General features: G+C 44.2%; 2 protein-coding genes across 3 annotated transcripts; one reads left to right on the forward strand and one right to left on the reverse strand.

Annotated features, from left to right (window-relative positions):
- Positions 1 to 10,533: 10,533 nt before the first annotated feature.
- Positions 10,534 to 20,392, reverse strand: CLRN3 (clarin 3). Its single transcript, XM_041415912.1, has 3 exons — positions 20,164 to 20,392; positions 13,057 to 13,236; positions 10,534 to 10,808 (listed from the first exon to the last, which is right to left on the reverse strand). Exons 1-3 carry the CDS (start codon positions 20,390 to 20,392, stop codon positions 10,534 to 10,536), a joined length of 684 nt encoding a protein of 227 aa, XP_041271846.1.
- A 6,890-nt stretch (positions 20,393 to 27,282) lies between these two features.
- Positions 27,283 to 118,595, forward strand: PTPRE (protein tyrosine phosphatase receptor type E). 2 transcript variants are annotated; one of them, XM_041415857.1, is made up of 20 exons: positions 27,283 to 27,392; positions 85,789 to 85,898; positions 93,510 to 93,612; positions 93,827 to 93,900; positions 95,209 to 95,345; positions 99,272 to 99,362; positions 99,566 to 99,642; positions 99,755 to 99,791; positions 100,713 to 100,810; positions 101,954 to 102,073; positions 103,056 to 103,216; positions 106,616 to 106,751; positions 107,534 to 107,683; positions 108,730 to 108,823; positions 109,262 to 109,338; positions 110,441 to 110,575; positions 112,057 to 112,182; positions 112,914 to 113,074; positions 113,717 to 113,852; positions 115,434 to 118,595. In XM_041415857.1, the coding sequence occupies exons 1-20, from the start codon at positions 27,373 to 27,375 to the stop codon at positions 115,506 to 115,508; spliced, it is 2,118 nt and encodes a 705-aa protein (XP_041271791.1). In that variant the 5' UTR covers positions 27,283 to 27,372; the 3' UTR covers positions 115,509 to 118,595. The 2 variants fall into 2 exon arrangements, with proteins under 2 accessions (XP_041271791.1, XP_041271793.1); XM_041415859.1 differs by lacking the exon at positions 27,283 to 27,392 and adding an exon at positions 27,725 to 27,740.
- Positions 118,596 to 142,841: the final 24,246 nt, after the last annotated feature.

Genomic DNA, 142,841 nt, shown 5'->3' on the forward strand with positions numbered 1-142,841 from the left:
GAAGAAATAAAAATAAATGCTGGGGAGCTGAGTGCTGCCCTGGAAATGAGGAGGTGGCAGCTGAAATGAGGCAGTGATGGCTCTGCTGCTGCCTCGGGCCCTCTGAGCACTCTCTCAAGATAATTCACTGTTAATTAACTTTCCCTTTCCCCAGAGGATCTCAGAGTCCAGTTGCTTTTAGACCCACCGAGAAAATCGGGTTTAATTCTCTTTCCTGGGTTTAAAGTCACGAGTGGGAGGTGAAGCTGAGGTGAGGGAGGATCCTGGGATTTCTCTCCAGCCTGAGTTGGTTGTAAGGGAATTTCTGGGAATAAAAAAGAGTTTGTGCTGCTCTGGAGTCACTCAAAACAAAAGTCTGCCAACACAGAAGATTTACATCCCTCTGAATTTTATATTTTTATTGTCCTTGGCTGGATTGGGGTTTCAAGTGATGTTCCTTGTTTGAGGAACAAATTTTGGGAATACTTGGTGAGGCTGAGCCCTGGGAAATCACCATTTCACATTTCCTTTTCTGCTGGAAACACTTTTCTCTTTTTGTTTTTATGCATTTGAAGGAGAAATCCTCCTCTGCCCATGCTTTGGACAGGGTTCATCTCCACAGCTGAATGAGATTTGTTGCAGAGGCTGAAAGGAGATGCCTGGGGCACCTCTTGGGTTTGCAGTTTCCTTTTCCTTCCTGGAAAAAATCCCAGATTTCCCTGGCACCTGGCTGAGGATGCCAAAGGACAATTCCAATTCCTGTTTTCACCTCATTTCCAGAGATCATTTGCAACCCCCTTCCCCTGCATTTCATTGTTTTCTACCAGGGCTGCAGCCTCTCATTTCAAAACAAACATTGTCCTCCAGAGCCACTGAGGAAAAGCTGCTGCACTGACTTATCTCCATCAGCAGCTGCTGGGGATAAATTGCATTTTAATGATCATACTGGGGGTAAAATTAGCTCCTGCTGTGGGCATTATTAATTAGGCCAACACCACCCTTGCTCATATTCTGCTTTCCCTGCTAGCCTCTGCTGGCTTTGAGTGGAATTATTTCCCTGTCTGCTCAGGGGGAATGGCTGCAGATGGAAAGAGGGGAGATTTAGAGAGATTTTGGGAAGGAATTGTTCCCCTGGAAGTGTCCAAGGCTATGTAGGACAGGGCTTGGAGGGACAGTGGAAGGTGTCCCTGCGTGGCAGGGTGGCACTGGGTGACTTTAATTCCCTCCCAACCCAAACAATTCCATAATTCCATAACTCTGAGGGTGGGGCCTGTTGTCCCTTGAAGAAGGAAAACCAAGTCACAGCCAAGGAGCAAAATTGTGTCCATTTCCCTGCGAGGAAGCAGTGGGATGAAAAAACTGGGTCTGCAACAAATCTTAAATAAATAGACAATTAAAAAAAATAGAAGTGTTGATGCCTCAGGTTTATCTTTTCTCTTTTTCACATTCTGAGCTGCTTTAGTTTGTGGGTCTGGGTTCACATCAGGGGATGGTGAGCTCTGTGCACAGAGCAGGGAGACAAAACAATTCCTGCTCCAGCTGGGCACCAAGGACAAATGATCCAAATCTCAGCCCAAGAGCACAAACCCCGTGGGCTGCAGAGAGAAAAACAAGCAGGATGGGAGTGCAGGGGCTGAGCTGGAATTGGACACTGAACTGCAATGTGCACATGGAGCAGAGCTGATCCCAGGGAGAGACCCCGTGAGCGCTCGTGCATTTTGGGACCATTTGGGTTCATCCTGGGTGCAGCCCTGGCTGGGCTCTTGTGCTGCCCAAGGTGGATCCATGGAGGAGAGCCTTGGAATCAATCCCTGCTTTATGCTTTAGCTCTGTCCAGCCTCTGTCCTCCACAGCCTCTGTGGATTTTACAGATTACGAGGCAAAAATATTTCCTTTCAAGTACAACCCCATCCCCAAAGCTGCTTCCCAAATTCCAGAGGCTGCTGAGAGCATTTGGGTGGAAAGAAACAAAACCAAAACACAGTGGAGATGGCAAGGCAGCAGCAACAAAGCAAATTAAAGCAGAGTGGTGCAAATTATATCTAGAAAGAAAAGTCCTCCCTAATCCTTTTGGAGCAGGAAGCTGCACAGATGATGTGACATCCACCCAGGCAAGGATTTGTCCCTGCAGCAATGAAAATCTAGAGTTACAAATATTTCAACTACAGCCACAGCTCTTTGACACCTCACACCCCACAATGTAAAGAGAATCTAGCAGAGTCCAACTACGGATATGCATTAAAAGCTCCTCAGATCTGGACTGGAATCTCTCACTTGTTTTTCTGAATAATTTTTTTTTTTTTTTTTTTGCAGGTGTCCAGTGCTGTCTAAATTCTGGAATACTTGATCAAAATTTAAATCTCCCAAAAAGAATGTGAAGTCAAATTTCAGCTGAGAATATTATATTAAAAATGTGTTAGCAGTGGTTCCACTGGCTGTGGGGTGTAAAATCTGTGCTTCAAATTTTATGAAGTACAAATATTTATATTTTAATTTTTTCAAAATTTGGGCTTTCTTTATATGGAAAAATCAAAGGGGGGGGGCTGGTTTTGAATTTTAATTTTTTTTTAATTAGCTGTCAAAGGATTCACCTGCTGATGTATAAAAATCAGCCCTGACCACAGGCCCAGCTGGGATTTATTCTTTGCTTTCCTTTGTACCCTGTGCTCCTCCAACCAGGCCTGGAATCACCTGCTAGAGACCAGCTCCAATTCCCTCCCCACATCTGCCTTTGCCAATTAAATAATTAAAGGTGTTAAATGCCCTCCTTGTGCTTCCTCCTCCTTCCTCAGAGCAGCTCCAGCCATGGTAAGTGCTTCTTTTTCTGCTCCCAAGGTCCCTTTGAAGAAGTTTTTTTGGAAAAACAGTTTATTTTAGGTGGAGAGCCCAGTGGCTAGAAATATTTGTCCTTTAATGCATTTATAGTTTACTTTAATGCATTTATATTGCACTTCTTTCCCTGCTTGAAAAGTTTATTATTAAGGAGTGATGAGAAAAACCAATGGCTAAAGGAAAATGAATCCACTCCTTGGAATATTCAGTGTGTAATCCGTGGTACAGGATGAACCAGGAATTATTATCCTTATTTCAACCTTCCAGCCAGGAGCAGCAAACTGAAGTTCTCAATCCTGTCAGAACACTTCAAAAGGTGAGCACACAAAAGGTGTTTCACACACTCTTTTATTGAGAATTATTATTCACATAATATTTTTCTTTGGATGCTGGGAGGTTTTTTACTGCTTGGAGGATAGAAAGATCCCTGCCCCATCCTGACACTGACAAATTGAGCCCTTTCATTTGCTGCACTTCCAGCAGAAACCTGCGTCACATCCAGGGAGGAATGTTCAGTGTTGCCCTCTGAAAAGGGGTTTGGAGGAAGCAGAATTCCAGCAGGCAAATCCCCATCCCTTATCCCAGGGGAGAAGAGGCTCAGCCCCTGCACAAAGCACCAGTTAAACATTTCTGTTCCAAAATAAGTCCTGTCAGACTAAGCCCTTTTCTGACCCAGACATGGGGTAGCTGAGAGGCCTTTTAAAAACTTTCATTCCATTTTCAGTCTCCTGTGAAGGGTGAGACAATACAGATAATTCATGCCATCACAATCAGAAGCTAATTATTTCTTAATTACAATACATTATAAGGGTTTCTTGGCCTATCAGCTTTTTCCACACCTTATTGTAAATGCTTTAAAGCCCATTATCTAAAATTACCCCTCATGGCTCCTACTACAATGATTTCATCTTTCATGGTTCTATTTCTCCAAAGTATCCAGTCTTATTTGCAAGGCCTTTTCTTGAAACTTGTTTCTAGCTCCATTTCTCTCTCAGCAATATCTGTCTTCCTCTTTGACATTTCTAAATCAAAGTTCTTATCTCAAAGTTCACATACAGATGTATACTATGTGAACCTTCTGTCAAGTTTTAAAAATTTTCAGCAAATCCATTTCCCACACTGGCCCACGTTTATTTATGGAGGTTTTAGGCTGGTGTGCCACAAAAAGGAACTTTGAAGTGTTGAAAATGCAGGGCTTTCATTTTGCCAGCTGTAATTAAATCACTGAAATGATTTCTGCCCTCTGTTATCACATCTGAGGGATCTTTTCTCCCAACCCCCAGATGAGAAATGAGAGTGCTCTCAGCCTGAATGAACACTGTCAAAAAGCTCCAGCTGCTTGTGGTTTCCAGGAGAGGGAAATCCAAACTAAACCCTTCTTCAAGCTGCTTTATGGCTGTCAGATGAAAGTAATATTTCATATATTTTCATGTTTGCATCAAAATTCGTCTGTGTACAAAAAGTGTGTTGGTCTCTCCTTTTTCTGGGTTTCAGAATTGCCAGGGAATATTTTCTGTTCAATATTTTCTGTGTGATCCAGAGGCTGCCTGCAGCCTCACCAGGGCATGGCTGGGACTTCAGAGCTTCCCAGAGAAAAAAAAAATTCCTCTTGAAATTGTTTTGGACAGGGGTAATAAATCAATATAAATGATGGAATAAACCTCTGGGCTTTATTCTTGCCAGCCCATGCCAGGGAACATTTCATGGAATAAGTGATGATATCTTCCTTAGAGAAAAGAGGGATGGAGTGAATTATCTACAGAAAAGGTCAATGCTCTGTTCCCTGGCTCTCCTTTACAAATCTTTCTGAGGAAAACCAAAATGTGCTGCCCCTTTCAAGTCCTTTCTTACACCTGGCTCTGTTTACCTGCTGCTCCCTCTCTGATGAAGGGCTTGGATTCTCTCCTGCATCTTGTCTTTTTCCATCATGGGAATAATATAAACAAAGGGAATAAATTGCCCAAAATCTGCTCTCAACCTGCATTTCATTAAAAAATAGCTGAATAGTCCCCCCAGAATTAACCAGAAGCTGCAGCTCCTTCTCCTTTGTTCCCAGTAATGGAAGTTATTTCCAGATTAGAAGGAGTCACCCTGTGGCTGCAGAGAAATAATTTGAATTCCCCCTCGCTGGCAGGATCCTTTCCCATCTGTGGGCAGATTTCATTCCTTATCTTGTATTAAACCCAGAGGTGTTATTAAAATCCAGTATAATTTCAGATCTGCAGGGAGCTCTGTGATAGTTGTAACACAAGAGGCTGAAAATAACATTTAAAACTTCGTTGATGTGGCCATTCCAACGGGGCTTTGAATTGTATTTTTGTGTTTTCTCACCTGCGCCAAGTGTCATTTCCAGCAAAGTGCTGGAAAAATCAATCCAGTTTATTTCAAAAGGCAGGAAATGTGGGCACTTGAGCGAGTCCCAGCTTGTGAGGGCAGGAGAGGAGGGGATGAGTGACTCCTGAGGTGGAATCAGAGAGCAAAATCTGGGGCCCTGCTCCTCTCCAGCCGGGAATGACAGATGGAGATGGATGCTGATGGATCCTCAGCTTTCTTCCCTCTATTGCAGCCCAAGTGCCAGGCCTGGAAAAGAACAATTTATGTGCTGACAAACCTCCTTTAAAAATGAATTTTTGACTTTCAGACAGCCCCAGGTTCCTTTTTGTGAGCACTTGGGTGGGTTCTGGTTTATTTTCTTGGAGATTTGACAAAGGCAGCACATAACTGATGGTCTCTCCCACTGATAGATTCTCTGTTTCTTATACCCAGGGAAGAAATAATCATGTTTATAAAATAATGTTTTTGAGTGAAACAGTTCTATTCTTATCTGAGATGATGGTTTTGCTCACACTTGTATTGATCAAGAAATATAAGTGAATGTTGCCTTGGTTACCTTTGCAAAACTCAGTATTTTTATCCTTGTTTGTCACAGCTGTGCTGTATAAAATCCCATTTTCTTTTTGAATCTATATTTCTGACCATTAATCAATAACTTTGTCCATTCTGATTAAGCTGGTGTTTTTTGTTTTTTGTTTTTTTAAATATTGTACTTTCACTTTTCTGGGCTTTTTTGGGGCAAATTTCCTCTTATTAATATATATAACATAATATTGGGAATGAGCTAAAAACTTTTCCCAGGAACCCACCACTCCATCCCCCTGTGCTCATTCCCACAGAGCTGGGATGTCAATCAGAGCCTTAAAAATTAATTTAATTTGGGAAATACCTTTTCTTTTTCTAGTCTTAAGGACGTGAAATCGAATATTCCTTGGCATGTGGAGTTAGGGAAGTTCCCCCTGTCCCGCCCTGCCTTTCTGGCCGTCCACTTTCCATCAAAATAAACCAGGAATGCAAAGCCAAGGAATCCTAGGAAGGAGCCTGCTGCCCTCTCATGGCTCCCGGAGCAAACAGCCGGGAGGAAAATGGGAATAAAGAGCTGGGAGCATCCTCCTTGTCCAGCAAAATTCCCTTTCCAGGCGCAGGAGCAGAACCAGGACAGGCTGGGCTGACTCCATGTCCTGGGTTATTCCAGGGAATGCTGTTTGGTGGGATTTGATTTCCTGATTTTCAGTTCCTTCTCTTCCAAGAGGATGTTTTGGTGTGGTTTGGGCACCACAGGGACTGTTCCTCTAGAGAAATCTCCTTAATTCCTGGAAATCCCATTAATCCCCTGGGATAATTGGGTAATTCAGGATTCTGGCAGTGCCCAGGGCTGGGTTGGATAATGAAATAACAAAGTCACTTATCAGGAACTGCCTGAATTTGGGAGCTCCTGCTCTAAATTTAATTACAAAATAAGAAAACTCTGGAATTCCCCATGTCCTAAAGGAAAAAGAATGCTCAGGAGCCTTTTCCAGGGCAGGGATGATCAGGAATTTAAACTGCCCAGGAACCAAGGGATTGTGCATCCCCATTCCAGGATGAAGGAAGGGAGGAAATGGGAGAAGGAGGAAAAAAGTAAGGTTAAAAAAAGGAGAAAAAATGTAAAAAAAAAAAAAAAAAGAGAGGAACTAAAAAAAGAAAGGATGCAACCTAATCCAAGCCTGCATTGGGTGTTGGACCCCTGGTTACTGAGAATATGAAACTTCCTGTGCTGACAGACACTGACCCTCAAAAGAACACTGCATTTGACCTGAGGCCTTAGAAAAAGCTTCCAAAATTAAAAGATAAAATTGAGATTATGAGCATGTAGCTTGAAGAGAAGTGTGTAATGTCACACAGTAGAAAACTTGAAGTTTTAGAATATAGTAATACATATAAAGCAAGATGGAATTTTTAAAGCAGAGGCTAATCCTTCTTCACCTTCTCTTTCATAGGTTTAAGTAGTATTATATAATTAGATTAAAAAGTCCACATTGCACGGCAGAGGTAATTAGTTATTGACTTAAAAGAAAAAATAATTTAAATATCATTTCTTAATTAGACAGATAAAAAGTCCACATTGCAAGGCACAGGTAATTAGTTATTGACTTAAAAGTAAAAAATAATTTAAATATCATTTCTTAATTAGACAGTTTATCCTTAAATACCTTATAAAAAAAAAAGATGCAGCTCCATTTTTAACGTATTAGAGAAAACTACTGTAGAACTCACAGTTTGTAAAACTATAATATAGATAAAAACTAATAAACATCTAAATCTGAACAAGAAATACCTTCTCTCACATTTAATCCCAAACTTAGCAGAAAAGAAGCCAAAAAAAATATCCCCAATTTGGGTTTAGGAGAACAATAATTACCTTCTCACACATTTAATCCCAACCTTAGCAGAAAAGAAGCCAAAAAAAATATCCCCAATTTGGGTTTAGGAGCTCAGAAAGGAACTGGCCTGGCTCTTGGCAGCCAGGAATGAATGGAGCTGACCACAATGGTTATTATCAGGATTCAGAAATTGAAATGCATTTTTGCCTAAATTATTCAGAAACTTGAAATGCATCTTTGCCTAATATAACATAAACTCCCTTTGAAAGTGAAATTATTTCAATCAGAAGAAAATCAGTTTAGCATAGATTGATTTCCTGATCATGGACTTAGTAGCTGAGTATTTATTTCTTCCTCCTTCATGACTATGTGCTGAAGAAAGAGAAAAACCAATACCTAGTCAAGTGTAATATTGTATATACACTTTATTTATTTTCTCCCCACAAAATTCCGCCCAAACACCTTGGGCTAGTGCCAGAGAGAGGAGAACCATTCTCCCAAGCCCTGCTTCTTCTCCATCACCCACTTTGCTCCTGCAGGGACAATTTTACTTTGTTCCTCTCCACCAGGAGTGCCAGCTTGCTGAAGGGCGGAGAGCAGGCTTGCAATGAGAGCACAATCCTCTAATTCAATTTTTACAGAAACTCTGAACGAGCACAAATCCCAGCAGCTCCCCCTGGGGTGGAGAGGGGAAAGCTGGCACTGCCAGCCTGCAGCACTCCTGAAAGGAAAATCAAATCCCGTTTATCTGCACCGGGTCGTCACCATGACACTTTTATGAAAATCCCTTGCTAGGGTTTTTCTCCTGTTCTAGCTGAGGAGCCTCAGAAAAGCAGTGTAAACAATAATTATCTGATGGCTGGGGAGTGTGGTCTGGAGGTTGTTTACCAACAGGGGCATCTTTGGTTGGTCCATGGGGATTGTTTCTACTCAATGACCAATGATGGTCCAGCTGTGTGGACTCTGAGTCACAGGTTTTTATTATTTATTCCATTCCTTTCCTTTCTACCTCTCTGATGGACCCTTTCTCTCTATTATTTTAGTATTGTTTTAGTACAGCATTTTAATATTATATAATAAATCAGCCTTCTGAAGCATGGAGTCAAGATTCTCCTCTCTCCCCTCATCCTGGGACCCTCGAACACAACCACACCAGGTCGTGTTCCACCCTCAGCACTTCCAGGGGCTGCTGTTCCCCCAGGTCAGGGGAGGATCCTGCCTCAAACTGCCTGAATGGAAGGTGATTCCCCCTCCAACATCCCAGTCCCACCTTGTGCCCCGGGTCAGAAATGCTGAAAGCTGAGCTTGAGAGAGAGGAACAAGAGGGGATCATCCAGCAAGGCACCCCCTGCTCCCATCTGCTCCCTCTCTTTCTCCTTTTAGCCCCAGAGCAGAAATTCAAGGCCCTGCTGACCTGTCCATAATGGTTGCTCTGACTCAGTAAGTCACTTCTTTTTCTCTGGCTGAATAAGTCACTTGGATGCTTCTGCTAACATGATCCTGATTGAATTGCAGGACTTAAAATAATCATTTATAACATTAACTGGGCTATACATCCTCACCCTGCTTTCTGCAGGGGCACAGGACAAGGAGGGATGGCTGTAGATTGAAGAGGCTCCATTAGATCCCTCTGAGCTCTCCAGAGCAGGAATTCTTTCTCCTCCTGCATTATTCTGACTCCATCCTCCACCAAGCCCCTCTGAGCAGAGCTGTGGTGTGTGACAGATGCTGGCTGGGCCCAACACTGACAGATGAACTCTGAAACTGTGAAAATTTTTTGCAGCCAAAGCAAAACTGGCAAATGTTTGGCTCCACCATAACATTTCCAGGCACGCAGAGCAAAGATCAGCCCTGGTTTTATTGACCTGTGCCACCCCTCAAGTCTCAGAAACCCTCTTTTATTTTTATTTTATTCTCCACTCAGCCCTCAGCACCCTTTTAAGCGGGATGGGAAATCCCTCTGCTTTGGTTCCTTTGAAAGAGCTCAGCTGCACAAAGTGCTGGCTGCTTTCATCTCCAGACTTTATTTTTGTGACATAAATAGTGAGGATTCACCTCTTGTATCTCCTCATCCCCTCTTCAAAATGCTGTTTTATCTCCATGAGCATCACAGGACAGATATGGAGTGTGACTGAAATTCACACTGGAAAGGAGAAGGAGGCTTTTTTTTTTTTCTTTTTAAAGGAATAAAAAAAGTCTCTGCTGGCTGCAGAGGTGAGGGACAAAGGGGCAGAAGTGCTGAACACGTGCTCTGAGCAGGATTTTGCACTTTGGATCTGTCCCAAGGTCCCAGTGCTCATTCCTGGGAGGAGTGAGAAGGGAGCTCCCCACTCGTGGGCAGTCCTGCAGCCGTGTGTCTTTGTGAGCACAATAAATACTCCTCACACTGGGCAAAGGGATGGCCCTGGCCAGAAATCAGCACTGAAATCATCACCTGGGGGACTTTGTACAGGCAGGGACGTGTGGAGAGGGCTGGGCTCACCTGCCCGAGGTGTGGCTTTGCCCTTGGCAGTGCTCAAGCAGGATTTTCCTGATGTTTCTGTGCATTAATAACCTGCAGATACTGGGCTTCTCTGCTGTCATGGAGTTGTTGAATCGTTTAGGTTGGAAAATCCATGGAGTCCAAGCATTCCCAAGCACTGGCAAGGCCACCAGTGCCTCGTGTCCCCATGGAGACTCCACGGATGGGGACTCCACCTCTGTGTCCTGTGGATTTTGGCCACAAGTGCTCCCATGCCCGGGAGCCTCCAGACCTGCAGGAGATCCCTGAGCAGAGCAAGGAGAAAACAGAGCAGCAGTACCTCAGTGACCATTTCTCCTCATCCCAAGGGATCCTGGTGTTTGCATTGACTAAAACATTGGCTTTGATCTTCCTGCCGGGGCCAGCAGGCAGCTGAAACCAAACCAGGCTTTTGTGTCCTCAAAACAATCTGGGAACTGAAGTGTGCACGCAGTTCGGAGCAAATGGAAATTTGCTGTGCACATTAAAGTCTTCTCCCTTCACACCCCCTTTTCCAAGGTGTCCTTAAAACAGAATAACATCCTTTGGAGCATTTTCTATGGGCCTTTCCTGCTCTTTCTTCTTGGAATATCTGGCGTGGTCATAGAAATAGATGATGATGAGAGAAGCAATGTTCAGGAAAAGGGTGAGCAGCATGATCCAGTAGGAGTATCCATAGATGTGTTGGGATCCAAGGTGTGCCTGCAGGGAGCTGGAGCAGCTGTGGGCCAGCTCTTCAGACAGGCTGTTTGCTTCCACGTTCACAGGGAAAAGGATCATGGCTATGAGGATGAGGACTCCTGGAAAACAGAAATGCAAGTTGTAGAGGGGGAACTGTAGTGCTATTTGTGTAGTGATTTACAGTCTGCTTTAATCCTTGTCATAGTCCACGGATTTTAATCAGTTTATCTAATATTAGCAATTCTATGGGGGCATTTGAAGAATTTTTGCCCCACCCAATAGTATCTGATAGGTGTTTTGATACAGGCAATGATATAATCTAAAATTATTAGATTATCAATGATTATTCTTAGATAAGGCCATTTAATTCAAATTTTTTTCCATTTAATTTAGTGCTGACGAGTATTGTGTATTCACCTCTTTTGTGATTTGTAAATATCTGTTTGATATGAGCCCAAATTCATGGGTGGGCAGTCTCACAGTTGGATAAAATCAAAACAGCTGGATAAAATAACACAGCTGGATAAAATGTCACAGCTTGATAAAGCCTAGTCTGTGCTCAGGGTTGGCCCAAGAGCTTAGACTTGGAAATCTCCTGTTCTTTACAACTTGAATTATTGGATGAGTCTGGGAGAAGCCAAAATGTGATGTCTTGTTAGATCTGGGTTTATTTCTTACAGCCTCCCAAATGTAAAAGTTCAGCTGCTCTGACATTTATCTAAATATTGCTGTTACATCTCTGCTTTCCTCATGCCAACAGAGCTGTAATCTCTGAACTTTGGTGGAACAATTCCATTCCTCCTCTCCAGGCACCTCATCCTAGCCCAGCTCATGCTGAAACAACTTCATTTTTTATTCAGGAGAGCACTGGCAGGAGAATTAGGCACCTCCAAGGTGACCTCCCGCATTAAATGATGCGTGATTTCCCACAAAAATGCACCCACAGCAAAATGCTCTTCCAGCTCACAGCACTTGCAGGGCTGCTAAAAGTAACCACAGCCCTCAGCCAACACAAGAATTTGTTTTCTCCCCAATATTCATTTTGGCCAGCCCGTGGTTCTTTCATTTCAGTCAGAGCTTGCAGGTTCAGGTGCTGGGCTCAGGAAAAACCTTCCTGTGGGATGAGACAATCATCTGCTTGTCTCAGATTTGAATAATTATCTAATTAAGTTTTGTTCACTTTTCTTACTGCGCTTCACAGCTGTTTCAGCATCTGTGTTAAAAATGTGTGAATTTCACTCCTCCACCTATACTTGTAATAATTAAGATTATCTGCACTGTTCCCTTCCCACCAAGGTCTGGTTTTGTCCCCAGGACAGGGGGATGCTGCTGGGGACACATTTTCCCTGGACCTGAAGAGCTTTTGGAGGCCAAAATACCTGTGCTGTAATCAGATGTCTCAAAAGGAAATTATTTAGGTGCAAACCTATTATTAGAGGAACACCTAATCCTCTGGAGACTAATTGAGTGTGAGAGCTGAGTGGTGGCCAGAGCAGCACAGGGAGGGCTGGAAGCAGCCAGGCTCAATCCCAGCAGGAATGTGGGTTCCACCTCCAGCCTCTTGGACACATTCACAGCTCTAATGACTCAGCATCTCCACCCTGTTTTTTAATGCTTAAATTATTTTAAACTTATTTTCACCTGTGATTTTTTTTTATTTTTTAAAGAGCTAAATAATTTTTGCCATGGCTCACTCCTCCAAACTGCTGCCTCCCTGTAAATACTATCATATGAATATTATTTTCTTGCTATATAATACATTTTAATCATATTTAAAAGGTGGTTTTCAGGCGTGCCAGCAGGCACAGTTAAAAAACAAACCCAGAGAGCAGAATGAGTTTCCAAGTGTTTCTTCTTGCAGCTCTGTATTCCTTAATGTTGGAATATACATTTTATACAGATACATAAAATATATATACATAATATGTTATATATAATATATATATTATATAACAATATATATACTATATTATAGATATAATAATATTTAATACATCATATATAATATAGTATATATGTTGCATATAGGATAGTATATATAGTATATATACTATATATAGCATAATATAATTAATATAATACAATATATGTTTGTATATACATAAATAATATATATTATATATTATGTGTTATATATTATATTTTGTATAATATATATTTTATATTGTATATTTTCTATTTTCTATTATCTATTATATATTATACATATGTGTATAATATATATTATATAATACATCTATAAATTATATATAATATGATGTATTATATATTATATATACATGTTTTTATATATATATTTAATATAAGGTGTGTGTGTATATATATATATATAAAAAAAATGTATATAAGGAATAGAATGGCACTCACCACAGATGGAATTCCAGGTGTAGACTCCGATGGGGCCCAGGAATGTCTGGTAGGGGTTGCTGACAGCGTTGGTGCAGGTGAAGCCAGCGCTGAGCAGGGAGCTCAGCAGGGCCAGCACCAGCATCACGATGGTGGCCACGATCAGGCTCCTGCTGCTGCTGCTGCTCAGGGCCTCTGACACTGGAACACAGCAGGGGCAGGGTCAGAGGAGAGCCTGATGCCTTGGGGATTTGGCTTTTCTGTTCTTCAAGTCCTGCAGTGCTTTAGGATACAACTCTAAACTCCATATAAAATGTCGTTGACTGTCTTCATGTTTTGGTCAGGAAAAACAATTCCTCTAGGTCTGAAACTCAGGGCACCGAATGATGCCTTGGGTTTTAGCTTTGATATTTTCCAGATTCTGTACTGCATTAGTATAAAACTCTGAGCTTGTTATAGTTATATACTATATATAGTCTATATATATGTAATAGTAGGACTAATTATACTGTTTACTATATACTACAGTAGTAAGACTATATATAGTGTATATAGTATATATATACTAGAGTATATATAAAATATATATACACTATATATAGTACAGTGTATATACAGGTGCTATATACTATATATATTCTATATATTATATATAGTAAATATACACACTATATAGTTTTGTATATATGAAGTTTTATAACTCCACACACAGTGCCAGCAGCTCTCCTCGCAGCTCAGCACACAGAACAATCCTTTTCCCGACCCACAACCGAGGCCACCGCTGCCGCTCCGGCCCCAAAAGTGCCACTGGCAGGGGAGAGAGGAGAGCAGCCTGGGAGGGTGGGACTGCATCACCTGGAGCTGGAATTGGACAATGACCCCAACGTGGAGATGGACCAAAATTTATAAAAGTGTGAAAACTTGTGACTCATTTTCCATCTTGGGTGTCGCCACAGCCAGGCTCTTGTACTGCCCAAGGTGTGTCCTTTGAGGCCTTTTAATAAATCCCTGCTTTATTCCTTTATCTGTGTCCAGCCTCTGTTCTAGGCAGCTTCTCCAGGCATCACCTACAGCCTCAGAGCCTGAAAAGTACAAATAAAAGTGAGTTGGAGCAGAGCAAACTGGGGGTAAATGACTCCATTACCTGAAGCTGTAATCGGAGGATTAACCCCTGATATGTAAATGGACCAAACTTATAAAAGTATGAAAAATTCATGACCATGGTCCATTTTGGGTGTAGCCCCCTGGGGAGGCTTTGTCCCAAAATGTACCTGGAAGGCCTTCATTAAATATACCCACTTTGATTCCCTTAATCCTGTCTGGACTCTCTTTTTAAGTGAGCCCGAAAAAGGCATCAAGGAGACAGCCCCAGCTTGTGCCAGAGGGGGTTAGATTGGAGATTTGGGAAAGTTTGCTCCCAGGAGAAGGGTGGTGAAGCATTGGAACAGGGAGTCACCATCCCTGGAAATGTGCTAAAGGTGCATGGCTATGGCACTTGGGGATGTGGTTAAAGGTTGGACTCAATTATCCTGGAGAGCTTTTCCAACAATAATATTCCATGATTCTCTGATAACCTGCCCTGCCCAGTCTGGTGGGTTTGGAAAATTTTGTGACTTCTTGCCAGGGCTGTAATTAAAAGCTAATGAGCAGAGGTTTGGGTGATCTGAAGGGATTGGGATGGAGAACGTTCCAGAGGTTTGGACCCAGCAATGAACCCAAATCCCACATGGGCTGAAGGTACCTGGGCTGAAATAAATTCTTGCCTGCTAATCCTGCAGTTAGCTGCGTAGTAAACTTCTGTTCCTTAATACTTCTGTAAAAATTTCCTCTGAATGAGGCCAGACAGGAATTTTCTGCCTAAACTGGATCAGAAATCTGGGTGTTCCTCTGCCAGTGTCTGGTCACCTCCATAAATGCCTATTTAAAACTCTGCTCCAATTTAAAACACTGCTCCAGTTGTATTTCCTTTTAAAATAGCAGCAGTCCCTCACATGCAAGAATTTGACACGGAAAACCTCCCCAAAGCCCACTGAAGCTGCTGCCTGGATGGGTCAGGTGCATTTGCAGGACAAATAAATCTCAGTGTGGTCATCCATGGGCAGATGAGGATGGTTGAGCTCATCTCCTGACTGGATCTGTCTCCATGCCCTGCAGGAAAATCTTGGTGCAGGTAGGACTGGCTGCTTCCTTTTCAAATAAAGGAGCAGCTCCTGCTGTTTTCCACCAGGACAGGACAGGGTTCCTGGAGGGTTTGGTTCCCACAGAGCTGAGCTTTGTGGGTTCGTGGCCCTGATCCCAGATCCTGCTCCCTCTCCTTTTCCCAGCTTGTTCCCAGATCATTCCCTGCTGTAGTTTCACGGCTCTTGTGTCAAACCCTTCACAAATGTCATCAATTTTTGCCTAAATCCTTCCAGTTCCTCAGTAAGAGTGCTGGTAAGAAGAGATTCAGCCCCAAATGCAATACCATCAAAGCGTTATTTTGTTGAGGTGAATTATTTTCCTCCTCTCAATTTAAAGATTGAAAAGGCAGCTATAATGTGCTTTATGTTGTAATAAATACAGTGACAACGTTTTGGAGCTTTGTTCAAATAGATGTTGTGAGAGACAGACTTGAGCAGGAAAATTCCCTTTCTGTGCTGTTCTTGAACAGAGCCATTATTGAAAAATATTCAGGTAGTGCATAACTGGGAGGAATCACAGCAGAGAAAAAAAAAGGAGTTAAAACCCCATAAAGAGGAATAAACATAATAAAAAGAGCTGTTGGCAAGGAATGAAAAGGAGAATTCCTCTCACATTTTATCTAATACTGCAGTACAAGTTAATTTCTGCTCGAGGCACTGGCAGCTAAGGATGTGTTATGGAAATCAGCTGTAAATTTAAGCAATTTTCCTGGAAGAAAGGAAAGCAGGGCATCCAGGGGATATCACTCAATGGAATGGAAGTGAGCAGGTTGTACCCTGCACTCGGGCTGAAGCAGCCTGGCCATCACCTGTGATCTATTTCTTGAAGAAGAAATAAGTCTGGAGCCAAACCAGACAGGCTTGTGTAATTTCCCTCTGGCAGCCTCACTTAATTTTATCTCTCAGAACTTCTCCAGAACTGCCTGGCTACACCTCTTGCACCCCCTAATTGATCTTGTTTATGTCTGCCACTGAGCTGCAGTTTAGGAGGTGGCATTTTGGCAGCCTCCAGCTGTCATAGCTGTATCTGCAACAGCACAGGGCTGAGGGCCTGAAAGAAAATGCTCCTTTCATGGCAGCTGATTCTTTTGTAAATCCCCAAATAAAGCAGTCTGTGCAAACAGAAGGAATCTCCCGCAGCTGATCTATTTGAGTGGGATCAAACTCAAATATTTTGAGTGGTATCCTGCAGGTGGATAACCTCTGGGTCTGTGTGAAACAACAATTCTAGAATGAAGACAGGGTTTGGTCAGATTTCTCCTTAATTTCCTGTATCTTCTTCTGGTTTTCATCCTTTTTTCTTACATGTTTGGGTAAGATTTCCCAGACTTTCACTGAGCTTACTCAGCCTTCCCAGCAGCTTTTACAGCTCTGCAATCACCCATGACACATCAGGGATTAATCACTGAAAAAAGCCCAAACAAACAAAAACTCCTGAGGAGAGAGTTCAACAGAGCTTCCCATTTTTCAGGAGATCCCTGGAAACTGATGAGAACACAAATGAATTCCAGCAGTTTCCAAGCTTTTTTCATGTATTTTAGAATATATTTAGGTTTTGTCATGTATTTTAGAAATATATTTAAGTTAGAAAGTGAAATGATTGCTCTGTGCCGTGGTAAATTTGGAAAGCCTTCCTTGGGTGTTGCTGGCCTTGCTGGCTGCCAGGAGTTGGGTAAATCCTGACATTCCAGACTCCCTGGGAGTGGTTCTTCCTGAGCCTGGCTCAACCTCTACGTGTTTGCCTTGGACCAGTCAGAGCTGTGCCCAATCCTCCTCTGACAGACATTTTACTCCTAGCTGGTTCCTCTGTAAGACAAATCATTCAAACGGCTCAGGAAGGCTCTGAGGAGTCTGGTTATTAAATAACTTTTGCATTCTGCCATCCCCAGAGCCTGAGGAGTGGCTGCAGTGATTTATTGCTCTATTAAGGCTGGGAAAGAGCCAGCCTGGCTGGGCACTCCATGCACAGGGCACTGCCAGAAATGACATTCCTTTGTCTTTTATCTTTATGCTTGGAAATTTCTTTGAATGTTGTGGTTTCTAGAGAAATAAGTTGGTTTTTTGTTTTTTTTTGGTTTTTTTTTTGGGTTTTTTTTTTTTTTTTTGTTTTTGTTTTTGTTTTTTTTTATAAAGGCTGTTGATGATCTGCTTTTGAATGGCCACTGATAAAAACCAACCTGGGCTATTCCTGAAAATAATCCCCCAAGTTCTTGACTTTGATTTACCCTTCAGGGATTGTCCTTCTTTTCCCATGCCCAAATATGACAATGCCATTTGAGAAATGCACGTGGGGTGCACAGCAGAGCCCCCAGGCAGGGCACAGCTGCTCTTAAATCATGCTGTGATTTTAAGGGATGTTTAGAACTCCTGTTGTTGATGTCTGAAATGCTGGAATAGAGAAACCTCAGCACTTTGTTCCTCCATAGCACTGCAAATACATTTATTTAAGGATATCAGCAAAGGAAATGCATCTCCTCTCTTAGGAGGACAGGAATGTAAATGAATTTGAAGAGAGAACATACAGAATCCTAGGAAGCATTTTTCCTATTTCAATGATGAATGTAATAGAATGAATGAACAGACTGGTTTGGGTGGGAAGGGACTTTAAAGAACATCCACTGCCACCCCTGCCATGGCAGGGACACCTTTCCCTGTCCCAGGTGCTCCAGCCCCAGTGTCCAGCCTGGCCTTGGGCACTGCCAGGGATCCAGGGGCAGCCCCAGCTGCTCTGGGCACCCTGTGCCAGCCCAGAACTCTCCCAGGGAAGGATTTCTTTAGCAAATAATATAAACCATTATAATCGTGCTTATTCCAGAGCCTAAGAATTCATTTCAAGTTAGTTTTTCTCATTCTGGATACCTGCCTGACAGAACCAGTGGGGGATGTGGGAGACCCCAGATTTAGATTATTGATAAAGCATCACTGCCCCTCAGCAGCTATGGAAGGAAACTCACAAATCCAGAAGCTCACTAATTTTGTTTATCCCTAAATACCTGATGTGGAGAGTTGAAATCTGTTTTTGTAAATATTCTCTCAGCATTTGATCACTGATACCAGAGTGTTGCGAGTTCATTTCATTAATTGTAATTAAAATCGATCTGGTGGCAACACCCAGGCCCTGGCACTGGGCTGTGGGAGCTGCTTTAGACAAAGGCAGGGCACAATCCCTGGACTGCAGCCAGCCTGGAACCTCCTCTGCCATCAGCTCCCCAGGGCAGCATTCCACCTTTCCCACAGAGCCCAACTGAGATCAGCCAGAGCTGCCCACATGGCTCAAGGTTTGGGGTCTCAGCCAACTGCAACCACATAGAAATGGTTTTATTTATTTATTATTATTTACTCTTCTAAAAATAACTTTTGTAATTCTGCTGTGGCTGTGATAAAATAAGATGGAATGACTTGGGATTTTGTACTTGTTATGCAACAATACCAATCCATGCTCCACCTCTTGCTGGGAATGCTGCTGTGCTGTGCTCAGGGTTTCGTGAGAAAAGGAATGAAATGGAATCCAGTCAAACATGGGGACTGGTTTGGGCAACACAGCTCTGCCACCGTGGGAATTCAGGTGTTTCTGCAGGTGCAATTTCAGGAATAAATTAGGCTGGGGAAGAGCCTAATTTATTAAGCTGGAGGTTTAGATCTGCTGTGCTGGGACATCTCACAACAGTCTACCAAAAAATGAAATTATTTCCTAAAGAATCTTAAAATCCCAGATTGGTTTGGGTGGGAAGGGACTTTAGAGAATATCCAGAGCCACCCCTGCCATGGCAGGGACACCTTCCCCTGTCCCAGGTGCTCCCAGCCCTGTCCAGCCTGGCCTTGGGCACTGCCAGGGATTCAGGGGCAGCCACAGCTGCTCTGGGCACCCTGTGCCAGTCCTTATATCTAATTTAAATCCATAGCTCATATTTTAAATTACTTGACCTGCTCATATTCTTGGTAGCTTTTTTTTTTTTTTTTTTGAGTGGCTTTTCTCCCTTTCCTGTGTGTAACCAGCATTATTGCTCTGAACTTGATAAGGCAGCAAGGCAGATAAAGTAAGTGCAAACCCTTGATCCTTGCAGCAGTGTTCAGGTTTATCTGCCCTTGGGTGTTGTTTTGTGTGTTTTGTTCTTTTTCCTGCAGCAGCATTCAGCCTTTATCAAAAGAGTGCTAATTCAGCAGCAGGTAGCAAAATGTTTAAAGTCAAAACAATAAATTGACATCATGAAATTGGAAGGTGAATTAGGTTTGTAAATCCCTTAATTAAGGGATGAGTGTTGCATTTCTGTTCCTCACTGAACTTCCAAAAATCAAAGTCAATTTGACAGAAAACCCCATTTTGTGATTTGTTTCCCTTGTTCCAAGGTGCAGGCCAAGATCACAGGTGGTAAGTTGTTATTGTTGAATGTCTGTGCTTTTTTGGGGGTCTTATTTTATACCACTTAAATCACCCATTTAAATTCTTGTTCTCACTTAAAATATTGTAAGATGGGTACGTCCATCAGTGGTACGAGTAAGAAGATCTTGGGCTTGGGTTGGATACTGGGAAGGAATTCCTCCCTGTGAGGATGGTGATGCCCTGGAATGGGTTTCTAAGGGAGGTTGTGGCTGCTCCTGGATCCCTGGAAGTGTCCAAGGCCGTCCAATTCCTTTCCAGTATCCAATCCAAACCTGAGATCTTCTTACTCGTGCTGCTGACGGACGTATCCATCTTACAATAGTTTAAGTAATTTTGAAATACGAGACATGGATTTAAATTAGATGTAAGGACTGGCACAGGGTGCCCAGAGCAGCTGTGGCTGCCCCTGGATCCCCCTGGATGTGCCCAAGGCCAAGTTGGAGCAGCCTGGCACAGTGGAAGGTATCCCTGCCATGGCTGGAGTGAGAATGGATGGGATTTAACCTCCCTCCAAACCCAAACCAGTCTGGGATGCTCTGATCCACTTCCAGCTGTGCCAGCACTTACCTTGGAAGTTGGTTTTGGACACCTGGAGTCCTGCATCCACGAACTGCTCACAGGTGCCACTGAAGAGGCCGTAGGTGAGGCTGACGGTGACGGTGGAGCCGGTGCGCGAGAACCGGACCTCGCTGCTCACCCACTGCGGGGTGGCCAGCACCACGCAGATCACCACGAAGGAGCACACACAGGTACAAAAGGAGGAGGCAAACATGGAGGTTTTCTTCCTGGATGGCATCTTTCCCCAGATTTTTCCCCCAATTCAGAAGGTTTGGTTCCCTTTAGTCCCGTGTACCATGAGGGTGATTCCTCCTCGGCGCTGTCCGAGCACGAAGTCGTTCTGGTAAACTTTAAGCAAACAGCAGTGGCAATAAAAATGTAAAATAATTGAACTTTGCCCTGGGGAAAAGGTGTTGCCATGGTGACAACCAAAGCAGTCTGGCAAAGGCCGCTGGAATTGTCCATGGGTGATTTATGGTCCTTGCCAAAGCGTCGCTTCCCAGATCCCAGCTCTGGGTTCATCCAGAGCCTGGCTCTGGCACGTTCCCAGCTCCTCCTGGACAGCTCTGAAATCCCTGCTTCTTCCTCTTCAAATCCTGGCAGCCAGGCTGGAATCTGCCAATCTCTATCTAATCTCTCTCCAATATGTTATGATAAATTTGTAAAATGTTCCTTCTCCCTTCAAGTTGCCTAAGCAGCTACTCAACCATCCCTTTGGGAAACCTCTTAAATTCTTTAAATTTCAGAAAACATGGTGTTGGTCTTGGCTTTTTGTGGGGTGAGGAGGTTCTACTGATAGGTTGTCTACTATCACTAGGTCATTTTCTAGGAAATACCTCTGATTCCTAATTAAATTCCATATATTTTTGTAGAATAGCTCCTTCCCTTTTGCTTTTTGTCAGGGAGGAAACAAATACCTGGAGCAAGGCTTCATTTCAGGGAAGCAGTGGATATGTACAGGGAGAAATTCTGGAAAAAATCTATTCTGGACTAGAAACCAAGGGAATATATTAATTGTTTTGATTGTCAGCTGAGCTAAACAGTGACCACAGAACACAATTTCAAACAGAACCTTCACTGCTTAATGAAAAGACTGGAGCCAAATTTAAAGAATTTGAGATAAACTCAGTCCTCATCATTTTGGCCTGAAACCTGGAACATAAATTAATAATTTATTGTCAGTGTAGAGTAACAGAGATTCCATTAGCTTTTATTTCTATTAATTATAATGTTATTATCCCACTTTATATTGAAGCCGTGCTCCTGGATCATCCAGAGCTTTTGAATTAACCTTTAGGGCACAATCTGTGGAGTTCTTGTCCTGAAGCTTCCCTGCTGTGCACTGTGATGACAGCGAGAGATTCCTGAATTTTTTATGGATTTGAAATAGCCAGGAATTTCTCAGGAGGAGTAAATGTCTGGGAAAATACTTATTCTGCAATGCAGTGTTATTGAGCTGAGATTTTTCTGGTTTTAAGAATTTTTGATCCCAAATTTTTAAGCAGTAATTAGATTTGAAATCCATGGATTTTATTTCTATAGTCTTGTGACTTTTATTTTATATTTCAAACTGCTTGAGATTTGATGATATTTTTGAGGTCATTATTTATAGGAATATATAAATATAATTTTTTTAAATTAAGTTGTATTCCTAAATCATCTAAGTGCTTCATTAATGGAGTGGCAATCAGTCAGGATTTGATTGAAGCTCTGAGGAACAAAGGGAAATTTCTTACCCTGTATAAAATAATAAGAAACCTGCCTCACTTTCTGCCCAGTACCCAGTTAAAGTTTAACCCCAGAAATATGGGGAGGCTCTGTTTGGCTGATCCACCTCTCCAGGTTCATTAATCCAACAGTTCTGTTCTCCACAGGACATAGTCCAGGACTTTATAATCCAAGGATGTTTTCTAATAAACTCAGCTGAAACCTGCCCTCCTGCCATCAGCAGTGCCACATGTCTCCTCTGGAATATGGTTTAAAAAAATTCAGTATTTAAGAACTGATATTTGTCTTGGTTAAAAAACTTCCTGGGAATTATTCTTCAATGCTGATGAATTGAGCATGCAGCCCTTTAAAAATACTGACTAGCAGAGGCTCAGAGCATGTGAATAGCCTGGAGTTCCTTCCTTGCAATCTGATATTTAAGAACTGATATTTGTCTTGGTAAAAACTTCCTGGGAATTATTCTTCAGCTCCTTCAATGCTGATGAATTGAGCACGCAGCCCTTTAAAAATACTGACTAGCAGAGGCTCAGAGCATGTGAATAGCCTGGAGTTCCTTCCTTGCAATCTGACTCGATTATGTTTCGTTTTTGGTGACTCAGCTCAAATTGTTATGGCTCAAATCATTGAAACCCTCCTGTGGCTCAGGGAATTGCTCTACAAATGAGATCATAATTTGCTTTTTTCTTGCTTGTCACCTTGAGGTTCATTCTCTGCCTAGCTGTAGTAGTTCTGATTCCTTGTCTTTTTTTTTTTTTTTTTTTTTTTTTTTTTTTTTTTTTTTTTTTTTTTTCCTCCAAATTAATTAAAAAAAAAAAAAAAAATTTTTTTTCCCTCACAGCTACATGTAAAAACATAAGAAACTATGGAATTAAAGCTGCAGTTTGGCAGGACACACCTCATCTTGAGAGAGAAAGGAGAAGAGATTGGCTTCCTCTGACTCAGAAAAATATTTCCTGATCAGCACCTTCTCAACTCTGCCCCCACTGACCCTGACTCAGCCCTGCACAGCAACCCAAGAGAAAAATCAGATTATTTGTTATGAACCAGGGGGGCAGCAGAGAGATCTGCAATCCTTTGCTACACAAAATTACCCCTCGTTTTTAAATCTTGCTGATGTGAGCATTTCCCTTCTGTTTAAATCAGTTTCCTTTAAGCCAAAAATACAAAAGGAAATTTTTTAAATGCAAACTTTTCACGCACATCAATTCTTTAATATTGCAAACACATTCTTACATGGGGGAAAAAAAATCTTATGGTGGTTTGTCCACAGCTTCAGAAGGAGCAGAGATTAGGGAGGAATTCTTCCCTGTGAGGGTGCCCAGAGCAGCTGTGGCTGCCCCTGGCAGTGCCCAAGGCCAGGCTGGAGCACCTGGGACAGGGGAAGTGTCCCTGCCATGGCAGGGGTGGCACTGGGGGGGATTTAAGGTCCTTCCCAACACAAACCATCCTGGGATTCTGGGATGTTGTCCCGAGAACATCCTTTGGATATTTTAGTTTTTATTTTAGATAAATTGCAGATTATATAGAGGAAGTTTATTTGATTAAATATTAGGATGAATTAAATATTAGGATTTATTTAGATTTATTTGTTTATCTATTATTTATTTATTATTGACTGTTTATTTTTAATTTCTTTTTATTTATTATTGCTATTTTTATTTGTTATATTATTTATTGCTTGATATTTATTATTGCATTTATTATTTATTATTATTTATCTATTAGATTACATATTAGGATTTATTAAAAATATTATTTTTAAAATTTAGGGGAAACTGAATATTTTTTCAAAGTGATTTAATAGATTTAAAGGAGAAGAAGGAAATTAAAGTTTGAAAAGCCTTATTTCTTGGGGTTTTTTAAACAAATTGAGTGTAATTACCAAGAAATTTTTAAAATATGTCATTGGAATGAGGATGTAGGGTAGGATGAAGAAACCATGAAGTGCCAGCAGGGCGAGATCCAAGGTTTGTGCTCAGCAGCAGCCAGGGAAATTCGAGGTGAAGCCACTGCAAATGATTCCCAGTGCTGCTGCAGCTGCAGTGCTTCCCTGCTGCTGCTTTAAAAACCTTCTGGATGAAATATTTAAAGGTTTCAATGAAATATTTCATTTCAAACCAACTGGCTGCTGGCTGGGTGACTTGGCAGCAGGGTTGGCAGGAGGTGCTGCTGGTATTTGGGATTTTCTGTGGGCCTGACCTTCCTGGTGCATCCTCGTGTGTCCCACAAACCCTGAGATCCTTCTGCATTTCCATTCCCCATCTCTGACTGCACAGCAGCTCAGCTGCTTCATCCTTCAGCTGCTTTTGGCTCCAAAAAGATTCCAGAAACTTCCAGGATGTGCAGGATCAGTCCACGGACTTCACTCAGGATCCAGCCACGTGTTGCCAGTGTTGTCTCTCCCTCTTCTGGGATGGACAAATTAGAATAAAAGCAAATTATAGTATATTAAGAATAAAATCCAGGTGTTTACCTGTGGCTCTTTGCAGCCAGCATTCAGATGGAAACAGGGATTTGTTTGTTCCTTTGCTCTGTAAGAGGGAAATGGGATAAAGCATCGTGGTTTCGTGGGAGCTGGGGTTGAGAAATGTGGAGCTGCACTGATCTGCAAAATGATTGCAGCAACTCCTTGGAAAACTTTGGAACTCCTTGGAAGAGAGGGGTGTGAGCAGCATTTTTATGGATCCCTGCCCATGGGGTGGATTTGCACAATTCCATCTCCTGATTTCTTCTCTCCTGACTTTTCTTACTATGTTTTGATTAATTTATTATATTAATAATAGTCTTTGATGATGTCTTTGAAGTCACTATTTACAGGAATATATCAACATAATTTAAAAAAAATTATTTAAGGTTTATTCCTAAATAAACAAAATGCTTCATTAGCATAGTGGAAATCAGCCAGGATTTGATTGAAACTCTGAGGAATAAAGGGAAATTTCTTACCTTGTATAAAATAAGAAGAAACCTTATTTTTCTTCCACTACATCAGCAAGGAGACCAATTTACTGCACTGCCACCAAGGTTAGCATGTTGGAATCCAAAATAAAATGCTTCTAAAATCAAATATTGCCTTTTCCCTACCATTTATTCCCTGAGCTTGAGGCAGAGGGTACCAGAGAGCACTGGAAGCTCTGGGTGAAGCTCCCAGCAATTCTGCTGGAATAATGTTCCTCCCAAAGAAGGGATGCAGGGGCTGGGGCCAGCCAGGAGCCGTGGGAGGCCTTGCAGCATCTCTGGAAAATTGGAAGCAAAGGTGAAAGGGCTGCCAAAGAGCTGCCACTGCTGAGAGGGGTTTGATTTGTGATGGAAAGAGAGGAAAAGACACCTGGGCTGGGAGGGAGGAAGGAAAGTCCCTGTGGGATACTGGATTATCCCAGAACTGGGATAAACGTGGGATCAGCTGCTCGTTGTTGTCTTATTTTTGCACAATATTTCAGCTTTCCACTTTCTTAAGTTTATTTTTTGGTGCATCTTCTGTCTTCTTTCTGTCAAGGTCAATAAATTGCTACTAAATGGCTACAAATCTCAGAGCAGCCTTGTTTGTCATCCTCTCCCCTTTCTCAGCACAGAAATTCCCTTTAGACTTTGTCCGGGGAGATCTGAAATTGGCTTTCAAGACATTTCATCCTTCAGATCCCACTCCTGGACTTTAAATCTGGATTTCTGGCTGAAGCTCTCTATCAGGGAGCGTCACACTGGGTTGTTTTCCTGCAGCCAACAAAAAATCATCCTCAGGCTGTTGGCTCCAGCTCGTTGATGTATCCTGGAAAACACAAGTGGCATAAACCTGGCTTGGAGCATCCTGGATGAGACTGGGAGGACACAGAGCTGGGGTCTAACGAGGCTAAATTATCAACATAATCATCAATTATGGACGTGAGTGGGGAAGATTGGATGTTCTTTTTACAGCTTTAGTTCACAACTGCACAGTTTATTTAGATATTATTTAGATGTTCCCCTCCTCTCCAGCAAATCCCTTCACACCAAACAATGTATTAAAAATTTTATTGTACAACTTGGCTTCCCATTTCTGTCTCATGACTAATTAATTTCAGGACCACACAGCCTAACAGTATCTTTAATTCCTGCACTAATAGAAAATATGGTCATTTTGTCCAACACATAGAATAATTCTATTTATTTTATCTCCTGGCTATAAGGACTCATTTAAATTAATAACCAATTTTTTTTGCAAATGGTTCCCAGTGAGAAAATCACTGACTTATAGCCATTTATCTGTAAAAAAGTGTTAATTAAAATCCTGCTTCTCCCTGGTGCTGTGCCTGCTTGCACTGCTCACGGGATTTCAGCCCCCACTAAATCGCTGTTTCCTTGTCAACACGATGCCAAAGGGACGTAATTAGGCCCTGATGAAGTTTCCTGCAAAAGACACAAACATTCACAGATGTTCTGATTATTATTTTTTTTTCTTCTGGCGGGTCTTTCTTTACACCCCCCAATTGTCTTGTCAAAATATCCTTTGGAGCACCTAAGTGTTGCCTGCATGGGGGTGGGGGTTTGGAAAATAACACAGAGAATCATTAAGGTTGGGAAAGTTTATTAAAATCACTTGGATCTCTCCTGGAATTTGGATTTCTTCTACTGGGATGCTCTCCTTGCTCTGGGATGTCTTTGGAAAACTTAACTATGTTGTGCATGAGCATTGGGGGTTTGAAAGTAACCCAGAGTTTGCTTAAGGGCAGGAAAGACTTTTAGGATCACTTGGATCTCTCCTGGAGGAGGGATTTCTACTGCTGGGATCCTCTTCTTGCTCTGGGACTTCTTGTGGAAAATTTAAACATGGTGTGCATTGATATGGGAGAGGTTGAAAGTAAAATATAGAAACATTAAGGTTGGGAAATACTTTTAGGGTCTCTCCAGGAGGAGGGATTTCTCCTGCTGGGATGCTCTTCTTGCTCTGGAACATCTTGTGGAAAAGGTGTGTATGGCCATTGAAAGGTTTGAATGTAATCCAGAGTTTAATTAATTTTAGGAAAAACTTTTAGGATCTCTCCTGGAGGAGATGATCTCTCCTGCCGGGATGCTCTTCTTGCTCTGGGACATCTTGTGGAAAACTTAAACACGGTGTGCATGGGTATGGGGGTGTCTGAAAGCGACACAGAGAATCGCTGGGAAAGACTTTTCAGATGCCTTGGATTTCCCCTGGAGCAGGGATTTCTCCCGCTGGGAGGCTCCTCTGGCTCTGGGAAAGGTGTGCAGCAGGGACTGGAGCCAAGACGTGCCTTTAGCCGCGCTGGCTCCTGATTCCCGCAAATCCCCTCCTCCTGCCCTACTTCCCCACCTGCCGCTGCTATTTCGGGTGTCCCGTCCCGCCTCGCTGTCCCTCGGAGGGGACACCGGGGACCGCCAGCCCCGGCTGCGACCCTCGAGCGCAGGCAGCGACACATCCCGGGCGGGCTGGGCAGCGCGGGGACGGAGCCTGCGGGGCGTCCCTTCCCCAGGGGCCACTGCGGGGGACATCCCGGGATGGAAGGGGACACGGGCAGGTGCGGCACCGCTGGAGCTCGGGGGGAGCTGGGGAGGGAGCTCGGGCGCTGGCAGCACAGCCGGTGCGTGCCGGGGCGGCGGTGGCGGGGCTGTCGCTGTCGCTGTCGCGGCGGTGACAGAGCCCCGAGGCCGCGTCCCCCGGCCGGGCCGCTCCCGCTGCAGTGCGGGCCGTGTCCGCCAGGCGGCGCGGCGGCCGGCGCGGGCTGGGGCTGAGCGCGGGCTCGGCAGCGGGCTGGGGCTGGCAGCGGCAGCGGCAGCGGCAGGAGGCGGCGGCCAGAGGGAAATTTCCTGCCGGGAGCCGCCGCCCCGGCCCACAGCGCCTGCCCGGAGCCGCCGCAGCCGCGCAGGTGAGCGAGGGAGCGAGGGCGGAGGCAGGCAGGGAGGGAGCGGGGATGCCGCCGCCCGCAGGTGCCGGCAGCGGCCGGGCGGCTCCGGTGGCTCCGGCGCTCCGAGCCGGGCACGGACGGGGAGAGCGCGGCGCTGCCCGGCGCCGGCCCTGGGCGCCGACAGCGACATCCCGGCAGCGACATCCCGGCAACGACATCCCGGCAGCGACATCCCGGCAGCGGCACCGCCGCGGGGGCAGCGCGGGCGGGCGGAGCGGCGGCCGCGCTCCTCGGCGGGGCTGGGACCGCGCGGCGCCCCGGAGATGCGGGACGCGCCGGCAGCGGCAGCGCCAAGGGCACGGCCGGCTCCCCGCGCATCCCTGGGTATCCCTGGACATCCCTGGATATCCCTGGACATCCCTGCGCTTCCCTGGACATCCCCGCGCATCCCTGGATATCCCTGGGCGTTCTTGAACATCCCCGCGCATCCCTGGGTATCCCTGGACATCCCTGCGCATCCCTGGACATCCCCGCGCATCCCTGGGTATCCCCGCGCATCCCTGGGTATCCCTGGACATCCCCGCGCATCCAGCCCAGGTGTGCTCCCCCGGGCTCTGCCCCCCTCCCGGGATGGGGCTGAGCCTGAGCTGCGCCTTTAAAAGCGATTTTCTGCCGTCGCTTCCCACCCAGCCCCTCCTGAAGTGAGCGGGACCGGCGGCTGCGGACGGACTCTTGTGGTCTCTCATGGTCAAGGCTGGTGTTGTTTAAACTCCCTCTATTTCCATTTGTTCCATTTATTAATTGGCTTTCACGTGGCTTTTCACTGCTTCCCATGACGGGATTTTATTTTTCTCTTTACTCGCGGCTTTGTGGAAAGGGTTAATGGGTATTTGCTGTGGGATGGAACAGTGTTTTCTGATTGTGAAAGGCTGTCTCCTGGTTTTTTCCCAATTTTTCTGTGAGGCTCCTCTCCATGTGGCTTATTTCCATAGCGTGAAGTGATTTTCTGTGTATTCAGCTGTGTAGCTGTCTGTGTCTGATTTGGATGGGGTAGACACTGCTGAGCTGAAAGGAAAAGACAGTGCTTATCGAGCTTTTTTTTTTTGGCTTTTTTTTTTTTTTTAGTTATTTTCCTCGTAGATGTTATAATCTATGGAAAGTAGAAACAAGGATTCAGAGAATTGAAAAAAAGAAGTATTTTTAAGTGCATCACAGTTGTACCTTCTGTCCATGCTGTGTTTGGGGCTTGTAAATAAATAAATAAATAAATAAATAAATAAATAAATAAATAAATAAATAAATAAATAAATAAATAAATAAATAAATAAATAAATGAATAAATAGAATAAGTAACTTCTGATGAAAACTAATGACGTTCAGCTGGAAGCTGGGTGTAGTTTAGAAGAGATTTAAATGTGGATAAAATGTGCTTTCCTCATCCTGGAGGGCATTATCCCCCAGCTGGAGTTGCTGGGGGATAAATGAATCCAATTAAGCTTAGAGTAGGAAATTTTAGGTGGTTTGGGGGGAGTGGCTTGGTCTTGATCAGGTGGAATTTGAGCTTGGAGAGGAGCCTTAATGGGGTAAGGAGGTGTTTATGGGGAGGGGAGTGGCTTAGTCTCGATCAGGTGGAACTTGGGCTTGGAGAGGAGCCTTAATGGGGTAAGGAGGTGTTTATGGGGCAATCTGTGGGGCTTGGGGTGGTGGCACTGGGGAGAACAGGGCGGGAATGGAGTGGGACAAGCAGGTTGAGGTCCCCAGGAGGAGGGGGCCGGGCTGGTGTGGATGCAAACATCACCTGTGGGGTGATGGATCCGCCCAGAACAGCGAATTCAGCTGAAAACATTTATCTTCTCAAGTGCCAGGACGAGTTGAAATGTGTGGAGAGAGCTCAGAAATGTGCGAGAAGAAGGGAAAGAAAATAATGTGAGAAACAAAATGGTGTGGGCGTAGTGTTTGGTTGCTTTGCTGTGCTCCCAAAGAAAGGCATTGCTGTGCTTGGTATTCCTGAAATGCAGGGATTCTCCCAAGCACAGAGTGAAACTGAATTCCTGCTTTGAAAGCTTTGCTGGCACCTTTAATAAACTCAGAGATTTTATGTACCTAAAGCAGGGTGCTGGGGCTGTTTGGGCTGCAGGAATTTCTCCTCAGGTGCTACGTGGGGAATTTTAGCACATTTGGGTCCTAGGTTGTGTTTGTAGTTTGATTTTTTTCTTGCTTTCCACCTCAGATGTTTATGGTTATTTATGGGTTAACAAACTCAGTCGAGGTTTTTCATCTCTGAGTAAGGGCTGGCTTTCCATAAAGAGCTGTCTAAAATCCCTGAATTTTCTTAGTCTTATTCTCCTTCCCTCACCCTCCATGGCATTCCCAGCTCCCGTGTGGTGTCAGGAGTGTGCTGTGGGGGCTGAAATTATGGGAAAGCTGGAAGAGGATTGCTGGGGGACCCATCAGGTTCAATACCTGTGTAAAACCCCCCTGTCCCACACAGGTTCCCGTGGGGCTGGGGCAGAGGGCAGAGCTGCTCCTTGCCTTGCACAGAGTGGGCTCCTGCAATTCCCAGCTGGAGGGTGCAGAGCAGTGGCAGCAGTGGAGGGGGATTTTGGAGTTTGTTGGGTTTCTGGAGCTGGTGGTGTCATGCCCAAAGCTGCAGAGCTGTGTTATTAACTGGGTTCATTTCAGAGTGTGATCCAGCAGAGCTCTGGCTGGTGACTGGGTGACCTTTCTCTCGCTCGTTTGAGAGGTTTTGTGAAGAAAAACGAGTGGACAGGGGTTGACAAACTGCCAGAACTGTGAAACAGAGCTGGAGGAAGTCAGCACAATTCTGCCCTGTCACAGATGTCCTTGGTGTTTTCTGAGAGCCAGATCCACTTGTCACAGAAACACAGAAGGATTTGGCTTGGAAGAGACCTCAAAGCCCATCCCATCCCACCCCTGCCATGGACAGGGACACCTCCCACTGTCCCAGGCTGATCCAGCCTGGCCTTGGGCACTGCCAGGGATCCAGGGGCAGCCCCAGCTTCTCTGGGCACCCTGTGCCAGAGCCTCCCCCCCTCCCAGGGAACAATTCCTTCCCAAAATCCTATCTAAATGGCCCTTCCTTCAGTTTAAAGCCATTCCCCCATGTCCTGTCACTCCATGCCCTTATCAAAAGCCCCTCTCCAGCTCTTGTTATCAGCAAAGTGTTCATGTTCTTCATGCTTGGTGATGCCAGGAAAATTTGTTCAAGGTTTTGGAGCAGGTCAGCTGCAGTGGAAAATAAAAAAGAGCAAGCATGGAATGCTGTGGAGGAGGAAAAGCAGGAAGATCCCAAGGAATAATGAATTGTTTGTTATGCTGCTGGGAGCACACAGAACCCTTGCTGGAGGATTGGGAGCTTCTGCAGGAAAATGGTTCAATTCTAGGGAATCTGAGCATTGTGCTGGTCCCTCCTGGGAATGGTGTTGGCATTTTGTAAATGTGATGTTGTGTTTCAATCTCTGTTCCCAAAATATTCCTCAACGTGGATTTATGGCAGGGCTGGAGATCCCGTGTGTGGTGTCATCGATGAGTGGTGATGTTTTGGTGGAAAAAACCTGCCTTTACATGGGCTTTTAAAGTGAATTATTCTGTATCTGGACATGCAATTTCTCAGGAGAAGAGGTTGGAAACAGATGTCTTGGGTAGAAGCTGCAATTCCATCCTTCTTCCAGGGGGGCTGGCAGGAAGGGACCACATTTCCTTTCTGAACAGCACAATGGGCTGGGTTTGGTGAACCTGACTCCAGGTTGTCACTTGCTCCTCATCCAGCACCCCTGGGGAGGCTGCAGGTTTTTGGGGCCAGGCTGTGGTTTTTTTGAGAGGAGGAAGCTGCAGTTTTTTTGGGGAGGCTGCAGTTGTTCTGGAGAGGCTGCATTTTTTTGATGGGGGCAGGCTGTGGGTTTCTTTGGGGGAAAGCCACAGCTTTTTTGGGGGGAGGCTGCAAGTTTTTTGGGGAGGCTTTATTTTTCCAGCATCCCTACAGTTTGGGAAGCAGCAGCAGAGCAGGCAGACCTGAGGGATGCTGTTTGAGCACCTCTCTGCTCCTTGCTGGGCATTTCATTATTGATCTCCTGCTGCAATATTAATGGCAGCAGAATCCCTCTGTAAGCTGCAATATCGTTCTGTGCCTGGCCTGGGAAGTGCTGAGAATTGGCCCCATGAATTATGAAGGAGTTTGGAATTGCATGGTCTTGGTGGAGCATTTATGGCTCCCCTGGATGTGGCTCTGGTTTTCTAGGCTCAGAGCTGTCTCAGGGAATGATTTGGGTGTTGCTTGAGCTGATTTGTGATGTGATGCAGCAGAATTTGGGCTGAATGAGGAGTGGATGCTCTGTGCAGGATTTCTGCATCTTTTTAAACTCTAATCTTGTGGTTTTTACTCATTGTGCCTTTCTGCACAGGGTTTCATCCTGGTGTTTTTGCCCTGTCTGATCTGAATTGCACAATCCTAAATGCTCTAAGTGTTAACAGTAAGAAAAACCTTCCTGTATTTATTCCAAACTTCTTGCTGAAATGTTGATATCTCTTTAGGTGTGTTGTACAAATATATTTAATACTTGTGTAAGCCAGAGCTGAAATGAGATACTGATAAGGCAGCGGTTAGGAGGAGCTCAGCAGCAGCATTTTGTTGAAGTGTTTGTACAGGATTTAATTTTGAGTTATTCACATCATGGAGTGTATTTTTAAGGCTCATTCAGCTGACTTGCTGCAGGTAAAATAATAACAGTAATTCCATCCCTGATATCCCTCTGCCTGCCCAAATGCTCTGTGTTTCCTGCAGAGGATGCCTCGCCAGTGACATCCCCTGCCCCAAAAATGCCCTTTCCCCTTTGGCTGCTGGCACTGACTCGGTGCTGAAATGGCAAAGTGAAATTGCTCACAGAGATCTGTCTGTGTTCAAAGGTGTTTCCTGGCTGAGGGGAGAAATAAAACTGGGAAGAAATATGCTGGATTAGTTTGTTGTTTGAAGTGATGGTGGATTGTGGATTGTCAGTGGGAAGTGTACAACAACTCACTTCTGGGGTTTTCTATCACTTTTATCCCCTCTGTAAAAAAGAATAAGTTCTCAGTCCTGAAAGCTTGTCTTATTTGAGATTTCCTTTTCTAATATACAGCAAGAGTTTTTTTTGGTAAGAATAAGAGGGCTGACAAAAAAACAAAACTGTAAAACTGGCAGAAGTGAGATGAGACATAAACTAAAAAAAATATCTGAGCGATAGAAGCGACAATTTTGGGTTTTCTGTGTTGGGAAGAGGCAGCTCTTTCCCACAGGAGTGTGAGGATGCCCCAGCAGCTAGAAGGAACTGTGCCAAGAGCAGCTGTTCCCTGAAGATAACACACAAACAGGGATGCAGCAGCAGGAATCACCGGGAAGAATGGGGACTTGGAAAGGCTTTGGTTTAGTAGGACAATGAATTTTAAGGAGAGAGCAAATAACAGATTTGCAAGGGAAGAAGCGAAAAGTGTGTTACTCATGTCACTTGTGAAAGATCAGGACACAATAATCAGGGCAGCTGGAGGATAAACCTCTGACTTGAAAGTTTTTTTGCTGTGGAGAAAATAATTTAGGATGAAATACCCAACTGCACCTCCATGGTAAGATCTCCCCCTGCTGAGCTCCATCGGTGCCAGGTTTGCTGCTGGTTGGGTGTTCCTTTAATTGCTGTGGGTTTCAGTTTTCTTCCCTTCCATCAAAATCAGTCTCTTTCATCTGGAATCACTTCTAGAGGGAGCTGAACTGGAGCTGCTGTGGTTCATCCCGGAGACCCTTGGAGACCAGCAGAGCAATTTTGGTTGAGCCAGACTGGGATGAACTGGGAACTCAATAGTTCAAACCCCCCTTTCCAGCACAGCAATGAGTGTGGGGGGTTCAGTGCTGGTTAATCATTTGTGTACTCACCTTTTGTTGTGAGGTAGGATGAGGAGAAAGGCAAAGTAGGCTCAAAATTTTAAAAGGATATAAAGAAAAATTTTTCAACAGTAATTAAAAGAAAGAGTAATAAGAATCAGAACAAAACTTTCAGAATGCTTTCCTCTTCTACTTTTTCTTTCTCACTGACAATGTAAAGAAACAAAATTTTAGCCAGTTTATTACTTCTAGAATAGTCTTTCTTTAGTTTACTGAGGGAGAGAAGTTCTTCTTGTTAGTGTTATGGAGACTTCTCTAGAAGAAAAACCAGTTCTCTCCTGGCTCTTATGAATAGCAGCTACCCAGGGACATTGTAATCCTGAAATCTCTTCTGCAAGGCTGTGGGTGATTGGGTTGGGGTGAGGATGGAGTAGTTGAATTTGGGTGGGTTGTAAGAGTTGATGCTTCCCTGTCTGAGGTCCTGAATCCCACAGGTGTCCCAGGGGCTGCTGCTGTCCTGTCTGTGAATTCCCAAAGCTGGGATCAAGCTCCACGAGGTTCACACCACACCTGCTTTGATCCTGGCGTTTGCTCCTGTAATTTCTTACCTCCCTTGGTTCTTTGAATGGAATTTTTTGTCCAAAAGAAAATCTAACTCTGGTAAATGAAAGGCAGCGTGATCACACCTTGAAGCCAGCGATGACAATTCCTGCTTCCAGAGCCTCTGGTTTGCAGGATATTTGATAAAGGAGCTGTAAATATTTCTTTAGCAAGAGCTGTAATTCCTCAGCTGCAGTTTTCACTCAGTTACTTTTCACTCCTAACCCTTTCCTCACCCTGTGCACTGTTTCTTTTGGTGAATTCCATCTTGATTGTCTTTTGCCCTTTATTCTTGTCATCTTTGCTGGTTGTCCTTGGAGGATTTATTTTCCTTTGCATTCCTAGTATTGGTTTCTGCTGGAATATGCTGTGGATTGCTAAAGCTGCAGTGCTGGGCCTTTCCTGAGTAGTAAAATCCTGATTTAAACAAGCCATAAATAATGTTTGCACCCCGTGTTCTGTGGGTTTAGATGTCTCAGGGACTGAGTCTGGTTAAATTAAACTTGGGTTTCATGAATGTCTTCAATCATGCTGCAGAATGTCACTAAAAACATTTAATTATCCAATGATATTAATTGATCTGCAGCCAGTCTTTCTACTAATCTGATACAACAAAGTTTGCAAATTGCTGCTGAGAGCAGGATTGTGTGGAGCAGCTTTTGGAGAGCAGCAGAAAAGCCTTTGTGTAACCATGTTAAAATGATAGATGCTTTCCCTGTTAAACACAAGCCTGAGTTTAAATGGGTTCACGTTATCATTTTGTTTGCAGATGTCAAAAGCTCATTAATTTTAAGTCAAACTCCCTACCTTGCTGCTTCAAATTGCTTTTAAATTACATGTGTGCTGATCAATCTTGAAAAGCCCAAATTAAAAACTCAGCTGAGGGCACATTTCAAGGCCACAGATCTAACACTTAATTCTAATCTGTTTTCCACAGGCAAACCTCCCACTCCAGCTCTGGTTCCTGGCAGAAACGGGGCGGAGAGGAAGTTGTAGAGACTTAAATATTTCTGGGAAGGCAAAGAGGAAAGGAAAAGGTGGAAACAGGGAACTATATTTAAATAATTACCTACATACGTTACCTAGTTTGAACTATTAGAAATAGACTTAGGAGCGTGTGGTGTTGAGATAATTGGTTCTGTCGTAATAGGGCATTTTTCAAGGAGGAACCTCAAATCCTGGGGTCAGTTTTGGGCCCCTCAAGACAGCATGTTTGACTGTGAACTGCCCAAGTTATTTTTCAATTTTGTGCATGTGTAACTCAAGCTGTAATTTGTCCTGAAGAAGCTCCAGAACTGCTGCACTGCATCAAACTATTTGCCCTTGAAATTTAGCCTCATTTACCAGAATTTCCCAAGGAAGAAACTTGAATAATTTCCTTGGAAAATCACGGAGCCCTTTCTCTGTGAGCAGAGTTGTACATTCCTGTTTTCAGGAGTTAATCCCTGCAGGATGCTGCTGCTGACCAGGCTCTTCCAGGGCAGTTTTGCTCTGTGCACTTTTCCTGGGATGGGATTTAAGGCTGGCCAGGCCATCCCTGAGGGGTTTTCCCCTCATTCCAAAGGCTGCACCGGGAGCTGCAGTGGGAACCGGCTCCGGAGCGTGGGAAAGGAGCAGAGGCAGGAACTGTCCTGCCAGACAGCGTTTGCAGAGCTGTGCCCAGCTGTGCAGGGCTGGGGGAGGGACACAGCAATGGGGGTGATTTTGCAGCTAGAAATGCAGTCACAGCTGGGTACTAATTTTTTTTTCAGAAGTGTGGTAAATGGTTTTTAACAATTTTTAATTTTTCCTGCATTTAGATGCATTTGAAACTCTTAAATTCAGTGCCTTCTATCGGATCTCCTGAAGCTGAGCAGAAACCATGCCTTGGGCTGTTTTGTGGCCATCCAGCAGTGTTTAGGACACCTTTAACCATCTTAAATGACCTTTTTATTGTTCAAAGTGATTTGATTCCCTCTCTCTGATGAGGGAAAGGAGTTTGAAACTCTACCAGTTCATCTCCCAGTGTTTGGTAATGTCCATTTCCCTCGTTTATGTCTACACAAAGAAATTGATTCTTACCACCAAAATAAATGAATCAAAGCAAACAGAACAAGACAAAATAGAGGAAAGGTGTGATTTCTGTATGAATAACAATGGTTACAGAAAGTTCATGGAGGTTGGAATGGGAATAAAGCAAGATGGGGTTTGGGGATTTGATTAGGAGTGAAACTTCAGCCAGTTGGTTTTTAGTTCCCAGGGGAGGAAGTGGCTTTGTGGAGGAGCAGAGGTTTTGGGAAAGGCAGGATGAGGAGAAGCAGGAATTGAAGTGAGGGCTGAGGGACGCCCAGGGCGAATGGGGATGAAAATCCCACCTGAAGAACAGGGTTTGAAGGATCCATCTCTGCTCTTCCCTTCCCAGGATAACCAGCTCCAAGGAAGAATTCAGAGCTGGTGAGAGCGATGGGCTTTGAATTTCCGCTTTGAATACTCAGAGCCTGAACACAAAAAACACCTTGCATGTGTGACTTTATGTGCATAAAATACTTTGCCATAAAAATTGATTTTCAGAGCAAGACCTGCCCTCGTTTTTTAATGACTTGAGTGTGGCTGAGCTGTAGCTTTCACTTAGTTCAGCTCATTTCCCACCTGCTTTTCATTTCGAGACCCGCCATGGCTTTGGTGGTGGTTGTTGAGAGTTGCATCGATGTGTGAGGATGAAATAAAAAAGGGGGATTTTTAGAGAAAATACGAAACAAAAAAAGGTGGAGTTTTGGAGAAAGCAAGAAACGGAAAAAGGTGTTTTTTTTTTTTTGAGAAAATATGAAACTAAAAAGGTGGATGTTTAGGGAAAATATTATATTTCTCCTGAACTTTTCTCCCCGAGGTGATACCAACCCTTTGTCGATGGCCCACAAACACCAATTGTCCGGAGGAGCTTGACTGGCTCTGGCACTGAACACTGCAGCCATTCATGGGCGCTGCCTCGGGGCTCACAGGAACCTTTATCCCGCAGGGAAACTGGAATTTTCCTCGGGGACAGAGGCAACAAAGCCCAAGAGGGAAATGAGCCCCTTCAGCAGGGATTTGTTCCATCCTGGGCAGGGCAGGGCAGGAGCGTAGGGAAGTCCCGTCTTCCCTCAGCCCAAGGCAGGTGATGACTTTTCTTGGTTTTTGGGGCTTGTGGTTGTGTTTTGTGGATTTGAGGTTTGGGTTTTTTTCTTAATCTTACTAGGTCAGGAGGGCATGATGCTTTTCTTAAAAATTCCGTGTAGTATTGTGTTTTTATTATTGTTTTATGTAGATATATCTGTAACTACTATAGTTATTCTATATTATAGTATATAGTATTAGAGTACAGTTATTTTATATATTATAGTTATTATATGTTATATTACAGTTATTTTATTTCCTAGCAATTGTATAGTGTACTAGTTATATCTCATATAGTTATTATATATTATAGTTATGTTCTTATGTAGTTCTATATGCGTTGATGAATCGTGTCTGTGGGATGTAAACGTGGCAAAATATTGTGATTTCAGGCAGAAGAGGAACTTTTCAAGCTGCTTTCAGCACCTCAGATCAATAATTAGAGTGATGCAGCACAGAAATGTAACAGGCAGCAATGCATTTGCAGAATTGGTGGCATCAGGGATTTGCTGCTTAGGGGTTTGCAGCAGGAGCTAATAAATTATCAAAGGTATTAAAGAGATTCTGTTAATTTGCAAGGCTGAAAACACTCAGAAACCACAGAGGCATTTGTGTAATTTCCAGCTCTGTGTTTAAGAACTCCCATGAGGACCTCTTAAAACCACCAGGTGTTTTCTGGCTTTTTAAGTCTCCTTGGAAACATCTAAACAATTGCATCATGTCGCTGCTCTTTGATCAGAGTCTTTAAAAGCTGTAACTCTTGTCTAATTGCAACACGGGATGTTTTGCAATCGGAATTTGGGAAATAACAGCTCCTTAAAATAGCTTCAAGCCTGAGGCATGGTAAATAATTAATAATTAATAATTCTGGTTGTACCAGGATAGTAAATAGTGGCAATCCATAATTGCTGTAGTAAAATGGAATTTTGGGGTAGTTGGAACAGCAGTGTGGGTGCATTTCTTTAGCTGGATTTAAAAAAAAAATATTTTAATTAGGATCAAATTTAAATAATTGAACAAGATTAGTGTTTATGGCAGCAATGCCCTGGTGTTCTTGGGTCCCAAAAAGAGGATTTCTCCATACAGAAACCCCACAGCCCATTTTATTCCTGGATTCCTTGAGGGCTTTCTATTTATCTCATTTTTCCCAAATTGTGCAAGCAGGTATTAAACACGTTTCTGCTGACGTGGCCTTTTCTGTAGGAAAAGGCAAACAAGGCATCCCCTGTTTATACATTTTTGGAATGGTAAAATCATCTGTGTGCTTTGTTTCCAAGCAAACAAAGTCTGGACAATGGGGAAAGGATATTGTTATTGGGCCTCTGGGATGCTCCTATTGCATTTTATTTTGGAATAGCCTTTAATATATCTGACCTGATGCCCTGGGCAGGATAAGAAAATTCCATGTGGATCGCTAGCTTTCCTTATTCTGGGAATTTTCCTTATTTTGGGAATGTCTCTGCTGGTGTTGTTTGAGACTGTCTTGAATGTCTGTCCGTGAGCTTTTGGCCAGGTAGGGTCAAGTCTTTTAAAACCTCTTTCAGACCTTCCATTTGGATCTGAATGGATGAGGAATCTTCAAAATCCTGGATCCTAGAGAGGCCTAAAATTATATCCTGGCTTTGTGATCCAGAGATCCAAATCTGAATTATTTCTCCTTTTGCCCACTCGTAACATCAGCAAATTTATCCTGCGGGTTCCTGGCAAAGCTTTATTTCAAATGCACTTTGCTGTTAGCTGGATGCCCTGGAGCAGGCAGGGATCCCTCACTGCAGCCTCAAGGAAAGCACTTGAATTTCACTCCAGCCTGGTTTAATTGAGCAGATTTGGGGCGTTTTCCAAGGCTGTTTTTCCAGGAGAAGGAGCATTCTTGCTGGGAATGCCGAGCAGTGGTTCCTGCGTGTGGGTGGGCTGTGCCTGGGCCTTGTCACGCCTCATTTTCTGCTCCTCTCTCTGGGAGAGACCTCCTGGCCGCTGATGTCTTCAATAACATTTTTACTGTGAGCATTTGAAAGGAAAATTCTGCTGGTTTTCATTTTTCTGTCCTGTCCTGGTGTTTCTGCAGAACAAATGGAACAAATGCGTTGCATTTTCTCGCTGAGTTGACCTCAGCTGCCTGTGGCCCACGAGGACCTGCCAGGAGCCAACTGAGGCTGTGCAGGCTCGGCTTCAGCAAGACTTGTGCTGATCTTGGGATGAAATATTTACTCTGTGTTGTTTTAATTGTGAAATAATTCATGGGGTTGGGAATGAACTGGTTATGTGTAAGGATGTGGGAGCTGCTGGAGTGATCCAGAGGAGGACATGGAGATGCTCTGAGGGCTGGAGCCAGGCTGGGACACCTGGGGGTGCTCACCTGGAGAGGAGCAGCTCCAGGGAGAGCTCAGAGCCCTGCCAGGGCCTGAAGGGGCTCCAGGAGAGCTGGAGAGGGGCTGAAGACAAGGGATGCAGCCACAGGACACAGGGAATGGCTCCCACTGCCAGAGGGCAGGGCTGGATGGGAGATTGGGAAGGAATTTTTGTCTTTGAGGACCTGGCACAGGGTGCCCAGAGCAGCTGTGGCTGCCCCTGGATCCCTGAGGATGGGACAGTGAGGTTGGACACTGGGGCTTGGAGCAGCCTGGGACAGGGGAAGGTGTCCCTGCCGTGGCAGGGGATGATTTTGAGGTCACTTCAAACCCAAACCTTTCCATAATCCCAAGCTGGGTATCCATCAGCTCAGAAAGACCTTGGATGCTGTGCCCAGAGAAGCTGTGGCTGCCCAAAAGCATCCAAGGCCTTTCTGGGCTGCTGGATTCCCAGCTCCATGTTGTTCATAGCTGAATCCATCTGGGTAGGCACATCTGACCACCAGGTTTTGAGAGAAAAGTTCATCTGAAAGACAGGCTCTGTTATTGGAGCCTTTCAGAAGCAGCAAAGTCACAGAGGGCGTTTTCTTTGTGGAGAAACAGAGCCTGTGCCAAAAGCTGGGCATAGCTCTCCACCACTGAAGGAGTGGGAGCCTATGGGTGTTGGATTAAGCCTTTTCTGACTTAAAGATGGGGCAACTGAGAGGTGTTTTAAAAACTTTTACTTCCTATTCTGTTTTATGTGAAGGGTGAGACAATACAGATGTTATAATTTACGCTGTTACAATTAGAAGTTAACTGTTTTTTAATTACAATACATGTTAAGTGTTTCTTGGTTTATTAGCTTCAGTTACACGATATTGTAAATGTTTTAATTATTTAAAATTATTCTATGTGAGTCTTACTACACTGCATCTTTCATAGTTCTATTTCTCTAAAATATCTAGTCTTTTTTATAAGGCCACCCTTTAAAACTTGTTTCTAGTTCATTTCTCTCTTAACAACATCTATCCTATTCTATAGTATTTCTAAGTCAGTATTTCTTATCTCAGAGTTCACATACAGATATATACTATGTGAACCTTCTATCAAGCTTTGAAAATTTTCTATAAATCCATTTTCCATTTCTCCCATATGGAGAATCCAGGCTGCCTCTAGATGAAATCCCTGTCATTTGCAAACTTCTCTCTGTAAAAATGTGCCATGCCCTGGAAGTCGTGGCAGTGCAGGTGACAGGAATCACTGCCCTCACTGTCATCCTCAGCCCTGAGCAGCTCCTGGAGCTCTCTGAAGATTTCCCCACCTCCATTTTTGCCGGTTTTTGGCTTCTTTTTTCTTCTTCTGTCAAGGTTAGGGTTGAAGGCACTTGAGAGGATAGTTCACATTCAGACTCAGGTGTTTATTATTTCTTATCTCTATTACAAGTCATGAGTTCTACAGCATTCTACTAACAATTACAAAATGGCCAACTATCTCTTCTTGCAAGGTCTTTTAAGGCTAAACTATCCAATTAAGAAATGACACCTAAATTATTTTCACTTTTAACCCAATAACTAATCACTCAAGAGTCTGCAATGCGGACTTTTCTGTCCAATTACAAAATACCACCCAAACCTGAGAAGAAGAAGGAGAAAAAGGACCATCCACCACCCAAAAAGCCTCCATCTTGCTCCTTATGTATTGCTATATTCTAAATCCTTAAAGTCTAAATTTTCCACCCTGTGACATTACACATTTCTACTCAACTCCACACCCACAATCCCAGTGCTGTCAATCAATTTTGGAAGCCTTCTCTACAGCCTCAGGTCAAATAGAATATTTTCTTGTGGGTCTGTGCCCTTCAGCACAGAAAGTCTAAAATTCTCAGCATCCAACTGGTTTTGTGTTTCAGCTTGGAGTTGTACAGCTCCTTCCTCCTCAGAATTTGCAGAACAGTGAGAGTCTTGTGTTTTTGTGAGGAGTTTTTTCCATTTTTGTTTCAGCCTCCCACGGGCAGTTTTTGTTTTGCATCTGGATTTCTGGCTGTTTATCCAGCCTTTGAACAGGAACATCTGAGTGCTCCTGGAGCCAGCAGGAGTAAGGATTTAAGGAAGAATGGAGTTCACCATTTATTTTTGGGTCATTGTACTAAAGAATGGCTGAAATAAGCAAAAATTGATACAAATCTGAGTTTTCATCTCCCACATTGGACAAATAGTTGGGCTGGCTTCTGCAGGAAGTTTTTAGGTTAGCAGCATCCAAGCAAAAAGGTCAAATCCCTGTAGGGCTTACCCAAAATCTTCAAATTAAGGAAATTTTATGTAAATGCAAACAAGAAATGCTCCCTGAGGGCAGCAACTTTTAATTTATCTCCGCAGTGTTACAAAAAACAAACTTGGAACCAACTTGTGCTCCTCGAAGCATTTCTGGAGGATGCTGTCCTCCTTCCTGTGCACTTCTCCAAGGAGAAGTCCTCTCCACTGGGCTCAATATAGGAAGTTGGAAGGCAGAGAAACCATTTATTCACATCATGTTAATCCTGAAAACTCAAGGAAGAAAAGGCTGTGGGTGAACTTGGCATCACTTGGGAATTTGGGTAATGAAAATTGACAATTGTGGGGAGGAAATCACATCTCCTGCACATCACAAAATGACCAAACAGCTCCTTGAGTCCTGCTGGTGGATCCTGGAATGGCTGGGGCTGAGGGAAGGCTGGCAGGATGGAGATGAGGGCGATCCTCAAACATTTCCTGCAGTTGAGGTGTGTGATTGTGAGAAACCCCCGAGCTAAAACTCAGTGCCTCAGAGGGGAGAGATTGTGTGTGCTTATCTGGAAGTTCCCTTTCCTCTGCGCCGATAACATTCTGAAGAGAGGAAAATAGGAATTGCCATCCCCAGCCTCGTGTTATCGCTTTGGGAACGGCTTTTCTATCGCTCCAGCTGATGGAAAAATGCATTCCTTTAATCATATTGAACACAAGCTCTGGTGTTGGTGGAGTTGCATGATGTGGGATGTGGAAGGGGGAATTGAAGGAAATTCACTCTTAGCAGGGATCTGATGTGGATCCCAGGCTGCAGCAGGGTGGGCAGGGGGTTTGTGCTTCTGTTCCATCACGCTGGGCAAAATTTTTGGGAAGTCTGTGCCCTCCTTGAGCTGCAGGTGGGGATGGGAACAGGACCTGCCCTTGCCTGGCTCCATCAGGGGCTGCCTCACCCATCCCAGTCTGCCTGCTCTGTTTATCTTCCCTTGTGTCCCCTTGAGACAGGATGGGACAGAGATTTTTGGGCAGAAAAAGTTAAAAACTAACCAGAGGAGACAGAGCTGAAATAAATGAACTGCTGCTGCTCTGTCTGAGTGAAGGATGTTGTGGTTATGTCAGTGTCTTCTTCCAGAAGAATTCTGTCTTCCAGAAATTGTTAACAGGTTTTTGCCTGTTCTCAGCTACTTATTCGTGCCCCTGAGCTGCTGCTCTCTGAGGATGTAGAACATTTTTTTCAGGCTCTAAATCCCATCAGGGAAATGTTTCCTTCTGCAGGGCTTTTGCCATCCTAACTTTAAAATGAATTTATTTCTTTTAACCCAGATATTCTCCTGGCCTAGCACAGCAAACACTGGTGCAGGGTGGCTGAGGGAGTTCTGAGCTACAGAGGGAAGGGAGGGGATGGGAGAGGAACGTTGGAAAACAGAAATCCTTTGATCTTGATGGTTGTTTTTGTGCTGTTTGTATTTCTGCACGTGCTGCACACTGGTTTTTCCAGGGCTGGGAGCTGTGCCTGCTTTGTGTGGTGGTGAAAAGAACATTTCCCTAATGCTTTGGGGTGTTTTAGGTGGCTTTGGGGTGCTTATGGGGTGTTTTAGGTGGCTTTGGGATGCTTTAGAGGGCTGTGGGATGGTTGTGGAGTGTTTTAGGGGACTATGAGGTGGTTTAGATGGCTTTTAGGATGTTCTAGATGGCTGTGGGGTGACTATGGGGTATTTTAGATTGCTTTTGTGTGGCTGTGACATGTTTAATGATGTTTATGGAGTGTTTTAGATGCCTCTTGGGTGGCTCTGGGGTCCTTTACGTGGCTTTGGGGTGGCTGTGGGGTGGTTTACATCCTCATGAAGCGGCTGCTGGGTGTTGTAGATTGCTGTGAGGTGACTGAGATTGTTATGGGCTGTCTGTGGGGTGTTTTAGATCACTATGGGGTGGTTATGGGGTGTTTTAGGTGGTCGTGGGGTGTTTTTAGATCATTATGAGGTGTTTCAGATGGTTATGGGGTGGCTGTTGGGTGTTTGAGGTGGCTGTGGGATCTTTCAGATGGCTGTGAGGTGGCTGTGGTGTGCTGTAGATGGTCATGAGGTGGTTTAGATGGCTATGGGATTGCCATGAGGTGCTGTGGATGGCTGTGGGGTGGTTTAGATGGTCATGGGATTACCATGGGGTGGTTTAGATGGCTGTGGAGTGGTTTAGATGGTCATGGGATTGCCCAGGTTTGCTGTAGATGGTAATGAGGTGGTTTAGATGGTCATGGGATTACCATGAGGTGCTGTAGATGGCTGTGGGGTGGTTTAGATGGTCATGGGATTACCATGGGGTGGTTTAGATGGTTATGGGATCGCCATGGGGTGGTTTAGATGGATGTGGGGTGGTTCATATGGCCACATCCCAAGTGGTAGCCATGTATCTGTAGGTACCCATGAAGACAAAAGCTCAGAAGCAGAACAGGAAGAATAAATTCCCATTTTTGCTGGATCAGTGTGGACCCAGAGGAGAGCTGTGCCTGGGAGGGCACGGGGGCTGGGGGGAGCAGTGCCAGCAGTGCCCTTGGGCAGGTGGGGCATTGCCCAAACCCCATATTCAGACAAGAATTTGCTGCTTTCCCTGGATGTCCCATTGGAGAGCAGGAGCTGGTCCTGTTTGTGCTCCTTGTGTCCCAGCTCTGACTGTCCCAGAGTCCTTTCGGGGTGACAATGTCACTGAACCCCGATTTATTTCCAGACTTTTACAGTTATTTCCAAGATGTTCTGTGCCACAGATTGGCGCTGAGCTGAGTCACCGAGTTTTCCTACTGTTAATTTATTAAATTACCACTGAAAACTCTTCATTAACAAATACATCCTGACTATTTAAAGGAAAAAAAATCCACTTTTTTTCTGTGCACATCTCCTGTTATCCTCTCCAGAATTCCAATTCCTCTGATCCAGAGGTGCACCCAGAGCTCCTAAAGCAGAACTCAAAATGTTTGCTGCAAACACCCATCCCTTGTTGAGCAGTATTTACATAAAACATGCTGACACCACTTTGGGGAGATTGAGTAGGATGCTTTCTCAGCTGTTGAAATTTGCACACGAGATGGAAGATGTTTTGATTAAAAGAAGGGTTAGCTGAATATTTTTTTCCCCATTTATTCCCATGTGTCAAAATCAAAGCAGAGTTTCTCCAGGCGTTTTGCCCATTTTTTTCTCTTTTTTTTTCTGTTCTTCTTGTTCAGTTGTTTGGATTCTTTCCCTCAAGGTTGAGATTTTTGTGGGATTTTTTTTCCTTGTAGCAGAGGAATTCAGTTATTTAAGGAGATAAATACATATTAAAATGCCTTTTAGACAGAAATAAACACTATGACTGGGTTTAGCTTCCTGTTTATTTTTGGGAGCGTTTGTAAATTCATTCTGGAATTTATTGGATTGGCAACGGTGAACTGGGGACAGGCAGGGGGAAACCAGGGAGATTTTCCCAGTAACATCCTCATGCTGCAAGAACAGCAGTGAAAAAGAGTACAGGAATAATTTCATTTTCCTTGTCCACATTCTCCTTCCTTGTAACTTCTGTAATCTGGAGCCATTCCTGTGATAACATTTCCCTTCGTGGTTACCGAGTTGATTTTTTGAGCTGCATTTCCAAAGCCTCCTGTCAAGGAGGAGAACTCCAACTTCCCTAATCAGTGCTGAAATTACTTCTTCAAAGGCTAAAATGGAATCTTATCTCTTCTTTGCCCCTGCAGAGAGCACAAACGTCGCTTTTGTCATTCCTTTATTATTTGCTCTGCGAGGGTGTGAGCGCCCCTGGCCACTGAGAAAGTGGAGCAAAAGCTTTTTTTAGCAACTAGAGCAGAATTTTCATAATAAACCTGATCTCGTGCCGTTTGCAAGCCTCCTTTGGGGAGAATCAGGGAAGGAAACTGGAATTAGGGAGGGGTGGAAGTGAGGGAACTTCAAGGAGCCTCATCCTAAAAACTCTCCACGGATTTGCTGCTGCTGCCTGGATTAGAGGACCCTTTAATTTGCTTTTAATTAAAATGATTTTCATTTATTCTGTGCCTTCTTCAGAGCTCCCGAGGCGCCTCACAAACTTGTGATGGTGCTGTGTATAAAATACAAAATGCATATTCATGTGGTGCTGAGATTTCACCTGGAAGCTGAGGATGAAGGAGAGTTTTAGCTTTTTTTGGTTGCTTTAGAGCCTCGGATCCCGATTACAGAGCAGCTTTTCAAGCTCTGCTGCTGTACATCTTCTCAATGAGTTGTAGTCCAAAGTGTAAACACTGCCCTTCCATAAATAGCTTATCTGGATGCTATATTTAAATAGCCAGGGCATTGTTTTTGCAACCTCATTCAGTTGGACAGAAAAAAGAAAAAGTCACGTAAATACCTTTTTCTTTCTTTTTTTTTTTTTTTCCAAAAAGGAAACACACCTATTGCAGAAGTTCCCAAAGGAAATGATGGATTAAAATGGAAAGTGTAGCATAGCTTGTAAATAGAGTTGTTAATTGTCTTCTAAATAGTCGATCTTCATACAAAGTAGATATTAAAAAATGAAGAGAACCTTTCCTAAAGAAGATTGTGCTACAATTTACTTGTGTACTCCACAATAACTACCAAGGAGGAGAGGAAATGCAGCTTTTTTTTTACTTTTTAAAAACGACTTTTGTGGTGGTTTCTTTCTTGCTGGGCCATAAACCCTGGATCAGCACAGAAACCTGAGGAAATCCAAGGAATATTATGGAAAATGGAGTTTCAGGGATGAATTTGATGTCCCAGCTGAGGTGGCAGAGGAACAACAGAGAGGGGGAGTCTGGCAGGAGTAGGGAATTTTTCCAGAGCCTTGAAAAGTTGCTACATTCTTGTTTTGGGAGAAGAACAAATCGCAATAGAGAAGATTCTGAGATTTTTTTTTGTTGTTGTTGCTCTTGTGAGGTGGGGGTTGGTCTCTTCTCCCAAGGAACAAGGGACAGCACAAAAGGAAATGACCTCAGGTTGTGCCAGGGGAGGTTTAGGTTGGATATTTGGGAAAATTCCTTTATGGAAAGGAAATCCAGCCCTGGCAGTGGTGCAGTCTCCATCTCTGCAGAGATTTAAAAATCCTGTGGATGTGGCATTTGGGGACATGGGGCAGGGGTGGCCTTGGGGGCCATGGTTGGACTTGATGATCTTGGAGGGTTTTTCCAACCTCTGCAATTCCATGGTTCTGTGAGTTAGGACAGCTCTGATTTAGGGCTGGCACATTTTGTAAAACCCTCTCCCCAGTCTGCTGGAGGCAGAATTTCCCCATGTGTTTTCAGGCAGTTGTAGAAATTCAGGGCCCATGCCATCAGTTTTTAATACCTGATATTCAAGAGGGAAAACCAGAACAAAGTCCTTAAGCACAATATAAAGATGGTTATTTCCTAAAAAAGTTGTCTTATAAAAAATGGCTCTTTTGTTCTCAAAGAAGAAAACCTGAAACTTTTGCTTGCTGTGTCCAAAATCCCCCTCTTCAATTTTGGGGAAGCAAAAGGCCCTTTTTGAGGGTGTCACACCAGAACTGTGAGCAGCAGATTTTCCCATAATAATCCTTTTGTTCCCTAAATGAATGCAGCAGTGTTTGCTCCTACGGAGGAGCTGCTCATGAGGAGGTCACAGAGGTTGCTCAGATCCTTGGAGGGGGGCACAGGGCTGTGCTCAGCACTTGCTGAGCATGAGATTTTTGGGTTTTTTGGGATTTAACTTCGAAATGTTGTAATCTTTGCATGGGCAGGGACACCTTCCACCACGCCAGCTTGCTCCAAGCCCTGCCCAACCTGGCCTTGGACACTTCCAGGGATGGGGCAACACTTGACTGTTGCAATTTGAGGCTTTGGGGTTTGTTTGTTTTTGTTCCACCCTTGTTTCCCAAACCTTATGCTCATCTCTTGCTCTGCAGTCAAACCCAAGAATTCTGTGTTCTTTTCTGCTAAAACTGATCAATAAATAATAATTAGCTGAAAGCTGGTGTTTGGAACAACCTCAGTGAGACACACAAAGCAAAGTATCTCCTTCCTTCTTCTCCCTGCTGTGTCCTCTCCTGGAGCAGATTCCTGATTGGTTGAATCTTTCTTCAGGTCTGGAGTGGATTTTATCCAATGAGAAGTTGCTTGCAGTCTTTGACCTGAGAATCCATGGATTTCTGTTCTGTAGAAATACATTAGGCTGTAGCAAAACCATCTATTCAATGTACAAATGACTCTTAGAAAGTAAAGCTGGACAGGCCTTGTTTTTTGGTTTGTTTTTTTTTTTTTAATTTTTATTTTTAATGGACTCTTACACTGAGTAAAATTTAAAAAGATGCTTCTGGAACCACCAGTCTGGGGCTGTGTTCAGGGTGATTCTTGTGGAATTTTAGGCTGTTGGGATGATGGAGTTGGCGGCGGCCATCCACACCCAGCTTTATTAAGAGCCAATTTCTGCCTTTGTGGTGAAAACCCACAACAGTTGGGTGTTTGAAATGACTTTTAAGCCATCTGTGTGGCATCTCTGTGTTCCATTGTTTCATCCGGCCCAGATGCTGGGAAATGACTGAAAGGAGTTGGAGCTCCAGCACAAATTGTTATTGTTCTGGAAATGAGGATTTTGTGACTTCTGGCTCTGGGGAGGTTGGGTGAAACAGAGGAACGGATGAAAGGTTGGATGTTCCTAGAGGAACATCAAACACCCCAGCTGGCAGCTGAGTGGGACCCCAAATGCTGTGTGAGAGCCCTCTGCTCTCCATCCCTGTCTGGTGCTACCACCCTGTGGTGTCAGAGTGAATTAGGATCTCCAGGAAAATGGGGTTTCCGGTGTGTTGCTGCCCGGGGAAGGGTGTCAGCATCAGATGAGTGTTGTGGAAGTCCCATTGATGAGTCACCTCCCGCTGTCCTGATGTACAGCTTCAGGGCAAGAGAAGTTCTGTAAATTATCCAGGCTTGATAAAACCCTCCCAGGCTTCCCCAGATTGGTATTCCCTGGAGTTTTAAAGGTGAGAGGGAGTTCCATGGCGAGGAGATTCCCAGGATAACACAGGAAAGCTTTGGCCAGCTCAGGTCTGGAGCAGCCTCACCTCTTCTCTGTGGGTGGAGGTGAGTGAATCTGGAGGTGCAGTGAGTGCCTCAGTGTTGTCATTTCAGTCGGGCGTGAAAGGAAGTTCCTTAATGAGCACGGAGCAAAAGTCATTTTCATAATTACTGTTCTAAAAGACACTCATGAAATACTGATGAATTTCCTTGGCAGTTCCTGGAAAACCTAAACTAAAGCCCAGCTTTCCACGGAAGATTGGCCTGAGCGGTGTCCAGAGCTTGTTGCCAAGCTCAGCTTTGCTGTGACCGGTTTTTAAATCACTTGGATGGTTTCTTGCAGGGTGTGCAGCCCTTATGGTAGAAGCAATTAATTTGTGTCAGGTGGAAAGGGGGCTTAAAAAAACCTTTGGGGCACAAATAAACTGGATCCAAGCGTTTATTTATTTATTTATTTGATATTTTGAGGAGAGGCTGTAATTTTGAGATGTAATTGCACTCCTGTCAGGAGCATCCGGGCTGAGCTGTTTGCATTTCTGCTGCAGTGACTTGTGGTGGCATTTGCAAGTTCATCTCCCTGGAGTGCTTGAGGCAAATGGTCAAAACATCAGCAGTTGCAGTCTGCTGGAATAACTGAGGCTTGTAAAGCTTTTTATATTCATCAAAAAGCAATTTCTGTTGGGGTATTTTAAAGATTCAGTACAAGGGCTGGATGTTGGTTAACAGAGTCCTGATTTTGTATTCTGTGTGCATCCAAAACATCCTAACAAACATCCTTAGGACATCAAAACCCTGGAAAACATGCAGAGCCTGACCTCTGAACACAATGTTTTCTTCCTGTTTACGTTGGCCCAGGCCCTTAAAAAATTATTTATTTTGTTGTGCAGACGATTACCAAATAAGCTCACGTCTGTGGAAGCTTGTGTGAGGTAGATACTGAAACTTGGCACAGTTGTGCAGGTTCCTGACCTTCCAGGAGCTCATTCAGGACTTTGGGGTGATAACATCGAAGACTATTCTAGAGGTAATGAATCTCTAGAGGTAATAAACTAAAAAAAAAAATGTTTTTGTTTCTTTACATTGTTAGTGAGAAAGAAAATGTTGTAGGGGGAGAAGTGTTCTAAGGGTTTTGTTCTAATTCTTAGTGCTCTTTCCTTTAGTTACTGTTAATAAATTTTTCTTTATACCCTTTTAAAGTTCTGAACCTGCTTTGCCTTTCTCCCAGCACTACCTCCCAGCAGGAAGTGAGTGCATTGGTGATCAGCCAACACCAAACCCACCACGCTCCTTAGGGCGTTAACCGAGAAATCTCAAAACGAGCCAAATTTCAAATTAACAAACCAAAACCACGACCTGAAATCAGTAATTCTACCCGGTTTCAAACCGAAACAGTCACATATCACCTCATCCCTGCCAACAAGGGCGCTCCAGACCAAATCTGCTGCAGCAGGGGGCAAACTCTGCAGGCGGATTGGCCTCACTGAATGCAGACAAACATGCCAGGGAGGTTTTTGCTCATCATTTTGGAGCAGAGCAGCACCTGTGGCTGGGGGGATGAAGTGCTCGCTCAGCACAGTGCCAGATGCCTCTGTCTGGGAGCAGTTGCTGTGCTGCAGGGCAGGGATGCTCTGCACAGGGACATCCAAAAGCCTCTGGGGCTGGCCAGAGCCAAATTCAAGGTGAGGATGTGAAGAGCAGCCTGGAGGAGAAGGGTGAGGGCTGAGCTGGGATGGAAGGTCATGGAGAACACCAAACTGAGCTCTAGCCCAAAGTGCAGAACGAAAAACTGGTTCTGGGAGGGCAAATTGCAGCTGAGTTTATGGGGAGAAGTATCATTGTTGTTGTTCATAATAAAGGGATGGGATTATTTTTGGGTTAAGAATGATTTATTGTTCAGATAAATATTAGTTTTAGAGGTTGTGAGATTTTAAAGGGGTACGTAACTGGTTGTAGTTCAAGAGTAGTAATGAGGTTTTTTGTTATAATAGATAACTTTCTAAACTAAAAGACAGTTGCTACAGGGTTTATTTTATGTTTTTAACTTACTACTTTTACTTCTGTTGTATTGTGGATACTTTTGTCTAATGGACTTTTAACTCACATGTACACACGTTTTTATTATAACTTCTAAATTCTTAGCTTACTTTATAGACCTATGCTCTTACATTATAAACTTTTTACTATCTTATGAATAGTTTTTTACTTACTTAAAGTATATTCTTACTTGTAACTATAGAAACATAAGTTTATGATATTTCTGCTTAATATCTGTGTATTGTATTTTTACATCAATCCAAGCTTCTCCCAACGCTGCAGATCAAATCCTTCAGTGTCTGTGGAAGTGTTTTTGCTGTTCTGGGGGAGCTCGCTGCCTGAAAACATCCTGTGGTTACAGAGTTATATTTTCAGTTAATTCTCATGAAGTGAGAGAGTGAATTCTCATTCTGCTGCATCCTCCCCTATTTCACCAGTTTGTACTGGTTGGGATTGAGGGGTGTGAGATCCTTCCCTGGAATGTTCACCGTGGCCAAGCTAAGTGTCATTAAATCTCCGTGGCCATCCTTCTCCCAGCCCCTGAAGATGGCATTTCTTTTATTTCTGTCACCCAGGAGCCAGCACAGCTCCTTGTGAAGCAGCACTGGGAAGAGCAGAGAGTGCTGGGGTGGGAGGATTACAGGGCAGAAAAGGGATTTATGTGCTCTCAGCTCCCATGGTTAAAATACAAAGAAATCAAGAACTTCAGTTTTATATTTTCTGAAAAAGATGTTTTGGATGTGTTCTCCATCCAAGCATTATTTATAGTGGTTAGAGTTTGGGAAATAAGGAGAGAACTCCCCAGTGCCTTGCTGTTCCACATAAATTAATATTTTCTTCTCATTACTCCTGAAGCAGAAGCTTTGTTTGACTACTGAAGAATTGACTTGTACATTGTTTATAAAAACACACCCTGCAGTTCCATCTTTTGCTGGCTGAAAGTCACTTTAAAAAGGGCTTTGCCTTATCTCAGTAGCACATCTTGGGAAGTCATTTAGTGAGCAAATTGCCAGTTAATTGCCTTGATCTGCTGGTGAGCAAGATGCTCAAAATGAACTGTTCTTAATCATGAGATCAAAATATCACTTCTGTTCCATTAACGAGCGTGCTGTGGAATAGGATATGTTTTTTAAGGAAGCTGCTTAAGCTGATCTCGTTTGCTTTTTATTTTTAGTTAATGCCTTTAGTTGGTTTCCTGAAAGAATCAGAGCTCTGGGTGTGCGAGAGGGAAACCAGCATTTCCAGGATCAGTGGATGGTAACACTGAAGAATTTTCCATAAATAAATGTTGAGGTACCTCAAGTTGGTTGGAAAGGTTCTGTTCAGACCTAGTGGTGTTAATTTAATAGGATGTTTATGATTTCATTTCATCTCTACAAAAGCATTTTATAGTTTGTACTTGACCTGTGGACAGAAGGTCCTGTGGGAGCCAGCGTGGCTCCATTTCGTGTGGGTTTGGGTTCTGTTCTTATTTTTAAGTGCTTTTTTTGCAGAGTAGGATTGGTTTGGTATTAACCTAAGTTTAGTGACCGTGAATTTTGGTGATAATTACACTTGGCTCTCTGCTCTCCAGAAATACATACCTTAAATCTCCAGAAAGACATACTTCAAATATATATATACACATATATGCACACACATATACATATATGAACACCTGAAGATGTGGAGATGGGATTTGGATTTAATTTCCTGCAAACAAGGTGTCCAGACAGCTTTTGGGGAGAGGGAAAGAGCTGAGCCTCAGCTGCCCAGGCTGCTCATGGAGGCTGGCGTGGTACTCTGCTGATGGAGCACTGGGAGGAAAGAGGGAGAATTGCAGGAAAAAAGAATTCCTGTGACTTCCCCTTCCACCTTCCCCCAGTCTTTGCAAGGAGGGTGTGATGAGGCTCAGGGCTGTCCATGGAATATTTTATTTAACTGTACCACGAGCAGGTCTGCTCTGATATTTCCTGGGATACAAATACGTGGCCAGGTCCTCTGGTGAATAAGAGGGGATTTCACTTGGTTGCAACTTCAGCCAATCATTGATCAGCCTGAATATTTATCTATATTTATAAATATAGATAATGATATCAATATAGATATTAATATATGTCTATATTTATAAATTTATCGTTGTAGTTATTATTTTTAATATTTATATTAAAATACCACAGGTAGATTTTCTCTGATATTTCCTAGGATATAAATACGTGGCCAGGTCCTCTGGTGAATAAAAGAGGGGATTTCACTTGGTTGCAAGTTCAGCCAGTCACCCTGAACATTTATATTTATATTATGTTTATTATTTTAAAATATTTATCTAAAAATACCACAGGTAGATTTTCTCTGATATTTCCTAGGATATAAATACGTGGCCAGGTCCTCTGGTGAGTAAAAAAGGGGATTTCACTTTGTTGCGGCTTCAGCCAATCATTGATCAGCCTGAACATTTATTTTCCAGTCACAGGAGGAAAAACTTGGTGTTATAGCATGGCCAGAGCCTGTCAGGTTATTCCACTGAATCCATGGGGTGAGCTTCTATCACATGTTAAAGCCACAAGCAAAATATTCAGCAGTCAGGTTTTCCATCCTCAGCGTGGGACTGCACTATGTGAATTTATTCTATAAAAAGCTCTCTCCTTTTATTTGGGCCAATCTATCCTGAAAGACCAGTCTGACAGGCAGCAGAATTCAACTGATCTGAAAAAATGGGTCCTGTGGGGAAGCAGCTCTTGGGCACCTCTGCATCAGCTGGAAAGGAGGTAAATAAAGGAAAGAAAAAGAATGTTTTAATCTTGTTGAAATGTGGCTCATCTAGTTAGGTTGAAGGACTGAAAATTAATCACAATTACCTTGATAAGCTGTCTGTTGATTGATTTGGAAGAAGCGCTCCAGGAATATGAATTAAAAATTAAAAATATTAGGGGAGAACTGTGGAACAGCAAAATATGAATAATTTGGGGGAAGTATCATTTGGAGGATCTCCTTCCATAGTCTCCTGTATTTTTTACTCTAAAATGTACCTGGTTGTGATTTGTTTCTTTGAAACTGGGACTGTGGTTTGGGCTTAAAAGTGTGGAGATGTATTTGTGCTTTGGAGATCGTGGTGCAGACGTACCAGGGGGGAAATCCCCAAAATTCCCGGAGCAAAGAACACAAAGAGCTGGAGAGATGCTGGAAATAGAGTTTGAGGTGTCTTTTAAGAACCACAGAAAGAGACTTGCTTTGAAAGTTTCCATGTTTTAGAGAAATTAATTTCTTAGGGTGTGGGAAGGATTAGTCAAAACATGAGATGGAAATGCAAAACAAACAGAAGCAGTGAAAATATTGGGGGTTTGTGTTTATAACTGATCCTGCTGGAGATTCTGGTGGTGCTGTGTTTCATCTGGAAGAGTTATTCAGAAGAAAGTCAGGTTAGCTGCTTTAATTTCATATCTTTGGAGGCTTAAAGTGTCATGTAAGGAATTTCAGAGCTTTTCTGTGTGGGTTTGGTTGGAAGAGCCCTTAAAGCTCACCCAGTTCCATCTCCAGCCACAGGCAGGGACATCTTCCACAATCCTAGGTTGCTCCAGCCTGGCTGAGGACACTTCCAGGGATGGGGCAGCTTCTCTGTGCCAGGGCCTGCCCACCCTCCCAGGGCAGGATTTCTTTGCATGAATCTCTAGATAAAATGGGTATTGAATTTCATCATTTTGATCATTCCAAGCTCTTCTTTTAAAAGTTGCTAGATGGCAGTGGTGGAGTTTCCACCCCTGGAGAGATTCAAAAGATGTGTGGAGGTGGCAATTGGGGACATGGGGCACTGGTGGCCTTGGCAGTGCCGGGGTTGAACTTGGTGATCTTGCAGGGCTTTTCCACCCTAAGCAATGCTCAGAACAGGAATTTTGGGATGTTCCCCAGTGACCTGAAGGCTCAGGGAGGCCCTTGTGGCTCTGCACAACTCCTGACAGGAGGGGACAGCCAGGGGGGTCGGGCTGTGCTCCAGGGAACAGGCGCAGGAGCAGAGGGAACGGCCCCAGGCTGGGCCAGGGCAGCTCAGGGTGGATATTTGGGAACAATTTCATCCTGGAAAGGTTTGTCCAGGCCTGGCACAGCTGCCCAGGGCAGTTTGGAGTCCCCATCCCTGGAGGGATTTAAAATCCATGTGGATGTGGCACCTGGGGACACGGGGCAGTGGTGAGGTTGGGTTTGATGATCTCAGAGGGTTTTTGCAGCCTTTAAGGTTCCATGATTCCATGAACTAAAGCCTCTCTAGTTTTGCACAGCAGTCCCTGTGGCTCTGCCCAGCATTCCCACTGCAGTGCAGGGTAATTCCCTTCCCCAGGGCATGGAGAAGATGCCTGGCCACACTTCCAGGGGGAAGCCCCTGGGTGCTGTGTGTGACCTGAGGTTGTGGCACGTTGGAATGAGCAGCTCCCCAAGGACACCTCAGTGTCCCTGGAATCCCTTGGCAGGGGACAGAGCCATTCCCAGAGTCCCCGTGGTGCCTTGGCTGCTGCTCCTGCTGTGGTGTGAAATGTCCTTTCCACCTGGCAGCCCCTCGTCTCCCTGCTGGTGTTGCGTCCTCCATGTGTGATGGGAAATGAGTGTCCCAAATGCCACATCGGGCCGGGTCTGAGTGGCCACCAGCCCTGTCTGGGGCACAGCCCCGGGTGTTTGTGCCTCCTCTGTGGTGCCTGTGCCAGGGAGCACAGCCAGATGGCCCGGGCACAGGCAGAGCCCTGCCAGCTCGCTGGGATCAGAGTAAACACTGGGCCAGATAAAAGGCTCTTTTCTAATTGAAACCAAAAAGCAAAAATGCACTCTGAGAAAACAACTGATTTTATATATAAAATATAACTGGGTTTACACCAGGAGGAGCTTTCCGAGGGCAGGATTTCAGTGGATGCTGCTGGTGCTTGGCCCAGGCTGTGGGTTCTGCCCTGGCTCATTGGCTGGTTTATTTAGGAAAATAAAACCTGCACATTTGGGACTCCGTGTCCTACACAAATGCTGCATTTCTATTTTATTTTTAAGCCACTTCTTATTTCCAAAATAGAAATATAATTCTCTTTGATCTTAGGTCCAGGATGCAGCTCAGTCCAAAGAATTATTCCCATGGTAACAAGCCACACTTCACCAAGGAGTATTTTCCACCCACAAATATTTTTGGATGGAATTTCAGTATCTCTGACTGTGATGGTCAAATTCCCAGTTTTGTTACGAGTTTCACTCCAAGGAGGTTCCAAGTGGGACTGTCCTCTGTTTTTCATGGTGCCTTTGAGGCAGCTGTAAAGGGAAAACACTCTGCTTTTATTTATCCCCATCCTCAAAAAAACCTCAGCCCTTTATGCAAAAATCCAACTTGCAAAGTAAGGAGGAAAAATAAATAATTATAGAAATCCCTTACAAGTCCAAAATTAGGTTTTTGTGAGCTGTAAATACTCCGAGCAGCACTCAAAGCTCACTTGTGCTAAATATTTCCCAAGAGGATGTTTCTGTGTTATTGCTGTGATTATTGTGCTGGTGTTCACAGAGAGTTTCTTCTGTCCCTTCGTAAATATGTTCAAAAGGAACAATTCTTTTTAATGCCATGTCTTGAAAGAGTTTTTAAGGATTTGAATGGGAGCTGGCTGTGGATGCTCAGTGCTTTGCCAGGGCTTGAAGATCCATGTACATTCCATACCACAATGCCATCAGGAATCCCAGTGATGATTTTGAAACACATTAAATAGCAAAATATCAGTTTATTCTGCAGGAGGCACGACAGCAAACGCACACTGATGCTGACACCAGCTGTCATTGGAAAGCAAATATTCTGGGGGTTGTTTATTCGCAGGCAGCAGCAGCAGCGATGACAGCAGCCGATAGGAAAATCAATGGCTGGATTTTCCATCAGCCACTGCCTCTTGCCAAACCGAGTGATACTGCCTCAAATTAGCATCTGTTTGCACACTTCTCTGCTAATTAGTGCTGTCAGCGTCTGAACAAAAGGCAAAGTTGATTGTGAGGGTGGGCAGGCCCTGGCACAGGGTGCCCAGAGCAGCTGTGGCTGTCCCTGGATCCCTGGCAGTGCCCAAGGCCAGGTTGGACATTGGGGCTGGGAGCACCTGGGACAGGGGAAGGTGTCCCTGCCATGGCACGGGTGGCACTGGGTGGGCTTTGCGGTCCTTTCCAACCCAAACCATTCCACGATTCTGTGACTGTGTGTTAGGAGCAGGTGGGATAAAGAGTGAATCCAGCAGTGAGCTCTGGTGGTGGCAGGGTTGGGGCTCATCCCTGTGTCCTCCCCAGCCTGCTGCTCCCATGGGTATCCAGGTGATCCTCAGCATCGTCTCACTGGTGGTCTGGGCTTGAAATCTCATCTCTTCATTTATTTCTCATCTTATTCTCCCAGGTACCATCAATCCAGTTCCTCTTCTTCCCCTCTGAATGATGCCTTTATTTCACTGCTTTAAATGTGATGCTTAAAATGATCTGATCAAACACTACATTGCCATTTTTTAAGTCCAGTCCCCACCAAGGGGACTTCTTGTCTCCTTCAAGGAGAGAAGCAGAGAAGGACCTACGAGGACTTTGTTCAGCACACGCAGTGACAAACTGCAGCCTTGTGACCCCACCTGCTAATCCTGCTGTGGGCAGTTCTTGCGCAGGCTGGAATTTCTCTTCCAGTTTGAGTTGAAAACTGATTTTTAACCTCTGATACAACATGACGTTCAGACCTGGAAAGGTCCTAGAGAATACCAGAGGTGCCTGGACATTTCCTTCAAAGAATCTTGCTGGTTTTCCTTTAATACGTACAATTAGGGCTGTATCCCAAAACCTGCTGGCATCCATCTGCTCCCATCCAGTGCAAGATTTCCTTCTCCCTTCCTCCCTGTGTAGAAAGTGCATTTTTCTCTTTTCTTTCAGCCATTTAATCCCTCCAAACCTTATTTGAAGCAAACGCGGCAGTGATTTACTGCCCGAGGGGTCAGGCAGAAAGAGGGACTGTGCAAAGGCAAGGAGGAATTGCCATTATTTGCGCAAAAGAAGCGTCTCTTGAAGTTAATTGAGGTGTAGATGAACTCGGCTGCACTCATTAGTGTCAGTGAAACTGAATATGCAATTTGCTAATTGCAGTGAGGGCACACAACTCTCAGATCCAGACTGCTTGCGGTATTTTTAGCTGTTCCTTTAGTCATCAGCTTCCACTTTTGTCTGTTCCAGGCACCGGTGGGAAAACACGGCAGCCCTTTTCTCCAGCAGGGTCACGCTGTTCTGAGGAGGTTTTTCTTCACTTCTTGGGTTTCTTTTTTTCCACATAAATGGAGAACACAGCGTTTTTGAACTCTTGCAGCTATTCTGGTGAAAATTTCCTCCCATCCCAAAACTGAGATGTTTCTCTCTCTAACTGGCAGCTTTTGAAGGATTACTGCCTAGGTGGCAATGTCTGAGTTGAAACGAGAAACCATCACTCATGATAAGCAGCTGAATATTTTCCCTGATTTATTCTCTTGTGTCTGAACTGCAAAATGGGCAGACTGGGTGGTCCTTAAGGTCCCTTTCTGCCCAAACCATCCTGACTGGGCTGAAGCTTTTCCTTGGCTCTGCTATCCTATGGCTCGTCCACAAATTATTCCTGTTTTAAGGAATTTTGCTGGTTTTGTCCAGGTAAAACTTTTCAGAATGGCTTGAGGTTGCTGCACTGTTCGGGAGGCCCAGACTGCTACAACAGAAATGAGGGCAGCAAATATCAGCTCCAGCTGAGCCCAGGCTGGAATGGAGCAGGAAAAGAAAGGAAAACCACTCTTGTTGGTTTGCCAGGTCGAGCTGCAGCAATAATTGAGTGTATTCAGCTGTAGACCTGCAAGGTTTGCAGCTGATGGGCGAATTTGGGATGAAAAGGGGAATGTCATGCACAGGAATGGCCCAGGTGAGGTGGAATGGTACAAACAAGGGCTGCAGGAAGCAGAACCTTTCATTTTTATTTGCTCTCGCTCTGTGGGGTTAGGAAAAAACCTTGGCATTGTAAACCAGGGAATATTGACCTTTCAGGTGGTTTATTGATGATGATAGCCTTGTACAGCATTTCCTTCAGAAAAGCAGCTGTGATATCCATGTGGTGCTCACTGATGTAGGCACTTACTCAAACCCAGTCTGTGCCCAATTGAATCAAAAATATCAGAATATTTATTCATTATTTATTATTATTTAACAACATGATGCTATGAAATATTTGATATAATAATTCTGGTGATATAATTTAAAAATATTTATTTAACATATGTAGTTATTTAATATTTATTACTACAAAGTAACCAGGCTTCACTGACTGCTGCAGCAGCACTTGAGCATATGTTTGCTGTCAGCTTGGCTTGCAGAGGAAAACTTTCATGTTCCAAACCAGCCAATTCCTGTGGGCTCTGTGTATCCAGGAGGGGCTGTAGCAGCCCCGAGAGCTTCGTCTGCAGGCAGAATTCCTGTTTCCCTGCTTCTCCTTCAGCTCCTTCAGGATTTTTCCGATACCATTTGTTACACCCTGTGATTATCTGCTTATATAGTAAATTTGTAATTTACGACTGGATTATTTGGATTACTGCTGTGCTACCTGGCTGATGTTTAATGATGTCTCTGAGGTGCAGGAGTCAGGAGCAAAGGGGGGGTTACGCCAGAGCCCAGCCAGGCGTCTGCTCATCGTGCTGACAGTGCCGATGTGCAGGATAACCTAAAAACACACTTTTAACCAGCTTCAGCTGAATTGACGTGGCCTCTTTTCTTCTCACTGCGATCACTACAAGGCAAGGAGGCAGCTTTCTTTGGTGATTTCTGTTTTCAGGCTACCGGGCCCCCTCAGGGTTGTGTTTGCAGGGCACCGTGGTGAACAGGCCTCTGTCGTGCTGGGCCAGGGGAATGCTGCAAACCTCTTCATTAGGGATTTATAATTGGCTTTCAAACGCAATCATTAAGTGGGAAAAGATCTCCAAAACCGCCAAATCCAGCTTTCAGCTGAATCCCACTGTTCCAGCTCAACCATCCAAGTGCCACCTTCAGTGCTTCCTTGGACACCTCCAGGGATGGGGACTCCAGACCTGCCTGGGCAGCTCCTTCCAGGGTTCATCATTTTCCGTGGAAAAATCCAGGGTTCAACAACTCTTTCCATGGGGAAATTCCTGCTGTGCCCACCCTGAGCTGCCCTGGCCCAGCCTGAGGCCGTTCCCTCTGCTCCTGTCCCTGTTCCCTGGAGCACAGCCCGACCCCCCAGCTGTCCCCTCCTGGCAGGAGCTGTGCAGAGCCACAAGGGCCCCCTGAGCCTCCTGTGCTCCAGGCTCAGCCCCTTCCCAGCTCCTCAGGAATTCTTCAGGCCCTTCCTGATGCCTTCTGAAAGCTGACCTAGAACAGAGACCAGACAGAGTTAAAGAATCAAGTAGGGATTTATTAAAAGGCCTCAGTTGATCCACCTTGGGCAGCACAACCCAAAATGGTCCCAAAATGCACGAGTGCTCACGGGGTCTCTCCCTGGGATCAGCTCTGCTCCATGTGCACATTGCAGTTCAGTGTCCAATTCCAGCTCAGCCCCTGCACTCCCATCCTGCTTGTTTTTCTCTCTCCAGCCCACGGGGATTGTGCTCTTGGGCTGAGATTTGGATCATTTGTCCTTGGTGCCCAGCTGGAGCAGGAATTGTTTTGTCTCCCTGCTCTGTGCACAGAGCTCACCATCCCCTGATGTGAAACCCAGACCCACACACTAAAGCAGCACATAATCTGAAAAATAGAAAAGCTGAAACCTGAGGCATCATTCCCAGCTCTGTTCCCTTCCCTGGATGTGCTCCAGCCCCTCAAGGTCCTTTTTTTGTGACCCAAAGCTGCCCCCAGGACTGGAGGTGTCTCTACAGTGCCTAGCACTGCCCTGGGCCTCAGGACTCCCCTGGGGTCCCGATTTCTCATTTTTTATGAAAGAGAACAAAACCAAACCCATGGCTTGTTGTCCTCATGGTACTAGGTCTCTCTATTTCTCTATCCAGAAATCTCTGAAATTGGCTTTGGTCTTTCTTTAATCAGGTCTTTCTTTAATCAGGACACATTTTTAAACTATCTAAGGGAATTCAAACCCATGTAAATAAAAATGAGGAATTTGATAATTGGAAAAGCAGCGTGCTGGTGACTCACAGCTTATTTTGCATAGAATTACCATTTCTTTTCCTCCAGAGCTGGGAAACTGATCTGTGTAAGGAAATACCATCTGATGCTGCATATGGCATTTTAATAACACCTATTTCACATGGCTTCTGCTTAGCCAAGCCCAGCAGTGTGAAATGGAGAGCTGGGAAGATCTATTAGAATTTCTTGTGGAAAGTCAAGTTTGCTTGGTAAGCTAGATCATGATTTTGATTTATTTGATTTGTTTTATTGTAGTTTTATTGATTTTAAGAGGGGTGAATTATTGTGGTTATTCAAACCCATATCCAAATCTCTTTAGGTATTAAAGACTCTTAAAGCTCCAAAGTATCAAAGCACCAGAATTCAAATCTAAGAGGATTACCCAAGGCCAGGTTGGACACTGGGGCTTGGAGCACCCTGGGATGGTGGAATCATCCCTGCCCATGGCAGGATGAGCTCTAAGATCCCTCCCAACCCAACCCATTCCATGATTTTTACCCTTCCACTACTGCATTTATGCTTTATTTGAGGACTTCATGTGGTGTTTCCCACCTGTGCTGTTTAGAAGTAACTATGAACTAGCTCTAAATTGTAGATATTGTGAATTTGTCTGTGGGAAAAGTACTTTTCTCACAGACACTTTGGACTTTGAGGGAACTTGCTGAAATATTTTTAGCCCTCTACATGATTTGGGAAGTTCTGCTTTCGCTGTAGTGTCTAAAAAGAGTTTCCAAGATTTTCTGTGAGTCCAGGAAGAGAAGGAACAATCATGACTCAGGAAAACACATGAACATTTTTCTTGAATGTAACCTTAGCATTGGGCTTTTTTCAAGAACTGTATTTAAATTACATACATTTAATTAAACGTGCCTTTCGTAAGGTGAAGAAGTTGGAATTGGCAACAAAGCCCTGACCTCTACCCCTTTCCTCCCATGATTAACTTTTGAAACCAGTGGTGGTTTTCCTCTGTTTATTTACCCATGGCAAAAACCTGACAGAGGGATCAATCAGCTCCCTAGGCCTTTCCTTCCGGACAAAGTGGAGAATTTGGTTGTTTTTTTTTTTTTTTTTTTTTGTTTTTTTTTTTTTTTTTTTTATGAATCTGTAGATAAAATGAGTATTGAATTTCATAATTTTGATCAGTCCAAGCCCTTCTTTTAAAAGTTGCTAGACGGCAGTGGTGGAGTTTCCATCCCTGGAGGGATTCAAAAGATGTGTGGAGGTGGCACTTGGGGACATGGGGCACTGGTGGCCTTGGCAGTGCTGGGGTTGAACTTGGTGAACTTGGAGGGCTTTTCCAACCTAAGCAATGCTCAGGAGAGGGATTTTGGGATGTTCCCCAGTGACCTGGAGGCTCAGGGGGCCCTTGTGGCTCTGCACAGCTCCTGCCAGGAGGGGACAGCCGGGGGGTCGGGCTGTGCTCCAGGGAACAGGCACAGGAGCAGAGGGAACGGCCTCAGGCTGGGCCAGGGCAGCTCAGGGTGATATTGGGAACAATTTCCTCCTGGAAAGGTTTGTTCAGGCCTGGCACAGCTGCCCAGGGCAGTTTGGAGTCCCCATCCCTGGAGGAATTTAAAATCCACGTGCATGTGGCACCTGGGGACGCGGGGCAATGGTGAGGTTTGGTTTGATGATCTCAGAGGGTTTTTCCAGCCTTTAAGGTTCCATGATTCCATGAACTAAAGCCTCTCTAGTTTTGCACAGCAGTCCCTGTGGCTCTGCCCAGCATTCCCACTGCAGTGCAGGGTAATTCCCTTCCCCAGGGCATGGAGAAGATGCCTGGCCACACTTCCAGGGGGAAGCCCCTGGGTGCTGTGTGTGACCTGAGGTTGTGGCACGTTGGAATGAGCAGCTCCCCAAGGGCACTTTCAAGTATGAACAGGGTTTGAAATAACTTTTTTTCCAAGAACTGTAACCAAGTTAACATCAAACCAGAACATTCTCAGCTGATCCTCAGTATTTCTGAGAATTCTCTCTGAGTTTGCAGGGGTGTCCCCAGAATCTGCGATTATCACATTAGTGATGCCCCTATAAAATACATGAATCAGCCCTAAAGAAGACTTAAAGATCATTTTAATGCTTTTTGGCTTCAATTTTTGAGGTCTTTGCTGGGTTTGCATTGAGAATTCCAATAAATATGTATTGGTTGTATTAGCTGCATTTAGCAGAGGCATGGGAAGGGACTGTAATCCTTGGGTTTACAAGAAGGGAAAAGTATTACAGGCTTAGCTCATCCATTGCCAGGGGCTCCAGGCTTTTCTTAAAGTTGATGTAAATGTTGCATATAGGAAATCACTTTTATTATTTTTTTGCTATTTTTGAGGCATTTCAGCAGATCCATTCAAAAACTCTGCCCTGCTGCAAAATTCTAAATTTTATATTTTTATTTTATTTTCTGTTTTTTAGATTGCCCTGAAGTTACTCACAATTAGAATAATATAATGAAGCAATTTCAATGTGGTTGCAGTGAAATAATTTCAGTACAGGATATTTACCCTGTGTGGTAAATATCAGAGCTGCTCTGTAATGCAAATGGACAGGAAATATTGGTTTTTCCTGTTCCAAATGACCACATGGGTTCACTTTCCTTGGAAAGCAACAGATTCCCTGAATCAAAATTTTTGTCTCGTTTCAAATGGAATCTCTTCCTTTTCCCCATCTTTCATTGGTGCCTTGCTTCTCTTGTCTGTATTCTGCTTTATTACCAAATAAAAATGGGCTTACTTTCAGCTAAACAATATACTTCATGTTGATTAAAAGGAATTAAAGATTACAGCAGTAGAAAGACAACTAAAAATCCTGGGAATGTCTCAGAAACGAGTGTAGAGGCATCACGACAGTGTGCTTTGATGGTTATTTACATGAAAAATTTGCTGTTTTCTAAGTAGTTTTCCTTTTGAGGAAGAAATGAGCCATAAAGTTCTACTTTCAGATCCATTCGTGTGTTTTAGGAGTGACATGGGAGTGTTCTCCTTTTCCAGGGGTTGTTTTGATGTCTTTTCACGGTTTTGTTTTGATGTTGGGTCAAAACATTGGTGCTCTGCATGGAATCTTGGAATCCCAGCCTGGTTTGGGTTGGAAGGGACCTTAAACCCCATACCATTCCAATCCTGTCATGGCAGGGACACCACCCGCTGTCCCAGGGCACTTCCAGGGATCCAGGGGCAGCCACAGCTGCTGTGGGCACCCTGTGCCTGCCCACCCTCACAGAGAAGAAATTTTTGGGATTAATTTTGTTACTTTGAACCACTAATCCCTGCCTTCTGAGGCGATGCGTTGGAATTACTGAAGTGATAATTTTTTGCTTGGAATAATCTATTTAGCTGCTCAAATGCTAAGAGAGCTAAATTAAGCTGAAAATTAGTCATTTATCTCCCCAAAACTGTTGGAACTAAGTGCCATGGATTCACTTTTAGGAGAGGGATTGAAGCTTCACTCGAGCAGGTCAGTGTGTGCATCTCATTGTTATTCAGCTGTTGGAGCCAACGGGATATAAATATCCAGGAAGGAAAACAGAAGGTCAAGTGTAAACCTCTCACATCAAAGGAGGCCATTCAGCATCTTCCAACCTTCACTCTGCTGCTCTCTGAAGAGAAAAACATTTCTTTTTTCCTTTCATAATGCAAATAAACCAACCTAAACCCAAAATCTGTCAGTTTAGTGGGGCTAGGAATAGTAAAAGGTGGGAGTTGGGAAATGTGTGGATGGAGTGTCAGGGATGCAGGGCTGGTGCAGCCCAGGGGCAGGAGCAGTGACTGACGCTGAATCCTTGTGCCACGTTTTCCTGGGAAGTGTTTTTGAGCTGTCCTTTGCTGCAGCTGGAAATGTGAGCCAGAATGTGCCGTGTTTAAATGTGGTTTTTTCCCCCTGCAGATAATATTTCCAAGGAAACTCAAAATGTTGTGACACTCGGCGAATTAGAACTGCAGCGGAAAGAGTTTATTTTCTAAATATAGTGCTGGTATTTCATTTATCATTCTCTCCTCTTCTTTGGGGCAAGAAAAGCTCCCCCTCCTCGAGTTTCTGAGCTGCTGAATCTGGCTACGGAGTGTGTGGGCAGCAGTGGAAGTCGTTTGGAGGTTGTAAATAAGTTTTCCAAGCTGTTCTCCTACCCTGCTCAAAGCCCGTGGGATCCTGAGCCTGGCCACTGGAGCAGGGCCCCAGCAGCAAACTGGGAGGGGGCTGGTAAATGTGGTAGACCTGGACCTGCAGGAACCTGGAGAATCCCAATGGGAATGTGCTAAATCCTGCTTTTGGGGAGGAATCCTGCCTGCAGGGATGTCCCTGCATGTTCAAATCTGCTCTAGGACCTGGCTTGGGAAAGCAGGACTGACTTGATGGAGATTTGGCTTTAGCCCTGTGTCCTACTTTAAACCTCAATCCTCATTTTTTTTTAGCAGGAGCTCTTGCAGAAATGATTTGGCATTTCAAGTTTGGCTGTGTATACGCAGATATTCCTGATGGCTCTTCCTGGCTTTCTTGTCAATAGATTGATGCATTTCAGACAATTTGCATCCTTTGGCATAACGTTATGCTTTAGGGAGATGTAACCTCATAGGATAAACATTGAATGGTTAAAAGTAAGAAGTGAAAAATGAACATTTTGGAAAGAGGCCTAAAATAGATGAAACTTCTCTGATTATGCAGAGAATATGAACCTGCAAAAGTTTGTGCAGTTATCTCATGGTTTTTCTGGGAGTATTTCCACAGCTGTGAGGTCCCTTATGCCAAATCAGATCTCCCAAACACAACACTTATGGCACAAAGATGGTTCTGAGCAGCAGTGAGTAATGTGGATTGTGGTGGTCAGCCTGGAGAGGAGAAGGTTCTGTGGAGCCCTTCCAGCACCTGCCAGGATCTGAAGGGAGCACAAGGAATTGAGGAGAGACTTTGCATCAGGAATTGCGGTGATGGGACAAGCAGTAAGGGGTTCAAGATGGAAGAGGGGAAGTTTAGGTGAGATAATGGGCAGGCCCTGGCACAGGATGCCCAGAGCAGCTGTGGCTGCCCCTGGATCCCTGACAGTGCCCAAGGCCAGGCTGGACACTGGGGCTGGAGCACCTGGGACAGTGGGAGGTGTCCCTGCCATGGCAGGGGTGGGATGGGATGGGCTTTGAGGTCTCTTCCAAGCCAAACCCTTCTGTGTTTCTGTGACACGTGGATCCAGGAATTCTTAACACCCCTCCAGCCCAAACCATTTTATGATTCTATTTCCCTTCATGTTTTCAAATCTCAAAGCTGGACAGAGATCCCATTTCAATATTGAAGGTTTCTGTTTATATTTCTGTGTGAGTGAAGAAAGAAAAATCCTGCTGCAGTTCTTCAGCAGAGCCATCAGAACCAAATCAGTCCTGCCCTTGGCTGCCTGGTCTGATGATCCACATTCTCCAAAGATGCAGCAGCTCCACCCCAGAGAGATTCCTGGCTTTGGAGTCAGTGGCACAGATTTTGGGGAAGGAGGGAAATCATTGACCTAAATATGTGTTTATCTGAGAAGTACTCCTTTAAAGGAGGGTTTTAATCTTAATCTTAGTCCTCTCAATCAGAAGCAGGTTTGGAGATCTCCAAGGTTGCAGGATCCAATTAATTGGCAGGGATTTTTTTTTTTTTTTGCTTTATTCTGTGTTTATGGCACAGTTTCATCTTATCACTGCTTTGATTGTTTATATATTTTAATGGGAATTAGTGTGAAGGTATGGAGCAGATCTGATGTTGGACTGGTATCATATCAGTCCAACATATCATATAATTTTCATTAGTTTTTCATTAATATTTTAGTGGGTTTTTGGCTGTAACAATTCAAAATTCCTTAACACTCAAGAGCACCACATACAGAAACATTTTTCATTACTCATGCCACTCTGTCAATAATTTCTCCACGCTGTGAGCAGAGACTTCTTGTTTTCTGCTGTTCTCACATTTCTAAGTGGCATCTCTAATGCACTACAGTGGGCGCTGTGAGCAGAGACTTCTTGTTTTCACGTTTGTAAGTGGCATCTCTAATGCACTACAGTGGCTGCAAAGGTCCTCTCTGGGGTGTATTTTAGTTTTTTTCCACTTGAACTCCCTTGCAGCTGCCTGCCAGCCTCTCTCTGCACTGCTCCTGTTACCTGCACATCCCCAGAGACCCCTGAGGCTGCTGCTTGTGCTTTGGACAAGAAATGGTGATTGGTGTGTGTGCAAAATCCTTGCTTCTTTTGCACAATCACAGCAGCCAAAATCTGGGATGTCAGCTGGGGACTCCATCCTTGCCGCTCCTTCCCTGAGCTCTTTTTCACACAGGGTGTGGCTTTAGGTGTTGTTAGTAAAGAATTTGTGAGGATAAAAATCAAATTCATGGACAGTTTTGTCAAATTTTACTCTCTGTGAACAAAGGATGAAAATTAAATTAAAGAACAGTTTCATCAAATTTTACTCTCTGTGAAGAATTTTCCAGATATCAAGGATGATCAGAGATTTATTTTGGAGGCAGAAGAACTTTTTTTTTCAGAGAGAGAACTGAGTGGAAAGGAGCAGAGGACGGGGCAAGGCAGAAAGTCTGCCTGTCACAAGGCATCCTGTCATCCTGCAGAGGTGTGGAGAACAAGGGTATTTTTGGGGACAGAAGTTTTGTGCTGTCGAGTCAAGGAGAAAAGGAAAAAAAATCACGTTTTTAAGGGACGTTTTCTGTGAACTTGCTGAAGAAACCATGAGCTTGCTGTGCTCACACATAGCAGGAGGCCCAACACTAATGTTTGCTTCTCTAATAACTCTAGCTGCCAATACAGCTTGTGTTGTACTACTCAGCTTTGTTCTAATTAATTACTAATTGTTCAGTTCCTGCAGATCAGAGCCTGAGGCTGTTGTCATTGACAGCTGGGATGCTCAGGTACTGATTACTGGGTTTTCAGATAGTAAAAAACCCAAAGTTTAATCATGTCCCAGTAATGAAATTTATATTTTCACTCAGAAGGATAGACAGAAATTAGGGAAGAATTCTGTGTGTGTTTCTTGGTGCTTCAACCTTTTTCTGCCTGAAGTGTACAGCACTGGGGCAGTTTAATTACTGGAGGCACATGGATCTCTCTGAGTTTGTCTCACAGCTGAGAATGGAAATGTTTTTCCAAGTAACAGAGTTTAATATTCAGTGTAAGATGGGCAGGGGCATCATTACGCACTTGGAATTTCTACAGTAAATCATGGGATAGTTTGGGTGGGAGGGAACCTTAAAATCCTCTATTCCCAACCCCTGCCATGGGCAGGGACACCTTCCTCTATCCCAGACTGCTCCAAGCCCCATCCAATCTGCCCTGGGACACTTTTTCCTCAAAATACATTTAAAAAACCCCATTAAAATCCTGTAATTTGGTATTTATTGATCAGGTGGGTCTTGCTTGAGAACAATAGCACAAAACCATTGGTCTTCCAGCTTTTTTAATTACTAAGAAAATAAGCTTGGGTTATTATTTCTAAAATAACATGAAAACAGATGGTACCTTAGCTCTGCTCAGGGCCTCTGTGTGACACGTGGCTCTGGTTGTGTTCTATCACTTTGATCCTGCTTTCTGTGACAACAGGATAATGGAAATGCCACCCCCTTGGAAATTCCCTTTTTCCCCAGCCCAGTCTTTGAGAAGGATGGCTGTACCTCTGCTGAGAGTGGATGTGCAACACCAGATTCCTCAGCAGAGGCTCGAGTTGGAAATTAAAGGATTTTTTCAGCTGCTGCTGTTGGAGAGCCCCACGAGCTGTTGCTCCAGAAACTCTTGGAATCAGAAAAATAATGGGATATCTGTCATATTTCTGTATCAAATATAATCATGTTATTCCCTTTCAATAGGGAAAAAATGCAGTTCTGCAGTATTTTAGAAGCTTTAGAGGCTTTTAGAAGCTTCTGATGGATATTACAGCAATTCTATTACCCAGCCAGCGGAATGGTGTGCTTGGTAGTGAATGAAACAAAAAATACCTAACTGGAAACCTTCAGTTTTGTTCTGAGCCATTTCCTGTACTAGAATAATGAAAAAGCATGAAACTGGAAGGATTATTTGTGAGAAAATTGCTGCCTTGCAAGGCCAGAGGCTTAGAGAGCACGGCCCTGGACTGACGGAGATGAGGTTTGCACGGGGGAGCCTGGGAGGGGAAAGGGCCAGACCTGGAGAGGAGTTGGGAATTAGCACCAAGAAACTTCAATGGAGCAAGAGGAACCACTGGAGAGTAATTTTTTCCAGGTTTTGTTTGTTTTTGAAATCTCATTTTGATGGGTTTTGCCACATTTCTCAAACTGTCATCCTGTGTTTTGGACATGCTGCCGCTATAATTTATTGGATTTCTATGTGGATTAGTTATGTGGTCCCAAACAAAGAAGAAGGGAGGTGGTTAATGGTTTGTTGGGGGGGTGTGTGTTCTTTTACTGGGGAGTTTGATCTGTTTGCTTTTGGGGTTTTTTATCCCCCACATGAATTCCTTCTGTCTGATCAGGGCATCTTCAGGCTGAGGTGTAATCCAGGGATGTGCTCACAGAGTGGGGCAGGGGACAGAGCATGAGAGATACTCAGATTTTGGATTTCACCTCAGAGAATGATAAAATCCTGGGATTGTCTGAGTTGGAAAGAGCTTAAAATGCCATCCAGTGCCACCCCTGCCATGGCAGGGACACCTTCCACTGTCCCGGGCTGCTCCAGCCTGGCCTTGGGCACTGCCAGGGATGGAGCTGCCACAGCTGGTATGGGAATTCTTTGCCAGGAGCTGCTCACCCTCACAATTCCTTCCCAAAATCCCATCCATCTCCACCCTCTGGCAGTGAGAAACCATTCCCCCAAATGCAAACCTGATTTAGCTTTGGTGGGAGCTGTGGGAAGGGCCCCCACTTCCAGCTGGGATCTGAAGGAGTGACAAATCAATTTTTTCAGCCTCACCGGGAGCCTTTGCTCTGTGAATGTCATTGCTTCAAGGAGTGGACGTGAATCTGTCACTTCCTAGGGCTGTAAAAGTGAGATGTAGCTGATGATGGATGGGAGGTGAGGTGAGCACAGGGGAAGGACATCTCAGGTGGTGGAGCTGTCAGTGGTTTGTGCAGCTCTGTGTCTGTTATCAGTGCAGCCATCAGGGATCGTTATCTTTTTGGGGAGATTTTAGCCCAGCTCTGTCTTTGGTGTCAGAATCATTTATCTGAAATGGTGTTCAGCTGTCGTGTGATTTGCAGGTGATACCAAGCAACATTTTTAAATTTTCAGCCCCATTTTTAAGCTTAATTTTACCAGAAGTGGCACCAACTTGAGAAATGCTTTATTGATTTTTCGGAGCTGAATATAAAACTACATTTAAAGCTTATTGTTTATATCATGCAGCTGATGCTAAAGAGTGAATGGAGTGCAGGTGTTTTAAATGGAGATCCCAACATTTAAGTTAGAGCATATGGCCACCATAATGAATTTTGAATGGAATGCAGGTGATCTAAATGGAGATCCCAACACTTAAATTGGAGCATATGGCCACCATAATTAATTTTGAATGAAATACAGGTGTTCTAAATGGAGATTCCAACATTTAAGTCGTGTCTTCCAGCCCTACCTCTCACTCCTTCATTTTCCAGCTGATTTCTGGCTGCTTGGTTTCTGAACCCCCCACATCTCAGGTAGGATTCATCTCCAAAATGATGACAGTAATTTGGTTTTCTAGTTCAATATATTTCCACTTCTCCAAATGCAGGGTAAGCCAAAAGTTTGAGAATTCTTCGGACTTTAAAAGATGCTCCAAAAACTCAGCTCAGACTGACACTGTTTTATTGGGTTTTCTTGAATTTTACCAGCCCAAGAGTGGTCGGAGCTGAAGTAATGGAAAATTTAATGCAGTCCCCTAGAGTGTGGTGAATGCCCTCAAAATCTAAATTACAGAAGAGGGTGGCAGTTCTTGCTGCATTTATTCTCCCCCAACTGCTGCAGAAACATCATTACTGAAGTAATTTTTCTCTCCAGCGGCTTTTCGAGCATGTGTCAGCATTTTCCTCTTGGGGTTTTGTTGTTGATGCTGTTCCTCTTTTATGATAGGAATTCTTTTCCAGACTTGAGCAAAGCAAAATCTCCCCCCTGCCAGGAAACCCTAACCCCGTGTTATGCATGAAAAGTTGCAGATGGTTTATTCAGGGGGGGATTTGATTTTCTCACTGCAGACCGAGGGCTCCTGTTCATGCTTTCAGCACTGTCTGTGAAGCTGGGCTGGGGGGAATTCCAGGGATGCAGGCGCTCAGCATTCCTGCAGTTTCTGTGCAGGAAATGCAGTGCCTGCATCCCTAGGATTTGATGCAGGCTCCCAGAGCTGCCTGCACAACCACGCTGCAGCCTTGGCTTTTACTTTTCTAATAACTCCCAGGCTTGCTGGTTTAATTTTAATAGGAAATGCAGTTTCTATTTATGTCCTGAGACTCCAGGCTGTAAAGAACTTGACTATCCCTAGAAATCCGCATGGGTAATGATCTTTTTTGGAGATAAATGCCTTATTAACATGCCTGGGACTTAATAATGGATGAGAAAATCGGATGCGTTTCATGTCCCAGAGCCAGATTTAGAATTAAAGCTGGTGCTGTTGATGCCATAAGTTTAGTTCTGGGGAGTAAATATGTATCTGCTAACTTTGGGAATGTCAGAGGAGAAGAGGAACAGCAAGCACTGGTGGCAGATGCTAAATCTGTACCATGGGCCAGGTTGTTGCTTCAGTTCCTGGTGCTGCAGGAGCAAGGGAGCTGCTGTCTGTGCCCAGAGCAGCCATTCCAAATAAATAATTGGAATATCAACCTTTTGATGAATGCTCAGCCAGCAACTCATGGAAAAACAGATGTTCCCCTAAATCCCTGCTCACGTTTGCAGACGCTGCTGTTGGGATCCAGCCCCAGGCAGGGAACAGGTGTTCCCTGGAATTATCTGGGGCATCAGTTCAACATCTGGCAGCATTTGCTTCATTAGCTCTGTAATTGTTTTGTACTCGTTTAATTTCCCTGCTGGTCAATGGGAAGGGCTTGGAAAAGCCAGGTTTGCACCAGGAGCTTGTGGTTGTGGTGTCAGGAACCTTTTTGCTGTGGCTGCTGCTGCACTCAGGGGACTTTGGGGAGGATAAATGTTCTGGGGTAGCTTTTGTTAGTTGGAGTTTTAGTGTTGCTTTGTGAAAAGTTGGAGGGGGAGTTGTACATGTATAGAAATACACATAAATAAATAGACACTCCTAAGTGGAAGCTGCAGGGAAAAAGGCTGCAAAGGCTGTGGATTTTTCCCTGGTGTAAACTGCAGCGTGTGCTGCTTTGAAGCTGATGCTTCCTGAGACCTCAGAGTGAGCAGGGTCCTGTGCTCACCTCATGAGATCAGTGGCTGAGTCTGAACATCAAGAACTGTTGTTTGTCTTTAAAAGTAATCCCCAAAGTGCTTTTTATCATGTTTGGAAGGATTCTGGTTCATGTTTTTGCCAGTGTGTGGATGCAGCTGGCTCAGCGGGAGGGAGCTGTATCCAAACTCCTCCAGAGAGGGGGACTTTCCTGGGATGCTTTGGGGGAATGTTTGGTGACAGTCACTCCTGCCTGGCTGCCAGCTCGGGATGTGGATGGGCCAGGTCACGACAGAAGCTGAGAAAAAGATTGAGCAGGGCTCTGGAAAATACTCTGAGCCTAAAGAAAGGGAGAACCTGGGCTGGAGGTCTTAAGGAATAAGGTCTGTAAAGCATTACTTCAGCTGGAAGAGGAGATCCTGTCTGTCTGTCTGTGTGTCTGACATCAATAAGATGTCACCAGACCCACAAGGAGGCAGTGAAAGGACAGTCCCTGGAAGCAGAGGTGTGGCACTTCAGACCCCAGGGAGACTTGTGCCCTGTTGTCACTGCTGCTGCTCTGCTGTCCCTTGCCCATCCCAGTTTTGGCACCCCAGTTTTGCTGTCTCAGCCATGGGTTGGGCAGTGCCTGTGAGTGTGATCATTAAACTGGTTCAGATTTCAGGGAAAAGTGAATTTTCCTTGTTCTTCCCCCTCGTTTGCAGGGTGATGTGAGGGTGTGTTGGCGTAGGAGACAAAAGGAATGAGAATGTGCAAAGGCTGTGCCAGCGAACCCTTTGTGCTCTGGAGCAGCTGATCCCTGAGTGCTGGGAGCAGCAGGAGCCACAGAAACCTGCAACAGTTTGGGTGGGAAGGGACCTTTAAAGGCCACCTAATCCAGCCCCTCTGATGGGCAAGGACATGGAATCACAAAATAATTTAAATTGGGAAGAGCTTTGAGGTCATCAAAATGATGATCCTGCTCCAAACCTGTCCAAGCCTGCCTTGGGCACTCCAGGGATGGGGCAGTCACAGCCTCTCTGGGCAACCTCTGCCAGAGCCTCAGCACCTTATCATCAAAAGCTTTTTCCTTTCACTCTTGGCAGCTCCATGGCCAGGGAAGCTGCTGGAGGGGAGTCTCAGCCACTGCAAAGGTGAGGAGAGGGATTAGAAACCTGGAAACAGTGGTGCCATCACCACTTGTCCAGTTACACAGCTAAAATCTGTGTTGCTGTGTTTGGGAAGGAGCTGAAGGCTTAAAAGCAAGAACTTTTGCAAGTTCAGGGCACACATGAGACATGTTAACTCCTTGAAGGACACAGGGAGGAGGAGTGGGGCATGGCTGGGTTCCCTGAACCAGCAGATTTGAGCAGCTCTGTGCTGGGGCTGCAATTCCTGACCCATCCCACCAGCGAGCTGACCAGCCAGGGAAAGCCTTTGCTGTTAACTTCCGTAACTTCTGTCAGTCTCCATTTCCATCTTCAGCACTGAAAAGATCCTTCCATCTTAAATTTGGCCAATGGATTTGACTCTGAAAGATGTGCCAGAGGCTGTGCTGCTGAACTTCTTGTCCAGGTATCAGCCCTGAGGGGTGTCCCTGGGGCTGGCTCCTGCTGGAGCGGCTGTGGGGGACCCTGCAGGACCCTGCTGTGGAGGAGCTCAGGGAGCCAGGAGAGAGCTGGTTACTCTGCAAGTCTTCAGTGAGTGCTGCTGCCACCAGTGAGACAGCTCCCCGTGCACACTTAAATCCTTCCTTCAGCCCGAGCATTCCTTTCACTGTTTGGATTTAGATTTCTGCAGGGCAGAGCTGTGCTAGACTTTGGGTACGCCTGTGAGGATTCCAGCCTGCTGTGCTGAAAACCTTTAAGCCACAGCACTGCTGCCCTCCTTCCTTCCTTCCTTCCTGTGTTGGAGTGAATTCTCACACATGCAGTTGTGTGTTCTCCTTTTCTGACTCTACAGAGTCAGGCAAGGCACACTTCTGCTTTTGCTTTTTGCCTTCCTCCCCCTCTCTCCTCCAAAATGAAACTGCAGCTGAAACACAAGCGTTCAGGCTGGCCATGATGCAGCATAAAACTCTTCTGTGAGTATTTCCCCTTGGCTGTAATTAGTTTTTGTGTTCAAGGAGCAATTTTGAACATTCATCCAGAGCCATTACAAGGGAGCATCTGTGTGAAGACATGTTTTGTGCAGCTGAGGAGCAGAAGGGCCATTGGGACAGAACCAAAGGCAACTTCTCAAGTTAATTGTAAGATTTTATTGGTGTTTCACTCCACTGCTCAAGGGTTTCTCATGTGAATCAATGGCAGACTGCCTAATTTATGTGTGAGCCCTGCTTGAAAAGCAGCCCAGATTGATTTGCTGACAGTGCATGGGGAAAGGTGACCCTAATTTGTGACTTCAACAGGCCTGTTGGGACAGGGGTGCTGGAAACTTGGGAAAATGAACTGCAAATTTTTGCTTTGGCTTGAAAGGTTCACCATCCCTGTTCAGTAAAACACCATTAATTTGGGGTATGGGTAGCTCTTCAGTATTATAAAAGATATTAATGAGATGTTAAAACCAGTCAAAGTGGTTTTTATCTGAAATGTTTGTTCCTCTTAAGATTTTTTAAGCAAATCCTGGAGCTTTGTTGCTGGCCAGTGTTGAATTATTTCATTAGTGCCCTGATTAGTCTGATGAGTCTCTTTTCCTTCTCTGTGGTTGTGTTGATGGCCTCAGTCCTTTGCTGAGCTTGCAGGAGAAATAGTAAATAATTCAAAGTGGAGCCTTGATGCAGAGACCTTTCTTAACTAAAATGAGACCCTAAAGGATGGACTGTGAATGCACAGCAAGAGACACAGTTGGATGTGGAAAAGGAGCGTGAAATGGCTGTGGCACAGACCTGACAGTACTTGGAAAATAATCCAATGTTTTTTCCTTCATTTTCCACACAAAATCCCTCCGTGCCTTCACCTTAGCTCAGTCCCTCACAGCTTGATCCTCCCTTAACTGGGGCTGGGTGAGGCGCCCTGGGGACGGTGACAGCGGCGGGCCGAGGAGGTGACAGCCGTGGTTGGGTGTCACAGCTGCCACCACAGCCCCGGAGTCACAACCATTTCCTTTAGCTTGGGGACAGTGACAGTGGCCAGAGCCTGGGGTTTCCTGCTGACTCAGCACTGACATCCTGCTGTGCCACCGCTGTCCCTGTCACCGACCGCGGAGAGCAGCCCCGCAGAGTCACCCCTTTCAAGCTGGATCTCATTATCTCGATTTAATTTTGTCTGTGCTGAGCCTCTGTCTCAAAACTTTCAAGTGTCTTTTAGGCTTTTGCCTCTGATCTAGGATTCCCAGTGATTGGAGATAGCCAGAGCGAGCCGGGGTGAGCAGCGAGAGCCCAGGCAATTCCTGAACCTCCTGTGCCCAAAACCAGCCCAGGCCTTTTCTCCCACACTCCCTTTGAATGGATTGGCTCCTCTTTGTGGGCTCCAAAAGCTTGGCTTAGTCAGATGTTCCTCAAAGCTGCTGGGGAAGGGGGGCCAGGGCGGGCTGGCTCCTCGCTCATGAGAAGCTTTTCTATATATAAAACTGCGTGGCTGGCTGCTGATAGTGCTAATGAAACCCTCTGTTAACTCCTTCACCCACCAGCAGCAGGTACAGCAGGTGCCACTGGCTCTCCCCAAGTTGTTTTGCTAATTGAGAGCAAGTTCTTAATTGCAGGCACTCAGCCCTGCATTGCAGAACCACTGCTGCCACAACCCCGACTGTCAGCGATGAGGAAATGGTGAAACAGCCTGAAAAAAAAAGGAATAAGTCCAAGCCCTACTGCAGGGGAGAAGTAAAAAAAAAAAAAAAAAAAAACCACAAACTGAAAAGAGTCAGTTCTTCCTGCAAAAATTTCATACAACAGAGATTCACCTCAGGGGATTGATTACATGAACCTGCGGAAATATGGGGATTTAAATACTGCAGGCAGCTAATTCAGCTCTTCCTGGAGCTGAAGGAACGTTCTTTAGCTGCAGGAATACTTCTGGAGGAGGTTTTGTTTTGCATGGGAGCAGCTGGCTGAGAATGGCACCTGTGTGTGGAGTTACCTGCTGGCAGCTGGCGTGTGACACCGAGCGTGGATGGGGGGCAAGGTGAGGTTAGGGGGGTGGGATGCTGGAAGGGGACCTGGTGGAGGGATGGTGGCATCCAGCTCTGGGATTTGCTGTCCTGCTTCCCGGTTTGTGGCTGCTCTGCTCTGGCTGAAGCTGTCGTTCAGTGGGATTTGGTGTGAGCTGCTCATCCCAATCTCCAGTTCTCCAGCATCCCTGGCACGGGCTGCCCTCTGCCCCCTCACACATCATCTCCTGCCCCTCACAACCTCCCAAGGGCAGGGATGGCTCCAGCCTCTTCCCAGATCAGAACTTCAGAGGCCACCCCAGCTGCAAAACACCCAACTGCATCTGAAAGTTTGTCCTTCCCCTGTCACAGCCCAGGTCCCATCCCTGCAGCCATATCACCACATGGCTCTGGCAGCTGTGGCTGCCCATTCCCTGCTCCCCCCAGGAGCCTTTCCATCGCCCTTTGCTGCTGAGGAGAGCAAATCCAGCAGTTTTCCATCAGAGCTGGCATTTCAGAGCAAGGTTGTCACTGCAGTGAGAAGCTGTCCCCTCAGAGCTGCGGTTTGCTGCTGGGGCACAGCTGGGCACTGCAGTAAAGACACAAGGAAACTCTCTGTGGCGCCGAAAAGAGAAGAACCAGCTTCTCATGAATTTTGTGGTTCCTGAAAAGACTTCTGGGTTTGTGGAGTTGGTGTTGTGCTGCTGTGCAGCTGCACCTTCACGTGGCCGAGCGTTGGGTCTGTGTCCCCAGGGGGAATGTGCCTGCTGCTGAGAACGCTGAAGGTGGGTGAAGGAACAGATGGAAAACTGCTGGATTTGCTCTCCTCAGCAGCAAAGGGCGATGGAAAGGCTCCTGGGGGGAGCAGGGAATGGGCAGCCACAGCTGCCAGAGCCTCGTGGTGACGTGGCTGCAGGGATGAGACCTGGGCTGTGACAAGGGAAGGACAAACTTTCAGATGCAGTTGGGTGTTTTGCAGCTGGGGTGGCCTCTGAAGTTCTGATCTGGGAAGAGGCTGGAGCCATCCCTGCCCTTGGGAGGTTGTGAGGGGCAGGAGATGATGTGTGAGGGGGCAGAGGGCAGCCCGTGCCAGGGATGCTGGAGAACTGGAGATTGGGATGAGCAGCTCACACCAGATCACCAGGAACGGGACAGGTCCAGCCTGTGGTGAGGGATTGGCCTTGGGGACTTGTCAAGGACCTTTTCCACATGAGCATTTTACAGCTCTGTTGGTTTTATTTAGAATTAATCCTCTTGCACTTGTGTAAGCACCTAAATAAAACATGACTAATTTAATTAATTACACTGAAATCATGGGACTGTAAAACTTCACTTTAGGTAGGAGTTATTTTATCTTCCTTAATGATTAAAGCCTCAGTTCATGACACAACACAAATTAAACTTTAAAAAATATATGGTAAGGGGACTTTAACCTACTATTTTGTGTTTGGGGTTGTTTTTGTTTTTGTTTTTTTTTTAATAACAGAAGGAGCTACTGGAAATTTGTTGAGATTTTTGGGAATATTTAAACAATTTTCTGTACAGCAGGCAGGAAATAATGAAACAGTGTCCTCACTGTGTTGACTTTGGAATCATGTGATGAATGTATGACCACTTCAAAAATGCACCTGCTGAGTTTTGCAGGATATTTCCTGCAAAAGCTGGTCAGGAAAGAGCAAAAAATTGGCAAAAGAATTCTTCAAAAAGTGTTTGAGGGTAAATGGGCATCTGTGAGAGAATGCATTAGTCATCCTGACCTCTTTTATTGAAGCATGAAAACACCTTTGAATTTGAAAACACTTCTCATCTCTCTCTGAAGTAGTTCCTTCCATTGTTTTGTGTGCACTTTTCCTAACGTGGTGACCCTGTGCTGGACACTGGGGAGGTCAACCTGGAATTCCGGGGGCAGTCTGGGCCCTTGAGACATTGAGCACATCCAGGGAAGGGAGCAGAGCCCCAGGAGGGGCTGAGGGAGCTGGGAAGGGGCTCAGCCTGGAGCACAGGAGGCTCAGGGGCCCTTGTGGCTCTGCACAGCTCCTGCCAGGAGGGGACAGCCGGGGGGGTCGGGCTGTGCTCCAGGGAACAGGGACAGGAGCAGAGGGAACGGCCTCAGGCTGGGCTGGGGCAGCTCAGGGTGGATTTTGGGAAAATTCCTTCATAGAAAGGTTTGTTCAGGCCTGGCACAGCTGCCCAGGGCAGGTCTGGAGTCCCCATCCCTGGAGGGATTTAAAATCCATGTGGATGTGGCACCTGGGGATGTGGGGCAGTGGTGGCCTTGGCAGTGCTGGGGGAACAGCTGGACTGTGTCTCAAAGAGCTTTTCCAACCTAAAAACTTCCTTGATTCGGTGATGGAGTTTTTGATCTGACAGCTGCCTATTCCAAACTGACCTGGGTAGTTTTAGATACAACAGCCCTTGCATTGCTTCATTCAAAGCCACTCAGGCATGGAAAAGAAATCTCTCCTTTTTTTCCCTTCATTTCCAGATCTGTGGGGCTGCAGATAAGCCAGCTGTGCAACACATGAGCAGGCAATGTATATTTTTTCCCAAATTAAGGCTGCAGAGTTCATTATGCTGCTGGTTTTAATTCACTTTATGTCACAGAATATCAACACAACTGCTTTGAGTAATCCTTCCTGGTGAGCAAAGGAAATAAGAGAAAAGGGATTCCTGTTACATTCAGTGCTGCTGCCTCCTGGTGACCATGGAGTAATTGGGGTTGGAGGGGACCTTTGAAGCTCTAGCCCATTCCTCTGGCCCAGCCCATCCACTCCTGGGTGCATTTGTAGAAATCCCATTGATTGAAAAATGCCCCCATGGCTTTTCAAGTGGCAGAGTCACTCTGTAAGGGTGGCATGTCACCACCAGTGTCAGTTAATCCTGGCTGCAGCAGCCCCGTTAATGCAGTGCTTAATCTGCTGGTGACAACCTGTGATTTATATTCCCGGGAGATCCCAGCCTTGCTAATTGAAATGGATTGGAACTCGTGTTCTCCATGATGGGCTGGGTTTGGAGACTCAGGAAAGACACACAGAAATAGCTGAACTGGGTAGAATTTAAGAACTAGTGTTACAAAAGCGGTAATTCTTGTCTTCATTTGGGTATTTCTCTTCAAATATTGGGTTTTTTTGGAACAAATAATGGATTTGCCACATCTGCTGACCTCCTCTTCTATGGAAATCAAAGCAAATATAATAATTTGTCCACCTGACTTAGACACAAAGTGACTAAATGAGCAAGACATTCTATCAAGCTTGATTATTCCAAATGGAAATTGATTTTACTCAGTTAATTGGATGCTTTGCCTCACTCGGTCTCTTACGTGTAAATGATTATTCTGATTTGTAATTTTTTAATGTAATTATTGCCATCTCTTTGAAATGGTCTTTACTGAGGCTATTTGTATAGAATACATGAGGAATTTTTGCAGTCAGATATAATTTTGTGGGCAGTTATGTTAAATTATAGATCATTATAAATTTATATATTTGTCCCTTAAATTCCCTTGTTCTTTCTGAAGGGTTGGAAACAAAGCTTGCCTGGTTTTTATTTGCAACATTGCAAATATGTTTACAGCAATGTTGAGTGTGCTGTAAAGAGTTCCATTAAAAAATTATGGGATTTATGGTGACATTTAACGTTCATCACGGAATGTTTTCTAATTTATCACATGGCTGGATTTTGAGGAATGTTTCCCAAGTGGAGAGGTCCCTTCTTGAGTTTCTTGCATGGACCACGTGCACAAACATTTCCACAAACTCCATTCCTTGTTTTTCCTCTGGATTTTAGGATATCCTGAGTCTTGAGGAAGAATTACAAGGATTCAAAAATAAGAAAATGCAAACTCGATTTGTTTGGGTTTTTTGTAGCTCCTGAATGTCAGAGCGATGTCAAAACATGGGACTTGATCAAACTTCTGGAAACTGGATTTGGGGCTCATGGTCTAACTCCAAGAAACAGATGGTGGTGGAATGGTTACCCCAAGAGGAGGAATTCTGAAAAGCTGGTTCCAGCTGGTGGCCCGTGGAGGGTGGGGTGTCCCTACTGAGCTGAGGGCAGGAATCCCAGTCCTGCTGCTCCACTGGCCTCGTGCCCAGGGTGGGGATGGGGATGGAGGGGCTGGCTGTGCTCAGAGGGGTCTGTGCGACCTGGCGCCTCCCAGAACTGCTTGTTCATTTTCCTTGGAAATGAAGGGTTTCCTTGGAATGAAGGGTTTAACTCCAGCTGGACAGGGCTTGGAGCACCTGGAAACGCAAGGAATGAAGGGTTTAACTCTAGCTGGACAGGGCTTGGAGCACCTGGAAACGCAAGGAATGAAGGGTTTAACTCTAGCTGGACAGTCCTTGGAAATGCTGGAAACGCAAGGAATGAAGGGTTTAACTCCAGCTGGACAGGGCTTGGAGCACCTGGAAACACAAGAAATGAAGGGTTTAACTCCAGCTGGACAGGGCTTGGAGCACCTTGGGATGGTGGGAGGTGTCCCTGCCCATGGCAGGGGTGGGCTGGGATGGGCTTTGAGCTCCCTTCCAACCCAGACCATTGATGGTTCCATCTTGATGTGAGTTCCTGATTTCCCCCCTTCCTTTAGAAAACGGAGGAGCACTTCTCTTCCCAGGTGTTTTGTAAACACGTAATTGAAGAGAACAGTTTTGGGAATGCTGCAGCATTGATTGCTTGCCCTGATGACATAATGGGGCAATAAAGCCTTAATGAGGTCATGGGAGAGCAATTCCAGTTAAACTGTAACCTGGCCCTGCCTGGGATGGGTCAGCAGACGCAGTCCCTGACTTTTTTGAAGCCAAGGCTTCAGGAAAAAGAAAACAGCTGCAATCAGCCCAACTGAAAGTGGGAGCAGCTCCTGGTGCCTGGGATTCCAGCCAAGAAGGAGCTGCCGTGCCAGCTCGCCTGCGCCAGGTAGGGGAACCCTCAGGCAGCTGGAAAAACAGGCACTGGGGCTTGAGATTCTTGTCATGGAATCCCAGAATGGTTTGGGTTGGAAGGGCCCTTAAAGCCCAACCCATTCCATCCCTGGGCAGGGACAACTTCCACCATCCCAGGGTGCTCCAGGTTCCATCCAGCCTGGCCTTGGACACTTCCAGGGGAAGTGCAGCCACAGCTGCTCTGGAGAATCTTTATAGGGACCAGCAGGGTGTTGAGGTGTATGAGTGGAAAGCAGGAAGAGCAAAGAGGGAGGGTGACTGTTGTCTCCTCATTCCCTTTTTGGTGTTTTTGTTGGTTTTTCAAAACTACCAGATTTCTGGGGTTGGCACTTGCTCTTAGTGTGGCCTGTGGCTTTGTCAGCCTGCAGTGACAAGGCTTTTGTGTCTCTCATTTTTAATTCTGTTTTCTGAATTGATGGTGCTTATCCTTGCAAATGTGACTTTTGTAGCACTGAGAGGCTGGGGCAGGACCTGAGCTAGGGGAAAACACAAATCCCACCAGTCTTTCCACTCTCCTCTGTGTTACCTGGAGTGTTTCTCTGATTTTTTCCTGCTTTAGGATGATGCAAGGGATGGGTATCAATTTAACCTGCTCTGAAGCAGCTGGTGCATCCTTGGGAAAAGGAACAGGACTCCAGATCTGTGGCAGGGCCACGTGACACCACGGAGGTTTTGTTGGCCTATTTTCTCAAAGCCCAGGTTTTACTCTTGAGCTGTCAGGTCAGATGAGGATTCAGTTCTGCGGCCAAAATAGAAATTAGCCATGTGTGGTAATCCATTAATCCCTGGAAATAATGCCATTTATTCACGTTTTGGGGAGCTGGGCTGTCCTCACGACGCCTCCTTGGGCTGCAGGAGGAGCTGGCCAGAGGTGTCCCAGGCTGCCCTGAGTCATTGCACCTACATTCCAGCTGCTCTGACCCTTGGACAGGGAGGCTGTGGCTGCCCCATCCCTGGGATGCCCAAGGCCAGGTTGGATGGGGCTTGGAGCAGCCTGGGATGGTGGAAGGTGTCCCAGAGCAGTAATCAAGTACAGAAAAAAATCAATCCATGGGGTTAAACCTGAGGTGCCTGAGCCATTCGGAATAGAATCATGGAATCATTTCAGATGGAAAAGATCTCCAGGATCACTGAGTCACAGCTGTGCCCCATCCCCACCTTGTCCCCAGCCCAGAGCTCCGAGTGCCACCTCCAGGAATTCCTGGGACACCTTCAGGGATGGGCACTCCAACCCTCCCCAGGCATCCCCTGCCAAGCCTGAGCACCCTTTCTGTGACAGAATTCCTCCTGATGTCCCCCCTGAGCCTCCCCTGGCTCAGTTTGAGGCCAATCCTCCTGCCCCTTTGCTGTTTCCCTGGGAGCAGAAGCCAACCCATGCATATCCAGGGAATAAAGGCTGCATGCAGTAGGATACCAGTTGATAAATTCACTTTTTTTTTTTGTTTGTTTAAGGGCAGTTCCTATTTCTTTTTTCAGAAGGGACAGCAGTTGCCCTACAGCACAGCTGTGTAATAATAACAGTTTGTCTCTCCCTGGATCTTTTCCTTTCCAGTTTTATCAACAAGAGGCTTCTTTTGTAGCACGTGGTCGTCCTTCCTTGCTCAGCCATGCTTTTCTCCCTGCCTGTTATCTCAGGAGAGTTGTTACTATATTTTCCTTCTTTTTTTACCAGGCTGTATCATGACTTCGTGCCTTTGTGAGTAAGGAAAACGTGGGAAATGCTGCTGTGCCTGCAGCAGTGGGTTTTTGCTAGTTTTTTTTTTGTTCAGAAAATGGTATCGTTGCAGGCCTGTATGTGAAGGCCATAAATATAAATACAGAGTAAAACTGGCAATGGTTTTGTGGGATTTTTTGTGGGATTGAAGCTTGGGCATCTCCCCATCCACCCCAGCGGGAAGAGAAGGGACAGGATGAGGGGAACCGCCCTCAAGCTGTGCCAGGGCAGGTTTAGATTGGAAATTAAGGAAAATTCCTTTGTGGAAAGGTTTGTCCAGGCCTGGCGCAACTGCCCAGGGCAGTTTGGAGTCTCTGTCCCTGGAGGGATTTAAAATCCATGGGCATGTGGCACTTGGGACATGAGGCCTTGGCAGTGCTGGGAATGGTTGGATTTTATGATCTTAAGTGTCTTTTCCAGCCTTAATTCCATGATTTTCTGCTTGGTCCTGCTGAGCCCATCCTCAGCAGGATGGTCCTGCATCCACCTCAGCTGCAGCTCCTGGATTTCCAGTTTTCCTTCTCCTTTCTTCAGGACTGGAAATGCAAAGGGCTTTGGCCAAAACCAAAATCTCAGGATTTGCATAATCTTCCTGGCTGTGCTTATTTCTGATAAATTGAGGGACACCACAGCGTCTTCCAGCCACACTTTATCACATCCCAGAGAATTTTATTTTTTTTTTATCACATCCCAGAAAACAGATTCCAGGGGTCTGGCAGGGAACTGGCATCTGGAAAACCCTCCTGACAGGGATTTGGAGAGAAGCACTGATGTTCCTTTCACTTTCTGCTCTCCTGGAAACCTTCCAGCAACTTCAATTATTCTGTGGATTTTTTTAATTTTTTTTTTTTTTTTTTTTTTAATGAGCTGGATGTATTTTAAGGGTGAGAAAGTGAACTCAGAGCTGCTTTGGAAAATCAGCCCCTGCCAAGATTGATTACCCGAAATTCAGCAGCCTTTGCTGAGGGTGGAAAGCATCCCAGCACTCAGCACCTCTTCCCTGTTAATTCCACTTTTATCCTGGCTTTATTCCACATTTCCACGTCCTCCTTCCTTTCCCTTCCCTTCTGTTCCATTAAGTGCTGCTGTGTGTCCCAAGGTTTCTAATTATAAATATAATATAATTATAAATAGTTAATTTGGGACATTTATATAATGCTCAAAATGATGCAGGCACAGTTTGCAGGGAGGTGTTGAACACAATTAACTGTCTAATCCCAAGAATGGGATTGGGAAAGAATGGGATTGTAAAACCTCAAGAATGGGATTAGATTGTAAGACATTTAGGCTGCTTAAATTAGAAATAGTAGGAGAAGGAATTGAAGCGGTAAATTTGTAGCAAGCTGGACTGGGGGAAAAAAATTAAGAAAATGAAGTTTGATGCTAATAATATTTGTTATTATTTTTTTTTTTCACTCATTGTATTAGAAACAAAAAATTGAGCTTCCCAGTTGTGTATATGAGGAATAGAGCTGTGTGCTGAGCTTGAGTTTACTCCTGGGTGTAGGACCAGGCTTTGGAGGGGCTGGGAATGGCTGGGAATATTTCACTTCTGAGTGACAGCTGTGGGAGCAACGCAAAGGTGGTGTGAAAGTTGTTGTCACGGGAGATTTTTCTACATTTGTGTTTATCCAGGGATTATTTCTGGTGGATTATCCCACCTTACATGGAAAGGCAGGATTTTCTAATGGTTATTCTAATGGCTGCCAAATTCCTGGGTTTTTTAGTGTGTTGTGAGGCAGGACTGTGTAATGCCCTGTGGAAATTGTACTGTTAAATTCAGTGTATTACCCTGAAATAGGGAGCTCTGGGGAGCAGCATTTCAGGGACAGAATTTTAGCAGTGGCTGCAGAGCCACCATCTGGATAAATCCTGCCACAAAGTAAAGGTTGTGTGAAATTATTTCTAAATCAAGCAGGGCTGGCTAATGGCTGAGATGGGAGCCTCTCCTAATTAATCTGTTCATTAGTGATTGGATAAATCACAACAACTTAATAACAACATTCATTTTCCACCTCTGTTTAGAGGGATTGGAATATTTCTGGACCTGTTTATTTGTCTCCATCTATGAGTTTGCCTAAATTAAGAGACAGCACGTTCTCATCACACTTTTCCTCCAATTTTCTTCACACTGGGAATTATATTCTGGTCTCACCAATGCTGAAATTCTGAGGTCAGAAAGGAGATTCAGCTGTGGCAAACATTCCCCCATGCAATTCATCCATGGAGCCCCTCCCCAAGGGAGTCAGGTGGGATCAGGAAACTCTAAAAATGTGTGTTAAAGGGACTGGAAGCTTTCTGGTGTTACTGGGCTCCTTGTGGTAAAAAACTTTTCCTCTTTGTTATGAATTTTCCTCTCATCTCTGGGAATGACTCCCAGGATTGTTTCCTCAGTGTCCTCACATGGGTTTTTTTTATGGAGGGAACATTTTTGCCCTGATTTCTGGTGGTGTCTGTGAACCATGGCTGAGTGTTCATGTTCAGCCATTCTGTTGCTGGATTTAAAGTTTCCTGAATGGATTTTTGGTGTGCACAAGTTGTATTTTCTTTTTCTTTCTGCATCAAAACTGAACATTCAATGTTAAGGTGATGGGAGAGTATAAAACAGGGTTTAAATAAATTTAAATTTCAAGCAAACATGGCTTTTACTTCAGCTTCCTTCTGCCACGAGGAACAAAAAATCCATATCAATTTGACCTGAAAATTTATCTTCTGCTTTGCTTCCTTGCAGGTCCAGGATGGAACATTCCTGCTCGCTCCTGCTGCTCTGTGTTAGTTTCATTTTTGCACGAGCTCTGCCACCCAATGGAACAGAACTGCCCAAAACAACCACAACAACCAGTAAGGAGTGGGGTAGGATGATGTGGACCTCAGGGGGTGTCCCTGGTGGCACAGTCCAGGATGGTTTTGCAGGACTTTGACCCCAGTGACACAGTTCTGATGGTGCCAGGTGTCCTCTGGGTTTGCTCTGCACGTGGGTGCTGTTGGGGTTTCACTTTCTCTTTGCCATGGGAGGGAAAACCACGGCGGAGGTGGAGGAGCTGCAGGGGCCAGGAGCTGCCAGGGGGATCTGAGGGGATGTGGGCACAGATAACAGGAAATAAATTTTCATTAGACAGCAGGATGAATAGACTGAAACACTGTGAGGAGCCTTGGCACAAGTTCTGGGTTTTTCATGCAAAGACTTGAGGAGGGTGTGAGGTGTCCTGTGGAGGGTCCTGCCAGGTGAGAAACAGGAGAGCTGTTCCAGGAGCTGAGAGTGATCTCCTCCATTTTGGATGCCTTGTGCAGGCTGCCCTAGAGCAGAGGCTGGACAGAGCTAAAGAATAAAGCAGGGATTTATTCAAAGGATCTCCTCCATGGATGCACCTCGGGCAGCACAAGAGCCCAGCCAGGGCTGCACCCAGGATGAACCCAAATGGTCCCAAAATGCACGAGCGCTCACGGGGTCTCTCCCTGGGATCAGCTCTGCTCCATGTGCACATTGCAGTTCAGTGTCCAATTCCAGCTCAGCCCCTGCACTCCCATCCTGCTTGTTTTTCTCTCTCCAGCCCACGGGGTTTGTGCTCTTGGGCTGAGATTTGGATCATTTGTCCTTGGTGCCCAGCTGGAGCAGGAATTGTTTTGTCTCCCTGCTCTGTGCACAGAGCTCACCATCCCCTGATGTGAAACCCAGACCCACACACTAAAGCAGCACAGAATGTGGAAAATAGAAAATATAAACCTGAGGTATCACTCTTGGCCACGACAGCACCTCACATTCATGCTCATTTCTGTTTGCAGAATGTTTTCCTCCTCAAACCCTCCCAGAACTACGTCCTGATATGTGGCAGTCCTGGGGAGGGGCTTGTTCAGGGGAATTTGGAGGGTTTGAGGAAGTGCCCAAGGCCAGGTTGGACAGGGCTTGGAGCAGCCTGGGATGGCGCAGCGTGTCCCTGCCCATGGCAGGAGTGCAATGGGATAATCTTGGAGGCCCCTTCCAGCCCAAAGCAGGGAGATGAAGCTGCTGATGTCCCATATGAGCAATGTGTCCACGTTTTGATGACTGTTCAGGTCACTGTTGTTGACACCCAGTGTTTCATAGAAGGCTGATTTATTGCTTTATTAGCTTTTAATCTGTTTGTGAACTTTACACCCTTGGGGAAGGAGACGAATCGAATGCCAGGCTGGGCCCATGGCCCCTGGGATTGTTTTGGTTCTTGGTTGTAGTAATTTAAATGGAAGTAGGGGAGATTTAGATGGGATATTGGGAATCAAATGAGGGTGGGCAGCCCTGGCACAGGGTGCCCAGAGCAGCTGGGGCTGCCCTTGGATCCCTGGCAGTGCCCAAGGCCAGGCTGGACACTGGGGCTGGGAGCACCTGGGACAGGGGAAGGTGTCCCTGATGTGGCAGGGGTGGAAATGGATAATTTTGAGGATCTTCCCCTCCCAAACCAATCTGGGATTTGCTGCTAATTCAGGTGTGAGCATTTTCCTTCTGCAGAATCTGACTGCAGGCTGGGTGCAGCCCTTGCTGGGCACTCCAGAGCTCTGCTGGGGGGACAAGGGGCTCCACCATCAGCAGTGACAATCTGAGCGTGGCTGTGCTTAGTGCTCCCAAAAAAACCAAATTATTCATAGAAATGAAGCTTTAGCCGAGTGTGAGTTTGCTAATTCATCAGTTTGAAGTATTGTCAAGTAGTTTTTGTCCCTGCTTCTTGTCTAGCAGCTGTAGAAAAACAAGTTACTAATATTGGGCTGAGTATGTCAGAATATGGGAATTGAGAAGGGGAAGTCACTTGTTGTTTTTATCACTTCCCAGAATTTTAATAACATGAGTACAAAGGGAGTTTTGCTATCAGTGTCGTTCATCTTCGGAGTTTAATTCGAAATTGTGTTGGATTTAAGTCTGATAATATGGATAAGAGTAATCTGATCATTCCTATTTTAATTAAATCTTAATTTCAGTGATATGATTCAGAAATGATTGGTGTGACTAAAATTTTTTTCCTAATTATCAAAGCCTTCCTGGCTTTACAGTGAGGAAGAGTTTTTTCTGACAGACAAGTAGGTGCACCCTGAAAATTACACTGCTGCAGAAAGAGAACCAAGATAATTGGATTATCTAATAAATTTAGCCATTGAATTAATACAGCATTTTAAACTACAAAAATAAAGACTTTTGATTGAAGCATAAAGAAAACTTCATTTAACAGGCTATGGAAAGAACTAAAAGAGCCTAAAAAAAACCAGTTTTCCTTTTGCATGCTAATTTGATGTGTGATCCCAAAAGATACTTTTGATTCTGAAAGGAATAGGTATAAATGATTCCATGTCATTATTTGAGCTGCCTTGATTTTTTCAAAGATTTGCTGAATTACAATGTCAGCTTTATTCTTATTTAAAACATGGTTACCTTGTCTGGATGGGTCGATTTTTAGCACTGCTGCCATTTTACCTCCTACTAGAACACCCTGAAATTGCAGCCATGAAATTGCTACCTTGAAATTTCCCTTTAGAAAACGAGAATATTCTGGGGTTTATTGCACTGCCATTTACTGGAAATTTGCCCTGGTCTTTACTCCAGGTATTCAACTCCATTAAATAAATATAAACCATCAAACCACAGAATGGTTTGGGTTGGAAGGGAGCATCTAATTCTGGCTTCCAAGCTAATATTTATTAGGTTTGCATAAATAAATGTATATTTGCAGTAGAGATATCTTCATGCTCCCAGATCCTTGTTGCAGATTGTTTATTCATGATATTGCCTGTGACCATCCCGTAACTCCTGGTAATTCAAATATTTGTAAATTCCCCAGGATTAATCATAGTCTGGATTGTTTTACTTCCTCTTGCATTTTTACTTGTGGAGTTGTTGAAATGTGCAAGCAGCCTGGGAGCTGCAGTTGTAAACCTTCAAATACCTTTCCAAATGTTTGCATTCCACTGGTATTTACTCCATGAGGGTTCCTGGTGCCTTTGAATCCTCACAATTCCTTCCCGTCCCTGATGTCTGAACCTTCAGAGGCAGTGAAGTTATCAGTTGAGGTTTCAAAGGCAGGAAAATGGGGCAGCTTTGGGGCTCCTGTTCAGTGCTGGTTTCAGCTTCCAACAAGTCAGTGGGAATGTGAAAATAAAATTTTGTGTGTCTCCACTCTGGAGAGACCCCACCCAGGACACCATGTCCAGCCCTGGGGTCCCTGCATGGGGAGGGAGCACCTGGAGCTGTGGGAATGAACCAAAACATTCTGTGGGATGGAGGAAAGGCTGGGAGAGCTGGGATTGTTCAGGCTGGGGAAAGGAAGCTTTGGAGTGACCTCAGTGAGGCTTTCCAGAGCCTGAAGGAGCTCCAGGAGACTGGGGAGGGACTGGGGACAAGGCATGGAGGGACAGGACAGAGGGAATGGCTTTAAACTGAAAGTGGGTGGATTTAGATGGGATTTTAGGCTGGAATTGTTCCCTGTGAGGGTGGGCAGGCCCTGGCACAGGGTCCCCAGAGCAGCTGTGGCTGCCCCTGGATCCCTGGCACAGGGTGCCCAGAGCAGCTGGGGCTGCCCCTGGATCCCTGGCAGTGCCCAAGGCCAGGCTGGACACTGGGGCTGGAGCACCTGGGACAGGGGAAGGTGTCCCTGCCATGGCAGGGGTGGCACTGGGTGATTTTTGAGGTCCCTTCCAGCCAAACCATTGTGTGACTCTGTAGTCCCGAGGAGGACCCAGAGGTGGGACTTCCCTGTGAGACTCGTGCTGGTGATTTCATGGAGAAAATGAGGCAGCATCAGAAAGCTGACTTGTGGAGGAGGAATCAGGCTCATTTTATTTCGTATTTAAATGCCAGAGGGATTCTCTGCAGACACTCAATTCCAAGAATTAGTTTGCAAAGCAGAACTTCAGAAATAGGTGGTTTCAGATCGGGGGTTGGACTGCGTGACATTTAAAGGTCCCTCCAGGTCAGACTCAGACTGTGTGACCGCAGTGCCAGGTGGGCTGTGCTGGCTTTGCCCAGTGGGGTTCAGCTCTGAGATGTTAAACTCACATTTACTGGTACTGGTGCCTTGTGGAGGCTGACTTACAACAGAGACTGAATGGAGCTAAAGAATAAAGCAGGGATTGATTCCAAGGAACTCCTCCATGGATCCACCTCGGGCAGCACAAGAGCCCAGCCAGGGCTGCACCCAAGATGAACCCAAATGGTCCCAAAATGCACGAGCGCTCACGGGGTCTCTCCCTGGGATCAGCTCTGCTCCATGTGCACATTGCAGTTCAGTGTCCAATTCCAGCTCAGCCCCTGCACTCCCATCCTGCTTGTTTTTCTCTCTCCAGCCCATGGGGTTTGTGCTCTTGGGCTGAGATTTGGATCATTTGTCCTTGGTGCCCAGCTGGAGCAGGAATTGTTTTGTCTCCCTGCTCTGTGCAGAGCTCACCATCCCCTGATGTGAACCCAGACCCACACACTAAACAGCTCAGAATGTGGAAAACAGAAAAGCCAAAACCTGAGGCATCATTTCCTGCTGGCTGTGGGTGCTGGTTTCCCTCCCCTACCTGTCTTTTTTTCCTTTGCCCTTCCTTTATTTCATATTTTTTCTCTGATCTGGGTTTTGCTTCACACATCCCAAACAAATCTCCTGGTTATCAGCTGCCCATCAGCTGCTTCCCTTCTGCAGCCATGGCAGGGTTGGGGTTTTCTCTTCCAAAAATAGCCTGAGAGGGTTTAGTGTGGGTTTTGTCATATTCCCTGTTGGATGTTTGTTTGTGGTATCTCTGGGTTTTGAAGAGAAGATCACCTGTGCAGAAATAGAGTTGGTTCTTGTGGGATTTCTCCTGTGCTCAGATAAAGAAGATTTTGTTTCATGTCGCTCACCAGAATAATTTCAGGTTTAGGGCAAACTTTGCTCTGCCAGCTTGCTTTTCTATAGGGGGAAAAAGTGTTTTAATCACACAATTTTAATCACACACTTTTAATCATATCCTCCTGGTGATTATCCCCCTCTCTGGGGAATACTAAAGTCACTTCTTCATTTTATCTCTAAACAAATACCCTTGGGATGATCTTTGTCTGGCTGTGAACAGAAATCCTGGTGGTTTTGGGGCACAGCTCCTGGAGTGGGAGCAGTGGGAAAGTTTCCCCGCTTTGGAGGATTTGTCTCACCTGCATCTATTTACTCCAGTCATCAATTTTTGAAGCAGTAGTGATTAAAAAGTTATTTCAGGCCTTTGTTCCCCTTGAAGTCCCCCTTGGTCTGGAGACAGTTGTGTTGGCCAGAGGTGTTTCAATCTCTGAGCCTGCAGTGGCCTCAGTTTTAACTTTCTCATGCAATTTCGGGGCTACATTTATAAATTTTGTCATATTAAAGAAAATAGAGGTAAAAAATGAAACAAAATAGGGGTAAAAAATGAAACCACACTGTGCCTTATTCCCAGGCTCTGCAGGGATGAAGCCATTGGGGAACAGCTGCAAGGGTTTGGGAATAGATGTATAAAGGAAAAGGGACTTTTAGTGGATTGTGACCCAATTTCCTTGTGAAATGGCAGGAGGAGAGGCGAGATCTTGGGACAGAGAATTAAATCAGTCGTGGTGGGGATGCTCTGTCCTGAAGAAGTGGGGGCAGTTGTCTGGCACAAGGTTCAGCTTCTCTTTTCCTGGCTGGGATTGAGCTTTCAGTGTTTGCCTGGGAATCAGTTCTCCACAGACACCCCAAAAATGGAGCAGCAGTTCTGTGAAAGGAAGAGAAGGGTGATTTTTTTTTCATTGTGTAATTGTCTGGGGGAAGTTTTAATTCCCTCGTGGTGCAAACTTGTTGTTTCCCCTCTCATGTCACGGGTCTTGTCTTAGAGCTAAAGAGAACCAACACAAACCCCCAAATCCCGAGGGTGACATTTTAACTCCATGCGAGTGGCTGCGTTTTGTCTGTGAGGGACAAAACCAGGGATTTTTTTGGTGTTTGTTTCCTTGCCAGCCTTGGCTCCCAGACAGAGTTGCAGAGCACCCCTCAGACAGCGTTGGGTGGTTATTCATCCTCATCCAGCCGCTCCTTCCAAGAGTGATTTCCTGAACCCCTGCCAAGCCATGGCTCCTGACTGCAGTTTTGTCATGCCTGTCACTTTTATCTTTACACACCACCTAAAACTCATCCCTCGTGCCTTTTATTGCCTTCCCTGTCTGGGAATTATGGTGTTGATTTATGAGCCCTTTTTCCCTGTGTGTCCCGAGCTCACCTGTGCCTCTCCAGGAATTGTTTCCCATGCCCCCACACGCTGTGGAGCATCCAGAGAGTTTCCAGCTGCCCCAAACTCTCAGATGGTTTCGTAGCCATCAGTTCTGGGTGTTTGTTTGATCCACGGGAATCCTTTCTGGATTATTGCAGGTGTTACTTACTCCTAAATTTTTTTTTTTTTTTTGAATACCAGAATTGTTTGGGATGGAAGGGAATTTAAAAATCACCCAGTGCCACCCCTGCCATGGCAGGAACCCCTTCCCCTGTCCCAGGTGCTCCAGCCCCAGTGTCCAGCCTGGCCTTGGGCACTGCCAGGGATCCAGGGGCAGCCACAGCTGCTCTGGGAATTCCATCCCAGCCTTCCCCACCCTCCCAGCCAGGAATTCCTCCCCAATACCCCATCCAACACTTCTGTCTGTCAGCTCTCAAAAGCCACTGTAGGAATGGTAAAAAAACTCCTTAAAGTGTGTGAATGTAGTTTAAAAGAGAAAAGATATCCAAAATACCAGCAGCAGCAGAAATTGCCTTAATTTTGGAAGAGTGGTTGTAGGGTTGTGTTTTGCTTGCTGAAGGTTCAGACTGGGAGTTTGGCTTCCTTAAATAAGACATGTTGGCTTTTTAATGATTTTAATCTGTTCTGTATTGAATTATTCAGCAGAACTAAAAGGTTACAGAAGCATAATGAAAGTGAAAGGTAAAGAGACACTTCCGTAAAACACTGTGAACAGAAGGGTGAGACTCAGAGCTTGTACCAGATATAACAAAGATGTTCTTTAATCTCCATTCTGAGGAAAATGTCATTATTCCTGCTTGTTCTTATATTGATATAGCATTTAAAATCTCTTAGAATTCCAGTGAATAAAATCTCTGTGAAAGGTGGCATTTTCTATATTTATATGAAAGGTGGTGGAGAAGCAGCTGATGTGCATAAGGACACTGCAGCAAACCTTTTAATGGGCTACAAATTCAGCTCGGTACCTTACAGCTGTTCAACTTCTCTGATTACAGGGAAATTGAAAAATATCTTGGATTTTCTCAGCAGCAGTAGTTTGGTTGTGCTTTTGATAAGGGAGAAAAAAAATTAAAAATTAAAAAAACCCCCAAACTTTCAATTTTAGCTTTGCCTGTGTCAGGTATGGTGAAGCTTTTACTAGCAGAGGCAGATAATTGGACAGAATTTTTGGTGCCTTGAGCACAATTTTTGTGCCAGATGAGGCAATCCACATCTAATACTCCACATTTCTTGTTCCATCCCCAGACTCCACCGAGGAGAACACCTTGCACAAGGAGCTGCTGACTTCCCTGCTGATCCTGGTGCTGGTGGTGGTCATTTTCGTGGTGCTGGTGGGGTATTTTTTCAGGTGGGTGTTCGTGGGCTCAGCCCATCTTTCTTTGTGCCCTCCCACGGAAGCAGAAGCGAGGCAGAGCCGCGGCCGTGCCCGCCCTGCTCTCCCTGCCAGCATGAACAGAAAGAGCTTCTCCAGGATTACGTGGTCTGTAAAAAAGGGTCTGGGGTGGGGAAATGCTGCTTTCCTCTTGCCTCAGTTGTGGATTGATGTGGTGCCTCTGTTCCAGGTTCAGGAGACACAGGAAAGCTGTGGTCAACTCCGGAGACAAGAAGATGCCAAATGGGATCTTGGAAGAACAAGGTATGGGGAGATTTGCTTTCAAACTCTCCTTTTTATTGCTGTCTTTAACTCAAAATTACTCGATGTTTGCTTTTATTTCTAATATAAGTTGTTATTGAAGAGAAAATAGTCTGAAAAAATACAATCACAAATGGTTTGAGTTGGAAGGGACCTTAAACTCATCCAGCTCCAACCCTGTGCCATGTGCAGGGACATCTTCCAGCCCCTGGTTGTGCCCTCCAAGCTGGCCTTGGACTAGAGATCCATATTTAGAAATCCATATTCCACCAGTCTATGGAAAATCTTAATTTTCAGTTGCTGGTTTGAAATAGGTTTCGCTTTGTGAAGCAGCAAATGTTTCTGTGTAAAACCTCTCTGGGCTCTTTGGAGAGCTTTTACCTGGACTGCAGCTGAGATCCACGTTTGTGACGCTGTGATCCGTGTATTTAGAGAAGGAACTGCAGTATTTCTTCTTAAAATGTGAAAAAACCTCCTTAACACTTTGTGAATACACTGGGTGGTTTCTGAACGTGGGGCAGGGTTTGAGATGGGGCAGTTTGAAGCCAGAAGCACCGAAATAAAACTCTCTGGGGAGTTCCAAATGTTTCCCCCTGGTTTGAGTTGGGCTGGGTTTGTTTCTGCCGTGGGGAGCCCCGGGCTGGCTCCTCTGTGGGGCCCAGCTCAAACCTGGCAGGGCAAGTTGTTTTAATCACAACCCAGAGAAAAATGATCAAGTTAATAATAAAATAATAAATCTGTGGTTTGTGTCAGTCCCACCTGGCCATGTGTGATGTGTGAGTGAGCTGAAGAGCGTGGCAGGCAGAGGAAAAGTCAAAACCCTAAAAATACCCATCAGCTTCCTGCTGGGGTGTTCCTGTGCACAGGGCAGCAGCTCCTCTTGGGGCACAGCTTCTGCTGGCTGCCAAGTTAAAGCTAAATTATTTATTGTTATTATTATTAGCATTATTTCCCCTCAAAATGAAATAATCTGGCAGCATCTCCTTGGTGATAGGTGCCAAAAGCTGTCCTTGCCCTGTCAGCAGACAGAACCTTCTCCTTTTCTGAATATGCCTTGGTCACTTTTAAATCCAGTGTAAATAGAGAAATCATTCATTTCACCAGCAGTGGCTCTTCTTGACGCCATTATGTTCCCAAAGCAAGCACTTGACCTATAAATTTGGTGTTTTAATTTCCTTTAAATCCCCTTCAGCACCTCAGAGTGTCACGGCAGCAGTTTGCTTTGGCATCTTTCAGCACCGAGATGAATTTGTAGTTGGGAATGCCTGGCTCTGGCCATGCCTTTAACGCATCCTGCCCTTGTGCTGACAGAACAGCAGCGGGTCATGCTGCTCAGCAGGTCTCCCTCGGGCCCCAAGAAGTATTTCCCCATCCCTGTGGAAAACCTGGAGGAGGAAATCCGGATACGCTCGGCCGACGAGGGGAAGCTCTTCAGGGAAGAGTTTAATGTAAGTTTTTACACATGGGTGGCTGGAAACGGGGGAAAACCAAAATATCTGTGAGTATTACCAATTCTTGTGTTGGGTGCAGGATTGGTGCTGTTCTTACAGGTTCTGTCATGTGTGGGGACCTTTCATCTGGATAAAACCTGGAGTTTTTACTCATTTGTGATGCTGAATTGGTGTTATATGAACTGTTTGCCTCTTGCTAACATTTAAAGAAGGTCTTTAGTGTTTGCCTGAAGCTGGAGGAGAGCAACATTGAATATAAACCTCTTCAGCAGTGATTTTCATAGTGGTGGTAGGGGGTTTTGGGTGTTTCATCTCCATGGGAAGAACTTAGAGGAGAGGACTCAGGGTGGCCTTAACATTGCCCTGGTGGGGTTTGACTTCTTTTTTCCTGATAATTCGACTTTTTGCTCTTGGTTGCCATGCCAGCACGCCCCTCTTTGCAGCACGGAGTTTCTGAATTGTCTCAGCTCTCAGGGTTTTCCTGTTGAGTGTGGCCTTGGGCAGTATTTTCTGGCTGTAGGGATGAGCTGCACCTGGAGTCTGAGCTCCTGCAGGATTCCTGTGGAGAAATACAGCACCAGGAGCCTGAGTTTGGGGCTTTTTCCAGATATTTTATGACTTCTCTTCACTTCCCTCCACAGCAGAAGCAAAGCAGGAGCTTAAATGTCAGGCGTGGATTTGTGAGAGCCAAGGCACGTGTTGATTAGGCAGGCTGTTGAGTTACCTTCTTAATTGGGAGCATATTTAGAGCTGCAGTTTGGTGGATGATAAATTTAAACCACAGACTTCTGCCTTATCAGACAGGGAGCATTGTGGAAATCCTTCTCAAAGCTGAAAATGAAAGTGAGAACCAGCCTGACAAGGTGTGCACTGGTGAATTTTGACTCTCCTGATGAATTTGCTCTGAGGTTCAGAGTGAAACAAACCATCTCTTTTCATTTTTAAACCCCTCTTTGCTTTGGGAATTTTCTGCCCCATGCTGTGAGCGTGTGGGATTCTGTCCACACCCAAAAACCTGGGGTCTGATCCCCAAAAATGAGCAGTGATGGGGCTGGATGGGGTTGATGCTCAGTGTGCTCAGATTTTTTTTCCTGTGCCTGGATGAGCTGTCTGCTCCAGCCTGGCAGGGCTGGCAGTGTCCCAGGCCAGGTTGGACTTTGGGCTTTGGAGCAGCCTGGGACAGGGGAAGGTGCCCCTGCCATGGCAGGGTGCCACTGGATGGGATTTAAAAGATCCTCCCAACCCAAACCATTCCGTGATTCTCTGGTTCTGTGCCTCAGCCCTGCCCTGGGGATGCTCCAGGTATCTCTGCCCACTCCCCATCCCACATGTCAGGGGCCAGACATCCCTGGGAATGCAGATGCAGGAGCTCCAGTGGGAATTAGGGACAAGTTTGGGCTGAAAATGGTGAGTTCTGGGAGCCAGGCATGTGCACCAACCTGAGGGGTTTGGTCCCAAGTGATTTTTTTGGTAAAAAGAAACCAGACATTAAAAGATGAAGACACCCAGCAGGGAGAGAAGAGTTTTGAGGACAGTTCCTGACTTTGAGGACAGTTCTCTTGGATTTATGTGCCTAATGGTGTTCTCCAGCACCTTTGATTTTGTCCTGAAAGCCTGCATGACCCTTCAGAGGTCCATTGCACCCCTTGGACACTCACCAGGATAGCAGAGGCTCTTTCTTTTTTCATGTGATTCCTTTGTGAGCATTGGGCACTGGAAGAGTGTGTTCTTTCTTAACAGGAAAAAAAGAAAAAAAATGAAAATAAAATAGATTTCTTTCTGTAAAGCCCCCACCTCTGCTGACCATCCCTGGAAGTTTGGGATTGTCGCCTTGATTTTCAGATTAATTACTGAAATGCTTCCCCAAAGAGTTTTCTTTGGAAATTCGAATTCTGGCTTGATTAAGACACCCCTGTGGTTGTTCAGTGCTAAAAAAGGAGGAATTGAGCTGATCCTGGGCGGGCTGAGCCTCTCAAAGCTCCAGAGGGATTTTCGGGTTGCAGCCTGGGGGGGCAGGTCAGGGTGGGCTGGCAGCAGATGGGGCAGGGCCAGCAGGACCCGTCAGCTCCTCGTGGTTTGGGGAGCTGGGAGGATGTGCTGAGGAGCAGCCGGGTGATTCACATCCTCCCCGTGGGTGGGAGCAGGAGCTGGGCTCTGCTCTGGCTCAGCACCCGGAGCTGCCAGGGCCCTGGAGCAGGGCATGCAGAGGGGCTCTGGCCAAAGTTAATTCCTTTCCTTGTGTTTTCCACAGGAAAACCCAGAATTTCTCTGGCTGTTAATTGAAAATTGGGTGCTTGACTTGAAGTTGGAAGAGATAGTGTTTAAAAAGATAATTATTTCATAGGGTCACAGAATGGTTTGGGTTGGAAGGAGCTTAAAGTTCATCCAGTTCCGACCCCTTGCCATGGGCAGCGACACCTTCCACTATTTCTTTTTACACAAAAACTTCATTTTTCTGTTTCATAAATGTACTTTAATCAGCAAAATGGGCTGATAAAAACCCACGAGCTTCATTCACATCAGGATTTAAGCAGTCTGCTGGCAGCAGCTTTCTTCCTCAGCCTCCTCTCTTTTCCATTCACAGCTTCACGTGCCACAAAAGCCCCAAAAAACAAGCCTGGAGTGCAGGGTGCTGTTTGCCCCCCTCTCCTCCCGCGTCCCCCTGTGCAGCTCTGGGGGAATCCCAGCCCTGCCTGACCCTGGTTTTCCTTGCCCTGTGACTCAGGCTGGCAGGAGGTGCTGCTGGGCTTTTCCTCCTGGGATTTGGGGCTCAGTTTAAGGAACTTCATGAAATCTTCCTCAAGAACTTCTCCAGATCTGGTTCTGCTTTGGTCCCTCTGCAGTGGCAGCATCTCAGAGTGGAGGAGCCCCACCTTGGGCACCTCCTTGCTTTCATCTTCACCCTCTCCTCTGCTTTTTCCTTTGGTTTATTGCCCTCTACAACTGTTTGGGTTATTTTTAAGCCAGATTAAATTTACCTGCACTCAGCTCTTGCTGATGACTCAGAACTCGACTCACGCTGCATAAAAGCCCTTTATTTTTTATGGAAATAAAAAATAAAATAAAATTAAAAAAAAAAATAAAAAAAAAATTCCCTTTATTTTTTATGGGTTACAGTTATTTTAACCATAATTTTATGGTTAAAATAATTGTAACCCATACAATTATTTTATTAATAATAAATAATAATCATATTATTAGTATTATAATAAATAATGTTGTAACAATAAATAAATAATATAATAATTATAATATATAATGTTATATATGATAATGTATGATGGTATAATAGAGGTATTTATATATTATATATAATACTATATAATATATATAATGTATATAATTGTATTATAATAAATAATAATTATATATTTCAATTATATTCTAAATAATCTAATAATAATATAATTGTATTATAATTATGATATAATAAACAATTGTATTGTTGATTACATTATATAAAATCAATATAATGAATTTATATAAATTTATTATGTAAATTATTTTCCCTTCCTCCTTTTCAGCCAGGCTGGGCCCTCACCTGCAGAGCTGAGCAGGATGTTGGATCTGTGATGTTCTCAGCAGTGAATGAGAGGCCCAGCCCAGCTCCTGTGGCTGCCATCAGTGGCTCTGAGTCTCCGTGGCAGATGGCAGCTCCAGGCAGCAGCTCAGAGTTGAACAATTTGCTAAATAACTGTGATCTCGGAGGGAAAAGATTCCTTCTCTCTCCCCAGCTGCTGAACTCACTGTCTGGAGTCAAATCTGCCAGGATGTAGTTGCCTGCTGGAAAGGAATTAAAGTTACTGGGGGGAAAAAGTTGAAATATATTTAGTTCTGGCGGATGCAAATTTTCCCTGAGCCATGTGCAGTCAAAATTATTTGTTTTCTAACACATTGACTCTATATATTTTTTTTTTCCCCAGTCATTAACGTCTGGATATGTGCAGGGGACATTTGAAATGGCAAATAAGGAGGAAAACAGGGAGAAGAACAGATATCCCAACATCCTGCCATGTAAGCACTCACTTTTCTTTTAAAGCAGACAATTCATTTTGGCTGAGCAGGCTGCTGGTAGTGCTGAAAATATTCAAATAATAACAACTTCACTGGTCAGAAATGCTGTTCTTGTGTTGTCTGTGCTTTTCCAGGCCTCCTGCTTGCAAGGAAATAACATATTCCAGATTTAATACCTTCCCAATGTCCTTCTTTTCTTCCAGATGATCACTCCAGAGTGATTTTGACCCAAATTGATGGAGTCCCACCTTCAGACTACATCAATGCATCATATATAGATGTGAGTTGAGAGTTGCCCACAGCTGGCCAAACTTTGGGCATTAAAGAAGCAATTCTGTGCTAGCACACCTTGGCCTTTCACCTTTTAACTGCTGTGGCATTTATTTCCACAGGGTTATAAGGAAAAGAATAAATTTATAGCAGCACAAGGTAACTCCTTCTCATTTCTCTCTTCTCTATAGCTTAGGGTTGAGCACGTTTAATTAGAGTTGTGTTTGAAAGGTTATTTTTAGCTGCAGGTGGTGGTCAGGGGTGAGGTTGGGGTCAGAGGTTGCTGCTGAAATGAGCTGGAGATGTGTGTGAGGTGCCTCTAGGCAGTTCTGTAGGTTCTGCTCTGGCAGAGAATCATTTCCCCCTCCTTGACCCTCTTTGCTGGAAATTGGTGTCTCCTGATGATCCATTCCAAGGGAACCTTGCACCTTGGCATGGGGAAGAGCTGTAAAGTGGGAATTCTAAATGTTGCTCCTGCCATAGTTACAAGATGAAATAATATTTAAGGTGTTGCCAAATCTTCCAGTGCCTGAGGGGGCTCCAGGAGAGCTGGGAAGGGACAAGGCATGGAGGGACAGGACACAGGGAATGGCTTTAAACTGAAAGTGGGTGGATTTAGATGGGATTTTGGGCAGGAATTGTTCCCTGTGAGGGTGCGCAGGCCCTGGCACAGGGTGCCCAGAGCAGCTGTGGCTGCCCCTGGATCCCTGGCAGTGCCCAAGGCCAGGTTGGAGCAGCCTGGGACAATGGAAGGTGTCCCTGCCATGGCAGGGAGTGCAAAGTAAATTATTAAATGCTTTAAATGATCTTTAAAGTCCTTTCCAACTCAGACCATTCTGTGATTCTATGAGTGATATTTCAAGAGAGGAAATTCCTTCTAAAAATGTAGATTTGGGTGCATGTCTGTGTGAAAGAAAACATGAGGGGGGATAATTTAATAAGTAAATACAGAAATTTGGTAGATTCCAACGGTGTGCAGGTGCAGCAAACACAGCTGTGGGTGGGTGCCCAGGCAGGGTGTGGGACTGCTCTGGGATCTGCCCCATCCCTCTCCTGAGCATTTCCCTCTTCTGTCTGCAGGACCCAAGCAGGAAACAGTCAATGACTTCTGGAGGATGATCTGGGAGCAGAAATCGGCCATTATTGTCATGTTAACCAACCTGAAAGAAAGAAAAGAGGTAAAGAAGCTTTCACCCTGCTCTGGGATGTCCCCTGTGCTCCAAAAGCAGTCAGGGCTCACCAGGTGCATTTCTCACCTCTTCCTGCCCTGGCCCTTCTCAGCACAGCTGAGTTCCTGCTCCAAAATACAGTTTTCATGTCTGAAATACCCATTTATATCAGGTGATCTCAAGGAGAAAATTCTGATGGCCAGTTGTGTCCTGCATAGCCCAGGGCCAAAGGAAAACTCCCGTGGTTTTATCCCTGCACTTGTGGATGGGATTGATTAGGAAGGAAGATTAAAACTCTGCTCATTTTCCTGAGTATTAGGTTTCAAAATGCACAGTTTGTCAACTAAACAAAGAGAAATGAAAGCTGCTGCGCTGTGAGGGTGCTGCTGTTCCTTCCTGTCCCCCACTCCTCCCCTGAGGATGGGCATTCCTTGTTTTCCTCCTGGACTTGATTTTCCTGCACTTCTGCTGCAGCTTGATGAAGGTCAAACAGCAAAGCCAGGCCATGAGGGCCAATTCCCAGTAGGAGCAGCCAGAACTGCTAAATCTGGATATTCCTGATGGCTCCAAAGCAGAACTGCTTTGAATTTCTCCCTGGCTGCAGCTAAAGCTCAAAATCGGAGTGAAAACCTCACAGTCCCCACAGGTGGACACCCTGTAACTAAGCTGCCAAACTGAAACAAAAGCTGTGGGGGCTGAGCTGGTTAAAAAACAATTCAAAGCTGTTCTCACCTCTCTGCACCAATTTAAGAAGCAGTAGCAGGGTGCTGAAGTTGTGCCAGGTGAGGAGCTCTGCACGCTCACAGCTGTGCTCACCTTCCCTGATCAACCAGGAGAGCGTGGCAGTGAAAGCAAAGCCAGGGTGATAAAATTCCCTGGGTTTGGCTCTGAAATTCCCTGCGTTTGGCTCTGAAATTCCCTGTGCCTGGTTCTGAGATTCCCTGGGTTTGGTTCTGAAATTCCATGAGTTGGGTTCTCAGATTCCCTGGGTTTAGTTCTAAAATTCCCTGTTCTTGGTTCTGAAATTCCCTAGGTTTTGTTCTAAGGTTCCCTGTGCTCGGTTCTAAAATTCCCTGTACTTGGCTCTAAGTTCCCTGGGTTTGGCTCTGAAATTCCCCGTGTTTGGCCCTGAAATTCCCTGTTTTTGTGCAGGAGAAGTGTTTCCAGTACTGGCCTGACCAGGGCTGCTGGACGTACGGCAGTGTCCGTGTGTCCGTGGAGGATTCCATGGTGCTGGTGGATTACACCATCCGCAAGTTCTGCGTGCACTCGGTGAGGCCGGAGCTGCTCCCGGGGCAAAGCTGAGACAACCCCAAATGTTTGCTATTTGAGAAAAATCAGAATTTTAGGAATGTGGCTGATTTTAGCCAGCAAGCACACAGTGTGTTTTATTTTTGAGGCTCACAGATGAAGGCAAGGAAATGATGAATCTGACTCCATGTTCTTAGAAGGATAATTTATTATTTTATGATCTATATTATATTAAAGAATGTGATACTGAACTATATTAAAGGATACAGACAGAAGACTAAAAAGATAATAAAGAAAAACTCATGACTCTCTCCAGAGCCTCAAAACAGCTGGGCTGTGATTGGCCAATAAGTAAAAACAATTCACATGAAACCAATAAAACAATCACCTGTTGGTAAACAATGTCCAAACACATCCCAAAGCAGCAAAACACAGGAGAAGCAAATCAGATAATTATTGTTTTCATTTTTCTCTGAGGCTTCTCAGCTTCCCAGGAGATAAATCCTGGCAAAGGGATTTTTCCAGACAGTAACACATAGTGATTTAGGCTAAATAGCTGTGTGCTTGTTGGCTTTTGCTATTGTAAATTAACTTTTACCAGTTGTTAATCACAAGGATTTTAATATATTTATAATCACTTTTAACTACTTTTAATATAATAATTGTGATCTGGCCCCTGTGGAACTTGCATTCTCAAAACTTCATTTATTAATAATATTTTCATTTATGACCAGTGTAATAAACATATTACAGTTTTAACTTTTGCAAAGTATTAGAATATGTGTCATACATTTAACTTTTACAAAAATAGCTATAACTACCAAATAATAACTAATATTTTTGGGTTTTTTAACTCACTAACAATAAAAACAACTGAAACATATCTGTAAAATAACTAATATCGTCTATACACATAGATAACATTAAAAGAATCAGTAATTATCAACTACTAAAACCACAAAACCAATGAGATGTCACACTCAGAGTCTGGGTGTTCCTGCAGCTCCAGGAGGGATGCAAAGCTCCAAGACTCGTCACCCAGCTCCACTTCACCAGCTGGCCGGATTTTGGGGTGCCTTTCACACCTATTGGCATGCTGAAATTCCTGAAAAAAGTCAAGACCTTGAATCCTGCCCATGCTGGACCAATTGTGGTTCACTGTAGGTATGTATGTGCTCCTCAGGCCATTCCTGTGGCTTGGCCTGGAGTTATTTATAGATATTTAAATTTTTTAAACATATTTTTATATATTTTTAAAGACTTTATGTATATTTTAGATGTATTATATATATATATATATATATATTTATATTACAGATATATTTACTCACATATTTCTATTCAAGGGTAATAATCTGATAAGTTTTTGAGAGCTGAGAGTAAAAACAATTTCCAAAGCTCTATCTTTGTTGTCAGTTTAATACTCAAACAGAAGTTGTTGTTCTGCTCTTTGGGGTTTTTGTTATGAGAGATCTCCATTGTTTGGTATAAATCTGTTCTTTGTCAGAAAAACAGACTGGTGATAGAAATTTGTGGCCTTTGCCACTCAGTGCTGCTCTGGGAATTCATCCCCCACTTCTCCCACAGTCAAATTGCAGTTTTTTTATGGAAATTAGCCATGAAATGCCTGAAAAGTTTGGAAGAAAGACTTGAATTCAAGAGACTTAAATGCTGCAATTTAAAAAATGTGCTTCATCCCAATCCAGAACCAATTCCCACTCATTGGTCACTCACACAGGCACATCCTGCTGCTAAACTAAGTCTTGAAATGAAACTAAAAAATCTTTAATGAAACTGAAACCAAACTCCCAAACAGTTTGAAGAGAATAATTGCAACCTCTGTAGCAGCTGTAAGCTCACCCCTGAGCAGGAAGTAGCTTTTCAGGAGCAATTTTTGTTGCAAGGTTAGAATAAAAAGAGCACAGGAGCAGAATGAAAAGAAAAGAAGAGCAGCTTTGTATGTCTGGGTCTTGTTTTTAAGGAAAAAAAAGATGTAAATTCTTGTGTTTGTCTTTTTCCTTGCTAGAAATACGTGTGATAGAGAAAAAGAAGGGTATTTGTCCTGCTGGGATTCACCTTCTCACCTAGGTGTCATGAATAAAAAAAAAAAATTTAGATGGGAAAAGTAGATTTGAGTTGTCTCAGTTGAGAATATTTTTACAGCCCTTTGCTGTATGTGGAACCTCACTCTGGGCTTGAGCTTTATCTGGCAGCAGCAGGAAATGCTGTGCTTGGTTTACCCAGCAGAAGGAAAGCCAAAAGCAAGGAAAATACAAAATAATTTCATGAATACCTGCAGAGATTTCAATCTAAAGGGCCAGCAGAGCACGGCCAGGCCGTGGTGTGTCAGGGTGAGAAGTGAGGAGGACAGAGGTGACACTGAGCTTCCGTCCCACTTCAGGATGTGACACCACTGAATTGTTGGGAAAAGGAAAGGGAAGCCCATCAGCAGTGAGTAACCATCCATTTTTAGGGAGCCTGTAGGGAAATCTGCCCCAGCCACCCTGGCCAAAAGCTCTCCAGTCAGGTTTGGGAAGTGAATAAAACAATGACTTGGCATTTGGAAGTGAAGGAGTGAAAAAGAGGAGTGGCAGGATTTTCTGCTGATTCTTGTATTCTGTAAGGTTTTGGAAATAGGTTTTTTTACAAGTCGAATTTTTTCAGTGGGTGAAGAGGGACTTTGAGGAGTGGCTGAGTAAGGGATGCCACGAGGCAGGCTAAGGATGGAGACACTCAGGAGGTGAATGCCCAGGGTGGAGAAGTCACCAGCTTCAGCAGGAACGTGCAGGGATGGAACCCAGAGCTGATCTGGGAACTCTGGGAGGGAACAGGGATGTCCAAAAAGGGATCATGGCTGGAAAGGGAGTGAGGAAGCTGAGCTGGGCTGAAACCTCCAGGAATGAGCAGTGAGGGACCAGTGGGAACTGGGGAGGAGAGGTCAGTGCTCAGAGGTGGCTTCCAGGGCTGTCAGGAGGAGAACAATCTCTTTTGAGTGGGAATTCAGGCATTGGGACATGAGGGGCATTCCTTGTGGTGCCAGAGGGCCAACATGGGTAGATGGAAGGGAGAGTGAAGGGAATCTCCATCATCCCTCCAGACCTCTGGAATAGTGGAGCTCATGGGTTTTGGTTTCCCTGCTGGTAAAGTGCGTGTGGAAATGAAATAATTGTACTACAAATGCAATCATTTTATTGTTCTGGTCTTATTGAAAACCTGAATTGGTTTGTATTTCTGAGCCTGTGAGGGGAGGGGAGATGTTTTTCTCATGTTCCTGGAGATGTTTGTGGCCACTGCAGCCAAGCAAACTGCCCAAGAGGTTAAAGGAGAGCTACTCATGACTAGTACAGGATGCCATGCCCTTTTCCTCTGGAAGGAAGAGCTGAAAGTCGCTGGAATTTTGTCATTTCTAACAGTCGTGCTCCCTCTCGTGGCTTTTAAGGATATAAGAACCAGAAAGTGTTCAGGGATGGCAACGTTGGGAAATGTGGAGCTAAAAAATTCCTAAAAGAATAATTGAAATTTTATCTTAACCTTTAGAGTTATTATTATAGTTATTTATTTTATCTCAGCCTTATAGAGCTATTATAGAATTATTATGGTGAAGCAGACTTTATTTTCAAATCTCTTTTTAAATATAATTCTGATCCCATCAACAGGAGAGAGCTAGGGTTTTATGCTAAAAACATCCCTCTTTTTTTGCTGGCCTCGTTAAAATGAAAAAGGGGGAGGTTTAGATTGGATATTAGGAAAAAGTTTTTTACAGAAAGGGTGATAAAGCTCTGGAATGGCTGCTCAGGGAGGTGGTGCAGTCACCATCCCTGGGTGTGTTTAACAAAGCCTGGATGTGGCACTGGGGGCCAGGGTTTAGTTGAGGTGTTGGGGCTGGGTTGGACTCGGTGATTTTGAAGGTCTTTTCCAACCCAGTGATAATTCTGTGAATTCTGTGAATTTCTTCACTGAAAGGGTGACCAGGCATTGGGACAGCCCACAGGGCTGGAACCCCATCCCTGGAGGGATTTTAAAGCCCTCTGGATGTGGCACTTGGGAACATGGTAGGAACAGTTGGACTAAAGGATCTGAGATTTAATGTTTCCCAGCCAGTATTTCAGTCCAGTCTGAGCACGAGGCTCACTGCTGCAGCAGTTCCTGCAGATTTGGGTGATTCCAGGGAGATTTTTGTGTGTTTGTATTACGGCAACAATCCCCTGAACGGGGAGTAATTAGCACTGACTCCCTGATTGCAGAAGGCTGATCAATTGCTTTATTAAGCTATACTATATTATACTATACTATTAAGAAACTCTTAACCCTTACTGACTGTCCCACACAGCTTTGGCCTAATTGGTCAATCCCTCCGAACACCATCCAGTGTCCAATTAACAAACCACCCTCTGGCAAACCACCTCCATACACATCCCGCACGTCCCCAACAACAAGTGGAGATAAGAATTGTTTTAATTCTTTTCTCTGAGCTTCTCAGAGCTCCCCAGGAAGCTCCTGTGAGAGAGCCATGTCTCTGTGTGTCCAGAGGCTATGTGGTGACCGTGTTTGTTCCCTCCCAAGCGCGGGCGTGGGGCGCACGGGCACCTTCATCGTCATCGACGCCATCATCGACATGATGCACGCCGAGCAGAAGGTGGATGTCTTCGAGTTCGTCTGCAGGATCCGCAACCAGCGGCCCCAGATGGTCCAGACTGACGTGAGTGCGCCTCAACCACCCGGAATTCCAGCTTTTCCTGGGCGCAGAAGGAAATGCCGCTGTATTCCCACTCCGTTGTGCAGATCAGTGTGTCTCGTGCTGTTGGACAATTGGGAAATTGGGGCTTGGAGCAGCCTGGGATTAGTGGGAGGTGTTCCTGCCCATGGATGAGTCTAAAGGTCCCTTCCAACCCAGATCATTCTGAGATTCTCTAATTCAAAAATGCACAAAGCTCAGTGATGGATGTGGGGTGAGGGAGAAGATAAAGGTGGAGAAGACCACTGTGAAACAATTAATTATAATTGTTAGGAGTCATTTCCAGGTTTTACCATGCACACAAGAGCAGAATGTCAGAGAATATGAGTGGAAATGTGAGCAAACAGGAAAACTCTGGTTCAGCATAATAATAGATTATTATTGCTATTGTTATTATTACTATTATGTTAATAATGAGAAGATTGTCACCAAACAGTGACAAAACAAGGAGCAGTGGTTTTGAAGTTAGATGGGATATTGGGAAGGAATTGTTCCTTGTGAGGGTGAGGAGGGGCTGGGATGGAATTCCCAGAGCAGCTGTGGCTGCCCCTGGATCCCTGGCAGTGCCCAAGGCCAGGCTGGACACTGGGGCTGGAGCACCTGGGACAGGGGAAGGTGTCCCTGCCATGGCAGGGGTGGAATGGGTGGGATTTAAGGTCTCTTCCAGCCAAACCATTCTTTGATTTTTAAATAAGTCCCAGAATTCCTCATTTCCCTCCCTTCCTTCTCCTCTGTGTCCCTTCCAGATGCAATATTCCTTCATTTACCAAGCCTTACTCGAGTACTACCTCTATGGTGACACAGAGCTGGATGTGTCATCCCTGGAAAAACACCTCCAGACTTCCCACAATGCAGCCCCAAACCTGGTCAAAATAGGCCTGGAAGAGGAATTTAAAGTAAGTATGGAAATCTTCCCCACTGGATTTCCAAGATAAAAGTGTAACCTTAAAGGTGTATCAAAGGGAAGGAGTTGTTTTATTTGGTGGTTGTTGTGAATGGGGCCTTGCTGAACATCCTGTTCCCTAAATTCAGATTTTAATCTCATTCCCTCATTCAGAGCTGTGTCATTCCGTGGCCTTTCCCTAAATGCTTTTTGTTTGTTTATAAAGAAAAGTGGAGTGATTCTCTGGGTGTGGTGCAGGGTGCCAGATCAGATAATGCTGTAAGAGGAAACTGGATTAGGTGCTCCTAATCTGCATCCCAGTGGGATTGTTAACTCTGAGGTGACTGACAGCAGGGAATGTACAGGGCTGGAGAAAAACCTCAAAAAAAAAAAACCCAAAAAGCCCCTTTTCTTATCAGTGGAGAAACCCCAGATGAAGAACTCCACACTGGCTGTGTGTGATCATTGTTTAAATGACTTTAGTTCTCTGAGAGAATAGTTAGAATTTTTTTTATTTTTTTCCTTATGGTAAATATTTATTTTCTCTATAGGTTTAAAGTATTAATTGCCATCTGGGTGTTAGCTGGAGTTGTCCCTTTGCTTTAAAGGACTGATTTAACCAGAAGTTGGGAACTGGGTAAACAAAGTCCGATCATAGAGAAACAAGTTCTAAATGGTATTGAGGGAAGGAAGATTAGATGGGATATTGGGAAGGAAATTTTGGCTGTGAGGGTGGGCAGGCCCTGGCACAGGGTGCCCAGAGTAGCTGTGGCTGCCCCTGGATCCCTGGAAGTGCCCAAGGCCATGTGGAGCAGCCTGGGACAGTGGGAGGTGCCCCTGCCATGGCACTGGATGGGATTTAAAGTCCCTTCCAGCCCAAACCATTCTGGGATGCTGTGACTGTTTTTCCTTCTTAATTTCTGCAGCCAGGACAGTGAAGTGGCTGCAGGCTCCCTGGGAGCGTGTCAGGGATTTTTTTACCCCACTGGAGAGCCCAGCAGTGCAGGGTGTGCTGGCCCCTCTGCTGCCCCGTGCGCTCACCCCCTGTGCTCTCTGCAGAAGCTGACCAACGTGCGCATCATGAAGGAGAACATGAGGACTGGCAACCTCCCGGCCAACATGAAGAAAGCAAGAGTCATCCAGATCATCCCCTGTAAGTCATCCAGATCATCCCCTGTAAGTCATCCAGATCATCCCCAGCTCCTCATCTCCAGGGACAGTGCCAGGAATGCCTGGCTGGGAGCACACGCTGGATCTGTGTGCTGGCAGAGCCCCGCTCCCCTTACAAACTGTCATCTCTAAAAGATTCAGTGATTTGAGTTTTACCGAATCACCCTAAAATCTGTTAGAGTCAGGGATTTTGAATTCAATAATTCAGTAGTTTCACCTGTTGAACCACCCCTTTTCTGTGTGATTCCATGCACGGTCTGAGCAGCACTGCAATGTTTGCACCTGAAAATGAACATTTCAGAGAAAAGATTGGGTGGGGTTTGTTCTTCCATGGGCAAAAGTAAGGCTGGACTTAAAATTAAGACTAGACTTTTTTTTTACTGGACTCAAAACTAAGCCCAGGCTTATTTTTTTTTTCCAGATGATTTTAACAGAGTGATTCTGTCCATGAAAAGAGGGCAGGAGTACACAGATTACATCAATGCTTCCTTCATAGATGTAAGTATACAACATTTTCATGCATTTCCTTTTCAAATCCAAGATTTTGCTGCTGCTGATAGGTCTTTTTAAAGAGTCACAATCAGCTTGGCTTGCAAAGAACATGAGCTTTGTTTATGGGAGTTTCCAAGTGTATTTCTTATCTGGTGTTTTTAATTTCAGTTTAAATGGTTGTGCAGTTTAAACCTTGTTGTTAGATTTATAAACCAAACCTTTTATTAAATTCTGACCAAACAAATCAGCTGCACAATTACAGCCAGTGATTCCACTATCTGGGTCAGGTTAACAGGTGTAAATATTTGCTTTTCTGAGAAACAGAGAAGTCAGTGTTGAGCACAGGGAAAGCTGTGACAGTGTTTGGCAGCCAGGCTTTACTTGGGCAGAGCTGGATGAATTCCAAGCTTTCTTCCCAGCTTCCTGTTGGAAGCTGAACACAGGATTGTGTCTTGTTTTTGTTGAAATATGAGAATTAATCATGTCCTTAAGCAATGAAACCACGTTAGTGACTGTGGGCTGGGGATTCCATACAGAGCATGGGAATAAGGAGGGGCTGGATGTGGCCCTCAGAGCCTTGGGCTTGGGTCACAGGTTGGACTGGATGGTCTCAGAGGTCTTTTCCAAGCTCATTGATTCTGTGAAATTAAACTGGACCTCAAAACTCAGCAGAAGTTTGTTCTAGAGAAAGCTGGGAGCTGCTGTTGTGATGGTCTTGTGAAATGTGGCCCTGCAGAATCTCATCCCCTCAGCCATGACTGGAGAAACTCACCTGAGCATTGTGAATTTGAGGGAGATTTTAGAACCTTAGAAAAGCTCTCTCGGACTATCGAGTCCAACCATCCCCCAGCACAGCCAAGGCCACCACTGCTCCCTGTCCCCAGGTGCCACCTCCACATGGCTTTAAATCCCTCCAGGAATGGGGACTCACCACTGCCCTGGGCACTGACATTTTCTGTGGGGAAATTTCCCCTAATACCCAGCTCCCACCTTCCCTGGCGCAGCCTGAGGCCGTTCCCTCTCGTTCCCTGGGAGAGAAGCCCACGTTGAAGCCGTGGTGTCCCCGTGAGGTGTCCCTGTCCCTGTGTGACCCCCTCTCTTCCCGCAGGGCTACCGGCAGAAGGATTATTTCATTGCCACCCAGGGCCCCCTGCCTCACACGGTGGAGGATTTCTGGAGGATGGTGTGGGAGTGGAAGTGCCACACCATCGTGATGCTCACCGAGGTCCAGGAGAGGGAGCAGGTATGTGGGACATGGCTTTGTGGAGAGCCCTCAAAGCCTGGCACAAGGCTCACATGGTGTGCAAACCTTGAGGTGAGAAATGCCATGGAATAGGACTGACATTTTTGAGGGAGAAATGGAAATAGAAACAAGTTTCAAAGGGTGGCCTTGCAAATAAGACTGCATACTTTGGAGAAATAGAACCATGAAGGATGCATTGTAGTAGGAGCCACTGTTGTAGTTTAGACAGAGACAATACAAAGCAACACACTCCATTTTCAGAAGGCTTCAAACTGTTTTTATTTTATTTTTATGCATTCTTACAAAACTCATAAATTTACACTCTTCTCATTGGTCGGGAAAGACAAAGTGCACACTGGAACAGGCAGTTGCAGGTTTCTCTTATTTATCCTTCTTTCTTTCTTGTCCTGAATTGGTTTCTATGTCAATGACCTTGGTAGGAAATTCTTTCAGGGGTACACAGGGATCAAACTTCTCTCTGGCTCACAGAAGTCACTGTAAAACCTCTTCCACAGCCCACGAGCAGTAATTTTAGATGATTGGCTTTAGGGCATTTACAGCACGGTGTGGCAAAAGCTGACAGGCCAAGAAACACTAATATGCATTGTAATTAGGAAATAGCTTCTGATTGTGATGGTGTGAGTTATAACATCACATGAGACCGAAAATGGAATGAAAGTTTTTAAAAGGCCTCCCAGTTGCCCCATGTCTGAGTCAGGAAGGACCTGATCTGACATGTGCCCACCCTGCAGCCCCACACTGCCCCTTCACACCTGCAAACCATGAGTATCAGTACTGGAGAAACAATTTTTTTTTGCCTAAAAATTCCAGTTTTATGGTTTTTCCTAAAATGAGCACCTGCTTCACTCATTGGTGTGAGGCAGCATTGCTGCTTTTTTGGGAATTGTCAGGAAACACAAAAAAACCTGTGGAATATTGTGATTTTTGAAAACTTCCAGTTTGCATCAAGGGATGCCTGACAGGGGACAGAATTTTGGAATTTGGGAACAAACCTTTGTGTAAACTTTTATCCCGTTTGTCCCAGTAAAAGCTCATGTTGCTTATTCTGAGCCTGTCCTGATTTGATTAAAATACAAGAAATAATTCATTATTTGATTTAAATATGAGAATTCATGTCATTAGTTAATTAAAGAGTCCTGTGCTGCAGCTTGAAAATTCTGGGTTCAACAAGGGTGTTGTGAAAAGTTTTTTCTTTGGTTTTGGGAGGTTTTTAACAATGTTACCTTGCTTTCAGGAATTCCATTTATTATTGCTGTTTTAAAGCAATATTTGCTATCTGGGCCTCCTGAGCCTTTTTCATCATGATGGTTTCCATTCAAGAAATATTTTATCACTGTATTCTTAGTGTTTAGAGCACACTTATTATGCTGGATGTCACTTCTTATGCCAGAGATTCATGACAATGTAGATAACTGGGAAAAATAAATCAAGGAATATTTGCAATTCTCTGGATTCTGCAGGAAAAATGCTGCCAGTACTGGCCATCAGAGGGCTCTGTGACTCATGGAGAGATCACGGTGGAAATCAAGAGTGACAGCCTGATGGATGCCATCAGTGTCAGGGACTTCCTGGTTACATATAATCCGGTAATTCTTTACAATTCCAGCGCTTTTTTTGTTGTTTTTGTTTGTTTTTTTCCATCGGAAGGCATTTCCAGATCTGGTTATGTGTCTTAAATTCTGGGATTTCTGTCTGAACTTAAATGTGGTTAATCAAAAGCTGGCATTAAGAGGGTGCTTACATGAAATAATTTTGCTTAAAGTCCCTGAAAATACTGAAAATTCTGATCAGTGAAACAGGTGGTTGCAAAATGGGGGGTGGGTTTTTGGGGTTTTTAAACTGTTTTATTGTTGCTGTTTTTCCTAGATCTTTCTGCCATCTCCCACAGAGGTGTCAAAGAAAATTTGATTTAAGATTTTTTCACAAAATTTGGGTTTGGGTTGGAAGGGACCTTAAAAGTCATGTCCACTCCCTGCCCTGGGCAGGGACACCTCCCCCTGTCCCAGGGTGCTCCAAGCCCTGTCCAACCTGGCCTTGGGCACTGCCAGTGTATCCTAAGTCCTTCCCAGAGCAAACAGCTGTGCAAACCAAAGGAAAATTGTAGGGGGAAATTATCAGTGGGTGGGGGATTTAGAAACAGAGCTGCCAGGATAGAATCTTGGAATATCACTGGAATTAAAATCACCAAGGTCCTTAATATGGTACAGACCAGGCTGCAAATTTTGCAGTGCAGAATTGCCACTGCAGATGTTCCGGGCAGGAATTGTGTTTGCACCTGGGAGTGACGAGTGGCTGAAGGGTGTTTTCCTGCTGGCAGAGCAACCAGGAGAAGCAGAGCAGGCTGGTCAGGCAGTTCCACTTCCACGGGTGGCCAGAGATCGGGATTCCTGCCGAAGGGAAGGGCATGATCGACCTCATTGCAGCTGTGCAGAAGCAGCAGCAGCAGACAGGGAACCACCCCATCACTGTGCACTGCAGGTGAGCCCCCTCTGCACCTCTGCCTGGCTGTTCTAGGCCACTGGCATTCCTCTTCTGTGGGGATTTTGGAAGGAGTTGTGAATGCGTTAGAGACAGGACCTCTGAATTGTTCTGGATGATTTATTTTTCTTTTTTCTACATAGGCAGGAAGGGTGAGCTCAGCTCACATCTTCACTGCATGGCTCAGAAGGTCACAAGACCTTGAGTTACAAGACCTTTTAAGGATTTATTGACCAATAAAACACTGCCAAACAGGATATTTATGGTTTTGAGCCAGTCCTTAAATATTTCATCTTATGGACCCATGCTACAGTGTAAGCTTTCTTAGCCAATCATATTATGACACACAAATCCACAGTGCTCCATTCTAAACTCCTTGTTTACTTCTGTAATTACTTTTATTTTTTCTATATCTTAAACTCTAAACTTTCTTTTACTTGGTATAACATGTCTCTGCTTTAAACTCTATATCCACATTCTCACTGTTGGCACCTGAGTTTGGGAGCCTTTTCCAAGGTCTCAGATCAAATCCTGGGTTTAATCCTAAGCCAAAAGTTCTGAGAATTCCTTGCATTTCGGATTCCAATGCTCTTTTCCCATTTTTATCCCAGTTCATGCCAAACAAATGTGTTTCCATTGCAGTGCTGGAGCAGGGAGAACGGGAACCTTCATAGCCCTGAGCAACATCCTGGAACGGGTCAAGGCTGAGGGGCTCCTGGACGTGTTCCAGGCTGTGAAGAGCTTGAGGCTGCAGAGGCCACACATGGTGCAAACACTGGTAAGGGATTCACCAGGAATCCTGTGGAAGGGAGTTCTGTGTGTAAATATCCCTGGAAAAGGAGAAGGAAAGGGTTTCTTGCAGGTTGGCATAGATGGTGGATGTGTGTGTAGAAGGCATAATCAGGGTTTTACAGGGGGTTTTGGAGCATGTCTAAAAATACAGTTAGGTTAAATATTCTCTGTCTTTTAGGAACTTGAGGCAGTGAAACTAAATGTCTTCTGAGTGTTGCAGGTGATAAAATATATTAAGGAAATGGTTTTCGAGCTATTTATTAGTTGTTCTTTCTTACCTTAAAACGTCTGGTCATAAATTGGAATCACGGAATGGTTTGGGTTGGAAGGGATCTTAAAGCTCATCTCATTGCACCCCTGCCATGGCAGGGACACCTTCCACTGTCCCAGACTCCTCCAAGCCCCATCCAACCTGGCCTTGGACACTGCCAGGGATGTGGAAATCTTTGGAAATGGAAATCTTTGGAAATGTCTCTGACTTGTTTAAAATCTTTTAAAGTTTTCCTTCAAGTAATCTACAGCTACTATTTGAAGCTTAGTCCAGATGCTTTTCCCTGTTGATTAACCATAAAGTTTTTTGAGACTTTTCTTAACTTGAAAATACATAAAAATATTGATAATTTTGATTTCCATAGCAGCTTCCATTCAGCAATCTGAAGCCTCTTTAGAAACAATTACCTCAAACCCTTTTTCCAGGGAGATGTTTTCTCCATCCCACAGACAGCAAGAACGGGGATGAAGAAATGGAATTGGATTATCCATGCTCAGGCTGGGTCAGGGATGGATGGGATATTGGGAAGGAATTCCTCCCTGGGAGGGTGGGGAGGAGCTGGGATGGAATTCCAGAGAAGCTGTGGAGTTTTCTTCCACAGCTGCTGAAGGAAAGTGATACTCTATCAATAATCTTAATATGGGGTTTCCCACATCCCTCACTGGTTCTGTCAGGCAGGTATCCAGAATGAGAACTGACTTCAAATTAATTCTTAGGCTCTAGAATAAGCATGATTATCATGTTTTATATTATTTGCTAAAGAAATCCTTCCCTGGGACGGTTCTGGGCTGGCACAGGGTGCCCAGAGCAGCTGGGGCTGCCCCTGGATCCCTGGCAGCCCAGGCCAGGCTGGACACTGGGGCTGGAGCACCTGGGACAGGGGAAGGTGTCCCTGCCAGGGCAGGGGTGGCACTAGGTGGGATTTAAGGTCCTTTCCAGCCCAAACCATCCTGGGATTTTCTGATTCCCTGGTTATCCCTGGGCATCGCTCAGGAGTTTCTGCTGTGAGCAGCTGGGTTTAAATCAAAAGCCAGGCCTAAGAACTGATTCAGTTTAAGAAGCATCTCTGAAAAAGCTCCAGAAAACCTTTGAAGCAAAGAGCAAAGATCAGCCTGTGTCTGACCAAAGAAAGAGGAACCACTGGTTTTATCTAAAATAATAATCAGAAATCAGAACAGACCAGTCCTCAGCTACTGGTCCCAGTTAGGATATATTGAATTTATCACTGGGATTTGCAGAATTCAGGTTTTTAGTGTAACCAAAAGCACATTTTGATCTCTTTTCCTTGTTTTCCAGGAACAGTATGAATTCTGCTACAGAGTGGTACAAGATTTCATCGACATCTTTTCAGATTATGCTAATTTCAAATGAGAATTCTGCCTTATTTTTTAATTTGTCTGTATAAATAGTTGTATATTATGTTAATTTATTCTGTGTCACTTGGATTGTTGACTGAACTGTAAATACAACGATGTGCTGGCTCTGAAAGTTGCATTTGCTGTATAAAGTTGTTTCTTAAATATAAATATCTTCTAAAGCAAAGTATAATGTTCCTATACTGTATAGCACTGTAAGATGGGATAGAAATCTTTATTCTAAATAACAAAAACTTAATTCTTGGGTTTTTTTTTTTTCTTTTGGATTTTGCCACTCATAAATATTTATCAACAACGTTATTTCCCAATTCTTGAATTTTTTGACAGGTGATTTACAGTTCATCCTAAAAAAAGTGAATTTGGGTACACATGTTTAAACATGTTTTGTTCAGCAGGAAAATATGTTCACCATCAAAATAGATATTTATTTTTCCAGGCTGTTTTAAAGAACCTCCAGGTTTTGTTGGATTTTGAGTCTTACTGTCTATAGGAAAAAATCAGTAGAAATACAAATTTGAATTTTTGAATTAACAGGACTTTCAAAGCCCTTTTCATTTTTTTTCCCAAATATTGTTTAAGTCGATTTAGAAAGGCAATAATGTGATTTTTAGAATATTTTGCATATTTGAAAAGTATATTTTGCAGCACCTGAACTTGTCGACTTGAAGAGGAAGGCCAGGAATGAAGTTAAAAGCATCTCTTCTCTATAAACACCTGCATAATTTCCCACTCCTTTAAAATAAGAAACTCTTATTCCTCGATTTGACTCAGCAGGATAGTTAAGAGGTAAAAATTGGAAAAAAACCCCATTTTATGAATAGTTTAATGCCAGAAACATTGAGTATTGTAGCAAAAGTTCCTCCAGGTTCTTACCTTCCCAGAAATGTTATCAAAAAAGAACTTTCCATAAGGGGTTTAGGGGTGTGTACAGAGATATATTTTTATTGAAAGTACTACTGAGAATAGAATTGGTGACAGAAACTATAAAAGTTTTTATTACAGCCCTGACCAGGGGCTGGGAAATCCCCAAAATCACTGGGCACCCGAATGTTGAATAATTACCAAATTTATCTCTCCCACTCTTCCAAAAGCATCTCTGACTTAATGAGCACAAAGGGGTGAATCTGTAATTAATTAGATAACAAATATGCAACAGTTCTGTCTCGGCTTTGGCCATGCAGCATCAAAGCCTAACTTCAAACAAGCAGCTTAAACTGAGCTTTTCCCTGCTGTTCTTGCACTATTTTATCCCATTCCAATAGAATCTCCTCGCACCTTGGAGCAATGCAAGGGGATGGGAAGGTGTCTTTAGGTCTCCTTCCATTCCAGCCTGGCTGGAGAAGGTTTGGGATAGGAATTCCTGAGCCCCCAATCCCCACAGTGCCGTTGGCTCTTCCTGTCTTCCCGTCGCTGCACTGCTGTATTTATTTGTACAGTAAATTATGCACTTCAAACACGAGATTGGTTAAAGACTAAACTCGCTCGTGAGTCTCTATGAGAAGAAACACTCAAGCCACAGGGTTGGGTACTGAAAGTGGAGCTGAGGAAGGGCATGTTCCTGAAATTCCATCCAAATGGAAAGAGCCAGAATGAATTCAGCCTGGAAATGATACAAGGGGGTTCAGTCTCATTTATAGCACAGGCTCCCAGAGGCTGGAGAATAATGCAGAGGAATTCCCATTGTAGGATCCTCATGTCAGGATCTTTCCAACCGTTTAGCCCGCATTTGAATAATAATCTGTCAGAATTTGGGGTCCTTGAGGTAAAAACTTGGGGTGAGTTGTACATGAAGTCAATCTCAGTGCAGGGAAACTCCAAAAGGTTGGAAAATAATGCAGAGGAATTCCCATTTTAGGATCCTCATGTCAGGATCTTTCCAACCATTTAGGGGGCATTATAGTAAGAATAATAATAATAATAATAATTTGTCTGTTGGGCAGATTTGTGGGTCCCTGTGGTGAAAACTGGGTTTGTCTCCTGAAGTCAGTCTCAGTGCAGGGAGATCCAAAAGGTTGGAAAAAAGGAATTCCCATGTTATGATCCGGATGTCAGGATCTTTCTGACCCTTTGGCCAGCATTTGAACAATAATAATTTGTGTTTTGGGCAGATTTTGGGGCCCCTGAGGTAAAACCTTGGGTTGAGTTGGCCACGAGGTCGAGCAGTGATGGGGTGTGGGAGTCCCACAGCCCCCAGGAGCTGCAGCACAACTCCAGCTGCCCACGGGCTTCCCTAAAATCCTCCTTCCAACCAGGAGCAGGATGGAGTTCAGCTGGAACACCAAATCCTCGGTAGGTACTCGGATTTTAGTTGATAACCAGACTGAGATATGGAGGAGGAAAGAGAAATGCCTAAAACAGAATTCAGAACTCCCAGCTGTAGCTCCATGAAGGTTTCTGTGGAATGTGAAGAGCTCCCTTGGCAGTCACCGTGTGTGCTCGCTGGCCGGAGCTCTGGGGAGGGTCTTGGTGGATTGGAATTTTCCTTTGAATCTCCGTCTGTTGCATGGAATTCCTTCAAAAGGCCAAATAGTTGGATTGGAAGTGTCCTTCTGATCTGTCTGTGGTTTTGGTCACTGTGTGACTTGGACTGTTCATGTGTTCAGAAGGTCCCAGCTCAGCTCAGCATTGAGGCGTTCGCTTCCCAACGCCCTCATCCCACAGTCCATGGATGCCATGGATTCCCTGTCCCCAAAGCAATCCCTTAAAAGTGCTTGGCTGATTTGGGCCTTAATGAAGAATGCATACTGTAATTAGCAGTGTTTTTTAGGCTATTTTTATGTATTTTTTAAACTTTTGAAATGAGCCTGACCACCCCGTGTTCAGTCTTTTGAAATGTTTGTGTTTCCCTCACTCCATTTTTCTTGTAAAGTTACTGGAACTTTTCTGTATAACCAAAATGTATTTAATTTGTCAAATCTTTATAATATATGTATGTATTACACAGTTTCAGCTCTTATTATTTTCTTTTCTTACGTTTCTAATTTGATCTTGCTGTGTTTTTAATGCCGGTGAATGTGGCTGAATTATTTGTATATGCAAATTGCAAGATCTAATACATTCTGATGCAAGAACAAAGCTTCCTTTTTATTCTCCACCTGCATTATTTCCTTTAAATCTTTTAATTTCATTCCTGTGTTGTGTGTTCATTTGAATTAAGCATTCTAAAAAGTTGAAATCCATTATCTAGATAAGTAATTTTTCAGTGCTTATCTGCAGTTGTTTGGGAGTAAAGTTCTGATTTATTTTGGGACTGAACATTGTGCATATAAAGGGTGTAGAAACTCATGGAAGCAGTTGGAATCCAGCTCTTCCCAAACTGTCTGGATAAGTAAGATCTGATTAAATAAGTACAGTAAAATTAAGTAAATATAGTAAAATAACCCTGTGGTAAACTGTGGTGTCATACCAAGATAAAAATAGGATCTAAACTTCCAGCTGCATCACCAATCACAAATTGAAATTCACACTAATTAATAGTAATTTCTTAATTCGCTTTGACAAGTTTTGCATTGGATACTTGCTAAAATTAACCCAGAAGGCCTGACTGTTGTGACAAGGTGGGGAGGTTTGTGTGAAGCAGGAGTAACTGCTCAGGGGTTCCATGCTAATGTCAAATAGGATTGCAGGCAGCTGTTTTCTGTTTGACCCTTTTTGTTTCCTCTGGTCCACCCTGTTGCGATGAACTCTCTGTGTGTGGAGACACAAGGCTTGACTCTGTTTTTCTCAGAAGGCTGATTTATTATGTTATATATTATACCAAAATACTACACTAAAACTACACTAAAAGAACAGAGAGAAGAGAAAGATCAGAAGGCTACAAAGAATAAGAAATAGAAATGAATGCATAACAAAATCCTGTGGCTGCTCACAGCCTCGGCACAGGTGGCTGTGGTTGGCCATCAATTGGAAACAATCCACATGGAGCAATGGAAGATGCACCTCTTGCATTCCACAGCAGCACACAGTCATTGTTTACATTTTTTTCCTGTGACTCCCAGCTCCTCAGGAGGGAAAAAAATCCTAGGAAAGGGTTTTTAATAAAATATCATAGCTACACCACCCCACGCCTCGCATTTGGGAGATGCCTCTTCAGGGCAGGTAGTTTTAGGATTTTTTTTTTCCCCCACAGTTGTTGGGAAGAACTTCTCTGCATGTCCTTCCTGGGCAATGCTCTAATATTGGCAGGATGAGAGGAAATGGCCTTAAATTGTGCCAGGGGAGGTTTGGAAATTAAGATTTCTTCATGGAAAGGGTTTTCAAGGATTGGGAAAATGCCTGGGGCAGAGGTGGAGCCCCCATCGTTGGAAGTATTGAAAAACTGTGGATGTGGCACGGAGGACATGGGTTAGTGGTGAACTGGTTGGTGGTTGGATTTGATTTTCAAACTTAGCTAATCTGATTCTAATTTGCCATTGCATGTAAAAGCTGTTAATTTTTTAAATTATCCTAGAGGAGTTGATAAAATATTTTGTGTGATTGGGTGATGTACTTTTATGCAGCTTGTGCGACCGCTGGGAGGTAACTGTGTGTGAGGACAGGCAGGTGCCTTGGTGTGCTCTCAGAAAAGAGAAAAATCTCAAATATTTATCAGTTATTAATTAATTGTTGGTTAATTTAAATAAATAGTAATAATTGTTGATCACACAGCAAACGTGGATATTTCTGTACTCTAATGGTGATATAACTTGTTTTTTTCCTACTTTTAAGCATTACAAAAAAGATACCATAAAGACCCTCTGGTTCCTTACCTGGTTCTGTTTTTAGAAACTCAACTTTTAGGAAAAAAATACAATTTAATTGTAAACTGTCCATGAAATATATTTAGTTTAATGGGATATTTAAAATACAATTTAATTGTAAACTGTCAATGAAATGTATTTAGTTTAATGGGATATTTAAACAGCATAAACTAAAGCAGATCAAAGAGGTGTTTGCTCTGCACAAATGTCAAGCTCTGTTTTGCCTAATGCAGAAATTGTTGAATTGAGAATTTTCCGGGCTACTGAACTTCCCGGGGAGTGTTCTTCATCTGAGGAATTAAAGGATTAGGATGTAATTTAGATCTTCTGGTGAGAGCTTCCTTCTAATGACTTTTATCCATTTTCTGTGCTGCTTTGTGCAGAGGAGGGGAATTACTTACTCCTTAATCGAGCTGACACCTTGCCAAGGAAGTTATTTGTGCAAAGAATCCTTTTCACCTGTTTCCATTCAGGAGAAACAGCTCCGGCATTTTCCTGAATGTTCCTGAACTCCAGCTATCCATAAACACGGAACAGAAGATCCAAGCTGGGACTTCTCACCAGCTGGGTGGACAAAAAGCAAGGAAAACTCTCCCAGGTGGGAAGAGCTTGAGGAGGAATTACTGAGCGTGGGACTTTCTAGTTGAGGTTTTTACAGACATTTGTCCTTCCAAAACCTGAAGGGAAACTATGGAAAAGATGGAAAGGGAATTTTTATGAGAGCATGGAGTGCCAGAGATAAATGGGATATTGGGAAGGAATTTTTGGCTGGGAGGCCATGGCACAGGGTGCCCAGAGCAGCTGTGGCTGCCCCTGGATCCCTGGAAATGCTCAAGGTCAGGCTGGACATTGGGGCTGGGAGCACCTGGGACAGGGGAAGGTGGAACTGGATGAGGTCCAGTCCAACCCAAACCATTCCATGGTTTTATGATTCATGTGGCTGCCCATGGATGGAGCACAGGCTGTTTCCAAGGTGGCAGCCCATGGAATTGCTCTCCTCCCTTGTTTCAAGTGTGCATGGAAATTACGGAACTCCAGAATTTCACAGAGGCTGAGTAAATTTCATGGAAATTATGGAACTCCAGAATTTCACAGAGGCTGAGTAAATTTCATGGAAATTATGGAACTCCAGAATTTCACAGAGGCTGAGTAAATTTCATGGAAATTATGGAACTCCAGAATTTCACAGAGGCTGAGTAAATTTCATGGAAATTATGGAACTCCACAATTTCACAGAGGTTGAGTTAATTTGCTGAACTCAGTGGAATCTCGCCCCAGTCCCAATAAAATGTACAAATTTCTAACTCAGCTGTGCAAAAGGACTGGTTGGGAGATGAAAATCCCTCTTAAAGGATTTCAACCTTTGGGGTTAAGTGATCTGCTGAAGTTGATGGCAACATTTCCTGGGTTAAGGATTTCATTCCCAGATCAGGCATGGGGTGGGATTGTTGGGGCCAGGAGTTGGATCCCATCATCCTCAGAGGTGGGTTTGTCATTTTTGGAATTGGCAGGTCTGTTCCACAGACCTAGAGCACACTGCAAAGTTTTAATTTGCATTTTAAACCTGACATATTTCACTGGGACTGTTGGAATCTGAAATGCAAGGAACTCTCAGAACTTTGAGCCTGAAAGCCAAAGTGTAGGATTAAACCCAGGATTTGATCTGAGACTTTGGAAAAGGCTCCCAATCCCAGGTGCCAGAAGTGAGAATGTAGATTTATAGTTTAAAGCAGAGACACATTAAGCTAAGTAAATGAAGGTTGAAAGTTTTAGAGTTTAAAATATAGAAAAAATAAAAGTAGCTACAAAAGTAAACAAGAAGATTAAAATGCTGCACTATAAGTTTGTGTGTCATAACAAAATCAACTAAAAAAAGATAACTGTAGCATGAATCCATAAAACAAAATATTTAAAAATTAAGTCAAAGCCATAAATATCCTTGTTATCTGTGTTTTGTTAGTCAATAACTCTTTAAAAAGTCCCATAACTAAGAGTCTAATAACCTTCTAAACCATACTATAACAACAGAAACCGAACTCACCCTTCCTACCTATATAAAAAATAAGGAAAATAAACCACATGATCTAAAAAACTCAAAAAGTCCCATCTCTAACTTACTCAAAACTCCTTCAAAAATCCCCATAGGGACATTGTGCCTTTTGCTTCCCAGTCATCTTCCCTGCCTTTGAAGGACAAGTGGAAAGCTCCTTTTCCAGATTAATGTGGATTACGTGAAATACAGATTTGAGTTAAAAATATCAATGTGTCCATCATATTAAAAACTTTTTCCCTTAGTAGTTTATGTTTTTTCACCATTTAAGGTAAATTAATTATTTCAAAGTATTCGTTAACACCATTTAAGGTGCCTGCTCTCACAGAATTTCTTATGTGGGAGGCAGCGTGGAAAAAAGAAATCCTCGCAAAGGTAAATTAATAATTTCAAAGTATTTGATAAAATTTGGAAACATCCCATTTGTTCCTAAATTTATGCAGATTCCCACATAAAATCCTTTGTCAAAATCAGGTTCTGTGCATGAATAGCAGCACTCCAAAAATTCTGGGTACAATAATGTGTCAGTGTAATAAATTATGATTTTAAGAGGGAGATTTGCTGCAAAACTTTAAAATTTCAGTGTTAATCATGAGATTTCTCATCCCTGGACTTGGCTTTGCACAGTGTGAGTAGCCTGAATATTTATTTACTTTATACCTTTTATAAAAGCCCTAATTTAGGGAAAACTTTCACCAGAATTTGTGCTTTTTCAAGTAAAAACCACCGATGGTACAAATCTGTGAGAAAGGAGCTTCATTCAGTGCTCCCAGAGCACCTGTTCAACACTTGGATAAATAACTCTGGATGAGGATCCTGATGTGAGAAATCAAAATGCTGATTTTTTTCATTCTCTGCCAAGGAGTTTCAAGCGCTGCCTTTATTTTACTCCTCATTTTTGACAGTTGACAGTTTTACTTCATGGTGGATTCAGGTGTATTTATCTAAATTAAATGTTCCTACCAGCAAATTTAAACCTTGGAGAAAATGTCTTTTTTTGGGTCTTTTTCCCTCCTGTAAATCTACTTTGGTAAATATTTGTACAGATGCTGTTTCAGAGAGCACTGCTGCTCTTGGAGACATTGAAAACCTTTGTTATAATTTGTGTTTTTCTCTAAATATTACACATCACAAAAGCTGTGCAGCAGTGCAAATCATACCAGAAAATACAATTATTGCCACAGTGCAGGTGTGTTTATTTATTTGTGCTGTTTGATCATATGTGGGCTGGCAGAGACTGCAAGAAATTCAATTTCTAAGAGTTTTTCTGCTATAAATTGATTTTAGATACATCATTCAGGACCCCCAGGAAGGATTTTTTAATGCATCTGTTAATTAGCAATGATACCCAATTAGATACCAAATAGAATCCTGATTTTGGCGTGGTTTACATCTAAATTAAAGATTGTTCAGTAGCAACAGCTATTGAAAAATAAAAATAAAAATAATAATTTAATAATAATAATAATCTGAGCTAAATTAAAGGCCTACCAAAGCTTATGAAATAGACTTCAAAGTCATTTATTTGAAAAAAATAACATTTCAAAAGCTGCTTACATCTAACTGTATCACATCTAAAGTCACCACAGCACATAAAATAGTCTTTGAGGCAGCCTAGATAATAAAACAGGAGGAAAATCAAAAGGTCGGATTTGTAAAAGATCTCAATATTAGAATTTTATTCCCTGAAGCACAAAAGGCTGGATGACCTTGTCCTGTATCCCCTTCCCAAGCATCAAACTTGGAATGAAGGTCACATTTCAGATCTCAATAATGCGTTGTTGTTGTTGTTGTTAATATTTTCTTCTGCCTTCAATCACAGAACAACACAGTGTTCATGTTAATTCTTGGCCTCACAGATCCTCAAATTCCAGTCTCGGTAACGAATTCCTGTTTGGGAGCAGAGATGGGGATCAGCCTTATTTCTAAATGAAGGTAACTAATTTGCTGATTAAAATGGACTTAAAATACTAATTTAACTTTCACTGCTGCTCACTTGCTCCCTTCATTCTTCTCCCCCTTCCGGTTGTGATTAATAATATTTTTGTGGCTAGTAGTACTTTAATCTGATCAAACAGAGATGCTGAAATCACTTTATAAACCCTTAGTGAAGCTGAATTGACATAAAGTGAATCTGGTTTGCTGATTTGAAGAGGTGCAAAAATTTGGGACCACTGCAAGTCCCCCTCCCTCAGAGAGGGGCTCGGTAAGGCTGGGCAGGTTCAGGTTTAGGTTCAAGTACAGGTTCAGATACAGATCTAGATAAAGGTTCATGTACAGGTACAGGTGCAGCTATGGACAAAGGTTCAGGTACAAGGGCAGGCTCAGGTACAGACACAGCTATGAGCACAGGTACTGTTATGGGTACAGGTCCAGGTACAGTGTAGACAGACACAGGCACAGCACAGGTTCAGGTGCAGATTCATGTACAGGTGTAGACACAGGTGCAGGTACAAGCACGAGTTCATGTACTGCTTCACACACAGGTACAGGTTCAGGTGTGGTCACAGGTACAGGTAGAAGTTCATGTACAGATACCAGCAGAGGTAAAAGCACAGGCTTGGTCACTGGTACAGGTTTAGGAAAAGGTTCAGATTGGGACACAGGTACAGAATCAGGCCCAGGTACAAGCACCATTTCAGGCCAGGGCACAGGTACAGATCAGGTACAAGCCCAGGTTCGGTCACAGGTACAAGCCCAGGTCCGTGCCCGGGCCCGTCCCGCCGTGAGGGCCCGGCCGCTCCCGCTGCGGTTCCCGGGCAGCGCCTGAGGCGCGAGCGGCTCCGCGGGGCGGCGCCTCCGTTTGAACTCAAACCGCCCTCGCCGCTCCCCATTGGCTCCGCTGCGCGTCGCGCGCCGCCCCCTCCGCCAATTAGAGGCCACCGCGCTCCTTTTCGAATGTTCAACGGTCCTCGCGGTGCGTTCTTTTCTGCTTCCGCCGATCCGGTACGGGGTAAAGCTAAAAGAGTCCTTCTGCCCGGTGCCTCTTATCGCGTTCGCGCGGGATCGGTGATGTCCCGCCGCCGTGGCTGCTGCCGGCAGGCGCTGGCGGTGGCGGCGGCTCCCGTCCGTCCGTCTGCGCCGTTCCTGGGGGCTCTGTTTTGGTGCCTGGCGGAGGGATACAGCGGGGCGGAAGGGGGGGGCGCAGTGCGAGGGCTCGGGGGCCGGCGCGCGCGCGCGGGAAGGGCTCAGTCGGCGCCGCGCCGTGCCGGGAGCGCGCGTCGGACGCCGCCACACGGGGCCACTCGGCCGCCAGCGCTCCGGCAGACCCAGGTACGGGTGGGCCCGCGGGGAGGGGAGTAGGACCGGGGGGACGCGGCTGTGGGGTGCCGGCTGCCGCGAGGAGGAGTTAGGTTGCGTGACACCCCGCTGCGGTGGCCACCTACCCCTCCGTGGTGGCTCTGGCGCTCTGCCATGGTGGCTATTGCCCCCTTCTCCCCCGGTGTTTGCCTGTCCCGTCCCTGCCTGTGGTCTGAATCCCGGGCTTATCAATTTCTGCTTTTGTAGCTTTTTTTTGTCTTGTGGGAGCTGGTGGCTGCCGTGGGCAGGGCGCTCCCAGTGCAGTGTTTGCCCTAAATCCTGAGGGACTGCCGGCTTCCCCTCCAAGCTGCGTCTCCTGGCCGACAAGTGTTTTTATCGCATAAAACCCTCCCAAAAATTCCGTGAGAGCCTCTCCTAACTGCATTTAATTGCCTTGTTTTACCTTGCTGCCTTCAAGTAGAGCGTTAATAAAGATGCTTCATTGAGGATCGCTTGTGGTAATCGGACTTGTACATTAAATAATGAATTCTATGAAAATATATAAAAGGGTATCTTCTTGTGGGATTGGGGTTTTTATGCCGGTTCAGTGCTGTTCCTCCTTCTGTCGTGATGTGTGCACCAAATTCCAGCCCCTTCCAGCTGTTCCTGCTCCTGGGAGCTGCTGCCCCTCTCCCTTTTCCACGAGGATACAACTGCAGTCACCAGCTCTTGATTTTAAATTCAAATCTGAGAATTTCCCTTTGGGTAAGAGATTGAAAGAGCTCGATTTCGCTGAAGAGAGGAGTGAGTTTTGAAGTTGTTCATGGGACAAAATCTGTGTTGCTCCTGTGAAAAACGCCAATCACTTGTTTTTAAAATTTTAAAAAGTTTAATAGTAATAAAATGGTAATAAAAATAGTAATATTATTAGAGCAATAAAATTTGAACAATTGAGATTAGGACGATATGAGAGAATAAAAGAGACGTCCGGGTACCTTTTTCTGGGCAAAACGAGCCCGGTTAACAGAGGATTAACCCTTAAAAACCATCACCTGTTGTGTATTCACACACCTCATACATGATGCATAAATTCCATTCAAACACAGGATTCTGTCTGCTCACTGTCAACTTTTTCCTCTTAATCTTAATGCTTCTTCCTGTCTGAGCGAGGTGGGAAGAAGTTGGTTTTCTGCTGATACGGGAGCAATAAATTCCCTTTCTCTGAAAGATTTAGGTGTCCTGTGGCTTCTGTCTGGTGCAAGTCGTTTCTTAACCAAATATCTTACATAGCACAGTTTCTATTTTAACATTATGTTATAACCTAAAACGGTATTTAATAGTTAATTTAATACTTAAGAAAATTAATACAGCATAACTTTCTAACATAGCACGTACAATATTCATTTTAATACTTGTGAAAAGCCAGTCATAAAATACACATTTTTCACACTCCTGAGCCTTTCCAGGGTCCTGATGGGTAATAAAAACTACCTGAATGCCAACATTAGTCTGACAATTTATATAAACTTATTCCTAATTTTTTACACAGAGAAACACGCATAAACAGCACTGAGACTCTTCTGCTGTCCATTGGAAAATAGCTCATCTCTGGAACAAAATAAAGCATAAAAATTCACATCCATTTGCTCTCATAAACATGGAAATCATAATTTGGATGAGTAACCTGGGTGTTTTTTCTAGGTAAGGTTCCTTATGTTTGAAGATGCCACGCTACGGAACAATCATTGTCATTAAAAGGAACGGGACTGATGGAATTGTTTTTCCACTCACCTCAACTTCTTGTTTATTTGGAAGGTGAGAATTTGCTTGCATACATTGAAATAATGAGTGTTTTCCTGCAGATCACGTATTTTAATGCTTTTTTACAAAAATAAACGTATATTTAGGGATGGTGTACAGAGGAGGGAAGGTGATACTGGACTAAGGTTAATGGAAGAGTGGAAAGTTAAACTTCATTTTATTACTGCTTTTTGTCCTTTCCTTGCCAGAACTACTTTTATTGATTTATTTTAAATTTATGGCCACAGGAAATCAGGGGAAGGGATTAAAAGTGATAAGACCAACAGCAAGTCAAAAGCATTAGAGATTACCTTAAGAGAAGGACAGAAAGGAAAAGTCTGTACATTTATAAACACATTTTAACTCACTAATAACTTTTAAGAAGGTGGAAATGGTTATGCAGGTGAGACCAAGGGTCCAGTTACCAGTTGGCAATCTCAGGTCAGAAATGTAAGCTTGAGAATGACTTTAACAGCTCATTTTGTCTAAAAATATTCCCCAAGTCTCAGCAAACTGGAGTAAGTTAATCCCACAGCACCAGCTGTGCTGCAGCCGTGCCTCAGCTTGTTGTGATCCGCTTTTTTCAGTTTGGCTGTTTCCCTGTTTTCCTGGTCTCAGTTCTCTGATGCCGGAGGAGTGCGAGCTGCTATTTTTTACCAGTTTAAAGAGACCTTGGTAATTAATTTTCTTCAAATTCGAGACATCACGCTGCTGTACCATTACTAACTAAAATGTCGGGCAATGCCCTGATTCTCCAGCGGATTTGCCAGTGTTTTGTGTGGAACTGAACCTGTGCTTTGCCCCCAGGAAAACAGAATGCGACATCCGCATGCGGCTGCCCTGGGTGTCCAACGAGCACTGCAAAATCGACATCAATGAGAACAAGGAGGTGAGCTGGGACGTTTTACTGAAGCATGCATTGCCTCGCTGCATCTCTGCAGCTCACTCACGTTTTTGTTTGGTTTTCAGGCAGTCCTGACCAATTTAAGCTCAGTGAACCCCACGCAGCTGAACGGGGCTTGCTTTGAGCAGCCTGTTGCCCTGAAGCACGGAGATGTGTTAACCATTATCGATCGTTCTTTCAGGTATGTGCCACGGCCAGGCTCTTTAATTATTCAATTCTAGAGTAGAAATAATGTTTAGTTCATATTTCTCTATAAAATCTTAGAGGATTTCATCAGAAGGCAGCATTGCTTAAAGTTATCTTTTTATCGCTTGTATTACATTAAGCTAAATCAGTAAAGATGGAATTGTTTAGAGACATCATTCTGATTCTGTTTCAAGAGCTGTGTTAAAGCCTTTTAAATGGAGATGTGTGCCCTGTTGGGAGGGGGTAACTGTTCCCAAGTCATTCCTCTTAATAATCAGAATTGAGTCGTCGATTATTTGATAAAAATGGTATTTTAAAATATTTTTTCAGGTTTGAATATCCTCTGCAATCAGCACCGAAAAAGAGGCGTTCCAGGTCTCCAAAAGATGAAACTCTGCAGGTAATTTTGTGGCTCTGGGATTTTTCTTTACAAATATATTGGTAGTAGTGGCGTGGTTTTTTTTATTTCCTTATTCTCTTTTCTTCTTAAAATAAATTATACTTTTCTTATTAAAAGTAACTTTTCAGCCCTAGACTGCTGATTTGTGTTAAAATACAAATGAACTCTTTCAGATAAATGCTTTGAAAGACTTAGTAATTTTGAGTCTAAATTTTAGTGAAAAATTTGTCACTTTTTGGTAATAGATAATTAATAATTCATTATGTTACTAAGAGCTATGAATCTTCCACTGGATTTGGTAAGAAGGGAAGGTTCAAGTGTTTTTATTCTTATTTTACAGCTGCTTTGACAGCTCAGAATTTAAATGATAAAACAAAATCAATTTCTGTTCTCTAGGGCCTCAAATGTATTGGCCAATGTTAAATATTGCAAAGTTCAAGGATTTCATTTGAATGCTTTAAAGCTTGTTTAGGGACAGTGCATATTCTCTTATAAATAGGGTTTTTTCAATGTAGAATTGAAAGCTGAAGTACAAAATATTTGTTGCTCTGCTGTAATGTTGTACAAATTTACAGGTTCTTCATGTTCAGCAGGTGGCAGAAGTGGAATTATTGCACAAACAACCTCCAGGAGCTAAAAGTCTTGATGCTTCAGGTTGGTACCTGTTTTATGAGGGCTTTGTTTGCTTTTGTCCCCTTAACTGCATTTGTTGTTGGTATTAGAATTAAAGTTAAAAGAGGGGGGGGGAAAGGCATTTTTCCAATCTGAGTGCATCTTGCTGTGTCAGTGGTTATCTCATCATGTTTAAATGCTGTGAATTCACCTTAGACATTAAAATTTAACTTGAACTGCTCTGCTGACCTACAGCTACACTTTTTTTTTAGCAAATATTGCATTATCTCATGCATTCTTTACTAATGAAAAATTGAAACAAGTATAATTTTGGAGGTACATGGTACATATTGAAGTAATTGTTTACAGGAACTGTTTGCTGTAGAACCAGAAAAATCCAGAGCTGCTAATTCTGGGTAATTATAACCCACAGGCTGGTAAAATGCTAGGATTTCACCTTCCCATCCTTCTTGTCTTAAATAATCCAGATTTTCAGAGAAGGCTTTTTATTGTCATTTCTGACAGATTTGTCCCAGTTCAAAAAGCCCCAGCTTGCTTTCAGGTGTTCCATTTCAGTAGATCCTCGTTGACCAGGAAGATCTCTGCTGACCTGGATCTTCCCCCTTGGGAGGGAAAATAAGGAATTTTTATCTGTATTTATGGAACTTTTTTTTTGTAGCTCTGCAGTTTTAAAGTAACTGTGCATCTGTATTTTTGTTTCACTTTGCTTTCTTTGTAGATAATGCTGAGTGTAAAGAAAAAAATACCAATGAAAATAAACAAACTCCAGAGGAAAATCTTCCTGAAGCTTTCCCTGTCAAACTCCAAACACCCAAATCTTCACAGAGACTACATTGTGTTCTTAAAAAGCAAAATGAAATGTCTCCCTTTAGTAAACTCTATGAAAGTGTGAAAAACGAGCTGAAAGTGAAAAAACCTCTGCGCAGGAGAAGCTCCTCTCAGCAAGCTGCAGAAGGAGACCCTGGGAGTGTTCTGCCAGAACCAAGTGCTCCCATTTCATCCCAGAGCTGTCCTTTTGATCTGGGCAGCCTGGCTAAAGGCAAGAAAACAGGCAGTATGGAAAATATTGAAGAATGTATAATTGTGAGACGAGAAGAAGAAAACAGGCCAGGGTTTAACCAGCTGTCAGCTGCGGGGAGAACTCCCAGGAGGAGTTTTACCAGGAGTCCTCGAGCTCCCATTTCAAAGGAGGTGTCAGGGGATACCAGTCAGAGTCCATTGCAGGATCCCAAGGAATTAAGGACACCAGGCAGATCCAGAAGTGCTGCACTTACACCCAGATACAGCAAGAGGAACCTCAGGAACTCCCTGGTTTTGCTGGAGCAGTGCTCCATAGAAAGGTTTGAGTGTCCAATTCAAAGGACAGTGTGCAGCCCCAGAAACTGCAGTGCTGCTGAAGGATCTCCGTGTGTGCTGAGCACACCAAGGCCCAGGAGGAACAGTCCTCGGTCTCTTTTTGTGTCACCTCCCAGAGAAACCACTGGAATGAATCCTGGAAATCCTGACGCTCCAAGGACCCCACGGCGTGGGTCGTTGAAACTGAAGTCACTTCCAGAGATCCCAGCTGGAACTCCAAGGGAAGATGCAGTGTGCAGAACTGAGAACACACAACTGCCTTTGCCAGAAGACAAAAGCTTAAAGCAACAACGAAACAGCAAACAACAAACACCAGGAAAACCTGCCCAAGAGGTGCTGAAAGAAATCTGGGATCAGGCAAACCTGGATAACTCAGAGGTGGGACATTGTGAAACCCCTGCCTCTCTCTCTAATTCCAAGAGTCCCAGAAGAAGCAGCAGGGAAAGTAAAGAATTCTTGGACAAAAGTGCCCATTCAGAGGCATTGGCTGCAGAAGGAATGTTGGCATCTCCTGCTGGTCAGACACCTGGAAGGAAAAGGGGAAGGCCAAGGAGCTCTGGAGTGCTGGCTGAAACAGCACTGGAGACAAACACTGCTCAGGAACAGCAAGATTCAGGCAGAAAAGCCAGTGCAACTCCAGCAGAGATGGCCATGGACACGTGTCACCAAAACCAGGATTTGGAAGATGCTCCAAGACCTCGGAGACCATCAGTCAAGAGAAGATCTTCTGAATGTGCTGCTGAGCTGAGAGACACTGAGCCTGGCTCAGAAACCAAAACTTTTGGCCTCTTGCAAGGAGAAGACTCAGGTAAGTACTTTGGATTGCCTGCCTAGTTTTTGGTATTTGAGAAACTCTGTAGCACTTTTGTAAGAATACTGCCACTTCGGTAAAATCTGGAACAAATTACTGACAGTAATTGTGAAATATTTATCATGGAGTTACATTTGACCTTAACAATACACAATATGTATAAAATATCCTGGATTTAACCTATTTCCCTTTAAGGTAAGTTTCTCTGGGTTTGTTTCCAACTTTGAAATGCACAAGGAAAGGTTAAAATGCTGCCTTGTGTTCTTGGAGATCTAAAAATCGTTTCAATTGTTCTTTTCAGGCAAGACAAAAAGAATCTCTCAGAAGAGGAAAAGTGGTGAAACACTCCCTCAGACTCTGGGCAAAAGAAAGAGAGTGTCCTTTGGTGGTCATCTGAGCCCAGAACTCTTTGATAAAAGTTTGCCTCCCAACTCTCCCCTGAAAAGAGGAGCTCTCCCTGCCAGGCGGAGTTTACCCCATGGAAACTCTCCTCGGGCTGTGCTCAAAAAGGCTCAGTGCTTGAAGCACTGGATAGATCAGGTAAATGTTCAGAGTAATCAAGTTGCTGAGTCCATTACTGTGATCAGAATTTATAAATTATATTATATATGTATTTATTATTTATTTATTCAAAATTAGTAGTAACCCTTGTGTGATGTGTGCTGGTGTCACTCATGAGTGGTTTGGGATGCCCAAAGAATCATCAGCTAAAACAGGTTTATAATAAAGTGAAAGTACAACCAAGTTCATTGGCAAGGTCACTGCTACTTACTGGATGGGTAAAGCACACAAGGGAAAATTGGGCTAAAAGTTTAAAATCAGTCAACTATAATTGACATAAAATGATTTAATTGGTGGCTGGGGATGGATGAAGGATGAGGATCAAAAGTAAGGTAAACCCTCCTGCCCAACTTAGCCCAGACTTGATCAACAGTTTAGGAATCATCATTTGTGAAAAAGTAAAATCCAAGTCTCAGGCAGGGTTTGCCTGGACTGATCACTTCACTAAAAAGAAGGAAATATCCTCCATACACTAATTTTTTTTATTTTTTTATCTAGGAAGAAAAGAAGTCACCCAAAAGTTCCCCAGCCCAGCAGCCCCCAGGTGCCTCATCCCCTCTCTCAACACCCAAAATCCCTTCAGGCTCTCTAGCCCCCTTCAGGAAAGGGCGTTTCTCCATCTCCCAGCCCCTCACACCATTCCCCATTGCAGAGGAGAAGGATGGTAGCACAGAAGACATGGATCCAGAGGAGAAGAGCGGTGTCCAAGGGAAAACCCCAAAATCTTCCCCTGCTGCCCAAGATGCCAAAGCCTTGGTGACAGGGACACCTGCCAAGTCAGCCAGAGGTGCCCAGCGGTGCTTGAAGGGCTCTGCCATGAAGAGCAGAGGTGGGGCTGTGGCTGTTATCAGTGCCAAGAGGAGAAGTGGTGCCTCCAGTGCCAATTTATTCGGTTGGTTTCAACAGTTAATTTTTAATACTCATTTGCATGCTTTAAAAATTCAGGAACCCCACTGGAAAAAGCTTGTTTTGTTATGCAGAGGCCACCAAATAATTGGTGAATCTTCTGAAATCTGCTGGCCTTAGTGGAAGTGCAAAGTGTTGTATTTTCTCATTCGTACAGCAAATTTATTAAAACATCTATAAACTCATTTAAAGACAAATACTAATATTCAGAAGTTAAGAAATGGTAAAATTAGGATTCTCTTTGCAAGGTTATAGTCGTGATCTTTAAAATCTGTCAAGTTCCAGTAGTGTTAAACTAAACCATGTTTATCACACTACTGTTGCTTTGAAAAACTTAACCTTTTGTAGCAATGCAGCTTCGCTTGGTTATTTTGTGCCTTCTTTTTATACAAGGCTCACAAACTTTGTCCAGGAGCTGGGCTGTATTTAACTACTCAAAGTGGTACATAACTGATAGAAATAAAAAATAGGATCATAACTGGGTGTTACTTTCAAATCCTCAGAATTCCCAGTGTTGAGCACTGATTTCAAACAGTTTTGACAGCATTGGAAACTGTAATAGGGGAGATCTGGTTCTGCAGGTTTTGACTTTTGAATAAACTTTGAAGTAGGGTGTGTTTGTCACCTGTTTTCATCAGTTAAATCAGTTTGACAAAGTCAAATTCCCCATTCACCCAGGATTTTTTATTACTTTATTATTCTGTCCATTTTAATGGCAGGGAGAGCTCTTGACAAATACCAGTGGCATTCCATTTCTCACCACCTCTGTAATGTGCTTTTTAGTATCATTGCATCAATTCCTTCTGTAATAGGAAAAGAACATCACAGCTCTTAAAAATTTCAGCTCCAAAATAAAACTGTTTCCAGTGCTATTTCGGATAATTTCCTGGATGCTTGGCATTTTCCTCTGCATCCTGCACACCCTGGCAATGTCAGCTTTTCAAAGTTCTTTTTATTTACAGACTGACATAGCAATTCTGACAAGAGAAGAACAACATCCTTTTCTTGGATGGAAAAGGAACAGCATTCTCCTTTTAATCTCTGTTTTAAAAAGTCATTTCTTTTATGTGATCCCTCTGTTCTGGTAGCTTTTTTTCCTGAAGTAAACAAGGCAGGTGTCCTACAACTTCTAGCTTCATTTATTCCACAGCTGTAATTCCCTGCTCCCACTGCTGTGTACAGAATGATGCTGTGATGAAGGTAACCTTGCTTTGGGAATTTTGGGAGTGTGTCACAAGGAGAAGGTGATACAAGAAAAATTATGGCAAGTCTGTAAATCTAAATTCAGGATAAAAAACTGAAATTCCTCAGGAAGGTGGTGAAAGAAACTTCACTTAGAAACAATTTCTCTTCTCTTCTTAAATCTCACCAGAGTAAAGCTCATCTATAATAAACAAGGCTGGAAAGCTCATGGCAAGTTTCTGTTGGGAAAAAAGAGTTCCTTCCAAAAGAGAGAGGAAGGAACTGGGTCAGTGTTCAGCTGTAGGATCTGAGCTGTGTTTGACACTGTGTGAAGCTCATTGTTTTGGTGTGGAAAGCCACACTGGGTACTTGGAGTCTTCTAAAACTCCAGCTGAAATGGGGTTTTCCAACTGAGAATATTTCAGAGAACACTTCAGCTGTTATCAGGTAATAACACCCACTTTCCTCTGCCAGACTGCAGACTGGAATAATAAAGAAATAATTGTAAACTTCCATTTACACAGCTGAGAGTTAAATTTGTTTTCTCTCCTTTTCTTCTAGTTGCAAAATCTTGGGCAGAAGTGGTAAAATTGGGGGTTGCAAGACCACAGCCAAAGACTGCTAAAAGAAGTGTCTGTAAAGGAAGAGCCCTGAAGAAACTAAACCACCCCCCAAAGGTATCCTTTTATTTTTTGTGTTGCTTTATTTTCCTGCATATCCACCAAGAAGCTTGGATGGATTTTGATTGAGAACCTGAGCTTTCGGTGTGATGTAAAATGGGAGTTGATGTCTCCCACAGCCTGTGGGAAATGGAGGTTTGTACAAAAAGAATCACAGAATTATTAGGGTTGGAAAAGACCTCCAAGATCTTGGAATCCAACCTCTGATCCTAAAAATCAGGCCTTTCCTGCCTTTCCTAAACTCAGGCTGCCTAGGCCTTCCAACCCTCGCTGGCCCTGGACATCCTCCAGCCTTCTGGTTAACCATGGCTGATGATAAATTATGGGAGGAGCTTGGCCACCTCTTCCACCATGAATCTTGGTTTAATAACTCTTTTTTTCTTTTCCCTCTGTAGACTCCAGAGAAGAAAATAAAAGGTCACTTCAGCACAGGTCATGCAGAGTCACCTGCTACCATAGTTGTAGGTAGAGCTTATTCCACCACAGTCAGGTCAGCTGGATACATCCCTAAAGTGGTGAAAAATCCCAAGCTGAAGCTCAACATGGATATGGATGAAAGTTTCACAGGTGAGATTTCAAAGTCTGTTGCTTCATCTGCCTGCTGTGCAGTTCTTCTGTCAGAACATCTCATTTCTCCAAATATCATTTCTAGGGATGCCTGAAATGTTCCAAACTCCAGAAAACCAGGGAGGAAGAACATTTCCTCTGGCTGCTGCTCAGAATGCTGATGTTACACCACCGTGGGCTGCAGGGGACATTTCTGACTTGCACACTCCTGAGGAATCTGGTAGGTTTGGTATTTAAAAAAAGAAGATTTAGGTATATTATGGGTTAGCAGCAGTCTCAGCCTAGGCAGACTTAACTGAGGTGAAGCATCCAGCAACCGTGAAAGGAACTATTGAGATTTGTCAGGTATTAAAAGAAAATGTAGTTCCAGTTAATTTCTGAGTAGGATATTTTATTATTCATTCAATTTGGATGGAACTTCAAGCTGCTCTTGAGTTGTTTCAGACACTGAATGCCCAATGCACATGTTTGGATTTGATTTCTAGAAGGGTGTATTTGAATTTATTTTTTTTTTATTATGCAGCAATTAAAATGCTTTGATTTTCTGCTTAATTTGTTTCCCAAATGACATAAGTCTACTGCTTATTTCAGGAGAGATGATGGTGTCACCATTAAATAATTCAGATGCTTCAGAGCAGAAGCAAGACAGTCCAGGCATATTCCACCTTCTGAGAGAGGAGTCATCTCCATCTGTGTTTGATGATATAGCCACAAAAACTCCTGAAAAAAGAAAAGCTGTGCGCAAGGATACTGTGGATAGTTTAGCAGTAATTTCAGAAAAACCAGCATCTCTGGTGAAATCAGGAAGTAAAAGGAGGACTCCAAAGCAGAAGCTGGAGCCAGCTGAGGTCATGTCAAGCAAAAGGAAGATTTTAAGGACCCCTGAGAAAAGGTCACAACCAGGAGAGGTTTTGTCAGGTATCAAGAGGCTCATGAAGACCCCAAGGCAGAAGCCTGAGTGTACTGAGGAGGTTTTGTCAGGCATCAAACAGCTCCTGAAGGCCCCAAATCAGAAACTGGAGGCTGTAGAGGTTCTGTCAGGCATCAAAGAGCTCTTGAAGACCCCAAAGCAGAAACTGGAGCCTGTAGAGGTTCTGTCAGGCATCAAAGAGCTCTTGAAGACCCCAAAGCAGAAACTGGAGCCTGTAGAGGTTCTGTCAGGCATCAAAGAGCTCTTGAAGACCCCAAAGCAGAAACTGGAGCCTGTAGAGGTTCTGTCAGGCATCAAAGAGCTCTTGAAGACCCCAAAGCAGAAACTGGAGCCTGTAGAGGTTCTGTCAGGCATCAAAGAGCTCTTGAAGACCCCAAAGCAGAAACTGGAGCCTGTAGAGGTTCTGTCAGGCATCAAAGAGCTCTTGAAGACCCCAAAGCAGAAACTGGAGCCTGTAGAGGTTCTGTCAGGCATCAAAGAGCTCTTGAAGACCCCAAAGCAGAAACTGGAGCCTGTAGAGGTTCTGTCAGGCATCAAAGAGCTCTTGAAGACCCCAAAGCAGAAACTGGAGCCTGTAGAGGTTCTGTCAGGCATCAAAGAGCTCTTGAAGACCCCAAAGCAGAAACTGGAGCCTGTAGAGGTTCTGTCAGGCATCAAAGAGCTCTTGAAGACCCCAAAGCAGAAACTGGAGCCTGTAGAGGCTTTGTCAGGCATCAGACAGCTCATGAGGACCCCACGGTGGAAGCCAGAGCCAGTGGAGGACCTGTCAGGCATTAAGCAGCTCCTGAGGACCCCACAGCAAGAGCTGGAGCCACTCACGGATGAAGTTGCCTTGAAAAGGTTGCTGGAGACTCCAGTAGAGAGCAGGGAAGCAGTAAAAGCTGTGCCAGGTGTGACTTCAACCAAGAAAACCCCAAAGCTGAAATCCCAACCCGTGGAAGACATGGTTGGGATCAGCCGCATTTTCCAGACGCCAAAGGGAAAGGTTGAGCCTGTGGAAAACATGTTTGGAATTAGCAGATTGATGAAATCTCCTAAAGAGAAATATCAACCAGTTGAGGATTTTGTGGGGCTGCAAAGGCTCATGGCAGAACCCAGGCAGAAATCTTCTGATTCTGAAGTGGACTATGCTGGAGTGACTGAAATGTTTGGTACCCCAGAGGAAATGAAGGTAAAATACTTGAACTTTTGGAAAGGATGTTTTTAGACTTTGAAACCTGTGGTTTGAATGACATTTTGTATCTTGCAACATCTTTTAGGGACAGCTGCATTTGTGTGTGTTAAAATGTATTTACTTGAAAGGACTTGTCACAAACGAGTGTTTTAAGGTTGTTTAGGTATCATTAAAAACAGGCTTAATATAAATGTGATAAAGTTAATATTAAAGTGACATTCCCAGCATCTCATTCACCACTCCACACTGACCATTACAGGTAGGAGAAGTGAAGTTGTCCAATCAGTGGGTCAGGGTTGGTGATGTCTGTGCCCAGCCTGGTTTGTTCTGGTCCTTCTTTTTATTGTGAGAAGAATCTTCAGTGGAGATGTGCTGCCATCACTGCCAGTATCATTTCCTGAAGAAATTATTTTTATTTTGATATTCTATAGGTAAAATGCTGAGTATCCCTGGGCTTAGTGCTTAGAACACAATAAAACACTACAGAACACTCAATTTCTCTTCAATACCCCGAATTCCCTTTGAGCACTCACTTAGGCACTCAACCTCTCCACAATGTTGTCTTTCACTTTAGATGGAAAGAATTGAATTTGCTGTGTTGGTGGGTTGATATCAGATAAATGGATGAATTTATAAGACTAATTGATTTAATTTGTAAAGAACAGAGTTTCACAAGCTTTTTTATAAACATTGCTGTACATCTGGTATTGGTTGTCTCCATAAGTTCTTGTCCTGTCAGACATGCATTTATTGGTTATTTTTTATTCCTTTAGGTCAGATCAGTAAATGTCATGGATTCTCAGGGAAAAATTGCACCTCCTGGTTCTAATTCCAGTCATAAACATGGTAAGAACAAGTATTTTGCTTAGAGGAGTAGTGAATATATAAAATCATAAATGTTACCATGAAGTTCAAATGTTGTTCAAATCTCTCTCACTGATCCCAGCTATTTCCTGAGCTAAGATCATTTTTTCCATTTGACCTATCCAAATAAATTAAGCAACTTCAATCAGAGGCCTGGCCTTAAATGTAGGAATTGGTTAAATATTTCTTTATTTATTCTATGATGTGTTTGAGCAAGATGCCTCTGTGAGGAAAATGGAAATGCACAGACACTTTGATCAAGCACAGGAATGTCTAATTTTTGTTTGTGCTATTTACCCTGTTCTAGAAGAGAAAGGAAAAGTTTCCCAAGGTGAAGATTCCCAACAGAAGGACTCAAATAGGGAAGAGCAGCCTACCCAGAGACCCAGAAGGGGAAGGAGAGCTGTACCTCCTGCTGTAGCAAAACCAAGTGAAAATGATGTGAGTTTCAAGGATTTGCAGAGTCCTGACACCCAAGAGGAGATGGGAGTGATCGCACCTGAAAACAAGGGAAGAGGAAGGAGGACAAAGCGTTGCGTACAAGAAGTTGTTCCAAAGTGTCCTGATCAGGAAGGCCTTGACATTGTTTCATCTATGGAACCACCTGGAGCTGCTCAGAGACCAGGGAGAGGTAAAAGGAAAGAGCTGAAGGAGTTAAAACACAAAAATGAAAATCTGGAGTCTTGTGTTGAAGATTCCTCAGTGCTACAAAAAGCACCTGCAAACAAAGAGAGTTTGCAGGACTGTGGCATCAATGAAACTGAAGATGATCCAGGCACAAAGACAGGACTTGGAAACATTCAGAGTGAAATCTGTCAGCTGCAAACACGTTCAAATAATCCTGATAGCAAAGCTACTGACAGTGGGATTGAGGACTGTGAAGAAGTGCTCCTGTCACCGAGGAGAAGGCGCAGAGGAGTGGAGAACACACAACCAGTGATTCCACCAAGAAGAGGGAGACGAGCAAGGAATGACCAAGGTGAAGCAGCTTCTCCAGGAGACCTTCACAGAGCAGCCAGAAAGCCTCGTAAAGACCCATCCCCAAAGGTTTCACAAAGACAGGAACAGGCTTGTGACAAAGCTCCTGAGGCTGCCACAGCACAAGAATCTGAAAATGGCACTAAACTTGAACTAAAGGCAGCAGAGAAAAGAGTTAAGTCTCTTAGAAGTACTAGAAACAGAAAGCACTCAGCTGAAATAAAAGCAGACACTCGTGGGGTCGCACTTGAAAATACACAAAATATTCCGAAAACTGAGGAAACATCAACTGAAACTGATGCTGAAACGCAATCCCATGTGAAAAATGAGATGAAAGGATCTCAGGGATGTGAAACAGAAAATGCTCAGGAAAACACAACAGAAGCAGCTCGAAGATTAAAGGCAGAGTCACCTTCTGCAGAGACAAACAAAATGCCAGTCAGTGCTCAGAACATGGAAGCAAATAGGACTAGAAACAGGAGAGGCAAAAAAGACTCTTTGGAGCAAAAACCTGAGGAATTTACTGAAAATGTGAACAGCCTAAAACCAATTGCTCCCAAACTTAATTCAGAAACAGAAGTGGATGAATCTTCTCTCCAGGATTCCGTGGGCTCTGTTTGTGTCAGTGCAGCCCCAGGCAGGAAGGAGCAGCCCAGCCCAGGTGCCCCATCAGTCCCCGCTGCAGACAGAGCCAGTCCTGCTCAGGGCAGTCAGAGGAGGACGAGAAATGAACGCGGAATACTTAAAGCAAAGCAAACTGAAATCCTGCAGGGCAATCCAGCACAAGGAAATGCAGGGATGTGTAGAAGAGGAAGAGGTAAAAAAGTTAATTTCCAGCTTGAAGAAGGCAGTTCCAAAGCAATTGAAGGAAAAAGTTTACCTGAGGGTGATGAAGGGATGACTGCCAAAGATAATCAACATGAGAGTTCCGAAAATCCTCCTTCACAGGGAAGGAGGGGCAGGAGAAAGCAACTTGATTCCATCCCACAAAAAGCTAGTCCTGCCTTTGTGGAAAAACAAACATTAAGTGCAGATCACAGGAAAGATGAGGCTGTTGTACAAGAGCCAGGATCAGCTTTGGAAGCTGCTCCCTCTTCAGCAGAGGACAGTCCACCCAGGCGGGGCAGGAGACGTGAGGTGGCTGCAGCATCACAGAGCAGATCTCCTTCTGTCAGAACGAGACGTGGGCTGCTGGAAGGTGATGCTAAACAGATGGCAGAGAGAGAAGAGGAAAATCCAGCTCTGGGTAATAAAAGTTCACAGCCAAAAGTGAATGCACCAGCAAGGGACAGAAGGAAAAAGATGGATCCGGCAGCAGAGGCAAGAAGTTCAAGTCCTCTCCAGGGAAAATGTGGCTCGTCAGAGACTAAAGATGAGGGTTCTCAGGAAGAACAAAGTGTGCCTTTGGAAGCAGTGTCCTGTGCAAAGGAGAAGCCAGCAGGAAGGGGCAGAAGGAAAGAAACTGCTCAGGCATCACACACAACCAATTCCATCTCTCTTCGAGGGAAGCGCAGGTTGCCGGCAGGTGATGGAGACGAAGCTCCCAAAGAAAAGCAGAATGTTCCTTTAGAAACTTGTGATTCATCCGTTAAAGAAAATCAGCTGAGGAGAGGCAGGAGGAAGGAAATTGCCCCCTTGGTAGAAGCCAAAAGTTCTATTCAGGGAAACCAGGTCCTCTCAAAACAAAGTGGTAGAAAAAATAACAATAAGGAAGCTAAACAGAATTTGGACAATTCTTCCCAAGAAAATATGGAGCTTGTAAAAGGGAGCTCGAGGCAAGCAACCACTTCACTGGCTCTTAGTCCCACCTCACTTCAGAGTTTGCCAGAAGATGGTGAAGACAGAATTCCTGAAGAAAAACGTAAACTTTTGGATGTAGCTCCACCTGCAAAAGAAAATCCATCAAGAGTGGGCAGGAAGAAAACAACTTCTTCCACTTCTGAAGAAACAATTTCCACTTCTCTCAGGGAAAAACCCAACCTGCCCAGAGGCAGAGGTCAGAAGAGGATTCTTAACGAAAGTGAAGATGTATCTCCAGAAGATAATCCACGCCAGGGGAGAACAAGGCAGTTGAGAAACAACAGGAGGAAGGTGGAGGTGTCAGAGGCAGCTACTTCCCATAAAAGCAGTGACTTGCCAGGAAATGGCAGCACTCTGGGAACTCAGGAATTGACTGGAGCATCCACTGGTTCTGAAGAGAATCAGTCTGGAAAAGGCCAGGAGGGTGACCCTGCTCCACAGGCAGCCCCCTCCTCTCGCAGAAGGAAGTGCCAGCTGCCAGCAGAGGGCGAGGCACCCAAAAGATTCAAATCAGGTGAGGCAAGGCTTGGCTTTCTCTGCAACAATTGTGTGCAGAGCTCTGGGGCTGCTGATGGAAAAGATCCAAGATCCTCCATGTCCCTCCTGAGCTGAGGGACCCAAACTGGGCACAGCACTGGAGGTGCCTCCCCAGTGCAGGGGGGCAGTCACTGCCCTGGTCCTGCTGCCACCTAAAATATTCCCTGGAGTTTTCAGCTTGACTTAAAAAACTCCCAATTAGAAAATATTCTCAAATGAATGCTTTGAAGTAGAAATGGCAGCAACTCTTCAGAGCTACAGCAGGGAATTTCCTGCCATAGAACTTGCTGTTTTCATTTTTGCAGGACTTTGGTGTTGGTTCTGTTTTAGTTTTACATATCAGTGGAAGGAATTTTAGCTAAAATGGCAGCTAATTGGTTTTGGTGCTCTCATTAATGTTAACCTACTTTCAGAAATAGCTGTAAATCCTCAGGGATCCAACTTAAAGGATATTGGATGTGCAGAATTGTGGGGTTGGTATCTGGTTTGTTGAATTCAGAGATGTAATCTTTGGAATGTTGTCATTGGGGACATTTCCTTTCAAAACAATGTAGGTGAGGATGGAATTTTGTGGGAAATATTTGATTGATGATACAAATTGACTTTTTTTTTTTCCATGTGCAAATAGGGAATGATGAAAATGGGTCTGTCCAAAGAGGAAGAAGAAACAAAACTAAACTTGGAGAAGAGGGTGCAAGGGCAGCTCAGACCACTGGAGGGATGGAGAGGAGGACAAGATCCAGCACAAGAACAAGGAAATAGCCTTAAGAGTCCCAGAACCAGTTTTTAAATCAATTCAGTAATTCCAATTACAGGTTTTTTTTAATGTGAATTGATTTGCACTCTGATTTTAAGCTAAGATTTTTGCTAATTACATGGTTACTTTACAAGATATATTTTTTAATGTAGATAAGATAAGAAGTAGATATTTCTTTAGCAGCTTTGCCAACGTGTGGTGGTTCCTAAGCCATGGGGTGCTTGTGCAAAGCTGCAAACATAAATTACATTTTGTTTTACCAGTGTTTCTCC

The sequence above is a fragment of the Onychostruthus taczanowskii genome, unplaced genomic scaffold, assembly GCF_017590055.1.
Source record: "Onychostruthus taczanowskii isolate IOZ18803 unplaced genomic scaffold, ASM1759005v1 scaffold5, whole genome shotgun sequence".
Classification (NCBI taxonomy): domain Eukaryota; kingdom Metazoa; phylum Chordata; class Aves; order Passeriformes; family Passeridae; genus Onychostruthus; species Onychostruthus taczanowskii.

Bases quoted from the DNA above. Each gene is read 5' to 3' on its own strand.
- CLRN3 (XM_041415912.1), bottom strand. From the start codon at position 20,392: ATGCCATCCAGGAAGAAAACCTCCATGTTTGCCTCCTCCTTTTGTACC. The intron at 13,237-20,163 runs GTAAGTGCTGGC...GCTGTGTTCCAG, and splicing joins GTCCAAAACCAACTTCCAAG to TGTCAGAGGCCCTGAGCAGC. The intron at 10,809-13,056 runs GTGAGTGCCATT...TCTGTTTTCCAG, and splicing joins CACCTGGAATTCCATCTGTG to GAGTCCTCATCCTCATAGCC.
- PTPRE (XM_041415857.1), top strand. From the start codon at position 27,373: ATGGAAGGGGACACGGGCAG. The intron at 99,363-99,565 runs GTAAGCACTCAC...CTTTTCTTCCAG, and splicing joins ATATCCCAACATCCTGCCAT to ATGATCACTCCAGAGTGATT. The intron at 103,217-106,615 runs GTATGTATGTGC...TTCCCTCCCAAG, and splicing joins CCAATTGTGGTTCACTGTAG to CGCGGGCGTGGGGCGCACGG.